General features: G+C 40.8%; 13 protein-coding genes and 2 long non-coding RNA genes across 27 annotated transcripts; 9 read left to right on the forward strand and 6 right to left on the reverse strand.

Moving 5' to 3' along the window:
• Positions 1-1,208: 1,208 nt before the first annotated feature.
• LOC145449667 (transcription termination factor 4, mitochondrial-like) lies at positions 1,209-2,757 on the forward strand. Its single transcript, XM_080328066.1, has one exon. It carries the CDS (start codon positions 1,492-1,494, stop codon positions 2,500-2,502), a length of 1,011 nt encoding a protein of 336 aa, XP_080184192.1. The 5' UTR covers positions 1,209-1,491; the 3' UTR covers positions 2,503-2,757.
• Positions 2,758-3,059: 302 nt separating this feature from the next.
• On the reverse strand, positions 3,060-4,688 carry LOC145449668 (histone-arginine methyltransferase METTL23-like). Of its 2 annotated transcripts, XM_080328068.1 has the most exons (4): positions 4,419-4,677; positions 4,208-4,359; positions 3,784-4,098; positions 3,060-3,714 (listed from the first exon to the last, which is right to left on the reverse strand). In XM_080328068.1, exons 3-4 carry the CDS (start codon positions 4,038-4,040, stop codon positions 3,204-3,206), a joined length of 768 nt encoding a protein of 255 aa, XP_080184194.1. In that variant the 5' UTR covers positions 4,041-4,098; positions 4,208-4,359; positions 4,419-4,677; the 3' UTR covers positions 3,060-3,203. The 2 variants fall into 2 exon arrangements, with proteins under 2 accessions (XP_080184194.1, XP_080184193.1); XM_080328067.1 differs by having other exon boundaries at positions 3,060-4,098; positions 4,419-4,688.
• Positions 4,689-4,927: 239 nt separating this feature from the next.
• LOC145449669 (uncharacterized) lies at positions 4,928-6,542 on the forward strand. The gene is made up of 2 exons (XR_013918319.1): positions 4,928-5,674; positions 5,744-6,542. It is a non-coding gene; the product is annotated as an uncharacterized LOC145449669 (long non-coding RNA).
• Positions 6,543-12,644: 6,102 nt separating this feature from the next.
• Positions 12,645-27,421, forward strand: LOC145449671 (rRNA N(6)-adenosine-methyltransferase ZCCHC4-like). Of its 3 annotated transcripts, none has more exons than XM_080328070.1 (11): positions 12,645-12,669; positions 14,814-14,920; positions 15,004-15,095; positions 15,153-15,289; positions 21,131-21,244; positions 22,893-23,030; positions 23,089-23,268; positions 23,324-23,492; positions 24,180-24,328; positions 24,392-24,713; positions 27,135-27,421. In XM_080328070.1, the coding sequence occupies exons 3-11, from the start codon at positions 15,014-15,016 to the stop codon at positions 27,395-27,397; spliced, it is 1,554 nt and encodes a 517-aa protein (XP_080184196.1). In that variant the 5' UTR covers positions 12,645-12,669; positions 14,814-14,920; positions 15,004-15,013; the 3' UTR covers positions 27,398-27,421. The 3 variants fall into 3 exon arrangements, with proteins under 3 accessions (XP_080184196.1, XP_080184199.1, XP_080184197.1); XM_080328071.1 differs by lacking the exon at positions 12,645-12,669 and having other exon boundaries at positions 14,383-14,920; positions 24,392-24,513; positions 24,586-24,713; XM_080328073.1 differs by lacking the exons at positions 12,645-12,669; positions 23,089-23,268 and having other exon boundaries at positions 14,375-14,920.
• LOC145449670 (NADPH--cytochrome P450 reductase-like) lies at positions 24,736-27,038 on the reverse strand. The gene has a single exon (XM_080328069.1). The coding sequence runs from the start codon at positions 26,976-26,978 to the stop codon at positions 24,942-24,944; it is 2,037 nt and encodes a 678-aa protein (XP_080184195.1). The 5' UTR covers positions 26,979-27,038; the 3' UTR covers positions 24,736-24,941.
• A 4,678-nt stretch (positions 27,422-32,099) lies between the features above and the next one.
• Positions 32,100-32,930, reverse strand: LOC145451158 (uncharacterized). The gene is made up of 2 exons (XR_013918701.1): positions 32,454-32,930; positions 32,100-32,397 (listed from the first exon to the last, which is right to left on the reverse strand). It is a non-coding gene; the product is annotated as an uncharacterized LOC145451158 (long non-coding RNA).
• Positions 32,931-41,723: 8,793 nt separating this feature from the next.
• Positions 41,724-43,583, forward strand: LOC145450674 (small ribosomal subunit protein uS17-like). The gene is made up of 4 exons (XM_080329182.1): positions 41,724-41,881; positions 41,940-42,068; positions 43,155-43,360; positions 43,421-43,583. The coding sequence occupies exons 1-4, from the start codon at positions 41,864-41,866 to the stop codon at positions 43,545-43,547; spliced, it is 480 nt and encodes a 159-aa protein (XP_080185308.1). The 5' UTR covers positions 41,724-41,863; the 3' UTR covers positions 43,548-43,583.
• Positions 43,584-43,662: 79 nt separating this feature from the next.
• Positions 43,663-52,399, reverse strand: LOC145450670 (uncharacterized). 2 transcript variants are annotated; one of them, XM_080329177.1, is made up of 16 exons: positions 52,113-52,399; positions 51,186-52,045; positions 51,011-51,124; positions 50,166-50,186; positions 50,035-50,100; positions 49,887-49,973; positions 49,394-49,549; positions 49,218-49,321; positions 49,006-49,145; positions 48,780-48,948; positions 48,236-48,344; positions 47,818-47,983; positions 47,526-47,735; positions 46,450-46,598; positions 46,208-46,388; positions 43,663-43,851 (listed from the first exon to the last, which is right to left on the reverse strand). In XM_080329177.1, the coding sequence occupies exons 1-16, from the start codon at positions 52,233-52,235 to the stop codon at positions 43,726-43,728; spliced, it is 2,781 nt and encodes a 926-aa protein (XP_080185303.1). In that variant the 5' UTR covers positions 52,236-52,399; the 3' UTR covers positions 43,663-43,725. The 2 variants fall into 2 exon arrangements, with proteins under 2 accessions (XP_080185303.1, XP_080185304.1); XM_080329178.1 differs by lacking the exon at positions 50,166-50,186 and having other exon boundaries at positions 52,113-52,394.
• A 1,630-nt stretch (positions 52,400-54,029) lies between these two features.
• LOC145450673 (uncharacterized) lies at positions 54,030-55,756 on the forward strand. Its single transcript, XM_080329181.1, has 2 exons — positions 54,030-55,019; positions 55,458-55,756. Exons 1-2 carry the CDS (start codon positions 54,313-54,315, stop codon positions 55,552-55,554), a joined length of 804 nt encoding a protein of 267 aa, XP_080185307.1. The 5' UTR covers positions 54,030-54,312; the 3' UTR covers positions 55,555-55,756.
• LOC145450676 (ubiquitin-conjugating enzyme E2 L3-like) lies at positions 55,670-60,612 on the reverse strand. The gene is made up of 4 exons (XM_080329183.1): positions 60,458-60,612; positions 60,293-60,388; positions 57,132-57,318; positions 55,670-56,080 (listed from the first exon to the last, which is right to left on the reverse strand). The coding sequence occupies exons 1-4, from the start codon at positions 60,482-60,484 to the stop codon at positions 55,926-55,928; spliced, it is 465 nt and encodes a 154-aa protein (XP_080185309.1). The 5' UTR covers positions 60,485-60,612; the 3' UTR covers positions 55,670-55,925.
• A 2,695-nt stretch (positions 60,613-63,307) lies between these two features.
• Positions 63,308-64,411, forward strand: LOC145450464 (26S proteasome non-ATPase regulatory subunit 8-like). The gene has a single exon (XM_080328986.1). The coding sequence runs from the start codon at positions 63,308-63,310 to the stop codon at positions 64,106-64,108; it is 801 nt and encodes a 266-aa protein (XP_080185112.1). The 3' UTR covers positions 64,109-64,411.
• On the forward strand, positions 64,389-65,961 carry LOC145450466 (26S proteasome non-ATPase regulatory subunit 9-like). The gene is made up of 5 exons (XM_080328988.1): positions 64,389-64,556; positions 64,991-65,093; positions 65,160-65,347; positions 65,408-65,509; positions 65,580-65,961. Exons 1-5 carry the CDS (start codon positions 64,389-64,391, stop codon positions 65,688-65,690), a joined length of 672 nt encoding a protein of 223 aa, XP_080185114.1. The 3' UTR covers positions 65,691-65,961.
• Positions 65,161-66,471, reverse strand: LOC145450465 (uncharacterized). The gene has a single exon (XM_080328987.1). The coding sequence runs from the start codon at positions 66,333-66,335 to the stop codon at positions 65,802-65,804; it is 534 nt and encodes a 177-aa protein (XP_080185113.1). The 5' UTR covers positions 66,336-66,471; the 3' UTR covers positions 65,161-65,801.
• Positions 66,472-80,818: 14,347 nt separating this feature from the next.
• LOC145450058 (MAP/microtubule affinity-regulating kinase 3-like) lies at positions 80,819-106,893 on the forward strand. Of its 6 annotated transcripts, none has more exons than XM_080328529.1 (23): positions 80,819-81,005; positions 82,994-83,188; positions 83,247-83,300; positions 88,623-88,671; positions 88,743-88,808; positions 89,434-89,504; positions 90,410-90,466; positions 90,546-90,680; positions 91,090-91,191; positions 91,255-91,374; positions 91,441-91,540; positions 94,291-94,403; positions 95,559-95,727; positions 96,282-96,415; positions 96,661-96,976; positions 97,468-97,591; positions 98,474-98,659; positions 99,471-99,557; positions 100,713-101,048; positions 102,163-102,195; positions 103,792-103,924; positions 104,686-104,835; positions 105,428-106,893. In XM_080328529.1, exons 1-23 carry the CDS (start codon positions 80,952-80,954, stop codon positions 105,494-105,496), a joined length of 2,853 nt encoding a protein of 950 aa, XP_080184655.1. In that variant the 5' UTR covers positions 80,819-80,951; the 3' UTR covers positions 105,497-106,893. The 6 variants fall into 6 exon arrangements, with proteins under 6 accessions (XP_080184655.1, XP_080184656.1, XP_080184657.1 ...); XM_080328530.1 differs by having other exon boundaries at positions 103,795-103,924; XM_080328531.1 differs by lacking the exon at positions 102,163-102,195.
• Positions 106,894-109,183: 2,290 nt separating this feature from the next.
• LOC145450057 (dynamin-like GTPase OPA1, mitochondrial) lies at positions 109,184-124,399 on the forward strand. 4 transcript variants are annotated; one of them, XM_080328526.1, is made up of 28 exons: positions 109,184-109,446; positions 111,476-111,727; positions 111,850-112,045; positions 112,544-112,599; positions 112,752-112,793; positions 112,898-112,951; positions 114,392-114,496; positions 114,623-114,709; positions 114,767-114,961; positions 115,022-115,096; positions 115,653-115,724; positions 115,782-115,881; positions 116,134-116,264; positions 116,331-116,476; positions 116,544-116,659; positions 117,095-117,159; positions 117,218-117,294; positions 117,605-117,697; positions 117,761-117,833; positions 117,889-118,056; positions 119,551-119,659; positions 119,724-119,857; positions 120,734-120,757; positions 121,722-121,808; positions 121,876-121,971; positions 122,527-122,659; positions 123,498-123,608; positions 124,092-124,399. In XM_080328526.1, exons 1-28 carry the CDS (start codon positions 109,429-109,431, stop codon positions 124,154-124,156), a joined length of 2,880 nt encoding a protein of 959 aa, XP_080184652.1. In that variant the 5' UTR covers positions 109,184-109,428; the 3' UTR covers positions 124,157-124,399. The 4 variants fall into 4 exon arrangements, with proteins under 4 accessions (XP_080184652.1, XP_080184651.1, XP_080184653.1 ...); XM_080328525.1 differs by lacking the exon at positions 109,184-109,446 and having other exon boundaries at positions 109,458-111,727; XM_080328527.1 differs by lacking the exons at positions 109,184-109,446; positions 120,734-120,757 and having other exon boundaries at positions 109,458-111,727.
• Positions 124,400-141,756: the final 17,357 nt, after the last annotated feature.

Genomic DNA, 141,756 nt, shown 5'->3' on the forward strand with positions numbered 1-141,756 from the left:
AAAGTGATAGTTGGACATGGTGTCGGACCTAGAATTGTTCTAATGTACTTTTATATCAACGTTTATTATCATTGGAGTATATTAAAACCAGATTGGTCCTCGGGAAACTGTCCGGGGTGTTGCTTAATGAACTTTGAAAATGGTACATAGGCGAGGCTGATAATCGTAATTTATGCGTATTGATAGGCCCACTTCAAATGATATTTGGACATGGTGTCGGACCTAGAATTGTTCTAATTTACTTTTATATCAACGTTTATGATCATTCGAGTATATTAAAATCAGATTGGTCCTTGGGAAACTGTCCGGGGTTTTGCTAAATGAACTTTGAAAATGGTGCATAGGGGCGGCTGATAATCGCAATTTAGGCCTATTGATTTCTTTATCTATGTGGATGTGATTTCTGTTGACTTAAAACGACAGTGCTAGTTTATTCAGCTATATCTTAGTCGAGAAACTACTTATAGTAGTCCTACTATTCTAGATTTATCACATTTTGTATATTTATGTTCATGGTGAATCATTTTTTATTTCCGTTTATATGAAAATCGTGCTACGATGATAGCAGTGTCATATGTCATACCATGAAACGGATTTGAGAATCGAGGAAGGTGCCTGATTGGAATCTCCGTCCTTTTTTTGAAATAAATCCTGCGTGATACAAGCTTTTTTCGCGTGACAGAGTCAACTTTTCGGCGTGACAAGCAAGGTTACTGACTTCAAATGACTGTGTTAAGCCAGTGAGAGGAGATCAGATGCTAATGGTTGACAACTAGCAAGGTGCAAGTACTTTACCAACAGACAGTAATCAACAGATTCTGGCTAGAGGATTAGGTCAAAACATTATATACCACATACTAACTGGAATATAGCATTTGGGGTGGCTGAGAGCATTGACTTTTTTTCCAATTTTTTTTTTTTTAATTTTTTTTTAAATGAAATCAACGACCCGTGACGGCGTGATCGCGTGCAACTGGCGACCAAGTCGGCGTGATCCTGCGTGCCTTGGACACCGATTCCATACTGGGGAAGGTGCAATTAAACGTGAAAAGTCTATACTTAATCCCACCCAGGAATCACTGAAGCTGAAATCAAATATTCTTTTCAAGTCCGTCCAACCTTCGCAAGGCATAATCTAACCTATCTGTACTTGACTACACTATTTACAACTTACTAAAGAACTGATGCCACCCTCTATAACACTAGAATTTAGTGGCGGCGCGGAGCTCCTATTCGGTGATATCAAAGAACATAAAGTTGACCTGCCAGCTCAAGAATTACCTTGGACAATCAAGTCTTTGCTGTTTTGGATAAAAGACAACCTACTGCAAGAAAGGGCCGAGTTATTTTTACAGGGAGAAACAGTCCGACCAGGAATATTGGTTCTGGTGAATGATGCAGACTGGGAGTTGATGGGACAAACTGAATACAACCTTGAAGAAAGCGATCGAATTGTATTTATCTCAACGCTACACGGCGGCTAAGGTTTTCATGATGGAATTACTTCGAACTGTTCTACCACGACTACCACTATCAACTTGTACAGCTTGTCGCATTGGAACATATGTATCATTCCAACGTGTCAGGTATGTGCACAAGGAGGCAAATAATACAAGGATACAGAAAGTGATACAAGTGTTTGAAAATCCATCTCCCCATCCACGTCCAACTGCAGATGCGGCTGAAGTTCTGCACTCTAACAAAAGGACATACGGGTCTTCCCCAAAACTATCCAACAATATTGAGGCAAACTTGTGTAAGTATCCAACATTACTGAAAGATGAAAGTGCTACGGCCAACACTATTGCAGTAATAAACCTAATGCATAGCAACCTTGGTCTGGGACTCAATGGTATTATTGGATTAGTTGGTCGCTGTCCGGAAATTTACAGTCTGAATTGCAATGAACTGGTGAAACGAATCGAGAGTTTACGCCGAATAAAACTACAGGGCACACGGCTGCAAAAAGCCATCAGTCGAACACCCCATATTCTGCTCATGGATGAATTTCAAATCAGTGTGGCTACAAGATTTCTGATTGAAAAGCTGGACTTTACAATGGCAGAGTTGCCGGAACTTTTTCTCAATGCTCCTAATGTATTATTGGACCCACCAGGCATTACAGAAGAGAAGTATCAATATCTATTCTTCACGATGGGCATGAAAAATCAGAACGAATTCTCGAAACAAGGTGTCCTTCAACACAGCCTAACTCATATACGAACCAGGCATGTATTTTTGTTACGCCGTGGGCAGTTTCAACTTGCCACTAAAACTGGAAGTACTACTATAAAAAATCCTGTAATTCACAGAATCGTATGCAATTCTGATTCGATTTTCTGCCGAGATGTTGCTCAATGCCAGTTGAACGAGTTCAAATTATTCAAGAAGATGCTTGTTCAGGAAGACAGAGTCAGAAGACAGGACATCAATGATGATGAGACTCCAGATGATTCAGCACAACTTGCAGATAAATTCCTCAAGGAAATGTCAACATCCTGAGGTTAAGATGAATATGTTTTGTGACCTATCAAAAATGAATAATACACTTACTTCTTTGATACTGAGTGTGGAATACCTTGAACTAATTCTAACCAGAGTAAACGCCATCTAATTATCGTTGACCAGTGCACATCAACTGCCACCAATTAGGTAAACATCATAGGATCCTCCTCAAGGCAATGAGCTTGACGACATCACCCACTTTTCTACAATTCTGCTTCCCAATTGTGAATAGAAATCGACCTTTTCATTGCATTTTAATAATTTTTCTGAAAAAAAGAGGACGGATTCCCACAAAAAGAGGACATTTAGGCGACCTCCTAGGACACTTTAGATTTTATGGAAAAAGATAAAACCTTTTAAAAAAGGACGTATGGTAACCCTAGCATTACAAGCCGACGGTTACGGACAAGAGGGGGTGCTATAACTCATTTTCTAATAGATGATTTTCAATTTAAGCTGTTCGCATAGTAGGCTATGCCACATCACATGCTATTGATACATCTGCATATGCATTATCTGGATGTTTCATACCTACATGTCGCAGTTTTTGTTGCGTTGCGTTGCTTTCGGCTTTGAATGTGAGCAATGTTGGTTTTGCTTCTACTTCAAGGATCAAGGCCAATGATAGAACCTAGCCAGAAGAATAAGTTTTTTTTTATTGGTTTTGTTCATATTTGAACGCTTTCATAGAGGGCATTTCAAGCAGGCATCACACTTCTTCGAGCAATATTGTCACTGAGAGTTACTTCAAGCATTTTGACTTTGTGGTTTCCAGGCATTCCAGAGTTTGCGATGTTGTACTTGTCCTGGCTGAAGGTTTGAATTGGAATTTCCTTGTACACAAGCCCCCACTGTGACATGTGATAGCGTAGTGAAATTTTTGAACTTCGAACTTGATAAGTACACAAGAAACGTGACGGGTCAGCCTTTTGTACTGAACCTCTAGTCAATAGATGACGTGCAGTGAAGAGCACAGGGTCAAATACGCTCTCGTCAAACAGACAATCCGACCCTAATATGATATCAGGAAAGGGGACTCCGGTGCTTGTGTGATCCGAAAAAATCGGAGGGACTTCTCCCCACGTGATTCCTATGACAGTGACTGACGTTCCATTATAATTGTTCTGTCTGCAGAAAAGCCCATTGATCTCGCTTTCATAAGTTTGGACGTCATTGAACAAGCATGAGTCCGTCATGTTTTGAAAGCACCTGAAAAATAGCAGAGCACAATTATCATTGAATATTTTTTTCCAAGAGACATAGTGTTTGTCAACGTACTTTGGTTGCCGCTGGTCGTCTGACAATGTTACAGACTTTGCATTTCCACACATGATTGCAACAAGGCTCGGCAATCCCGTACCTGTTCCTAGTTCGAGAATGTTTTTATTGTTTAAAAGTTGGCGATTGTGCCACAGGTACTGCGCTAGCACGATTGACGACGGCCAGGTATATAATCCGTATGAGGGATCCATCTTTTCCGACACTTTGACGGTCAACGCATTATCCTCATCGCTGAATTCGAAGGTTTTCAACATCACTGTTACACAAAGCTTTCAGCTCGTTCTTTCTCCAGTCGTCTGTGATATTTTCGGCCTGAAAGGTTTATTTTGTTAAATATCCAATGTCTATGTGTTGACTGTTAGATCATTGCAATTGCCACACATAAGTATTAAATCTTAGCATTATCAGAATTGGATCTTACTATTGTAATATACTTCTAATTGTTGACGAAGACGAACACGCTTCACTTCTCGCTCCCAATCTGCAGCTATTGGAGGATGTGCGTAAAGTACGCCTTGGATCTTTCGAATCACCAGGAGGAAGTACAGACTGATGGCATTGCATATAGATTTGCTGCATTGGAAAAAGATACGAGATTAAACTGCATAACTTAACATTGTAACTTCACTTACCACATTTGTGACTGTCAAGTTGATAGCGCACAAGCTGGGTAATATGAAGCATAGAATTACGTAAAATCAATGTGCTCATACGCAAAATTCACTATATGCAGGAACTATACTGGAGTTGTAGTCTACTTGGTAATCTGACATTGACTAAAATCCAATCAACCTAAACATTTACAAGTAGTGCCGCTTTTGAATTCATCAGCTAGGAAATCTAATAGCTAGATATCAAGTCTTTTGAATTTGTTGAGTAAAATTTTTTATCGTTTGAAGAATTGCAATACAGTAAAACAGTTGTCGACACATTTTCAATACTTGCATCGCATCCCTAAGATGATTAGTCTGAACGTTAACGAAATTGTCATTCAAGTTCAATATTTGGTATCATAATTCATTCATTAAACCATAGCCTATGATTAAACTAAACATCAACTGAGATACAGACAAAGTCGAACCGCTACCACTGCGCCGTGCGTACACAACAAAAACACAAACATCAGGTTTCAGGAATAATTTTGACGAGCTTCTTGGAGGTACAGAACTTCAATATACAATTAAATAGTATATTCATATTGAAATGAACCCGAATATTTTCGGCTGACACTCGTCAGGGGTAATCGTCAGCAACTAGTAGAGAATTGGAAAGAACATTGTATATCAACAATCGTATCACAAAATATGACGTCACCAGCATGAAATTTCGAATGAGAGAGTGTTCAATGTACTATTTTTAGGTGATACTATAGAGGATGTAGGATGGAGTGACGACCCATTGTTCTCCGTTTAGGCTGGCTACGCTTGAGTGATTAGGGACAACGCGCGTCGCTAAGGTAAATAATATCAGCTGCAGCACTTGTGGAATGGCATTTTATTCTGCTGTTAGACGATTTTCTCGCGATTTAGTTATTCGCCAGGTCTGTTCTCATAACAGGTGCAGTTGAACAGTTAGTGTACGGAATATGGCGACTCATTGCGCGATTTAAGGCTGCAGTTACTCTAATAAACGGGCTAGTAAAGAACAAAAAATATTATTCTTCAGGATTCGTAGACCTGATTTAGTGCCGGAAGCAGATGAGAGGAAGCATCATGAATATCTTATGCGTTAGAAGCTGCCTAATGGTCCCAGTGAACCTGATACTCGAATTTACCGAAGGAGGTAGAAAAATGACCATCAGTTCTGGAGCAACTTCCAGAGAAACTCCAACACATAGAAATCAAGGATGTTGTCCTCTCATAACAAAAATTAAGTAAATCATACAGGGGTAAGTAATCATATATCGAGTGATTTCAGTTTTAAACATGATTCACATATACCCTTATATTTTATGCAGACGTCTGGAGCTTCAGTAAGAGAAATGGTAACTTGTTCATCGAAGAATGAGGATATGATGAAGAAATCGCCAAGTTTATGTATCAGTTCCACTGCGGTCGTTGCCCCGAATATTTCAATGACTTCTTTAGCTCGGAATCAAAAGCGCACAAGTACAACACACGCGCGTCCACGTCGTCCAAATATCATATGATCGACCGAAAAGATCGTCGCTCTGTCAAATATGCCGGACCTGATGTGTGGAACAGTATCCCGCCGGCCATCCGACAGTCGACAAGCATGTCCACATTCAAGACGAAATACAAGCAATTACTACTAAATAAATACAGTCCATCCTCAAGATTACCCGACCACGACTGACCTATCGATCTCGCTTTCCATGACATGCCGCCCTATTCTTTGTCGCTTTCTTTTTCTATACTATCTTCTTTACTTTCATTCAGTGTACATGCCTCCTCTTGACATCGCCTAGGCCAAGGTGGGTGTCAGATTCCATAGACTACTCCTAGTCGCTTCGACATCTTCCTGTCTTTTCATTGTATCACATTTTTTTGTGGTGTATTGAACTGATAAAATTGTACTGATCTTGAGGTTGCCTACATTATAAATTGAATGAATTATGGGTGATCAATTCATATTATGTTACCATGAAACTATTTTTCAGGATTTTTCTTTCAAGCAGTCTGATTAATGACTCAGCTGCATTTCATGGATAGAAAAGTTCAGCCAACTCATTCAGAATTGTGATTTGAAATTTTCAACTCTTCAGCAATTTTTGAATATATACATGCAATTGCTAATGTCTGTTACTTTTTGAAATTTGGCGTATCCAATGTATAGGTTGGGAATGAGACTTTGTGTTGGTGTACAGCAGGGCTGGCCAACCTTTTCAGCCAAAGGGCCACATTCGATTGACGAAATATTGCGCGGGCCACTAGCCGCGCGAAGCGCTAAAAATTTTTTAAGTTCATAGGTCAATAATATTGTCACTTGACTATATTGCGGACATGTTGTATATCGCTGGGCTAAGTTTGCGCATGGTCATATCGATATCGAAAGCTGCGACCAACATGCGTCAATCGTTTCGTGCCTAGGTTTCATAGTCGACGGTCTTACTGCGAGCGCAAACGCAACGTCGCATATGTTGAACGACACTTTGTCTCGTAATCGCGAATATAGTTCGACTCAATCTAATACATTAGGTGTTCTTCCATTTTCGCAAAAGGGCAACAATATTAAAAACAAGAAATCGAGTGACAACATGTTGCGCAAAGCTTGTTACAATATTTTTTTACTTTGATGAATCTACGCAAATTATTCTGCTTTATTGTAGTGTACGAAGATATACCAATATGTGAATGGCTGATGGATCTGTCAATGCGTCGGAACTGATATTTTAGTCATCACATCTCAACTGTTGCGGCCAGCCTAATCAAATTTTTGGTTCGCCTTGCAAGTTCACAATCTGTGCAATCCATTTTTGATGATATTAGAAATTTCGGAAATTACCTCGCGGGCCACTCAAAACCTTCTCGCGGGCCACATGTGGCCCGCGGGCCACGGGTTGGCCGGCCCTGGTGTACAGAGCTCCACAGTGTGAAGTTGTAAGTTCGTAACCGATTTTTTTTATGACGCTGTTGAGCAACATTGACGAATGTGCTGATTTGATACCATTGGTATATCTGTTCTCAGTATGGAACGATTCTACGGCATACACAGTCTGCAGAAATATGATCTGAAAACAAGGTACAACAGAAAATATCCAAACAGACAAAGTACTCCATGTGGTTCAGATGATGATTGTTCAACTGTCCAGTACGATCTTCCTTTAAATTAAAATAAACCCGAATATTTTCAGCTGACACTCATCAGGCGTGATCGTCAGCAACTAGTAGAGAATTGTTGTTGCTAGCAATTATCCCCGATGAGTGTCAGCCGAAAATATTGGGGTTTATTTCAATATGATTTTATTGTATGTTTGAGCTCTGTACCTTCAAGAGTCTATTCAGTTTTCAATAAATATCTTTTAATTTACAAGTGATTTGCATTGAGAGACGCTGCCGGTCGGTATTAGTGTAAAAAGCCAACACACCACGTCAAGGTTCCAACCTTTGCATTGGTTTCCTTGGCGACAGAAGGAACCCCTATGGGAATAGGCAGCACTCGTCCCATAGGGAAAAAAACTGTTTGTAGAAAGGCTAATTTTCACCTACTTTAGATACCTCCTTCAATCCATCACGTAACCCTTTTGAATATTTAGAAATTTTGGCTTGCTTTTTCTGAAAGGCATGGCGAACAAAACTATGTTAAAAAATCCTATTAAAGTGCATCATGGACTTGTCCAGTACATCCTCCACGATCTCCACACTTTCATAAGTCTGTAAAACTATTAAATCAACCCACTTTTGATATCAATGGTCTTGACGAATTTATCCGAGGATACTGTTTACTGTTTGTTTTGATGCTTCCTTTCCATGGAGAATGAAAATCTGAATAGAATACCAGTGAACTTACCTGTCGGATATTTTAGGCGGTATTTCTTTCTCTCCATTATCTGGAAAAATTTGCCAGCACGGCATGTAAAAACCACTTCAGGAGGATGTATAATATTTGAAATGTACTCAAGTAGTTACTGTTGCAATCCCTCTTTATGGCATTTTAAATCACACACATGATGGCTATAATCCCTAACAAAAATCTTACTTTACCAAATTGAGAGTGCAAAAAGTAAGTACTTTTGCCTCACCTTTACTGTAAGTTAACAGGTAGTGAAAAAAAATAACCACCGGTAGTACATGTAAGTGGGTAAAATCTGCTAGAGTAAGCCTATATCGGCTACTTAGAAAATGTAGAAGCAGGGCCTACTTTGTCACTGCTGACCACCTCAGGAATTATTACGCATCTCGAGAGCCTAAATTAATGAATACCATATTTACGTCATAAGTGAATATCAAACCATCTACTATTTTGACAATATTTTGCAAATGATAATTCCTTACCGGACTCATGCCGATTGACACCAAAAGCAGAGGTAATAGGCTCCTCCTCTTACACGCACCAACTCTGTCATCGAAAACCTTTAGCAAAACCATTGCAGCACCTAATTGTGGAAAGCCAAACAACGAAGAAGCTTGGTGGCAAATGTTAGAATAATATTGGTAAAACTGGTTCAATCAAGCCAACTCCACAATATCTGGAATTAAGCTCCTCTATGAATGATGAAATAGAATCTAGATTAAGCTGCTCGAATGGTGGAACTGATTTTATCAAGCAGTTGGCTGATCATGGGATTTGGCGTGTTTATAAGCTCCTTTATTGTGGGAAAGTTGGCAGAACATTCTGCACACGAAGCTCCTCTCCAGTTATCCAAGCCTCCGAAGAAATATATAATTTCTTCCGTCACTCCCTCCCAATCCTCCCATATCATTTCTTCATCCATACCAATCAGTCCACCAGACTTATAGACATATACAAGTAACAAAATGACAGCGCAGTACTCACCTACGGGCTACTTACCGTACACAGTTTTGATTCGCAACAGAACATCGGTCCCTAAGCACTAGACCATGACCTATCTAAAGCGTCATAATGCATTCAATTGAAGAGAACAATGGGTCGTCACTCCATCCTACATCCTCTATAGCAGTGGTTCTCAAGCTTTTTCACTGTGGGAGCCATTTTATGAACCTCAACTCTGTCGGGAGCCGCATGATGGCACGAATAACGTAATTTATTGAGAATAGAAAAATATCATCAAAAATGGTATCAACGAAATGGTGTACGGCTAAAATAGCGACGGCCTTAATAGCGACGGCCAAAACACCGACTGGCCACAACAGCGACGGCCATAACAGCGACGGCCAAAACCGCGATTGGCTCAAACAGCGACGGCCAAAACAAATACGACAATTTCCCCAGACGACACTGTGACAGCGGGCACTCCCCATACGGACAACTTCCGAAACGACGTTACCCAGCCACGTCCCTTCACCGATGGTATACCGAGGTATACCCTTCACCGTTGAAGCCGATTGCGGATGATTTACAATTTACATTCTTCCAGATAGTAAATAGATAGTGATCACCACAGATTTAGCGTCACAACATGTTTATTGAGACTTAATCCACAATCTTTCTGAGTTCCGAGAGCATGTGAATTGAGTTTGGATGAACAAGGCGTGACGCTAAATCTGTGGTGATCACTATCTATTTTGCAACTTAGTGCGAAACTTGAAATTGAATTTGATTTTTCACAAGTTTGTCATAACGAGGTTTCATCGTGGAGGAAGCTGTGCACAAGAGCTGTTTCAGATGACGATCAGTCAATCGGTTGCGATATTTGCTTTTGATCCTCACTAATTTGCTGAAAAGGGCTTCACATACATAGGTTGAACCGAACATGCAGGCATTCTTCGATGCGTTAGCTATCAGGTTGGGGTATTTTTCTTCAGGAACAGCACCCCAAAATTCAAGGAGTCCATTGCTTTGAAACAACAGTCGCAATTCTATATCGGACTGCAAGTCCAGCAGTTCCATCTGAAAAATATCAGGGGCAGTGGCGGCATCTACTGCCATTGGGTTTGAAAATATATTCATCAGGGGTACGGAATGATGCATTCCCTCTATTCGACGTTTAAACCCGTCAATCAAGGTACTAATAACCTGGTCATATGTTTTGAATGATCCATTCTGTCGGTGGTTTGAAAGCGTTACAAAATGTGTCGTAACACCCTCCTCTAGGTGCTTTCTCCAAAGACACAATTTCTCAATGAAACCAGACACTGTCCCGTACCAGGCGTGACAGAGCTTGTTATTTCCTTGTAAGTTCCGATTTAGTGACGACAGGTGTGAGGTAATATCCACCATGAACGCCAAGTCAGCAACCCAGTGTTCGTTTCCCAACTGAGGGATGTCTTTCTTTCCTTCGACAAATATTTTAATCTCAGGAAGTAGCGCGTAAAATCTTTTGAGGCATGCAGCTCGGCTTAGGCATCGTACAGCGGTGAACATGATCAAGTCTCCATGGTCAGCATCAATATCGGTGAGAAAAGCCTTGAATTTTCGATGGTTAAGTGCGTTTGCTCGAATCCAATTTACGGTCGATATTACTATATCTGTCACATTGGACATCTTTAATGATTTAGCAACAAGACTTTCCTGGTGTATAATGCAGTGTTGCCAAGTCACAGCGTCAAGATTCTGTTCAGCACGCCATTTGTTGACGAGTCCTTGAAGACCTAGATTTTTGCCGAGCATTGCTGGGCAGCCATCTGTCGCCAATGAATATAATTTCGATGGGTCTAAATGCGCTTCTTGAAGAGTAGCATGAAATTCACGAAACATGTCGGTTCCCTTCGTTGTGCCATGAATAGATCGCAAAGTAAGAAACTCCTCGCAAATCTTGAAATCTGGCATGACTCCCCGGATGAATACAGCTAATTGCTCTATGTCGGTAATGTCGTTAGTGCTGTCAAGAGCAAGCGAGTAGTAAGAAAAATCTTGCGACTTGTGAATAAGTTGCTCATGCAGATCTTGGGATATGCAATCGACACGACGCGTTACTGTATCATTGCTAAGCTGCAATTTTTTAGCTTTCTGCTGAATGGCAGGAGAACAATTGTCTTCGGTAAACAAAACAATAGCCTGCTTCGTAATTTCGCCATCAGAATATGGCTTCATATTGCTGGCCAATAGATGACTGATCTTATATGATGTTATTGTTACCTCTTCGGGTTCTTTTTTTTTAAAAACATTTTTCCTTGTTTGCTACGCTCTGCTTTCAGACATTCTAACTTCCGTTTCCTTGATTCACCTTGATAGACGTCGTATTTTCCCGCATGTGTTTTATAATGCCTCTTAACGTTGAAAGATTTTACACCGTTTATTATTATAGGGCACAGAAGGCATTTCGCTTTGCCGTTTTCCTCAATTTGAAAATACGCCTCTTCCCATTCACTTTGAAAGGCCCGATTTTCTTGCACAAGGGTGCGAGATTTCTTTGCAGGTTGATCTGAACCTGACATTATCATTGAACCAAAGTCTCCGATATTTTCTAACGCTATCAAGATCAAAGCAAAGAGTAAGAAAATAAAGTACCTGCAGTTACCCCAAACGTTGATTGTCTTATTGACCGAGTCTCTTGTCACCCGTATTCTAATATGAGCCGCCGTCTCGAGCGAAATAAACTTCGCCCGTCTCATTACAGACACCTGATTAGGCTTAGGTCAGACGGTCAGAGCCTTCAGTAAAGCAGTAAAGGTTCGGATTTAAAGCCTACCGAAATTACTATCGGTAATGTTACGTCACAACCCGTACAACTTGTATTACGTAGGATTCTATTGTGATCAGGGAATGACCTTCGCGTCAGTAAACGTGAACATAAACGTACATTTGTTGTGTTGAAGGCGCGATTTATTTATGATCATGAATAATTAGAATTTCCGTAGAAGCATCAATGATTTCACATCGTTAGTGAGAGCCGCACGGAGAGCAGTCGAGAGCCGCATGCGGCTCGGAGAGCCGCGGTTGAGAATCACTGCTCTATAGTGATACACGAACTCCTTTTGTTGACAGAGTTTTGGAATAATTTTGTATCAGCAGACCAGATCAACGATCCATGAAAGACACGTGATAATACGTCTCTGCATAGGGGAATACCCCAATAGTTCATCACATTCGCATTCCGCGCCGGAGGGAGAGAGAGAGAGAGTCTTTATTTTCATCCAACTAAAATACATAACACACGGCAGTGATGGTGGTACAGGAAATATGCTTGCACAGTATTCGGTATTAGATAGGACCGTTAAGGTCGATAAGACCATTAAGGTCATCTAGTCTGATCACACCAGCATCAAACAGGTAGCCTACACTTGACTCTAAGCAGACTGGCTGTAACTGTAAGGAGGAAATTGAAGAGACAAGATGCAGGTTGATTCTGTCTTCATTTGCGTGATTCCGCAAAACCATATTCTTATCTTATGATAATATTGTATGAATAGTGGCAGTGGGTTGTCTGACTGCTGTTTCAATGTTCAAGTCCACCATCGACGTCCTATCTGTCCGTTTAGCTTAGACTACTGAGCTGAGCTGTATAACACTTAGGTAAGAATTCTGGAGCCAACCTCGGTCGGACTCGAACTTGCAACCCACTGGTGTTGTAGCTGTCGATTATACCACTACGGATTGTCGGTATTCAAAAATCCTGACTCGAGTCATTGCAGCCCTAATTCCGTCCCCCGAGCGGCAATGTCGGCATTGGTGTCGCTTGCGTCTTATATTCTTCTCTGCATTACTTTCATTCAGTGTGTATGCCTCTTATTTACTTCGCCAGGCTAAGGTGGGTGTCTGATCTTAAAGTCTACTCCAAGTTGTTTCGACACCTTCCTATCTTTTCATTGTATTGCAGTCTTGTGATGTTTTGAAACGATGAAAATAATAATAAACCTTATTGATTGATTGGTGACATTGACAAATTAAAGACACCTGGTTCCAGGGTTGTAACCAAGTCACAAAGCTCCGAGTCACAAGTCATTCTCACTTTTACGGTTTTGACTCGAGTCATGTCGAGTCATTTTAAATTCAGCACAGAGTCAAGTCCAAGTCATCGAGCCGAGGTTCGAGTCCGAGTCATGGTATTATGACTCGAGTCCAAGTCATTGTGTTGACTGCTCAGTTTCCAGTTAAAGTCTTGTTAAAGCCACTCTTATAACTCTGTTCGGTGATATCGAATGGTTCGCATTTATAATATACTAATTTCCTCACTTTTAACAGTTTCTGGTCGCATTTTCGAGTACCAGTACCAACTGACGTAATCCCAATAGACTGGTTACTTTACTGTTCTTCGAAAATACAATGAAATGTCGGTCTTGGCCGGCTGAATCTTGATTCATATGACTTGGTTCGAGTCATGCGCAATGACTCTAGTCCAAGTCGAGTCAATACACAAATTGACTCGAGTCGAGTCATTTCCGTATTTTGAGAAAATGACTCGAGTCAAGTCGAGTCATCAAAAATTCATGACTAGAGTCTGACTCGAGTCGAGTCATGACTCGAGTCATTACAACCCTGCCTGGTTCTCAACCCTTTTGACCCCGTGGACTAAAATCAACCTAAATTCAATTATGACAACTTGAATGTAATATTGGAAACTCTATTTCATGACAGCTTTTTGTTACTTGATGCTTGGTTCTATTGAATTTTCTGCACGGCGAGGTTTGCAAAGTCCCGTTAAATTCAAGTAACTTAATTGTGAATGCTCGGTGTTCTTTGAAAGAAATGCAACTTTGCTATTTGCTATAGGCTCAATTGTACCGCAAAGAGTTGACTAATTAACGTTTGTTCAAAAGTCTCCGTATCTTTCACATAGCACTTATCCAAAACGAGTTGTATAGACTACTATTCGACAGTTTCGTATGACACGTACCATTGTGACGCACGACAAAGTAGAACATGAGCTCTGTATTATGATACCATGCAAAAAATATGTTTCACACTTCTATTATTCAAAGTCCTATATTTATTTCTCCAATTTATCGATAAGCACTCAACTTCTTGCATTTTCGAATTTACCTATAAAATCTGTCACGGACCGGCAGCTGTCAGCGTACTGAGTCCTACTGACGGTTGAGAACCACTGGTTTAGACCACATCGTGTCTTGTGTAATGTGTATCTGGTATCACAAAGAAGTACCTTTCATTGCACATTGTGCGTCGTAAGCTTATGAAAATAATAGAACCAGAATCTATCATTATAAACTTTGAATGCTTCAATTTTTCAACCATAGTTGTATATAGCTTAGTTCACCCATTTCTAAGGTTGTCCATCTTAGTGTTATATGCTCCATGTATACCAATGCCATGCATATCACTCAATAATTGTCAGATTACATTTTCATCTGCCCAAGACACTCACAGAATGTTCACAGCGATATTCAAGACACAATGCGATCTAATGAAAAGATAGAAGGATGTCGAAACAACCAGTCGCAGTCTCTTGATCTGGTGTCCACCTCGGCCTAGTGCCCGATGTCAGTCTTTTTGATGTTAATCTATATTCGCCGGTCCTTTTTTAGTCTCTCTTTCTTTCATTCATCATCGGCTCTGTTTACTGGGCTTTTTTGTCGCTGTAAGAACGACCAGACTAACCTCCGACAGCGGGACTTGAGTCCGGGCCGCCTGTGTAAGTATGGCATCGACGCTAACCACTACGCTATATCCCCCTGCCCCTCATGCATGGACTACTTTAAATTTGTTTGTTCTCAGATGTATCGATATGACATCACATTCCAAAGAGTTCGGGGTTGAGGTGATATTTCCTGAAAACTGGTACCAAGAAAATCCCAAATGTGCTCACGGTAATGTGTCAAGGAGCTTTCCCAAAATATTATTTTTTTGAACCTGTGTCTTTTCAGGACCCATGCTAATGTTTGAGAGGGCTGTGAACAGTAAAAAGAAACGCTTCTTTGCTTGCTCAGCATGTCGAGACCGGAAGGACTGTCAAGCTCCTATTTATGTTGATGGCAACCAAAAGAAAAAGAGATTTTCTGATGTGAGTGCTGTCATTAATCACTACCATCACTGGGTAGTACAGAAGGGGCAAGCTGCAGCCTGTAGCTTAGATTCAATTCTATTTATTTGTACGTTACAAGGGGAAGCTTCCTGATGGCAGCCCGTTATGGAAGTTGTGCACTCAGTGGTTCATACCCAAAATGAACAGATTTATTGTTTCCAAATCCAAATCCTGAACTTCATCTCATTCTCCCTTTCTCACCCTTATCTGATAATGACTTAGAACAAGAGGTGGTCAGTAACGAAGTACTTCTACTTTTTTGAAGTACTCAAGTAGTTTTCCTTCAACTTCTCGTACTCACTCGAGTAGATCTTTTTTTCGCTACTTCTACTTGGTAATATTTTTTGAAATACTTACTTTTCGCTATTTTCAGTTTGTCAAGTAGAAGTAGTTTAATCCCCCAATAAGAAAGCTAGCCTAAGGAATTTTGGGGCTGTTTTCACGTAGTACCACATTTACTTTCATAAAAGTCATGTAGGCTAATACCCGAAATTTTTGTTGCGTTTCGCGCACAGTAGTAGATATTGAGTGACAAATATGTCTAAACGGAAGTATCGCTGAATATAATTTAGATACCGGATTGCATGGCTCCGTTCACACCGCCTTGTCGCATATATCAAATATTTCATCGCAGTAGCTATGGACCCCATAACATTTGAAACTACTGTTTCACAATCTAGCAATTAACTAATATATCTAGAAGCCCATGACGTGTCCTAATCTGGAAAAGTGAACTTTGACTTTTTTAACGTAAGACCTGTTTTAGCAGACCACGGTTGAAACTTTCTGGACAAAAGACATGAAATATCTTTTCTGCTTTTTAGAAGTATTTGTTTTTTTCTTTCAATTACTTTGTTTTTTTTCTTACAATTCAAGTATTATAAGTTGAGTTCTAATTATAGTTTCAGTTCTTTTGTCTGGAGAACATACATGTTGAAGTATAAAAGCAAGTGTAGTAATGCCTTACATTTTCCAAAAATAAAGCTATAGGCTACGCTGTGGCATTTTTCACCATCTACCATATTTTTAATTAACGTATACTAATGGCGCAAAGTGTTAAAGCAGCACCCGTCACAACTTCTCTGTATTGCTCTTCGACTGAACTAGGGGCCTTATAATATAGGGGAGGGTGCCACGCCATGATATTCTCTAAAGCAGGGTGTTCGAGTAGACAAAGGATTAGTATCGCATTTCCATATCTCTAATTCTATCATTTGCATCCCATGATGTGGACGACTGCTTATTCTGTCAAAAACTGACATCTCCAGGGATGCATCAATATGAATCGATCTCTCTACAGTCTACACCCTCTGTATAGCTCCATGACAGTCCATGCGAATGAATTACCATCGTTTTCACAACTACTTACCGTAATTTTCCATGTATAATCCGCAAAATTTTCAGGATTTTTTGCCCTAAAATAGGGGGGTGTGTATTATACATGGGTACAACAAGCCTTGAAAAAAATATCCCTCCACCTATATTCATGTTTGTTTCCAATCGCGCATCACTTTCAGCCAGCGCGCGTAGTAATTCGTATTATAGAGTGTAACGCGCTGCCAATTAACGAAAAGCGTGTTGCCAATTAACGAGAGTCGTGTGCGCAAGCACGCAATCTCCTTCTAAGTTGGTTTGCCGTTTGTATGCGAGCGAAATTAGGTCACTAATAGACACTCGCGCGCAGCAATTCTCGCCAATTCATCGCGTCAACGACAGGCCCGAACAATCGCATATGCAATTTATACATATACAAGAGACCATGTGCGCAAGATGTAATCACTTGCGTAATCAGTCGCATCTCGAACAGACCTGTTGCGCATGACATAACCGTTAGCCTAGGCGCAATCACATCTGTAATAGGCATCGTGCGCAAGATGTCAGTTCGTTGGCCTAAACTGACTCGCCGCCCGCCTCGCAGGCTTTGGCTGCTATCTACTATCGTTTAAAGACAAGCCCGCTAATTGTATAATGATTAGCGATCCTTGTGTAATGATTGTTCAAGAGTGACATCGCAAAACAGAATGACATCGTATACGAAATCGGAACTATTCATGTACTGAAATGCAGGGTGCGTACTATACATGGGTACAGGCTTTTTCCCAGAATTTACATGCTGTTTTAGGGGTGCGTATTATACATGGGGGCGTACTATACTTGGAAAATTACGGTACTTGAGTAGATTTAAATTCAGTCAATTCTACTTTAAGTATTTTTAGGTTGCTTATGAAAGAAGTACTTTTACTCGTACTTGAGTAGATTTCTTCGTCACTACTTCTACGTGAGTAGCTTTCATGACTACTTTGACCACCTCTGCTTAGAACTTCGAATGGTTTAAATTTTTTATCCATGTCAAAAGTCACGTATGGTGATTCTGAACAACAGGCAGGTGGCCGCATTAGCGATCTGACTTGTGTATATGCAAAACCCATGCATAAGCTCTAGTCCAGTGGTTCTCAACCTTTTTGACACGCGCCCCCCTTGGAAATGGTCAAAAAAATCACGCCCCCCCTGACCCCCCTTGCATTTATCGTCATGTCAAAAAGAGCACATCATCTAATACAGAGGTGGGCAACGTTTTTGATAATCATGGCCGCATTTCGATTGCTTATGTAGCGTAAGGCCGCATTCCAGGGCATAGCCGCAATGAACGATCTGGACGCAAAATACCTATGGTAAACTGTCCAAGTGTCCATATCCATTCCCGGTGAACTCCGGACTTCTACTTTTCACAATGGCCTATTGTACGCACCGAAATCGCGAGTGGCAATGTTATGAATAGTTGCCGGGAGGTGCATATTGTGCAAATTTTTCAGGGCCGCGAACGAATTGTTATTTCTTGGCAATCCCCATTCCGGCTCAGATTAAAAAGGTCGCTACTGCATTAAAATCGAAAAATGAAGTCTTGTTGAATTGCGCAGAGGGCGAAGAAAATTTCAAGAATAATTAAAATCTCTCGAAAATGCGGGAGTGAATTCGTAATTGCAATTTGCATGTCTACGGCCGCCAACACATACTAATTGAATTAGGCGTCGACGGCCGCTCCAATTCCCTTCTACGGCCGCAGGCTGCTCACCCCTGATCTAATAGTATACATAAGGTCTATCTTACGCCAATTTTGAATCTGCATTCCAGTTGTTGAGTCTTTTACATTGCTGACAAATTTCTCCAAACTTGTTTGAAAATAACAAAAAAACATTGAACAAGACATCCATTAATTAATTTCAAGGTAGGTCACCCTGAGACTAATCCTGATGCTGGTATAGTGAGTACAGAGAGCAAGGCGTCGTTCTGTCCTGCCAGGCTAAATTTGATCAGTTTTGGAAATCGATTAAATTGTATTGATTTAGAGTAGCCTAATTGAGGGCGAAACCGGGCAACCTGTGTTGCGTCTAAGTCTGTCTTAGGCAGTGCAGTTCGCAAGCTACTAACAAGAGCTGCCCGGCGCGACAAGCTTTAGGCTACTGTCAAAGCTATGAAGCAATGAATGACTTACACGGGGGAATTGCTCTCTATATCTCCAAAGAATTTCAAAAATTTGCTCGAATGAAGTTGGAATCAGACTATACTCCGTTGAGCGCGGTTGTTGGAGTTTGTATTTTGCAAAATTTCTTGAATATGGAATAAATTTCATCTTCATTAATCGTCTTCTCATAATGGATGTGAAACACATGTTCGGACACGTACAATTTATACTGACTTCGTCAATTTTTCGCGCCCCCCCTATACTGACTTCGTCAATTTTTCGCGCCCCCCCTGAGAGCCTCCCGCGCCCCCCAGGTTGAGAACCCCTGCTCTAGTCTGTTCGACGTCTTTGCATGTACATTAGGGTTGTTCAAAAAAGACTTTTTTTTCCAAATCTCACTCGCCTAGTGACTAAATCCTCAGGTTGTCTAAGAAAACGATGCACACCAAATTTGACTCAATTCCAACCAGTAGAGGCCGTGCAATCTTGAATTAAAATTTTTAATTTATTATTAAAAATTACAAAAAAAAATATTTCAAATTTTTCTGTTAACCCCATGAAATTGTTGAGCTGTCTTTAAAGACGATGCAAAACAAATTTGAGTCAATTCCGACTTGCAGAAGCGGAGTTATTCTAGTTTTTCGTTGATAATTCTCGGATTATCCTTGATGCGGGGATTATCAACGAAAAACTCAAATAATTCCGCTTCTACTAGTCGGAATTGACTCAAATTTGTTTTGCATCGTCTTTGAAGACAGCTCAACAATTTCATGGGGTTAACAGAAAAATTTGAAATTTTTTTTTTTAAATTTTAATAATAAATTAAAAATTTCAATTCAAGATTGCACGGCCTCTACTGGTTGGAATTGAGTCAAATTTGGTTTGCATCGTTTTCTTAGACAACCTGACGATTTAGTCATTAGGCGAGTGAGATTTGGAAGAAAAAGTTTATTTTTAACAACCCTAATGTGCATATGTCACATCTCATTGGCTATGTGCATTGTGCAATAGGGTGGAGTGAAAAAAGAAAAATTTGAATTTCAAAAAGTGCCTCTGATATTTGGTCCCAAATCGAAAATGAATAACTTCTATCATAATTTCAGGTTCTTGCGCTCTCTAGTGGCCAAACAATTTCACCAAACGCACCGAAAATAGCTAATTTTACCATATCGTGATAACCGCTTATGCTGGAAAGCCAGTTGTGGGTTTAAAATCTGCGGAAGCAACATGTTCCTATCTCACTTCCATAGAACTTTGTCTTGAAAATGTACAGATAAAAAGTTACAAGCAAATTGTCGATTTTTAGACCGCCACTAAAAGTGTTGGTTGGTTGTACGAAGTTTGCAATGCCAATTAGCATGTGACTGTTCTGTTTGTTACATTGCTGCTTTAACAACAAAATCTTGTTTCAAGGACTTATCAGTTGATTTTTATATCAACCTAGTATAATTTTGATAGTAGAGAGCATGATTGAACTTTCTTCATAGTTGCAAAGGAGCTACATGACCGTTGTATTTGGTGCAATGTATTTTCCATAAATGAGTTTCCTATTGCATGAAAAGTCAATCAACTGATGTTAAAATTTTGTGCAACCTACTACACCAAGCCAGTCGGGTCAATGTACTCATTATATTCAAGTACATTATTTTGACACATTCAATCATGGGAGTAGTAATTGTCATGACATCTCAAAACCGCTGTGTAAGTATAACTGCGCAATGCATGGTAACTCTGGTCAGTGATCAGATAATCACTCGAGAAAATACTAAATAATCGTAATACTTAAATATGGACACATTGGACAGGGATGTTGGGGATGGCTAGTGAATTTGCGGCACATGCCGCACAGCATATCATTCTGTATTATTCTCTAACACGCATCTTACAATAATGCTGTAAGCCACGATTCACTGGCAAATTAAAAGTCTGTCGTGCAGTCCCAATCTACTTATTGAGTAATTTACAGTATAGTATTTTATACTTTTACTTCAAGCAGTTGTAGTATGTCTTAAAGTGTCTACTTGTAATTGCGGGGTGTATTTCATCATACTTTCAAAACATTAGATTATATATGCCTGATAGAACAGTATACATTGATCTCGCGGGATGTAGGCTACTTGAAGATGGTCGCATCATACATTAGAATTCTCAGCTATAGGACCTTTCTGCATGTTAAGAAGGCATCTTTTGCTGTCAGCTGGGTTATTGACAATGAAATTCAGTTACGCTGATGCTAGCACTGATAATTCAATTTTTCATTCAGGCATAATTGTGATCCAAGTATAACTTAATTCCCTCTTGACCATGATAAGACATAGTAATTGAATATTTCAATTGAAGAACTATTTGGTTGACAGATCCAAACTCAAAAAGGGGAAGATAGCACTGATACTGTGAACCAGCTTGCCACTTATGAAGACATACTGCGATGCGACGAAACTGAAAGACATTTTTGTACTACTTGTCAAAAGGTAAGTACTTTGTTGCCAATGACTGAAAAGCCTTACCTGGCTCATACGGGAATAACGTCCAAATTTGCTAAATCATTTCTTATTGCTCTATCATCCAAAACACTACAAGTATTTAGTCATGTACCGTGTCATTCTACAGCACTGTTTGTAGTATAGAGGAGCCCGAATTGAACAGATCATCACCATGTCGGAAATCAACCTTAACATATTACATCATGCCCACATCATTTACACTTGATAAATCCAGAGGTTCAATTTGCCACATCAGGCCAGAAAATTTCAGCCTGAAAATATAATCTTTGAATATATTTCCTGAAGTATAAATCAGACATGACTGTTGCATTTTTTCGTGATCATGACATGTTAGTTAGAAAAGCTCTGGCTGTCCTGCCACTGGTAAAATGTATTTGGAGAGGGGAGTTAGTAAATCCATCTGCACGAGAGACTGAGATTTGGGTGTCGGCTATAACAAGTTTAAAAGTGCTGTAGGTTTATCTGGGATCTTGCTCCCGATGATGAACAAATACATTGGAGGAGAATGACAGCAGGAAGGAAGCAAAAAAGAAAGACAAGCTTAATGCCTAAAGATCAACATCAAATACAGTTACATCTGGTTACCAGCAGTGTTGGGATGACTCGAGTCACATTTTTCGTATGACTTGACTCGAGTCAATTTGCTAAAATGACTTGACTTGGCGTATCAGAAATGTGGATTGGCTAGTGACTGGGAGCAAAATTCACGAGTCAATTTCAAGTCATAAAGAAATTGGTGTCAATAAAAATCACTGTATCTTGCATATGGTCGGATTGTTCGCAAAACGCTGGTGCAACCCGTTTTACTGAGCCTCCATCATCATCATCATTGGTTTATTAGCAATTTTATCAGTTCAATACACCACAAAAAATGCGATACAATGAATAGACAGGAAGATGTCGAAGCGACTTGGATTTGTCATTTGTCCATTGTTCACTCACAAATAAACTGACCGCAAACGAAGTGATTGAAGCTTACAGCTCAAGTTGTCGTAAACTTGTATAGTAAGTTAATTTAATAGCAAAATGTCTATTTCTGTTCTCTATTCTTACCTTAATCAAACCTCTTGTTTTATTGAAGTTGAATCGGAAGATAATTCATATGGTCCTCAACCATTGGCGCAGGCTCGAATTGTATCATATCAATTTGTAAATGGGTAATGTATTGTATCTTAACAATTCATTTCTCTATTCCCCATTTTCTCTGGTAACTATATACTGGAGCTATGCAATTTTTACGTAGTTTTGCAGTTATACGTATATGTGAGCGATACAGCGCCTTCTTACGTGTATATTTAATTCTAGATTCGATCATCGGTTCAAAATCAATGACCAATCAATCTGTATTTCAGACAGCCAGCAAAATGCAATGAATTAATCATGCCTGATACTTCGAAAACGCAACTTGACTCGAGTCAAAATGTGCAATGACTTGTGACTCGAAGGTAGTGACTTGATCCCAACACTGGTTACCAGTAATACTGGCATGCCGTGGTGACTTAGATTGACAGACCTTATTTGGTCGCTTCGACATCCTCTCTGCTCGTTACATTCACATTGTCTTGATCGGATGTAAACAGATCCAATTATGATCGACTACTTTCATTCATTCAAGATAATAGTACTGACACAAGCAATGAAGAAGAAGCATCCTTGTACCAGACATGGTTTGAGGGAAGCTATATCTCTGGAAGTGATATTTAATGCATCTCGTCACCTATTTGCTCCGCTGGAATGTGATAAGAGTAATGCGGTGAGTCAATCAACACAAAGTAGATATTGGCCATGGTACTCATTTCAGTGGTTTTTAGCAATACTTCCTTGCCGAGAGTAGCACGGAGCTCATTCGCAATACACTAACTCGGCTTGGTTATTCAAGAGTTGTTTGTATCGGAATGCCAACTCTCCATGAAAGTATTCAAAGCAATCTGAGAAGTTCCCGAGAGAATTTTGTAATCAACAGTATCTTGCTTGATATTGACTTGCGTTTCGTGAGTATTTGATGTGTTTTCGTTGGCGGTGTTGTAAGACGAATTTCGTTTTTAGGTGCAGACTAACCCGACGGGCGCATTCTGTCATTTTAACATGTTCAACCACCACGTTTTTGACGATTCGCTCCGTCATTTAGAGGGCTTCTTGGCCGATGTAAAGATGTCTGACGTTGTGATTGTGCTTGACCCACCATTCGGCGGAATGGTGGATGCAATTGCAGAAAGTAAAATGTTTTATTTTGTGATGTTTTTTTACTCTGCTTATTGAGTTGAGTATGCTATGGTATTTTGGTAAACTTGATACCACTCGAGTAGATTGTGATGTCAATTGCAAAAAATTCATGGCTATACGTATAAAGCAAAGGAGTCAATCCAATTTGGGTTGCAGCCAAATGAAAACCAAATGACGCTAAAATGTTGCCTCCACTGGAATGCTCATTGACATGCTTATACATAATATATAATATTATGAATACGGTAATATGGATTCTGTTCTGGTAATATCTTTGTTCATTGGCAATAGAATTGGCAAAAATAGGATGGAGTGAGGCCGCTTGAAATGTTGTATTTGAACGAGACAGAAGTCCTAAAACAGTGCGACAAAAGATATTTGCATTGGATTGGTTGCGTAACTATTATATTCCCTATGTAACTTGAGTACTGTACAACAGTTTCTCATTAACATTTGCGCCATACCGTTTGGTCGATTTACTCAAGAATTGTTTTGCTGCCCGTTAGTTTGACACCCCTGCTATTCAGTATACATAATATATGCAAATAATATGTATAGTCCCAAGACTATTGAACAAACCCCATATTGGTACCCAGTAGTTCATTCGAGAGACGCCCAAAGTGAAAAATTACTCGAACCTAAGCATGATAACATTGAAATGAAGCAAATTCTCTTGCAGCCATCAAATGGTTAGGTCTTCTACACTTGAATCAAAATAGACCTACGAAAGGTACGTTTTCTGACACCAAAGTTCTGTGGATATTCCCGTACTTTATGGAAAAGAGGATATGCAGTGTGGACGAGAGTATTCGAATGCTTGATTATCAAGTAAATTGCAGATTGCAATCTTAAGCCACTTTGCTAACGAGCTGGTTTTTCAACTCGGTTCAGGTACATTATGACAACCACAAAAAGTTCAAAAAGAGTAGCACCAGTAACAGAGAGTCCCCAGTACGCATCTTTACCAACGTTGAATTGGAAAAATTCATTCTTCCTACCAACGAGGGATACAGGTCTGTGAATCTTTTAATTGAAATTCTCGTTCCTAGTAGCTGGAAACGTAACAAGGTAACGATTTTCTTTAGGTTCTGTAACGTTTGTAGGCGGTATGTCTCCAAAAACAACTTACACTGTGCTAAATGCGACAGTTGCACTACCAAGCACGGAAAGACCTATGTACACTGTGATTTATGTGAAGCTTGCTTCAAACCAGGTCAGTATGTTATTAAAATACATTTACATTGGTACCGATATTTCATTTATTCACATGATTTCAAATCAGATACACAGGAACAGCCTCTGCTCAGTGCTAACAACATCGCTGTTGATAATAGGGTAATGGAAGATAGGGAATATGCAACGAACTGCAAAGACAATTATATCTTGAATAATAGCTATAAATGGTGTTCCTTATAGAAAAATCGATAATTTCAGTAGCAGCTTAGCTCCATACATCAGCAGAGTATCGTCCTTTGTTCATCAGTCCCTTTACGAAATCTGACGCTTGCTGCTTGGTCTTGTTGTCACATTCTTCGACGATAGTTATAATCGTGTCCTGCACATCCCTTGCCATATGTCTGGCGTCTCCGCACACGTAGATGTGGCCTTGGTTTGATATTATGTCCCACACAGACTGCATATTTTGCTTTAGCAAGTGCTGCACGTACACCTTCTCTCCTTGATCGCGGGAGAACGCGACGTGCAGCTCGGTCAGTACCCCCTCGTCTCTCCACTTCTCCAGTTCTTCCTGGTAGATGTAATCCTCGCTTCTTTTACGGAATCCTGTGTAGAGAACAGTTCGGCCCACTTCTTTGCCTTTTCTCTTGTGGAAGGCACGGTCTTGTATGAATCCCATAAACGGCGCTATGCCAGTTCCCGGCCCGATGAGCAGCACTGGGTGCGACACTTTGAATGGCAGTCGAAACTGGGACTTTCGAACGTAAATCGGAACCTTTGGTTGCATTTCTTCGGAAGGAATCTTATTTTTCAAATAGGACGTAGCCACTCCTTTCACCAAGTTATCCGCTTTCGAAGTGTACTCGACCAGGACAGCGCAAATATGAATACTGCTGGGATACTCCTTGGAGGAGCTCGCAATGGAATAATAGCGGGCTTGAAGCCTGGGCAGTAATTCGCAGAGATGATCTATAGCGGGTTTGCAGGACTCGGCAGCTTGTAGAATATGAAGTATGCTGCGCCTCGCGTCAACGACCCATTCCTGGTACTTTTTCTTCCCCTCGGGCGTTGGGGAGGATACCAGTTTCAAGAATTCCTTGTCCTTCTCGTCGGAACAGTATTCCACCAATTCGCTAATCACGTTTGTGCGCGGAGGATGGACGATGTCTAGATAATGGGTTAGAGCAGTGCGATAACTGGTCGGGCACGGAAACGGATGTCTCTTGTTGGAGTCTTCGTCCAAGTTGTTGAGCGAAAACACTTGTTCCAAATCTGTTTCGAGGCGTTTTCCGATCTCTTCGACAAGAGTCGAATCATTAGTAGGATAGACGGCAACGTGGTCACCAGTTTCATAACGTATTTTGCTGTTCGCGATGTCAAACTCGATATGCATGCAAGACCTGTCCCCGCCCTTGTGAAGCTCTCTGTTTTCAGACACCGGCGACAGGTAAGGGTTTTTAGCGTCGAACGGGGGTCTTTGTTTCTCGTAGGATTTCATCCTGGCCACTTCTCCTGTGTAGATATTATCGGCATCCAGTGATTCTTTATCGTGCAGCGTCAAACTGTACCCGCGGAACGACTGGTCTTCGCCGGATGCTTCGACTCCAAGCGTTTGACATACGGATGGCCAAAATCCTTCTTTCCACGTCACAAAGTCTTCCTCTATGTTTCCATCATCGTCTCCCAGACCTAATTGATAAACGCGCTCCGCGCCCAGTTCTTCAAGTCGTTTGTCGACATACTTGCCCATAGAGTTGTAGTGCTCGTACGTGCGATTCCCGAGTCCAAAAACAGCATATCTCACGTTGCTCATGTCGGCGTCAGTCTGTTGGAGCCATTCGTAAAATTCCTGGGCGTTATCAGTGGGATCCCCCTCTCCGTAAGTCGCCATGCAGAATATCACCAGCGACTTATCGACGTCAGCTACTTCAGGCAGGTCCTCCATCGAAGATTCCTCAGGATCAAGGACCAACGCTTTCATTCCGTACCTCAAAGCGTCTTTCATTAAACGCCCCGCAAATTCTTCGGCAGTGCCAGTTTGGGAGCCGTAGAATATGGCTATGTTTCGCCCGCCTTTCTTCATACGTGATATGAAGCCAGCGCTAAAAGAGTCCGATCTCTGGAGTGATGGCTGTACAACTGATAGTCGGCGAAAGTCATCGACGTTCGGTGTGTTATCTTTACGGTAGAAAAACCAATAGATCCCGAAACCCACTAGCGCAGTCAATAGAAACAAATCCAGAGTAGATACAGAAAAAGTACTCGCATCTTCAGACATGGCAGCATCAGTCTCCGTTTCCATGATTACTAATTAAGCAACGTAAAATAAATATGAAAATCTGCAGAACAAAATTAACACGTTTGTTTCAAGGTTTCCATGATTACTAATTAAGCAACGTAAAATAGATTTTCATATTTATTTTACGTTGCTTAACAAAATTAACACGTTTGTTTCAAGGTTGGACACATTGCGCGACATGCAACAGATGCCGACAGCAAGATCACAACTGCACCAATCCAGGTGAAAGGATTGTCGGATGCTATAACTGTGGAAAAATATCTCACAAACGGAGAAACTGCCCTGTGCTGAACAATGTCGGCAAACAATCGACGAAGACAGAATGTAAGGGAAAGCCAGATCTGAAGCGCTCTAGTGATTCATTCAACCCCGCATCCGCCAAAAGCAAAAGAAATCATGTAAATGGATGTAGCTACGATTGATTAATAAAATGAATGTCAAAAGTACGGTAATCTGCTTCAATCTGACTGTACATGATTCAGCGTCAGCTAGAGAGTTTGAGCTACATAATGAGGTTAGATCACTAATAAACTTTATAATTATTCCATATAGATTTGCAGAACGGTTAGATGCCAGTAGGCCTAATACGACAAGTTACTGTTCGGGTAGAAGATAGTTTGTCCTCTAAGGGTGGAGCCCAATTCTTCTCCTCAACTAAGTAATGCTCAAATGCGTATCTCTACTCAACTAGGTATCGATCGATACTCAGCGTTGAGTGCGCGCCAATTCTCTCTACTCAGTTGAGTGTCGATTTCCAGACGGCATTTTCCGAAAGTGCGTTGCCAGATTTTTTTAGCTTTGACCCAGACACGTCTGGACGATTTTGTCATGACAACGAGACGCTTTCCTCGTTATTTCGTCACAAATCCTGCTACGTAGACGTCGATCTCACTGATTTACCTTATCCAGACCCTTTCAATATGGCCCAATAGAAATAATAGTAATTCTTCAAGATACCCAGAACATTCCTTTGTCCCACAGAAGTATATTTGCAAGATGCTACAAACCCATTCGAAATTTATTAAAGATAAGTTTCACAGCAGGCGACAACAACGTAAGTGCATGCCTCAAGATCAAAAGAATGCATCGATATCGTGTAAATATATAGAAAATGGACATTTCTTCAGGGTTTCTTTCCAATTGAAGCTCATCTATGCACGATTTACTTAGCTCCTCTACAATTAAACTTTGCCATATCCACCCTACATTTTCTCCCTGATATATTCAGCATTCCTTGTTTCCAAAAGCTTTTTGCTGCTCTGCTCAGAGAGTCTCGTCTGAATATTGAAAGGCCTGGAGGTATAGTGACTCCATCCCATCCTGATATCACCAAGAAGTCTGTCAGCTCAGGTTCAAGATAAGATACTGCACCTACTTAATTGTGGAAGGAGCATTCGTAAAGTACCGGCAGCGTGAAATTCAATAGCTAGCAGCGGCACAAAACTTGTCGGTTTTGCTTGACGATCGACCTTTGTCGCCATTTCTGTACCTATAAATTTCAAAAGGCAGTTGAGATGACTTTTGTATCATAAAATCATATGAAACAAAATCCACCCAAGCGCCATCTCATTCATTCAACGGAACTTGACGCTAGTGCATTTATTTTGAGAGAGTAGAAGTTACCATTCCTTCCGGTATACCGAGATGCCGTACGATACAGTCCATCCTCAAGATTACCGGACCACGACTGACCTATCGATCTCGCTTCCCATGACGTGCCGCCCTATTTCTTGTCGCTTCTTTTTCTATACTATCTTCTTTACTTTCATTCAGTGTGCAGTGCATGCCTCCTCTTTACATCGCCTAGGCCAAGGTGGTTGTTTACATAGACTACTCCTAGTCGCTTCGACATCTTCCTGTCTTTTCATTGTATCGCATTTTTGTGGTGTGTTGAACTGATAAAATTGCTAATAAACCAATGATGATGATGATAATAATAAGTCGAAAGGGTACATAAGATAATAACAAATACAATTATAAACATAAAATCCACCCAAGCGCCACTGATTTCATTTGCTCAGCAGAAACTCACATCATGAAATAGCGCCGATTTACCTTATACGACAGTACCGGTACTCCGGTATTTTGCGGGTGTTTCTTGCAGTTGGCTGCTGGCTGGTGAAAATTGACACTTAAGTCTGGTGGTGCGTTGACCTAGATTTGAGTGCCGATTCGAACGCATTTGAGTGTGAGTATACTTTTTGGCGTGAGTTGAGTTACGAAATCGTTACTGAGTAGAGAATCGCTACTCAGCAGAGAAATTGGGCTCCGCCCTTAGTATAGGTCTACCATATTTTGGAAATCTGAAAAGAGGACACTTTTTCAGACTTGCAAAGCCGGAGAGAAACCCTGAAAAATCCTGCTGATTTACGGTATATCACTCGAATTTAGCCGTAAATTTGACCAATATTCTCAAAAAAAAGGACAAAAAGGCGTCCTCCGAGGACGTATGTAACGTTTGCAAATTAGATGTTTTCACACATGTTAAAATTGTACTATTCATCTTCATTTCTGGTTGGAACTGTCTGTGCGTACGCAGTAGTTTGGCCTGAAAACACGTTTTTGGCTTGAAAACTGACAAATTTTTACATGAAAAAAACTAGTATTTTACCTAAATCATATGCTATCTACATCACAATTTTCCATCATGCGCTTCTTGATATAAGAACCATGCAATGACCAAGCAGTCTTGCTTCAGTTAGCATATTGCGGTACGTTGACCATAACACCATGTCAACCTATTTGTTTCATTTGACCGTTTCTGATTCAAAAGGAGCAGACAATGGACCGTCTACAACGGTAGGCCTATAAAGTAGGCTACAAGCCGTAAAATATCAAATGATAAGTTCACCGACAGTGCAAAATATACGATACAAACGAAATGCAGCGGTCAAAATTTTTTTCTGACTTTTCAAACGATTTTGACCTAACGCTACAATTTTGACATGTCAAAAAAGAATCGCCCTGATGCCGAGGCATAGTCCTGGGAGCTATTTTAGATCAATAGATTATACGGCTGTAATAGTGCTGATTGAAAATGTGAATATGATACAAACATCTTATTTTCCTTCAGAAAGGTGAGAGCACCAGTCGGTGTGAAGTACTATACAATCTACAGCAATCAACAATACATTCTAAAAGGTTCACGACCACTGGATCAGAGTTAATAAATTTACCAATAAGAATGTATTGCCCGCTACGATATTCAAATTCTATACCACAAAGAACAAATCTATACAGTAAACGTGTTTTTATTACTATGCCAAACCTGGCACCACACTCTTCTAAACTGCTAAAGTATGAATTGCGGTAAAGTTGAGGTTTGTGAAATGATGAAAAACGAATAGTAGTAAAATGCCCAATCCATTCCATGTTTTGATAATTTCCAAGATCAGCTAGTCGGGTGTGGCTAATAATTTGCCTTAAAAAAGGAATTGGGCCACTTATGCACCAGGGTGGAATTGGTGGTAAACGTCACGCGCAACTTTTCAGTCAATTCTTTGATTATTCTATTGAAGAAACCCTTCTGTCACGCGCAACTTATTGACAAAAACAACCGCTGATTCCAGTCTGGCTTATGCATTAGGCATTGGCCACATATAGCTTAATTGTCAACGATTTTTTGGTCTACTCGGCGTGTTGATCATAAAATACCTGGTCTGAATTTTGGCGAAAATATGACATTGTGATTTTGGTGTCATAAACCAGGCAGATAAAACTATAAACCGGTATTTAGACAAAAAATTTTCAATCATCTCTTAGTTTTTTGACATAGATTATTTCATGCATTGGAGTTTTTGGATATGTTACGTATCATTAATATATTTATGTATGACATGGTGTTAAGTGCTTGTGACTGACAAATATTCATTTTCCATTTAGTCCTCATTCCTCCAGTAAATTATAAAGACCTCAGGTATAAGATTGCTTAGATATTTGAATAGGACATCGCATGGGCGTAACAGTAAGGTAACGAAGATCATCATATATGCGAGTTGGATCTGGAGACAGAGATCTTACTCTATTGCTGTAGATAGCAAATATAAATAAGAATTCTGGCTCTTAGTGGTTTTCTTCAAGCTTCATCCATCATCCCCAATAGTAATTTCACAAAAGAAATCAATGGTTGACAACTTATTACTAAGCAATTCTATTCAAGATCAGAAATGCTATATAAGTTTACTGACTGACCAGTACTACGGTAGTCATCATGTGAGTAGCTGTCTTACAGTTGACAAAGTTCGAGTAGTTACGCTGAAATACTCCCACGGCTGGACGTACAAAGTGCTGTTGCGCAATATTAGAAGTTTGATTGCTGTGGGATTGCAGCGTCATCATAATCATAGATCCGCGGCTTTGCGCGCTAGTGATTCGGCGTCATGGAGGTGGTCGCGGCGTCCGGTTGCTTCGCTCACCATTTAATCAACCGAAAATGGTATATATTACCATATCACTTGGTTGAGGTCACTAATAACATTCAACACTGAATGATGATTTTTCAATGCCTAGTCACAAGTTATCACGATCCAGTTCGGAAGCAACTTGCCAGTTGAGTTCGGTCTATTAGCAATTTTTTATCGTTTCAATACACCACAAGAAATTGCGGCACAATGAAAATATAGGAGGGTGTCTATTAAGCCGTTTCCATGTGCGGCCACTTCTTGGCTTAGCCCGCATTGGCTGAGCCAAGGAATAGTGGCCGCGTTTCCATGAACATGATCAGCGGCCGATAAACGTCGGTGAACAAAAATTGACAATCGGTACCGGTACTAGGTGGTGGAAAGTTCGTACTGGAGGATATCGGCATTAAAGTACCTGCTAAATAGTTTGTGGAATTCTATAGCTTTTAGAGATGTTTCTGTCAAGATACCCGAAGTGGTGAACAAGGCCTATACAGCGAAAATCCTCCAAAATGAACTTTTGATATAGGGTGCTACAGCGTATAGCTATGAATAATATCAGGACAGTATTTAAATCAGCAACGTTGATATCCCGCCGAGGATTGTTGTTAATGCGTCCTACCAAATACCGCCTATGTAGCGAAGGTCGCCGAACCATTGCTGCCTATCCTTTCAATCCTGACTATGATTTTATAGGCTACAAATTCGTCTCTGTTTGCTTTCAAAATATTTTGTTTTTTAATAAAGAAACCATCAATTCAGCAAAGCATCAGTCATTGATCTATCCAAACATATTCTGATTGGAAATAGATGTCAGAATATTGGTGATAGCTAGTCGTGAAGGCGGACTATTGGCTGCGTCATCCACATTCCACATGCTGGCAATTTGTTGCAAATGTCTTTCCGCCCACTCCTTCAAGAATTCGAGGTGTTCGTCGAGGTCGTCGCTTATCACTTTTAGAGCCTTTATGATTCTTCCAGATTCAAATTTCCTTGTCTTGGCGTCCCTTGAAGTACCGTACCTGCATTATAAAAAATGAGTACCGGTAATAAGCTATACAGTATACATCCTACATACCGCGATACCGGTACCACACACACAGAAAATATGAAGAATTACCACGAATAACCCACCGGGATATCAATAATGGAAGCTGGTGTTCCTTCCTATACTCGATAACACCTAGTCCACTTGCCCCACAAAATTGGCATCCTGCTGCGGTTGATGCATCACCGGCAACTCCAGGCTGCTTTCAAATCATTCTGTTACAATAAGGTACTAACAATAAGGTAATACGTCTATCAATAGTAAAGTCCAAATTAAATTATTCCCGCAATTAGCTGATCCTCGATACACAAGAAACACCCCACTGACTGCGATAGTAAACATACGACCGTAGCCAACAGCGGAGCAAGATACTCTGCCAACCGAGAATTACTCTGACAACCGCCAATCGATCGGGGCAACCACTTGGCAGAGTAATTTTGCTGAGTCATGAAAGCTATGCCCATATATGGTCACTCTGCCAACGAAACCTGCACATGGAAACGGCTTATAAGTGACTTGGAGTAGTCTTTGGAATCAAATACCGACCTTGGCCTAGCCCTAGGCGATGTAAAGAGGAGTCATGCACATTGTACATTGAATGGTGACCCAAGCAAAGTCGTTTTTCGCCAGCTGGCTACACCTATGATGACCAATGTTCCCTCATTAGGTAGATACCCTTTAAGTGCTTCTTGTCGTCTGAACGCGCGAAGCGCAAAAAAATATACAATTCATGATTGCATAGGTCAATATGATCGGGAATCGCATAATTTTTATCCTCTCCCTGCTCACATAATCATATTTACCGGTAGAGCTGATCGAGTGAGGTGTATTGGAATAGATAAGCCCTCTAAATAATAACAAAACATCTTCCGGCGTACCCGTTGGTTTTACGACTTCGTTATATGATGCTATTTCCTGACCTCGTATCTGCTATGTCAAAAGATATTGAAATCGCCCAAACGTGGTAAACTAAAAGACGTACACGATTTCAAATTGGTATTTCTTTATGTTCCCTCGATATGGCGTTTGTCCTATTGTGGGACTCGGATCGCCAGGACAGGAACATTCGGCGCCAGCCATTTAGGCGCCTATGGACATGGACAATTAAACATATATGTATATATAACGACGTCGACGTTTTCGATCAGCACAAGGGCAGTCTTTTTCAGCCATGGTTTTCTCGCTGATGATCGTTGTGGCGCACTTCTCGAAGTCACATGGTACATAGCCTTTAACTTCATATGTCTTGGAGCGTCATCGTGCGGTAATAGCCGACGCCTTAGTGCCCATTTCTATAAATCATGCGTTGGGTACCCAATAATCAAGATATCTTACAATACGAAATCGTGCGCAGACACCATGATTTATGTTATTTACCGAAATAATTTTGGGCCCCCTTCGAGCTCGGCCCTCCAATTGGCGGGTTTGGGGTGCGGCAGTTACGGTCCTGAGTAAATCTTACGCAATGTTCATGCCACGCGGAGAAGACTATTCGTTAGTTTATCGCAGATTAACTTCGAGCTAGCGCAATGGTTCTCAACCGGTGTGCCGCGGCACACTAGTGTGCCAATTGGACTGCTCAGGTGTGCCGCGAGAAAATGTGGTAAACTAAGTCGAAGTATAACAAAAATCCAAATTTTGAGTATCCAAATTTTGAGTGTGTCATTTTCGGTTTTTCTATTGAATTTACCCAATCAAGACACGAGATGCACAATCCGATGCAGTGAACAGAAAATCCTATTCAGTGAACAGATATAAAGATGTCGAGGCGACCGTAGTTACGGTATTTCAATCTGACATCCCATTAGGTCATGATTGGGGTATTGTATTGTATTGATAATGTACGGCAGTGGTGCTTATAGCCTTATGAAGCTTTGTGCTCCACGACAATGGCACGATGGCAATTTCAACAGCACAATTGCAATTTACACAGTTCAATGCATTTTTTCATGATGACTTTATCTTGCACTCTCTCTTCCACGAATCAGTCTCTCTCTCTTCCATGCGCCTTTCTTCATTCGATCATTGCTGCCGACTTTCAAGCTCGGCTCACTGTACTTCCTGGGCTTTTCAAGTCACTGCAATCGCAGAGAGGTCGGCGATGAGGAGCCCATATAAACCTCCGACACATAGAAACTTGGTAGAGCCGAGATTGTCATGGTTGGGGTCTTTCTCTGGGCTTTTTATTGTGAAGACGCTCTGAGCACAGCAACGAATAGGGGCGGAAAATCTAATAAATCTTCGACGCTTCGTAACTAGCTACTGCACTGCCATGAATCAAATTGGGGCCTCCACCGTCAAAGGGTGTTATACGCTAGTTTGCCCATGCACACATAGGATTTAGGACGGTGATAGCTAAACTCGGGCAATTGTACCGTGATATTGAGGTGTGGCCGAAGTGTTCACCTTTTACTTGTCACCCATCAGAATAGCGACATGACGCAGGTTGATGAACCTTTTCGGTGTCTATTTGTGGTCGTATTCATGCCATGTCTTCGTCATCGATGATCAATTCACACCATACCGATATTACCTATTTTGATTCCTGAGATTCCAACTTATAACACTGCCCACTTTTTGCAGATCAGAAGACGAGTAGGAGCCTATATGAACTTCCCCAACACCTTGGAAGGCATTATTACCATCGAGAAATGCACTAATTTGGATATCAGTTACAAATTTCCCCGCCGTGAGGTTTATTATCCCGGTTTGATGGTACTACAATTGAACTGCGGGTGGCTGCCAGTAACACCATTGAGGTATACTGTTCTCCCAGGTGCTATTAGACAATCTACGTGGAAATGCGTTAGGCATCGATGTATATTACATCTCTACGCCCCTGTATTTGTTGGTGGCGAATGTGATTGCATGAACTCTTCGATGCAACGGTTACATCGGCAATGCGGTAGTGGGCAGACTTTATTGTCAAGCCAATCTTATGAAATTAAGCTCAACCTGAAGTTTAAACGAGATCTCAGCAGGCCAGTTATGCGGTAACAGAGGTGATAGCTGATAATTCAAAATCTCACACGGAATCGGACAGAGTTTTTCTTCCGGCCTGCAATAAAATTGTAAAGAAATGTTTGGGAAGAATTAAAAATGATTCCTATGTCAAATGATCCCATTCGTAGACGCATTTGTGAGATGTCCACAGAGATAAAAGAAAACTGAAACAGAGAAAAGCCTATACTCCGAAAAGGTAGAAATACTTCGTCAGTGACCACATCCGTAAGACTATGGTTGCTGCTATACGCATTCTGGTAGTTTGCCTGTGCCGCAAGTCTAAAGAGTTCAGAAACACTGTGCTAGTGTGCCGCGAACTATTTTCATTTTCAAAGTGTGCCGCGAGGTCAAAAAGGTTGAGAACCACTGATGCTAGCCCATTGTTATTTATAACTTTGTGAAACCATATGTTATTTCGCCATTCCCAGAAAATAATTCGCTATTGAAATGATATCTATATCGCCCACGCGTACGAGACCATACTAAAAAAAATCCCTTCCGTGAGGCGCCCGTGATTATAAATTTTCATTCCTTCATTGAGGGCAATATTTACCTTTGCGGGCTGCACTTGTAAGTCGGTTTCAGACTTCAGTGATAACATTATTTGGCCCTGGCAATGTTCCGTCTAACTAATCTTTCACGAGTCTGCGAGTCAGCGCGCCTGCGTGGTCCATTGGACAACAGTGCATAAGGACTAAAAAAACATCACTTCAGATTTTTTGTGCGCAGCTTAGATTTTCTGTGCGCAGAGACCGTTTCGGTACTGCGCATTTGCGCACGTGCGCAGCTTAGAGGGAACGTTGGTACGTGGTTTCGTTCTGCTATGTCCAATAAATAATTTCGCTGCACGTTATATCGAGTGCATTGAAGCAAAAAATGCTCCACTGTTTCAGACACACCACATGTCGTACAAAGATCATCGCCGTGATAACATAAGCGATGTAAATGGGCGTTCAGATTACAATGCCCAGTCTGAAGTCGTATCTGCAATCAAGGGCGAAAGAATGCTTATCCTGTCGAAAATTGATCCCTCCTGGGATGCATCAATACGTAGGGGAGATGTGGTACCGATGGATCACTGGGACCGAAAATACTTTGAAAATTCTCTATGATAATTGCATGATTGCACTCCGTGAACTTGTCTACAATTGCATGCTGGCAAAATCTTTCCTCACATACAAAAAAATTCGACGTGCGCGAGCAATGGGGTCTCTCACAGATGATTTTTGTTTTAGGGGGTGTAAACTAAATTTAGATCGACATATACATTTTTCTTTGTAACCTTCAACACGAACAAACCAGTAATCATTTTTATTGTGAAGTGTAGGGCTTGTATCAGGCTATATAATGGTACCTATTATTTTTTTCAGTACTTTCCTTGAGTGGACTTTTTTTCAATTTATGTATAAAATTCGTAGGGTGGGGACCGATGATACAATAGCCAAATCAAGCAAAATAATCAAGCATACTAATCACGAAACAAATGAAACATGCCTACGTATAGAAAATCTTTATGTAATAATTGCATATGATGTTTTATCGCTATAACGAGGTATTTGGAAGTCACACTGTCGATTTTCATGCAATATGTATGTACCCTCAAATTTATAAGTCCGAGCCTAAATCGAAACGTTATTTTATGACAACATTTGAGTTAATATTTATTCTATTTTTTGACAGTTGCGACCAAACATTCTCCTTTGGCTTGCTGTAGCTTAGATTATAACACTGAGAAAGAAAAGTAGTCACATTTGAGTTTTTTAGGGTATATGTGTCATAGGTCCCCGGGTCGTGTGTCATTGGACCCACCGGGTGGGGACCGATGACACGTTCGAGCAACAAATTTTGAACGTTCATTAATATTTTCTGAGAAGACGGATATTCATGTATATGTGCGCGATAGGTAGCGCTTGTATCAAAGTGCCGAGCCAGCAAAAGATCTGCTGTTTTCGGCTGAACATTTCAGGGTCAGCGATCATTTTCCGATTTTTGATCCATCGGTACCACATCTCCCCTACGTATAAAGCTCTTTGCAACTTCCGCATAGCTCAATTTGCAGCTTTTGATAGCATGCGAATTAATTTAGACTGTTTTCAAAACTACTTACTCACTTGAGTTGATTTAAAGTCAATTATACTTCTACTTCAAGTAGTTTTAGGTGGCTTATAGAAGAAGTACTTCTACTCCTACTTGAGTAGATTTTTGCGTCGCTACTTCTACTTCTACTTGAGTAGCTTTCTTGACTACTTTGACCACCTCTAAACCTCATAACAGAACTTACGCAAAAGCCGACATTGATTTTGACGGTGTTCTCTGTTTTGCACCGAGTTGGAGACAGAATTTGGTATGGCCTATCTTCATAATGTCATCCAACACTGTTCTATGTTTTTTTAAGGATTTACGGATACTCATCGCTAACGAAATTACTGCCCGAATCACTGAATGGCAGCCTTTAAGATTGGCACATCTTTAGCCGATATAATCAAAAGATATACCATGCGAAATCTTGTTTCCCAACTCCTTATAGAACTAACACCGTTAAAATCAACACACATCACTACTCAATAGCCATACTTTTGCGTAAAATCTGCTAAGTGATACAGCCTATATTTTCAGTTCAAATCACACCTAAGCAAAGTAAGCATATATTGTCGATGTGGGTAAAGCAACTGATTCCCTAATCACTGAGTGACAGTCTTATAAAACTCGGTACATCGTTAGCTGTTATAATATAGATTCACCATACGAAATCGTGTCTCCCAACTATATATAACACCGTCAAAATTAAAACATATCAATGACGAGTTTTACGTAAAATCTGTTATAGGCTATGCGACTATATGCGTATTAGTATAGTTTCAGTTCAGCGCACACCTATATAGTCGATTTGAATAGGGCAATCACTACTCTAATCATTGAGTGACAAACTTGAAACTTGGTAGAGCGTTCGATGATATCACCAAATATACCATACCAAATCTTGCGACCCATCTCGGTAGAAAACATAGTCAAAATCAACACATACTGATTCTGGCTTCCTTCGTAAATCGCTGCTACGGCTATATGGTCTGAAGTTGTAAATGCTATGGTGTGACTACCGCATAAGTTATTTTTGTTGGTCGCAAATAAGATGCATCTTGCAATTTTATATCTCTATGCAACATAATTCCATTGCATATATAATATTGTAAGTTTATCAAGAATGTTTCTGATAACAGCGATGTTTGGTAGGCCTATACAATATTCAGATAGACCGGCCAATAGGTCTATACCTATGAACGCAATTATTTACTATTGGAGTCGGAGTTTGGAGCATTTATACAAACATGGACCACGACTCCAAGACGTGCTTAAGTTATTCTGAGACTCCGACTCCATACTTACGGGGATATTAGAAAAATTCCTCGACTACGTCTTCTCAGCCCTGGTAGACATAAAATTAAACTTCATTCCGTTCACATTCTTCTTGATTCTATATATTACGTCCATCAAAATATTTTCACTCGTGTAAAGCGCCAGTCACGTCTGTAGTTGTGTAAATTTACTACGGGCTACTTTATAGATACTTTCCACATTTAATTGACGATAATAACATGGATGAAGATACACAAGATGAGACATGATGTAACCAACTATACATCAAAAGGGCAACATAATGTCAATGGCTACCATACCTAGAGGTGGTCAGTAACGAAGTACTTCTACTTTTTCGAAGTAATCAAGTAGTTTTCCTCTAGTTCTGGTACTTATTCAAGTAGATCTGAATTTCACTACTTCTACATCTACTTCATAATATTTTGTGATCTACTTACTTACTTTTCGCTATTTTCAGTTTGTCAAGTAGAAGTAGTTTAATCCTCCAATCAGGAAGATAGCCTAAGAAATTTCGGGGCTGTTTTCACGGAGTATCGACATTTAATTTTCATAAAAGTCGAGTTAAGCTCGGAATTTTCGCCGCGCTTCGCGCGCAGTGAATACGGGGTAACCAGTATGATTTCACGAAAGTATAGGTGAATATATAATTTAGGTAGCGGGTTGGCGTGGTTCCGTTCACACCGCATTGTCGCTCTTCGCCATATCAAGTATTTCATCACAGTATATATGGCTTATCATAACGTTTGAAACTGATGTTTCGCAATCTAGCACTTATCATATTGTAATCAAGCTGTCCATGACGTGTCCTAATCTGGAAAAGTGGACTCTGACTTATTTTAGTTTTAGAGCTGTTTTAGCATATCAACCTTCGAAACTTCTGGACTAAAGACATTAAATACATGTTCCGTTTTTAGATTTGTATTTCACTTTTAAATCCCAGTACCATACATTTTGATTTCTAATTTATATCAGTTCTTTTTTCTGGAAAACGTACATATTGAAATATAAAAAACAATTGTAGTAATGTCTTCAATTTCCAGAAATAAAGCCACACAATATAGCTTACGGTCCACCATATTTTTTATTAACGTTTACTAATCGCACGAAGTGTTTACACCGTATCCAACACAACATCTCCGTATTGCTCTTCGACTAAACTACAGGCCATATAATATAGGGGAGTGCGCAATACCATGATATTTTCCAAAACGTGCTGTTTGAGTAAACAGAGAATTAGTATCGCATTTCCATATCAATACTATCATTTTCATCCCATGATGTGGACGAATGCTTATATGCTATCGAAAATTGGAGACCTGCTGGTATGCATCAATATATAATTGAGCTATGCGAAAGGTGACGAGCTTGATTCATGAATCAAGCTCGTCACCTTTCGCATAGCTCAATTATTTGTACCTTTTTACAATCCATGTGAACGAATTAGGATCGTTTTCACAACTACTTACTTACTTGAGTACTTTTAAAGGCAGTCAATTCTACTTCTACTTCAAGTAGTTTTAGGTTGCTCATGAAAGAAGTAGGCCTACTTCTACTCGTACTTGAGAATTTTTTCGTCGCTACTTCTACTTCTACTTGAGTAGCTTTCTTGACTACTTTGATCACCTCTGACCATACCGACCTCCGCAGATATATAAATAAGCTATAAGACGCAATCTCCGACCTTTTGATATTTAACTATTTCCATACCAGTTTGATAGTTTGTTCCGTCCGTGGTTGTACCAAGACACGGCGTTCCGAGTCACAAAAGTCCTTCCCTGATTGTATCTTTTGACTCGACTCAACTCGAGCCGTTTTTATTTTATCACCCATTGAGTCCGAGTTCGAGTAATTCTACAAGGTCGCACCCAAGTCCAAATTACAAGTTTCAGTACGAATCATCAACGGGTCATGTTTAACCATAGCCTTAAAAAGGCTATGGTTTAACCATCATAAACATGCAAGTAATGTCACGTAATAGGTGATCTTCCACTGCGCCGTAACTTTTGAAAGTGATGCAATATAGTGAAGTTTGATGAGTATAGTTTCAGGCTTCTGGGGTAGTTTTATAGCGAATGTTAAGTTCTCAAATTAAAAAAGGTAGTTAAATATTGCCGAATAACTCGAAATCCAAAATGCCGTCGCGGGCCGCACTAAACGGTCTCGCGGGCCGCGTGTTGGAGACCTTTGCTCTAAATCCTTAATCCGGTCGAAGTTACAAAATGGCATTTTCTGTTGGGCGGGGCTGCCAGTAAAACTGCACCCGGGCCACTGCAAAAACTAGAACATAAACATACTCCGTATTATCGCTAGGGCTCCAAAGGGGCCTGATTATCCATCTAGCAAGTCGCTGCTGACGAGACTCGGTGTCCTAAACATAGGAAATATGCGGAAACTAGAAATCGTCAAGTTTATGTATCAGTTCCACTGCGGTCTGCCTCGAATATTTCTATGACTTCTTGACCTCGGAATCAAAAGCGCACAAGTAGGACACAACACACGCGCATCCACGTCGTCCAAATATCATATGATCGACCGAAAAGATCATCGCTGTATCAAATGTGCCGGACAACACGCATGGTACAGTGACTCGCCGGCCGTGCGACAGTCCACGAGCATGTCCACATTCAAGTCGAATTACCAGCAATTACTACTAAATAAATGCTAGTCTATTCCCAAGATTACAGGACCACGATCTGACCTATCGATCTCGCCTTCCATGACATGCTACCCCATTTTTGTCGCTTGCTTTTTTCTATGCTATATTCTTTTACTTTTCATTCAGTGTGCAATGTGCATGCCTCCTCTTTACATCGCCTAGCTAGGCCAAGGTGGGTCTCTGATTCCATAGACTAATCCAAGTCGCTCCGACACCTTACTATCTGTTCATTGTATCGCATTTTTGTGGTGTATTGAACTGATATAAATGGCTAATAAACCAATGATGATGAAGTAATCTTGATGAGCCTCGTTCACGCATGAGCCATATTTGAAGTGATTGCGCCATCTAGCAAAACAAGTACGAGCCACGAGCATCGACAAGATTGCCCCTTTTCACCAGCGTCATGGCTGATACCGCGCAGGTACGGTAGATGTGCGTGATCTGGGCTTTAGTTACTATATTATTGCTTGATTTTTCAGACTGAGAGAGCTTATCAAAAGCAACCTACAGTATTTCAAAATAAGAAGCGAGCACTTGGAGTAGCTGCTCCCAAAAAGCAACTTCGTCATGTGAGATCCATAGGACTCGGTTTCAAAACTCCGCGTGAGGTAAGTCATGCTAATATAAATATACTTGACTGTCTAAAATTCCGTCATAAGCCATAGATTTATTTTCCGCACTGTTTGCTCGACAACAACGTCTTTTGATTATTCTGTATGATTCGTCTGTCCTAGCTTAATATGCTATCTGCTCTATTGCCAGAGTGAATTGATAACAACATCACACGCAACTTTCCGTTAAATTACTTGATTATTCTATGAGAGAAACCCTTCTGTCACGCGCAACTCATTGCTGAAAACAACCACTGTTTCCAGTCTGGCTTTATTGAATAATGTCAGTGGTGGATAAGAGTTCTTATATTATAGCTATCTTTCTCTTATTCTCTGAACATTTTTGATATCTATTAACAAAGGAATCAGTGTGCCCGTATAGCATTTACAGCCATTTGGAGAATTGAGTGTCAGTTGGAAACGCACAATGAACTCCACTTGATTTTTCAATGTCCGCAATATTTGTTTCCGACTACGGAATTGACCCTACTGGAATCTTGGTACATTTTGCCTGATATATCATGTGAGCAGAGAGGATTCTCCTAGTTGAAGTAATTTGATGAAAAATAATGAAGGAATGAAATGTATAGAGTGAGCACAGGACACCGATTCCATACAGGGGAATTGGTGTCCTGTAGGGACAAACGCAATCATAGATTATGCAGAACGTACCAAGATTCCAGTGGTAAATGCTGTGATGGTTGTCCTCTTTAATCCCCCCTCCCCTATATGGCTTGTGCTCTGTACGGTCAAGGTTGATAAAACCCTAATCAACGTTTGAGGCGTAGGACGTGGTTTCTGAGGTAAGGAATATAGTACATTCGGTTTTGTCTCGCACTCGCAGTACAGCGAACTAACTGACACGAATATATGTGCCCGCTAAAGACCTTTCGATTAGCTGCCCAAACTTCTTGTGATTGACAATAGATGATTCTGTGATTTCATATGGCATTGTTATGATTCTCGCTGCGAAAAAAAGATTGGTTGCGTGTTCTTCCTAACTTTGCCGTATAGTCCTTGGCTTAATTTCCAGCAGTAAGTTCAAATTGGCTGACTGCTATCATGCTATGCATCTCTATCAAGGCCATTGATGGAAACTACATTGACAAGAAGTGCCCGTGGACAGGCAACGTCAAGATTAGGGGTCGTATCCTGACCGGCATCGTTCGTAAAATGAAGATGCAGCGCACAATCGTGATCAGACGCGACTACTTGCATTACATCAAAAAATACAACCGTTACGAAAAGCGACACAAGAACATGTCGGTTCATCTTTCGCCGTGTTTCAGGTTTTTTACGAGTAATTTGCCCTCAAGACCAACGTGTTTTGCTAATCGATCTCCTTTCAGGGACGTCAATCCAGGAGACATTGTAACTGTTGGCGAGTGCAGACCTCTCAGCAAGACTGTCCGATTCAATGTTATTAAGGTCACCAAAGCGGCTGGGGCTTCCAAAAAACAATTTGGAAGATTCTAAGCTGCCTGTTGCGATGAATAAATAATGCTCCTGGAATTACCTCGTTTTGTGTACGATTGCCAAGGTCACAATTAGTGAAAGAGGTGATGGGCGAGTATCCGGCTGTCATCCTTGCTTTCAAGATTTTATAACACGGTTTATTCATAAGAAACGGAAGCTTGGAACACATTTGTATGTATCATGTTGTGTCTAATCTGATGGTCCTGATCTTCCTTTCATCGACGAGAATGCAGGCTGCATCGTTTGATCCACCACAGTAATGCGAAGATGAGAACACTGTTAAAAGCTTTCCTCTCTGCTGTACCTAGGGTGATAAAAAGTATTCAGCAAGCAGTTTTGGTCAAACAGTATAGCATTAGCCAGAACCAGAATACTGATGTGAACAAGTGGCAAGTAGTCTGTCTGTCAGTTTCTACTCATTAATAAATGTCAGTTTCTACTCACTAATAAATGATTTCGAAGAAGTTGAAGTAGCAAATGACGGAAAAATAGTCTAGAACAGTGGTTCTCAACCTTTTTTGACACACGCCCCCCTTGTAGATGGTCAAAAAATTCGCGCCCCCCTGACCCCCTTGCATTTATCGTCATGTCAAAAAGAGCACATCATCTAATACAGAGGTGGGCAACGTTTTTGATAATCATGGCCGCATTTCGATTGCTTATGCAGCGTAAGGCCGCATTCCAGGGCATAGCCGCAATGAACGATCTGGACGCAAAATACCTATGGTAAACTGTCCATATCCATTCCCGGTGAACTCCGGACATCTACTTTTCACAACGGCCTATTGCACGCACCGAAATCGCGAGTGGTAATGTTATGAATAGTTGCCGGGAGGCGCATATCGTCGCGCGGAGCGCGAAAATTTTTCAGAGCCGCGAACGAATTGTTATTTCTTGCCAGTTCCCATTCCGGCTCAGATTAAGAAGGGCGCTACTGCATTAAAATCGAAAAATAAAGTCTTGTTGAATTGCGCAGAGGGCGAAGAAAATTTCAAGATTAATTAAAATCTCTCGGAAATGCGGGAGTGAATTCGTAATTGCAATTTGCATGTCTACGGCCGCCAACACATACTAATTGAAATAGGCGTCGACGGCCGCTCCAATTCCCTTCTACGGCCGCAGGCTGCCCACCCCTGATCCAATAGTATACATAAGGTCTATCTTACGCCAATTTTGAATCTGCATTCCAGTTGTTGAGTCTTTTACATTGCTGACAAATTTCTTCAAACTTGTTTGAAAATAACAAAAAAACATTGAACAAGACATCCATTAATTAATATCATGGTAGGTCACCCCGAGACTAATCCTGATGCTGGTAGTGAGTACAGAGAACAAGGCGTCGTTCCGTCCTGCCAGGCTAAATTTGATCAGTTTTGGAAATTAATTAAATTGTATTGATTTAGAGTAGCCTAATTGCGGGCGAAACCGGGCAACCTATGTTGCATCTAAGTCTGTCTTAGGCAGTGCAGTTCGCAAGCTACTAACAAGAGCTGCCCGGCGCGACAAGCTTTAGGCTACTGTCAAAGCTATGAAGCAATAAATGACTTACACGCGGGAATTGCTCTCTATATCTCCAAAGAATTTCAAAAACTTGCTCAAATGAAGTTGAAATCAGACTATACTCCGTTGAGCGCGGTTGCTAGAGTTTGTATTTTTCAAAATTTCTTGAATATGGAATAAATTTCATCTTCATTAATCGTCTTCTCATAATGGATGTGAAACACATGTTCAGACACGTACAATTTATACTGACTTCGTCAATTTTTCGCGCCCCCCCCCTGAGAGCCTCCCGCGCCCCCCAAGGGGGGCGCGCCCCCCAGGTTGAGAACCCCTGGTCTAGAATTAATCAGACGTCACAAGTTATTTGACCCAAAATTATTCATGTCACCAAATTATGTTCATTAACCACAATACAAAGTAAATAATTTTGACAAAGTAAAATCCCCTCCAGTTCGCATAGCCTACGTAAGTACTCCAAAAAAGTAAAGTAGAGGAGTTTCGTTACTGACCACCTACTGGCGGGGGACGTGGTGTAGTGATGACGATAAGCGCCTACCAATCAGGCGGACCCGGTTCGATTCCTGTCTGAGGTTTATCTGGGCTCCCCTTCCCCCGCTGTCGCTGTTCTTACGGTGACGAAAAAGACCCGACGAAAGAGAGCACTCACAAGGAATAGATAGAACTAGTAGCAAGGGCCTGTGACATCAGGCACTCTAGGCCTAAGTGGATGTGAGATTAGAAGGACCCCAACTGTGTGTCGTTCGACATCCTATCTGTTCATTACATTGTGTGTGTGACTTGTTCAGATGAAAAATATATCTCAATTATTACAATTACACCATACCGGTTTCCATTTCACTAACACTTATAAACAATTGCTGTCCAATTCGTCTGAAATCCGTGTACACTTGTAACTAATGACGTCGACAGGCAAGATTTCTGCCGTTGCATATGGTATCTGGCTTCCCATTGTTGTATTTCTTTGAAATTTCGATTTTGTTTGGAACAAGTTCTTTTTTCATGCCTGAGGGTCGCACGTCTGAAACGGCTGGTACATAATATGTATGTAGTTGGAAGATTTTCGACTACTAATACTGGAGCAGCACCAGCGACAGCCTCAATCGCTTCTCCAGATCAGCACTCTGAATCGCAAAGCTCACCTTGAATCCAATCTGTTGAACTTCATGAGCGCGAATAACGTGACTGTAATCGTTGGCCATTAGGAACCGCTGCAAAGCATCATACGAAAACATACTAGCGGTCCCGCGACGCGAATTGTTTAGAAACCCTTCTTGCGCTGACATCTGTATTTTGAGGGAGGAACTTTGTTCCTCGTTTTCACTGTTGTTTAGAAGATGCGGTAGATCGTGATTGGAATATTTTAGAAAGCGGATCGGCTTACCGAATAGGGTCGTTCCACATCAATTCCCATGCGAGAGGACTTTGCATCTCTGGGTCGGAGAGAACATTTGGTATTTTATCAATTGCCTCTGCCACTGCGGTCTCAGCATACAATGACGAGTTGGGAATGCCGCCATGGACTGTGAAAATCTGGAAAATAGTCATTATCACATCGACTAAATCAAGAAAGCGGTCACGTAGTGCCAAAGAATTGGAGTGGGCCAGCATTACTGCGGATCACACTTTGGCATTCCTAGTAGTTGCAAGGCTCATCATCTTCTACGGAGACTTATCAACAAACTTCGACATCGGACTATACATATAATTATACTTTACACCTGGTGGTAAACCGCATAGAAGATTTCCTTGGGTCATTGATATAGTTTTGTCAGAATTTTTCACGAGCGGGGTCAGCAAATGTATATTTTCGTGATTTCAATGGTTTCTGTCCCTTTTCTCAAGGTGTGCTATAGCCATGTAGAAAACCAAAATAAATTTGCTCAATTTTTGCAAGGGCACAATTACAGTATGATAAAACCAACAACATGGCATACTATAGCATTTCATATTATCCTCTTTTTCTTATATTCAGTGTGCACGCCTCCTATTTACATCGCCTAGGCCCAGGTGAGTGTCTGATCTCAACTACTCCAAGTCGTTTCGGCACCTTTCTATCTTTCATTGTGTCGCAGTCTTGTGAATTTTGAAATGACGAAATTTTATGACAGACAAGATACCGTAATGGTGAAGCGTTAGGCTGCTTGATTGGTAGGTTGTGGGTTCAATCCCCGACTGGGTCAGACCAAAGACCTGATTAATAATACTGGATCCATGACTTCCCCGCTTGGCGTTCATGGATTACTGGGATAGCAGAGGGGTGGTGCAAGACTTAGAAAGCTGTATCAGGCTATATCTGCATCTTCTTTGTTCAGCGGCATATGCACAGACCGTGTGTATATCTTGAGTCGGTGCATATGCTGCAAAAACTCAAGGACAGCAATAAACTACGTACTTTACTATGAATAAACTTGAACTTGATATACGGAAACAGTGCAGTCACACCCTGACAAAACTCACCCTATCGTCTACGACCGCCGCGAGTGGTAAGCTGTCGAAACAAGCGTTCACTTCCTCCCACACTTTTGCGCCAACGTGCTTGCCGAATTTGGTAATGCACTCCTTGTGAAATGTGAAGGACTGCTGAATGTCCCGAACCTCGTGGTTTCCGCGGATGAGAAAGATTTTGTTCGGACATTGGACTTTTTGTGAGAACAGATATGCGACGACCTGAATTACATAACTACATTAGAATACACAGTTCACATACATTTGAAGCTTGCGAAAGAAAAAGAATGCCTGTGATAATCACCTCGACACCGTGTTGTCCGCGGTCGACGTAATCGCCCAAAAACAGAAATTTGCTCGGTGCCAGCAAAGGCCCGACTCTCCATAACGATTTTTCGAAACACACCAAGTCTCGGTAGTTCCCGTGGATATCTCCGAGGATATATGCTGGAGCTGAAATCTTGAGTAACCTAGAAAGTGACACGGTAGTTAAAGAGTATAAGACTTCGTAAAACAAAGTGTGTGAGGAATGTCATGGCCATGTTTGGTTCGCGAAATTCATCTCGAAAGAAGATCTTCAGAACTCCAATTAAGACCGATAGTAACTCAGCCCTGATGAGATGAACCGGATAGTAATTTAATCCAAGGCCACATTGATTCTAGGCTGGGGAACGGCAGACAGGAAAGTCAAATACAAAAAGTGTCAAAACATTTAGAATCACCTCGGCTCTTTCATCAACAAGGACTTTGCTTCTCTACAGACCGCCAGAAAACACCTGGCGAGCGCGGACATGTCCACTTCTCCCCAAGAAAACGGCAATTTGTTGACCCCTGAAATACAAACTGGTAGTCAAAGGGCAGTCTGGATGTAAAAATGTTGCAAGATATTATGTAGAATTCAATACCATTTGCTTCAAATGGAAATTACAAACTGATGGCGACCATTATATATAGTGTGAGGGTAAAACTCAAAACCAATATCTTGTAAGGCAAAAACTTGAGAATAGGGAATTGGGTCCAGCAGTTGGGTTAGGGCACTCACAGCTGCCCCCATCCATAATACAAACAAAAGCATTACAGAGAAGGTCACAAGCGTTATGAAGACTCCAATTTTAATGGTTGTCAATCAGGTGTCACCACACTAGAAGTAAATGAAATATCATAAACAAATTGCAATAAACGATGTATCTCTGTATCATCGGCGGACATTTACATTCCAGTTGAGCCAAATCGCACAGGAAGAAACATGAGTTCCAGTGCCATTACCTCCGTTATTCTTTATCCCTCTCTCGAAATACCGCAAACCGTTCAGCATCTCGTTGCCATGAGATTTCTTGTTGAAAGCGTTTAGACTAGCATTTCTATGAAATCTGACGCGTTCATTGTCGAAGGGGTGTGCAAACTCCTCCGCTTGCTGCTCCGACGAATGGCTTTGCTAGAGAAACAGCCGGGATGAATTCCGCACGTTGGAGATCAATCCGATAACTATTACCCAATCTGTCTGGCCTAGGTCCCACAATGCTTTCGCTTCCACCGTAGCTCCGGTACGACGCACCTTCACGGAATGCAACGCTAGTTGATATGGCTTTGGGTCCTCAGCTTTTCTTTTTGCCTTAGGTTCTGACATGGCTTCTGAAACACACAAATAAAAAGAAACTTCATGCCACGTCACCCGTTCATGGATTATTCTAGACGATTTTCCACCTTCATCGGCCGTGTCCATCAATGACACCGAGAGTTCTGCTTCGTCAATGTGCTCCCTCGAACGTTTTCTGGCCGCCAAATATTCACTTCCAGTATGCGAACCCCTGCAAATAGTTTAAAAGCGCAGGGTTCAAATAAAAAAAAATAAACGAATAAACATAATCAAGCGAACATACATCGGCTGAGACTTCAAGACTTGCGCCTTCACCTGTTCCGTCCACACCCTATCTAGCATACGGAAAATCGACGAGGTGCCGCGGAATTTGAGCTGTCCCACCGTTTCCAGGAAGGCATGGAGCGACAGATTGTCTTGTGAAGAACATCCAAACAATCTGTTTTCAAATTGGTGATGTAATCGTACACGCAAGAGTAATCATCCGCGCAAAATAGCGAATGTCAAAATATGGACATTTTTGAAATGATGAGTGTCATAATAGCGAGTTAGCGTTACGGTTAAGATTGGGATAGGGGTAAGGTCATCTTGTGTTACGATTGGGGGTAAGGTCAGATTGTTTTAGGAATCGGGTTTGGGATAGCTTGTTTTACGAATAGCATTACGGCTAAGATTAGGATTCGTTTGAGTTGTTTTGAATGACTCGCTGTTTTGAATGGGAGCCGCCAGAGTGAAGAAAAATTCCATGCATCCAGATATGTCAAAGTTGTTCTCACTTCGCAGTTTTAGTGACCTCTACCGCCATTGCTTCCCGTGATAGCGACTCGAGCCCCTTGGACTTCCTGATGTCGCGTAACATCCGTCTGAACAAAAACATAAGTTTGGTCAGTAAAGACAACTGATAGTAATAAAAATGTTGCTTACACGAATTCATCAGGCCTCATAAACTCGCGACTGGAACGGCTATAGAAGTTGAAGATGCATCTACATCTGAAAAGAGATGAAATATCAGAACTAATGAATTGCTGAGCACCGTAACATTACATTTTGCCTACTTTTGTTCGTTAGAAATTCTTCTGGTATGATAAAATAATAAATTTCACCAAACAGCAATTAAATGAGGTCAAGACTACTCAGGTCTTCTCACTAATATTATCTTGCGCTTATAACATTATCTCTATTCAATCAGAAGAGATTATTGCTTTGATGCAAACTAGTATTACTGAAAATTACAAAACATGAATTATATATATTAATTTTAATATATTATTTGCACCCCATACCAATCAAGTGCTGATATTACTAACATTACACAGCTTCTTGGAGGTACAGAACTTCAATATACAATTGAATAGTATATTCATATTGAAATAAACCCGAATATATTTGGCTGACAGTCGTCAGGGGTAATCGTCAGCAACTAGTAGAGAATTCAAAAGAACAGCGTATATCAACAATCGTAACGCAAAATATGACGTCACCAGCACGAAATGTCGAATGCGAGACCGTTCAATGTAGGTCTACTATTTTTAGATGATACACGAAGTCTTTTTGTTGACACAGCCTTGGCTGGTGTATTTTGATAAAAGTCGACTCCAAGGCACACAAATGGAAGTGTGAGCGACCCTTTCCGAGTATGCGAAACCTGTCGTCTCGATAATTTACACTTTTGTTGGCGAGTGATTCCGTCAGTAAAGTTTGCAAATTTTTCAATAAATTTTTGTAATCATGTAGTGAATATTAATGGGTCTTAAATAATCTTAGTTCCAAAAATCTCAAATCAAGTCACATTCCGTTTCGAGTGTTGTTCTAGATTACCTGACAAGTAGCCTAAGTAACACACAACAAATGTTCTAAATAGCAATATGATCATTTCTAGTCCATATATGTAAACATGTACCTTTGTTCAGCGAACTTTCCCCCATGAGGAATAGTAGACTGCATAAGTGCAATTCCCAAGATCACTTCACCAAATGTGATAAAAGGATACTGATCATTTACAAGTGAAACGGCTCTGGAAAAACACAAAAATATTCGATGAAGCATAATCCTACAATAGGAGTCGAGCCACTTACCTAAAATAGTCGTTAGCCAAAAGGCGGTCATTAATTTTACATGCTTCAGGTAGGAATAATTCCGAAAAGGCTTTGATGTTCAAGGCGTAGGAAGGATAGCTGTACTTGTAAAATTTTTTTTGTAAAAATAATTTCTCTTGCGGTGTAATAGATGCGAGTTCCATCAGTTTCGTTTGAACATCTTTGGGAAAACGACTTTGAATTTTCATCGATCGCATGTCATCGAAAGAGCAATGTCTTTTCGCGCTCAATTCAGGATTAGTGGGAGATGACAGCGTTGAATCAAATGCTTGAGTATTCTCCATTTCAATCGTACCGATAAATCCAGGACTAGTTTCAACGAGTTGGGAAGGCTTCGAAGTAATCGGCGATGATGCCGGAGACAATTTGGAGACTGCATTCATGTCTGAATTGTTAGCCTTGCTTGAAGGAGGCACTTCTGGTAGAATATAATCATCTATAATTGACAAAGGCAGAGGATGAAGCGAATTAGTCTTTGCTAACTGGCTGAGATACAAAGGCTCCGGTCCGAGCAAGATCTTTGAATGAACTTTGCTTTGATGATGCACTGGAGAACATAAATTGAGCAATTCCGGCTCTGTTAGCCAAAAGCCTTCCGAGGTAATTTCAGGTTCAGCATCCATGCATTGTGTAGCGTCTTCCTGCGATTGCGCGTGATTTCCGCTACCCTTGAATTTTACAGTGGCGTAACATGTTACCAAAAGTTTTGCAACATTGTGACCTCGATCTTGACAGGGTATCCTCTTCAAATCAACAATGCCAGCACTTTCTACTTCAAACTTGGATTCGTGTCTCATGATGATTGCATTCAGAGACGGAATTGTTACACCATATTCCAACTGCAAAATATATTCAACTCAAGTATATATATATATATATATATATATAATATATTTTTCGACTAACCTCATTTGTAAGGTCCAATATAGGCAACCAGAATCCATTTCTGGTTCCACGTTCGGTATTTGTACTTGCTATGACCATGCATGATTCAGCAGCAGGGTGCCAAAAGAAGACAGCAAGTTCCATTGGACGAGATATCAATCATACATTCCACATGACATTTCATAACAATCTCATACATTTGCGACCAATCCCCATGTCATTTCCATTCTCCTGCAGACTCCAGATACACCGAAAGTACTCCTCGGCAGATGCAAACAATGAGCCATATTCAATGGGAAGAACAGGCCAAATGTTTTGCAAACGACAGTCACAGGCTTGAAAGTTTTTGAAATGTATTTGAATAATTACAATATATTAGAACACCGAAAAGAACAATCAGCAAGCAATTGGAGCGAGCAATCAAACATCATCTACTTGTGATATGAATACGGGAAATTACCGCGGGGAAAACCCATGTAATGCAGGGTTGAAGCTCGGTGGCTTGGTCAGCATAGCTTGTCTTATGTTTGAACAAATATCTTACTATTTGAATATTAATCGTTAAAAAAATATAGTCATGCTTATTTCCATATTTTAACGCGAAGAGCCTAGCTATTGGATGTCATATTACAATTTCACGGGTAGGCCTACTATTTGATGTCTTCTCTTCACAAAGTCAAATCAAGCAGCAGTCAGTCCAGTCACAAATCACATATATTATTATTGATTATTACGAATTGAAATTTTCCACTGTTGAGAAATATTGATTACCAATTACCTGTCCACACCCAGTCGAAGGTACATGATCAACTGTGCAAATTCCCTCTCTTGGCCTTGAATCATTCTGTAAACTAATTTTCTACACTCTTACCGAACATTTCTGAACCGAAACAGCAAACCTGATCTATTTGTTTTTTCATTCCTGAAACCAAATGAGTACTATTACTTCGGTTTTGTAAGGCTGTTATTGACTCTTTACAAACTTCCAATTTGCCAAAGGAGTCTAAAATTCTTCAGTTTTGGAAATCCATTTGATCCATCACCGGTTCTAATCGCTTCTGAATCAGACCAGCCTTTTCATATCTTGAATGAGCTGATTCGATTAGATCTGAATCATCACACCTTATGACTGTAATTGTGTGAAGTGGTTTTCATTGAAGAATATCAAGGAAAACTGATTTGAGTGAGCCAATCACACAGACACAGTCAGAAACATTGCGTGTGAATCAAAGAAAGCCAAGTGGTTATTATATTCATTTTGATTACTTTCACTTAATGATTTTTTTGACAAAATGATTGCTTTTCAGACTTTCAAAGTAAAAAGCAGTTTTGAGGTATGGTTGCAGCACCTTTATGAGTGAAATTGTTATACTAGCTGTGCCTTATAGCCCCTTTACCATTATAAATGAATTTATTTTTGAGCATTGCACCAATTTGTAGTGACATTGGTCATCTTGTGTTGGTCATGAAGGTGCATCCTACAATTTTGAAAGTACAAACCTTCAATTAGCTAGATTAAATATATTCGACTTATTGACCAAATCTACTTTTTGAAATTACTTGAGTACTTTAAAAATCTTCGTTTTCTACTTCCGTTTAAAGTAGATTCAACATGTCTTGGAAATCCTCTTGTAATTGAGTAGAAATTTAGTGTTACTACTCGAGTACCAACAATTAGATTGACCACCTTTGGGTATTTCATTAATACTCCTTTACATACATCTGGAGATCATGTGAAGAGTCTGATTCTAATGAAATAATAGCACATGTTATATCTAACATGATCCATGTGTGGATTTGAGTCGTCATTAGGTTAGGTCAAGGAGGCCCTATGTTCATTTTACACTTATGTTACACAAAATTATTTGTTATCACTCACGATTCCGTTTTTACTTCCATGTTGATCGACTACTAATGTGACTTTATATAAAACATTAAATATATTGATTTGGGTGTGGATATGGGTTTCCGATACTAATCTAAATTTTCTGTATGCTACATTCGAATATCATATAACATCTGGCATTTTGACCATAGTGATTCAAGGATAGCTTCCATTATGGATTGAAACAACTTAATACCTAACTAATGTCACGAAACTTTGTTATATTTATTTAATAATTGTGAGCAGTATTTATCAAATCATTGCTTTGTAATACACCATTGTGTGATAGCATGACTGCTACAATCTTCAAACAAGTCGATTCATAAACGTAACACCATGGCTTTCAAGGCATCAGGGGATGATGATGCGGAATATAGAGAAATGCTGGTTGAAATCGGACGGAAGATTGATAAACATTGTCTGGAAGATCTGAAATACTTCTGCCGCGGACTTAAAGATGCCGGTAGTGGAAAGTTGGAGAGGATCGAAACGGCTCAAGAGCTATTCAAATTGCTAGAAGAGTTGGATGAAATAAATCCTGAGGACGTGGATTTTTTGAAGAAAATGCTTGATCGCGTGGATCGACTTGATTTGTGTGATAATGTTGATAGGTACTTATCCGCCAGATCAGAGCCACCAATGACAGGGGCAGTTAACTCTAATACTGATCCTACATTCAATGATTGCTCACATCAAGAAGAACATAAAATACAAAAAGCGATTGCGCAAGAAACACCTGCTCACACTGCAGTAAGCAGTGAAATAACTACGGAGGCGAAGCATGGTTCTAACGATGCCACTCCTTTTATCCCTAATCATGGCAACCGTGTTGAACTTCAGCCTGGTCAAATAGCTCACGACGGAAGAGTGTTGGATCCACAGCTTCGCCGGGGACTTGATTTTGTGACCAGTCGAATATCCAGAGGGTGGCAGATGTGTGCGCGGCACCTTGATGTGCCTGAGTATGTTATTGAAGAGTCTGAAGCCAACTGGCCAAGGCACATTCGTAGACAAATTCAAGAAACTTTCCAATATTGGGCTCGGTAAGATATATACTAGTCTATTCTACATTTCCTGAGTCATTTGCATTGGAGTTATTTGACGTGGATTTAATCGACAAAGCTCACTATGTATCATATAGGGGAACTAGCAGTGTATGTAATCCAACTGTACATACCTGTAACTGTAGAAGTCTTTACATCAATTCTTGATGATCACATCTTCAAGGCACCCTATAATGATGCTGCCAGGAAATTGTTCGACACTCGCACGTGGAGGAATCTGCCATCCACCCAGGTTTTAGTCGATTGCTAGTTGATATTTTTAAAAGTGTATTGAAACGCACATGCTAATGTCAGTCGAGCTGTTCGTTATGCCAAGAACCCTGAAGTGGTCCCATAATATACACATGGAATAGAATTATATTTAGCTAGCTACATGTCTTCCTTCAAGCAAGCATGATCTGATGATTTTTCTTTCAGCAACGATTCCAGAGCATCACTACCAACACTTATTCAAGCTCTCCGTCGTGTAAGAAGGAATGACCTGGCTGATCATCTGACATCGAATCGTTTCTAATAGTCTCGATCGACAGCACAGGATTTACAATCACAAACTTACGGGGAATATAGAATTCGCTCCACATTTTCGGAATCATTCCCACTGTGAAAAATCATTGAAATGACAACACTCGTCTGAAGCATCACATATTATTTTGGTAAAAAGAACTATACGCTCGGCGGAGGAGATATTGTTTCAGCAATAAAAATCTGGAACCTAACCACCCTTGGCATGTAATCGGTGACAGCCGCAAGTATGTTAAGTAACCGAAATTTCATTCGCTTCCATAAGCACTACTAGCACGGTAGAATTGAGTTCTCTTACAAATGATACACAGGAATAACGTGAGACAAAGCAGATTAGCTATCAAAACCGTCCTATTATAAATACTAATCGCATGGCCGCTTTTCGGCAAATTTCTTTGTGAAGTCTTCCGCCGCCTTGTCAAATTTTTTCTTATCTCTCGTGTACTCCTCGGCAAGGTTTGCTCGCAACGGATGCTCGGGCTCCGGATTGCTTATAAGGTTGTTGAGAGATTGTAAAACTGTAGCAAAACATTAGAAACGGTAGAAAAACGCAGCAAATTATCCCACACAATAGGAATAGGACGTAATATATTTTTGTCAATGATATTTTGTGGCATATTCACTGACTCATGATGTACCTAGACCTACGCAGGATCTGTGCATATGCATAATGAGTGCATACGCCACTGGACTAGGAAGGTGCAGACATGGCCTTGTCAGGCTTTCTTAGTCTTGCCTCCATGCTATCCCGGTAGTGCTGAGCGCCAAGCGGGGAAGCCATGGATACCAGTGTTAATAATCAGGTCTTTGGTCTGACCCAGCCCGACCCAATAGATTCTGCAGTTGGCCACTAATGGTGTATTAGAGCGAGCAGAGAATATTAGGGTGGATGAAACGAACTCGAGATATGTCCCGGATTCTGTTTTAGTCGATGTCAATTCAAAGCGCTAAACTAGGTGTCTATGAGCTTCGATCTTACCATCGTAAGTGCTTCGAATGTAAATCAATTAGGATTTTAAGCGCAAAAGAGAAAATACATGATACAGAGCATGGGTCATCAACGTACGACCTCATTTGATATTTCGGAAGAACGCTTTTCGAAATGTTGAAATTGATTTCAGTTTGAAAATATTGGAATAGTTCAAAATAAAATATTCTCCTACGTGAAATATCACTAATCATCATTAGCTGACAAGGCGTTGGCGATGGCAATTTCATTCCATGGAGCTGACATGAATTGGCATATTGGCTTGACGTGCAATGGCCAAGACACTGTCAAGACTGAATTTCTCACCCATGCTCTAATATAAATGGGTATCGAGAAAAGTTATTCACCTTAAGACTGACAATTCTACAACATCTTAGTATGGCATCACCCAATTTACAATCACAATGTGATATAGACCCGCTCTACACAACTTGCCGCATCATGATCAAGAACACTGGAATTGCACATGCTGCCAATCGATTAAAATTGAGGACCACTACTCGTGATTGGTTTGACTATTCAAGTCATAATTTGTTGCCTGCATTTGTGAAAATAACGAACAAATCGACTACCATGCATACCTTGATTCGTCTTTGTAGCAGGTTTCCAATTCTCTGCACTAATAATGGGAAGGCATATCTGGCCTTTTTCATCAACATTAGGATGATAAATTTTCGTCAAGAAGGTAATCTTTGGTGGCTTGAACGGATATTCAGGTGGAAAGACCATATCAATCTTGAAAGCTCCCTTGTTGTAAGGGTAATGCTCCTGATATGGAAAACAGGTTAGTTTTAACGTGATCGAAGTAGTAATTATTGATCGACAAGAACTAGAAGAAAACTTGATATGAAAAAAATTCACGTATGCGTCATGATAAGGGTACAACATCCTTCATGATACAGGCAACTGAGCACCAGGATTTAATCTGAATCACTGTTTATTACCCAGCATTTCATAAACACAGACCAGGTCATGTTAACAACTAAGCAATTCCATTTATAACATATATTCTACTTTTGATTTTGTCTTCACACCAGTACTTGTACAATGTACACAGTACAGTGCACATTGCATAAGTGCTCATGCTTAGAGTTTGCATGTTACATTGCTTTCAGCACAGGTGCCGACTTCCATTCTTTCACGAGGTGGCCCAAGATTTGTTTTTCCACTATACCCTGCCGCCTCGAAGTAATTAACACCAGGTTCACAGAAATGGCCGACCACAATCGCCACCAACGATTACAGAGGTGTGCATGAATGTGTGCTTTTGATTGGATTTCCACGACATACGGCAGTACGACTGTACAATGCAGAGTAGGGGAGAGGTGGCAAAGATGAGTCATGCAGTTTTTTCATACAAAAATTTCTTAGCGAACAGATTTTATCTAGTAGTTGAGCAGATGTGACAAAACAAAATAATAATAAAACTCTTATTGTGTCAGGATCCCATGGATAATTTGTTTTCGATGTCATTTAAATTTGCATATGATGTACAAATTCCTCTCAGAGTGAATTTCATGATGGCGCTAGTTGATTTATCATTTGGGATATATTGGTGGTGTAATGAACAAGAATTGCTTGGTGTCTCCTCTTGAACACGGTCTGTCTAATCTTACCCTCACCTGGGGGTAAATCGAGACATTTGAGCAGGGATTTTTGAGGGCCAAGAAATCCCGGATTATGTTGCACAATATACCTCAAAACATAGTCATAAATACTACAAATAACAGGATTTTCATTGATACCAAAATTAATCCTCAGAAGGCATTACTCTTCGAGTGGCATTGTAATATCAAAAAAGTGTCTCATCTTTGCCTCCTCTCCCCTACATGCAGAAAGCACAAGGATAGCCAGACCTTAATTGTCTTACTGCCAGTTACTACAAACCGGTGTAATAACTGAAGACATATAGAAAATTGTTACCTTGTACCATTACGTTAACTTACTACTAGGCTTGTAGGCCTACTCAATTCTTCAATTCAGCGGCAGGGTTGTAATGACTCGACTCGGGTAAATTTTTGTATTTTCTCGATTTGTACTCGAGTTACTGTGCATGCGACTCGAATCAAGTCAAATGAATCGAGATTTGGACGGCCAAGTCAGACGACATTTCATTGCATCTCCGAGGAACAGTATAGTTACCACATTATTGGTAGTCACCGTTAATTACCTTAGTAATTACGAGTCACGATTTTCGGTGACTCAACTTGACTCAAGTCAAAATTATAAAAGTGAGATTTACTTGTGACTCGGAACCTTGTGACTTGGTTACAAGCCTGTTCAGCGGCGACAAAATAACGTTTTGCAACAAGCCTGCATTTTGATGACAGCAAGGTACCTAGCAATCGAGAATGTGGATGGCTAGGCTTATAATTTGAAATACAACGTCCTTGCCTCGCGCTGACGAACTTACGCACAGCCAGTGTAAGATCCGCTCACACAGGCTATGACAAGTTTGCCAGCAAGTCTTGCAGTGCTGAGAATTAGCGACTCCCTGATCTCTCGCGAGTCAGAACTATTCACGAACCATCGAGTATGCAGCTTCGGTGACGATGAACTATTTTGTACCAAGTGGCTATCACCTCACAAATATAATGAGGTGGCTGCGCCTATGGCTCTCAGAATCGAAAAAAGTCATAATTAGGGCAATTTTTTTTTTGACATGTCAAAAAAAGTCAAAATTAGGTCAAAATTGTAGCGTTAGGTCAAAATTTGTCAAAATTGTTTACAAAGTCAAACATTTTTTGACCTCTGCATTTCGTTTGTATCGTAGATTTTGCGCTGTCGGTGAACTTATCATTTGATATTTTACAGCTTGTAGCCTACTTTATAGGCCTACCGTTGTAAACGGACCATCGTCTGCTCATTGTGAATCATAAATGATCAAATGAAACAAATAGTGACATGGTTTTATGGTCAACGTACCGCGATATCCTAGCTGAAGCAAGACTGCTTGGACATTGCATGGTTCTTATATCAAGAAGCGCAAGCTGAAAAATTTTGATATAGACAACATTGTCAGAATGAAGCAACACGGTTTGTCACCAGCAGTGTGCACACAACTTGAGTGTTGTCAGCCAACAAATGCTGCTGTTAAACGTTCTTTCTCCGTTCTTGGCAAGCTACGTAGTAAGGACAGACACTTTCTACCCGAGAATGTAGGAAAGGATCTTTCCTTGTACTACAACAAATTTTAATTATTTTTACCAGAATACGTAATGTAACTACTGGAATTCTTCATAGGGCCAGATTTCGTTAAAATACTACTTTTTCATGTAAAAATCTGTCAGTTTTTGAGCCAAAAACGTTTTTTCAGGCCAATCTACTTACTAAGGACAGACAGTTCCAACCAGAAATGAAGATAAGTAGTACAACTTTAACATTATATGCGAAAACACCTAATTTGCATACGTGAGGTCAAAATTTGGTCAAATTTCAGTTTTTTTAGGTCAAAAAAAGTCAAAATTTAGATTTTTTAGGTCAAAATCTTCCGTTTTTTAGGTAAAAAAAAAATTGCCCTAGTCATAATATTTAGTATGGTGATGTCAACCCTCTTCCAGTATGTTTTGTTCAACTTGCCCAATAATGTGAACAACTACCAATTCACAACTATACTCAAGGGTAGACAACTGTCTACTGCGTTTTTGGGTAGTAAGATTTGAGAAAAGAGTAACTTCGATAGGTCAAAACAAAGTATGAACATAGCCACAAATAGTTTGATATAATAGAAGATTTGACTTACTGGAACAAGCATGAGACTCCATTGTAAAATGTTGTTTTCCTTGACAACAATATTCCGAATACATTTGTCTTCAGATTTGCGCAAATCTGCCAACTCCTGTCAAAGTATCAGAGCAGGTTATTACAATAGTCTATAGTACAAAATAGATTGTGTTCAAAGGTTCACCTTGGTCAAGCGCTTGGTAGCAGTCATCCTTTCGGACAGTATCACAAGGCTTTCAGATATATAGGTAAGTTCAATTTAGCTGCCGGAAAGATGTCTGTACAATAAAAGTGTGAATCACACCAGAAATCAACATTCAAAATACAGTATATCCCTTATCCACTCAAGATGTATTATCAGCAACAGCAGAAAATGCGCGCGAACAATGCAAAAGCACCCAAGGAATAACAGGTGTGACAGTAGCAAATTCAGCTTGACAAGAACACTTTTTTCCCATGAAACAAATGCTAGCTAAAAAGACCCTCCTTTATACGCGATACGATTATGTGGCATTTATATACATAGTTAAGTTCTCATAGAATTATGTGATCGTTTACACCACTCGCACAGAGTTATCTCAAGTAGCGCTAGAATTAATTAAACATATGACATTAGCAGGCTGTCTAGTTTGCTGAGTGCTTCTAAAATTCATTGCTTTTCCGGTTAATCAATACTACATTGCCGTGAAGTCAGACGCAGATGGCAAAAACTAATTGAAAGCCTGGATGGAATCGTGTCCTGTGCTCACACTATGTTTTATTTTTTTTTATTAAATCACTTCAACATGGAGAATTACCGCTGCTCACCTGATATATCAGGCAAAACGTACCGAGATTCCAGTAGGCCTAGGGATTGACAATAATACATATTCATTCCGATATCAAACATAATTTTGATACAAATTTGTCTTTAGCGATGGGGTAAGCAGCTAAGCATCATGCAAGTTGTTGAGTAATAAATCAAGGCAAGAGCGTCTTTCCTTTCAGATGAAGAAATATATTTTATGACGCTAGAATGGTTAACAATGACAGATCCACGGGTCATAATGAATATCAGTGAGGAAGATCATTGCCTTCCGTATTCGATTCACTAATGTTATGCCTGTATGGAATCAGTGTCCTGTGCTCACACAATTTTCTAATTTTTTTATTAAATAACTTCAACAAGGAGAATCATCGCTGCTCACCTGTTATATTAGGCAAAATGTACCGAGATTCCAGTAGAGATGTTATGCATCATTCATTACCACCGGTAAACGGAGGATTAGATCGATTCAGTGGCATACTTACGTACAAAATATGGAACAACAGATCCCAAGCATGGCCACTATAGATTGGTTATAAAATGGGAGCTTCCTCATATGTTATGATAAATTTTCGCGGATTAGTCATGGTTTTACTACGCCAAGCTAACGTCACCCTACGTATTGATCAGAAAGTTTGACCTAAAATTGAGTAATATTTCTTGAATACGCGTCGTGGTTATAGACTTCTAGTCGACATTCTGTTAGTAAACTTCTAACTAAATGTATAGCAGCCAGCGCACACATACTCCAAGACCTGAGGCGCAATATGAAACGTACATCGGCTGAACTCAATCCAGGCAAAGCTCATGCAGCGGTAATGTATGAGCGTATAATGAATATTGCTATAAAAAGATCAGGCCAACAAGCAGGTTTCTGACAATATATCGCCACCGAGAGGGAATGTGGAAAGAGTTACGATAAAGAAGGAGGGAAGGAAAGACCACTATGAGAAAGACGAGTGTGAGAGTGAGAGAGAAGGAAAAAGAGAGAATAATCGACGAACACATCCAACAAGATACCATCATTAACCGTGGAAACGAAATAGAGTATATATGATGATATTCCCGTAGTTCATAACATGTTTTCAAAAACTAATAAATAAATTATTGTTCTAATAAATATTCTGATGATTGAAAAATATTTGGAAACCTGGATTTTCATTTGAAAGGATGGACTAGTCATTATCACGCGAACCAAAAGGATGTGGACGAATAGAAACGTGTACCTGTATATTTATATAATATATGTATGTGCGTCCGTGTGCTGTTACTGCTGTAAATGACTAATTAATTTGCATGTGCAATTTTTTGTTACAGCTCATTTCTAGAAACTACTCATGCGAGACCGTGTAACTCATAAATATGACTCTGCGTACTTCAAGAAATTTATGTCAAATCATGCTCTTGTCTTGTTTTTGGTGGAGTGCCATTATAGAGTATGACATACTCTATAGTGCCATACGATTTGAGCTGATAGACATCGAGACAAAAAAACAGAAGACATTTGGTCGGTAATTAAGGGCGCGTGTGTATGTATATAGATATTTCAAAAGTCCCTATGTCATTTCCAAGCTGTTTGAAGACATCACGGTTAAACGTGATTAATGGAAATTGGAATGGAACATTCTGTAGTGTATGCTGGATTTGTGGCCAGGCCATATATTCGATGTGGAATCAGAGTCATTTAAAAAAATAACTTATTGCAAAGTTCTCATTTTCCTTTCAGCCTTATCTTGGCCGTGGTTTATATGACGAACGTAAACATGGCCAAAAATATGAAAATTCAACTATAACTTGATTTTCCTTGTTCATTGATCGATGCGAAAAATTTGATTACACCGCGACGATATGTGTAATACGGGATTACCAGCTAATTGTGAGTGACACAGGCCAGGCTTAGGCTATTTTTCCTTGAGTGTGCTACACTGTGACTGTACTTCATTTAATGTTTCTTCCTATTCCTTCCTGTTCCATAAACTTTACTTGTGAATTTTTGTAAGTATAATATGGATGCAGCGAAATTGTGTGACAGAACACATACTAAGTTATTGGAGGTAACAAAATCTCATTAGCCTATATTTGGTAAAAAATATATCGAGTAGCTTAATGATTTCTTATACAAAGCTGAATTGTGGATATCCATTTTTATCGAAATGATTGTTCAGTGTGTACATCTTCTATAGCTTAGGAACATTCGACAGATCATCATCACCTGCGAGTATCCGAAAAATGGTTTCCTTCAAAGAAGCAGCGAGCATGTACCAAAACTTGACGAAACAATTCAACAAGAAATCCCCCAATCTCACAAAATGCACCGAAGTTCTGAACAGCTTGAAAATGGCTTTGACCGAACTGTCATTTCTTCCAGTCGACGAAGCACCGAGTGTTGAAGAATTTGTGTTAGCGAGAAATGTACTTGAAATTGGTGCTCAGCTAAGTATACAGAAAAAAGATATACCAAGCTTCGAAAGATATCTCTCGCAATTGAAATGCTACTATCACGACGAAAAGGATATGAATGCATCCGAGTCACCGTACAAGTATGAAATTCTTGGATTGAATTTACTATGTTTGCTGTCACAAAATAGAGTCGCGGAGTTCCATACAGAATTGGAACGGCTCCCAGCATCTGACATACAAAACAACGTATATATTCACCATCCCATTTCAATGGAGCAATATTTAATGGAAGGGAGTTACAACAAGCTATTCCTCGCCAAAGGAAATGTGCCAGCTGCAAGTTACAACTTCTTTATTGATATCTTGCTTGGAACGATTCGTGATGAAATCGCCACATGCATCGAAAAGGCCTATCCCAACATAGCCGTACAGGATGCTATGCACATGCTGTACTTCGAGACTGAAGCGGAATTTGGACAATATGCTGAGAAGCGAGAATGGCGAGCTGGAAACGATAAAAAATATCGATTCAAAGGCACAGGGAGGCAGGAAATAGAGACGTCTCTGCCGTCTGCGGAGCTGGCATCACAAGTCATCGATTATGCCAGAGAACTGGAAATGATTATATAAACAAAATATTGAAATGAGTTGAGTTATCAGCAATTTGTATTACAGTGATTGATGCCATATTTTTCCTATAAAATCTGGTATTTGAATGCATATGACACTGCTTGTCTGCGATCTTGTTGCCTTGTGTGCTGCGATAAATTCTATTCTGCAACAATATATGTGTGCATGTTATCTCACCTCACAAGGCTCTATATGTGACGATTGTCGCAGGGATTACTCTCACTCAGCGTGGCATTTACCAACTATAATGATAATATCCTACTTCCCTGAATAATGTGTGATGCTTCACTTTTTTGCCTTCAGTCAACCTTATTGCATTAGCGTGCCATCCGTATTTTCACAACAGTTGATAGTCATGGAAACAGGACAGAAGATTAAGGAAATGATGAACCAGAAAAACAAAATTGAGAAAGAAATCAAAGAACTTTATGATGTTCTCACAACATCTGTAAGTGGTTGTAATCAATGACTAGCTAGGATTGATGAGTACGACCCAAGTAGGTCGCATATGCCGAAGGTGTCGGGGTGATAATGGAAGTCATGATATCCAGTCCAGTAAATTACGTAGAGGTAGCCCTTGAGGTATATACTTCTTTGCCCTTGGATGCAACGCATGGTAACTTGACTGAAATTGGGCAATACGAATTGCATTGAGTTTTGTCGCATGTTCCGTCAAAGTGTGCTTTAAAGACAATGGTGGGAAACAATCTACTGGACATGCACAAAACTGTCACACCCATGACAGCTTCAGTTTGCAAAGCTGGATATCCGGCAAAATGTCAAGGTTCTACCCCAAATGTGATCACGCGCTATCGTCACTACACATTTCTGTAGTAGTCTAACCATCCGCCTCGGTCTTATCAACACAAATTTTATTGACAGCAAGGCAACGTGGGGATGAATGAACCACTGGTCGACAGGGAGGGATACCCAAGAAATGACATTGATGTTTATCAAATAAGAATAAGCAGGAACAGAATAGCCTGTAAGACAACTAAGACCTAGGACTATCTATACCGTCCTCAACCCTGACAGTATTATGTCGTTACAGGTTTGCAAAATGATCACCAAAATTTGATGAAAGAAATAGAACAAGAACTGCATTCGATCCACTCTAAGCACAAAATATACAGCATGGAAGCAGAAACTTCCCCACAAGTAAATGTCACCATACAGGATGCAATACAATCGTTTGCCGCAATAAACCTCGTATCACCATCATCTCCTGCAGATATAGCGGTAGGTAGCACCGCCGTTGCATTATGTGTTGGATTTCAACAGTAAATCTTGAAATTTTAGGGGCTCCGTGCGGGCGACGAAATCCTAAGCTTTGGGTCAGTGAACAAGTTGAATTTTCAAGGCTTGCAGTCAATTGCTTCGGTGGTGATGCACAGTGAAGGGGTGAGAGCATGATGCTGTTATTTTGATGAAGGTACCGTATCCACTCACAGCTACCAATCATTTTCGTTAGAAAACGCTTGAAGTCAAAGTCCGGCGAGGTGGAATGTCAATGAGAGTAATGCTAACACCTCGAAGATGGAGTGGACGGGGTCTGCTCGGATGTAACATAGTACCACTGTGAATCCGCCATTCAATGATAAAATAAATGCAAGACCAATATTTGCTCAACAAGGGTACCACGATGGGACATGGAGTGTCTGGAGGCACAGCATTCTTGGATGAGACACATTATCTACGATTGGTTATATTCTTGCGCTATCCTCACCTCTTCCTTATGTGCTTTGCTGTTGATATGTGCCCTATATGGAATAGGACCATTGAATTTACGTTCACATATCTTACAGTAATGATCTGTTTTCTCATTAGCATTCTCCTTGTACGTTGGTACATAATGTTTGACTTTGGTTTGTTGTGGGAAAGGCGGCGTACTTGCGGGCTCAGGGCTTTGTTCTTCAACTTTCGTGAGCCAAGGCAGTGATGAAGATACACCTTCCTCGATTAATGTCAGGTACTGAGCTGGTGCAAAACCCTTACGGCCATCGTCAGTCTCGACCTGCCACCAATGCATGTTGTCTTTGTATCCCTTTTTCAGCAGCCAAAGTTTATCAAACTGATTCATGTCGACCTCCTGGAATCCTCCCGGCATGTCGAGGCGTGCTTTGTATGTATACTTGGCCATTATCCTCAGTTTGGGTCCATCTCCTAGTTCTGGAGTTTCTGTCTTTCCTTCAATAATACGCCTGATGCGCCTACCTCGACCTGCCATCGTTTATACCGAGTTACAAATTCGCAACTCTGTGATCTCCGACCGCTTGTATGATCTACGTAACCAGCTAACCACCTGCTCGCCCAATCCGCGCGTTCTGAGTCGCGTTTTTTCAAAATCCCAGTTGCCATATATAGAGAGACCCCTAGACCAGTGGTTCCCAAACGGTGGGGAATTCCCCACTGGTGGGGAATTCAATGGTTTCTGGTGGGGAATAGACGTTTTTGTTCAAAATTATATACAGGACAGTCTACATGTTCACGGAGACACATGCGCAATTACCGTTACCAGTTAACTGATCTGGAATATATGTATCGAACATAATATTGCGTGTTGTTCACAAAACCTCATTTTTACCTCTGGATGGCCAATGATGGCGTCACAAACGCATCCAGCACGACTAGTTTGACTATAGATTACTAACCTACGGATAGATACGCAGGTCCCGTCGTTACGCTCCGGCAAGCAGCTACACTTACTGCTGAGCAATCTAAAAGCAGCATAATTGGTGGTGTTATATCTTGCGACCCGAGGGGTTAAATTTAATGACACTGGTCTTAATCGAGAGCTACTGTCGCACTGATTCTGAGAATACAAATTAAAATCTTGTGGGGGATATGGAATCACCTCAAAACAGCCCTCAAAATCTGAAAATCGGCATTGTTCCAACAATGGCACCACCGCAAAAACGATGAACGTAACAATGGCAATTTCGTCGAGCGATTGTTCAGAACGATGCCGATTTTCAGACTTTGAGGGATGTTTTGATGTGGTTCCATTTCCCTGACAAGATTTTAATTTGTATTCTCAGAATCAGTGCGACAGTAGCTCTCGATTAAGACCAGTTTCATTAAATTTCACCCCTCGGGTCGCAAGTTACAACACCACCAATTATGCTGCTTTTAGATTGCTCAGCAGTAAGTGTAACTGCTTGCCGGAGCGTAACGGCGGGACCTGCGTATCTATCCGTAGGTTAGTAATCTATAGTTTGACGTGAGATAACGCTATCGCGAAATTTTGAGCGTTACTGGAATCGGTTCACAATTCGTTTTATGTTGCAGTTATATAGGCGATTTTCTTGCATACTGGTGTGGTTGTGTGTCTTGTGTAGTCAAACCAGCAAATAGTTGCTCTGTGACGACAAAAGTGCTGGGTAGTGGGGAACAGGACCGTAACTGCCGCACCCCAAACCCCCCAATTGGGGAGGGGCGAGCTCGAAGGGGCCCAAAATTATTTCGTGAATTATCATAAATTAAAGTATTTTTTTTAAATTTATGCCACGTTTTCAAAAAATTTTCCGCGCTGCGTGCGCGATTTAATATTGCCAAATGTCTTATTGGGTACCCTTCCCCACGAAACTACGTAGAATTTGTAGAAATGGAGACTTCGGCGTCGGCCATTACTGCGCCACGACGCACCAAGGCATATGAAGTTATAGGCCATGTAACATGCATCTCCGAGAAGTGTGCCAGAACGATCAGCAGCGAGAAGACCTTGGCCGAGAAGGAATGCCCTTGTGGTGACCCAAAACTTCGATATATATGTTTAATTGGCTGGCTTTAAATGGCTGGCGCCGAATGTTCCTGTCCTAGCGATCTGAACCCCACAGGACAAATGCCATCCCGCAGGGAAGAGTAATTTGCCAATAAAGCAATACCAATTTGAAATCGTGTGTGCCTTTTAGTTTTGGCGATTCCATATCTTTTGACATAACAGATATAGGAGGTCACGAAATAGCATAATGTAACGAAGTCAATATACCAACGGGTCCGCCCGAAGATGTTCAATTCTTATTTAGGGGTCCTACCTTTATCAACACATCTCCCTCGGCTCTACCGATAAATCTGATTACGTGAGCTGAGGGGGGATGAAAAATTGATAGCTAAATATATGAAATTACCGATCATATTGTCCAATTCAAACACGAATTAGATAAATTTTTCGCGCTTCGTACGTTTAGTCGTAGTAAGGCGACGCACTAATCAGTAGACCCAATGCAACTGATAAGCTGCAGGGAAAATCGTACAGGCTCAGCGGGGCTGAGAGGGTTCTGGGGGCCCAAGACCAACGTTTTTTTTGGCGGGGCTGACAAAGAGCTTATACGGTCCTGGTGGGGAATGAAGGCTCGAAATCAATCTGAAGTGGGGAATGAAGACAAAAAGGTTGGGAACCACTGCCCTAGAGGGAATTTTCCTTCAGCTCGTCTTGCAAACTCAGAAAGCTAGTAAGTTTTTGTCAGTCACGACCAATGTATTTATTGTATATGTATCATTGCTCACGACGTGCACGCATGTTGGACGAATGGACATAACCTCCAGCGGTGACTGCACTCATTGTGCCTCAAATGGAAATTTGATATCGAACCGTGCCTGAAAACTCTTCAAATGTAATAATAATAATAATATAATTATTATTAAATATAGTTGAATGGCTTCGGCCAATGATATAAATATGTATGTATATCATTGGCTTCGGCTGACACAGTGCATTCAAAGAACTTTGTATATCAACATTCGTATCCCAATTATGACGTCATATGGCGCGAACAGCATATTTAGTACACTTGTGACAGCCGTGCTCTATACTGCCCCTTACGTCAGTGGTAGTATTATCGCATCGTGCTTAGACTTCCTCTTTGGCTTCTGGCCGCTTCGGCTGACGGACGTATAATAAAGTCTCTGCAGCATTGTTGAATCGTGTGTGATCAACTACAGACGGAGGTCTGTTACAATGGCGAGCACGCTAAAAACGTTACCTCATTAATTCCGCTGCAAGTCTGAAGATTCCTGCACAGTACCGGTATGCTGAAAGATGAGCGGAAATTCGATTACGGCATTGGCTATATGAACCTATTGAAGAAGCAGTTTTGCATCGATATCAGAAGTTTGAAGACTTGACTGGTTGCTTCACTTCGTAATAACTGTTTCACTGGCGGAACTGATGTGAGCGCGCGTGGAGGGGATGGAGCTTGTGACTCTGCCGGTCCGATGTTATGAAGAGGGGATGGAGCATGTGACTCTCCCGTTTATGTGGCGCGGCGTTAGGGTTTTAGTTTAGGGAATTGTTCATTGATGTTAGTTTAGGGTTAGTGTTCTGCTATTGTGATGCGGTCATGCGGATGTTTGCGATTTTGTTGGTGATTTTGAACTTGTCGGTTTTGATGTTGCTGTTTTTTATTGTAGTTTGTGAGAGTGCTTTTATAGGCACTTCTCAAGTTTGGTGGAGAATAGTGTGACAGCCGTGCTCTATACTGCCCCTTACGTCAGTGGTAGTATTATCGCATCGTGCTTAGACTTCCTCTTTGGCTCCTGGCCGCTTCGGCGGACGGGCGTATAATAAAGTCTCTGCAGCATTGTTGAATCGTGTGTGATCAACTACAGACGGAGGTCTGTTACACACTCAATGATATATATATCATAGCAATTTGCAACGTCTATATCATTGGTACACTTTACACTACGAATTTGATAAGTCAAGATGGCCATTCGGTCAGAGTGAAGCTGAAAATATTTCGAATTCAGTGTTCGGGCGACTCGAGAGAAGGTTCACATTCACTCTGTAAGTGGTGTTTTCGTGACTCCTACGGTTCAGGAACGAACCGAAATATGTAATATGTCAAAAAATTGCCTAGATCTGTAAATGCAAAACTCATTTATTTGCTTCGATTGGCTTACAAAATCACAATTATAACGTAAGTTATTAAAATTGAGTGAACTTCGTATCTTTTATCGTTGTCGTGACGATAGGCACCTACCGCGCAGACGGCTCTGCTTCGATTCTGCGTCGGAGATTATTCCGGGCTCCTCTTCCCTCGCGTCGCTCATGTTCTTGCGGCGACAAAAAGACCCGATGAAAAAGCGTACTCTCAAATAATGGAAAGAGAAAGAATGAGCCGCGTAAAAGAGACTAACATCGAAAAAGGAACAGTGACATCGGGCACATGGCCGAGCTGGATACCATGCAGTTTAGTAAACCGCAATTGGTTGTTCGGTATCTCATATCTGTTCATTAGCCTACATCAGTGGTTCTCAACCGCCGGTCCGCGACGACATTCCTACCGATCCGCAAGGTATATTATAAATCTGTACCTTAAATTCAAGATGCAATGTTGAAGGCTTGTCCAATGTCCATTGATAAAATAAATAAAACATCATATTTTAAAGGGATGCAAAACTTTCTGGTAACATGTTCGTCTTCATTTAAAGTTCAAGACAGGTCAGTTGACAATTACAGAGCGACAAATTCAGAACAGGTACGAGCTGACCCATCGCTGAACGGCGCAGTTTGCGCGATCATTCGTTTTCGATTCATTCATTTTGTGCAGGAGCAGGACCGTAACTGAGGCACCCCAAACCGCCCAATTGAAGAGGGGCTGAACTTGAAGAGCCCAAAATTATTTTGCAAATTAACATAATTCATAGCGTATTCTTTTGAAACTTTTTCCAACATTTTTCAATTTCTTTTCGTGCTTTGCGCGATTTAGTGTCACTAAATGTCTTGTTTATTAGGTGCCCTTCTCTCTGAGAAATACGCATGATTCATAGAAATAGGCATTCCGGCGTCAGCCATTACCGCGCATCGACGTTCCGAAACATAAGGAAATTCGGGCTAACATGGGACTCTGAAAGGTGTGCTAAAAATTCGGCAGCGAGAAAACCGATTCAGTCATGAATATTCGAAAATTTTCGCCATTAGCGCGATGAAGCTACATAAACTCGCTGCTTACACTGAGCAGAATGAATGTGCTGACAAGTACAGGAGAAACATCCTCCCCGCTGTAGGGTCTGGGCGAAGCCCCCTGAAGTTTGTCTTGTCGCCCTGTTGGGGCCCAAGGCCAACGTTTTTGGGGAAGGGCTGACGAAGTGCTTTTTCGGCACGGATTGGCGGGCGGCCGGTATAGTTGCTGTATGGTGTTTTCTTGCGGCACGCATTGTATTCATAGTTGCCAGAGTAGCCTGTGCCTCTGGTGGCAGTGGGCCATAAGCAAGGCAGCACGACAAGGTGCTAGCTTCGACTCCGAAACGCTTCTTCTCTCGATATTGTCAAAGAGAAGAATATTATTGGAGTTGGCGTGGTCGCGGTTAAACAAACGGCATTCGGCGCGAAAGACTGTAAACGACTCTCGGTGGTAGCACGTTTATCTGGACAAGGCAATTTCACCTCGACTCAGCAGACTGACTACCATAACATAGGGTTGCCATACGTCCGGAATTTCCCGGACATGTCCGGAATTTTACTGTTCAAACTATAGCGTCCGCGAGGAATTTCTAAAATATGCCAAACGTCCGGAATTTTGAAGACTTTTCGTTAATCAGCATAAAAACAATATTTCTTGGGAATATTTATGATGATGCATAATATTTTTCTTCGCGCTACGCGTGATTTACCATCACATTTATTGATTTTTATGTGGAGACTATCACCCTCGCAAAAACTGCAATAATATATAAATAAAAACAAACTTCATTTACTGGAATAAGCCTATAATTGTAATCGCAATTATAGGAGAACGGTATATTCCTAGAGATCGTTAAGGCCGTTTTAATGCTTTATTCAAAGATAGTGGTTCCAAACGGGGGGTCGTTTGCCTTTATTCTGGGGCTTGCGAATATGTTGAACGTAATCTACTTCCAAAATAGCCCGTGAGTAAGTCTGGGCAAAGGTGCTGACTTCTTTCAGTAATCAGCTCGTCACATTTTGATCAGGGCCACGGAACATTTTTGAATTGGAGATGGAGTCGCGACCATAAAAGGTTGGAAACAACTGGATGTGGGGTGTTTATAAAGCTCCGTGGTGCGCACCGGCATAAATTAAGGCTGATAAATAATCTTATCGGTAGGACATGAACATGACTCAACGATGTGCAATTACGCTCCCCGTATTTTCGAACTCATCATCCTCCACCAGCTCATCTGATCATGAGATCGGAGAGTAGTATCTATATAGTATGGAACAACCAATATTAATCACAGAATTCATTCAAATAATTTAATGACCAGGTGCATAATAGAAACCACATTCATATGGAAGCACCTCCCCCCACAGAAGTTGAATCAAGTGCCCTATAGTCTGGGCTAAAAATCATTGTTTATTTGGGAGGGGAGGGGCTGAAAACATGTGCCGCCGGTCCCGGTTACACAACACACAGCCACATACTCCTGAACCGGATGGTGAGCAAAGCTTTGCTGATGTGACGTCATAGCTCATTTTGAAATCCACTAGCGGGCGCTAAAGGGTGTCCGGAATTTAGGTTGCAGAAATATGGTAACCCTACCGGCATAACATCACATAGATTAGGGTTGCCATACGTCCGGAATTTCACTGATCAAACTAGCGTCAGGGAGGAATTTATAAAATATGCCAAATGTCCGGAATTTTGACGTAGGCTCATAATTTATTTCGTAAATCAACATAAAAACAATATTGTTTGGGAATATTTATGCTGCTGATGTATGACATTTTTCTTCGCGCTGCACATTTATTGATTTTAATATGGAGACTGCAACCCTCGCAAAAACTGCCATAAAATATAAATAAAAACGACCTTCATTTACTGGAACAAGCCAAATTGTAATCGCAATTATGGGAGAACGGTATATTCCTAGAGATCGTTAAGGCCGTTTAAATGCTTTATTCAAAGATAGTGGTTCCAAACGGGGGGGGGGGTCGTTTGCCTTTATTCTGGGGTTTGCGAATATGTTGAACATAATCAGCTTCCAAAATAGCCCGTGAGTAAGTCTGGGCAAAGGTGTTGACTTCTTTTAGTAATCAGCTCGTAAAATGTTGATCTGGGCCACGGAACATTTTCAAATTGGAGACGGAGTCGCGACCATAAAGGGTTTGAAACCACTGGATGTGGGGGGGTTTATAAAGCTCCGCGGTGTGCACCGGCATAAGGCTGATAAACAATCTTATCGGTGTGAAATGAACATGACTTAACGATGTACATGTACAATTACCCTTCCTGTTTTTTTCGAACTCATCATCCTCCACCAGCACTACCGCTAACTCTGATCATGTGGGCGGAGAGTAGTATTTATATAATAGTATACGGAACGACCAATATTATTGACATAATTCATTCAAATCATTTACCGACCAGATGCATACAGAAACCAGATTCAAATAGCAAGCACCACCCATTCAGAAGTTGCATCGATTACCCTATAGTGTGGGCTCAAAATGATTGTTTATTTGGGCGGGAGGGGGCTGAAAACATGTGCTTTCGGTACCGGTTACACAACACACAGCCACATACTCCTGAACCGGACCGTGACCACCTCTGTTATATGAGCAAAGCTTTGCATGTGTGACGTCATAACTCATTTTGAAATCCACTAGTGGGCGCTAAAGAGTGTCCGGAATTTGGGTTGCTGAAATATGGTAACCTCAACATAGATGCCATCATGAAGATAATTAATTACAATAAAAACCAGGTAAATGTCACTCGCTAGCACCATATAATAGCAAAAAACGGTTGCATACTCTAAATTTCAGCTTCATTTCAATTTTGAAAGTTCACCGATCCGCCAGGACATTTTTGGAAACTTGACCGGCCCGCGAGGTGAAAAAGGTTGAGAACCAATGGCTTACATTGTGTGTGTCTTGTTCAGATAGAAATATAGTTTGACAATTAGGCCTATTGATTTTATAGTCACGCCATGCCCGAAATGAATGAATTTTGTCAAACATATTGGTATATACTTGCTTGCATTGCAATATCGTTGCAGTGGAATCAAAGTAAAAGCCGTAAAAGGCTATATCCGCATCTTCCTTGTCCAGCGGCATATGCACATCATGCTCTAATGGTGTGCACTGTGCATATGTACAGATCGTGTGTCGGGTTACCATACGTCCTATTGAGGATTTGTTCTCTTTTTTTTATTTTTTGAAAGCGTCCTCATCGCAGGACGCCCTTTTGTCCTCTTTTTTTGAGAATTTAGGTCAACGGCCAAAATCGACTGAGATGCCGTAACTCAGCACCGAAGTAATGCTTACGCGGGTATTTCGGGAGCTGAGCCGGCAATGAGCTTTTTTTTTAGTCAACCGACCACGAAGTGGGAAAAATTTACTATTTTTTCAGGATTTTCCACCGGCTTTGCAAGTCTGAAATTTCTGAAAAAGTGTCCTCTTTTCAGAATTTCAAAATAACCCTATCTATATGAGTCGGTGCATATGCCGCAAAACATCAAGGTCAAAAATGAACTACGTCCTTTTTCCTTATGTCTTGTGACGGCTCATTTTTAAAACTTGAAAAAAGTGAAGTCTTCGAAAAATTTTCAGTTTTTCAGCCATATCTTAGGGTTACCGTATAAGCTCTCCTTTAGGAGGATTTCGTTCTCCTTTTTTAGGAAATCGAAAAATGTCCTCCGAGGATGCGTAAATGTCCTGCTTTTTGGGGAATCGTCTTCCATCATCGCTTTGAGAACCAGGATAGGACAGGCACAACTAAAATACGACATAAATGACATAAAATTTGCAATGCGGATGTTCGGGAGTAGGAATGGACAAATTATGACCTTTTTGGGGGTCCATTTTTAAAACTTAAAAAATATCAAGATTTTGAAAATTTTCCAGTTTTATTCAGCCATATCTTGGCCATGGTTATCTCTGTTTAATTATTTCAAAGTTAATCGGGGCCAATGACTTGAAGAAGATGAAAACTATACGTAAAAGTCAAGTGTCTCAAAATGTATAAAATGGACATAAGTCATTGGATTCCACTTCGACGTTTCATAGCTGTGTTCAAAGCGGATCCTTCGGGAGTCGAGTCGGAAAAATGACCGTATTTAGTCAACAAACATAATATCCAGTAAAAGTTTTAGAATCGGCAGTTATCTGGCTCGGTGATCAACTGTTGTAGTTGTAACATGTCCTGCTTTCGGAATCCCAAACTATGGCAACTCTACCATATCTTGTCCATTGTTATAGGTTTATCTCGTTGTTAACCATCGCCAAGATATGGCTGAAAGAAAGTTCACTTAAAGTTCATTTACTCAAAAGTGTAAAATGGACATTAGGTATACAGGGCAAGTAGTAGCCTAATATAGTAGATATTAGCCAAGTTCTTAACACAGCAGAGTTGTAATGATCCACCCGAGTCAGCTGAGCTCATGACCCGACCAAGTCATTCGACCCGAAGCATTCAATATCACCAAAGTAATTGTAAAATGTGCTTATATAGCTCAGTGATTGAACCGAACTCGACAATGAACAGTGAACTGACTCGAGTCATAACCTTTGAACCCTGACTTGTACTTGGGCTTGACTCGGTGGTTAAGTGAAATGACTCGACTTGACTTGAGTCAAAACTATAAAAAAAGAATTCACTTGTGACTCGTGACCTTGTTACAACTCTCAACACCGTTGACTATTCATGAGATTATCGCGGGTTGTATATCTTATTCGGGCGGGCTTATATTGTTACTAAAATTACTTTGTTGAAGCAATGTTAGCAATTTTTTATTTATTATTTTCCGACGCGTAAACATATTTTCGTAACTCGTTCAAAAGATATCGGAATTGCCCACACAGATCATACTAAACGAAAAACTCCTTTTGTGAGACGCATGCTATTTCAAATTGTATCATTGCATCCCGGAGTGCATTTAATTTTTCCGTGGGCCGAATTTTAACGCGGAGCTCAGATTGCATGAACACTGAACGGGACTACTTGTCGCCAACCATTTCGCCTCCCGCGCAGACATATCACTGTCGTAGGTTTAGCGAACAAGCGGCGGCTATTTTGGGTCAACGTTTTATTGCTGCCGATCTTTTCGTCACCGCTGTCGCATTTTGGCCAAAACTATACGTGTCTGTGTGTCCCTGCGTAGCATCTGCATAAGCACAGCAAACTAAATGACACAAACTGAAAATGTTTGGTCACTTCAATTTGACATAGATTCTCAGAAGATATGAGGAAAAAAGCGCAGCACACGTGCGTCAACGAAGAACAACTACCATATGATCAGGACTGAATACAAGAAAACGCATTGTTCTATCAAGTATGCCGGACCACAACTGTGGAACAAGCATCTCGCCGGCTATCCTACAGTCGTCGAGCATGTCCACATTCAAGTCGAAATACGAGCAATTTCTTCTAAATCAGTGGTTCTTAACCTTTTTTCCTCCAGCGCCCCCTTTCAAAAATTATCGTGCTCCAGCGCCCCCCCCCAAACTTCATAATGTAAGGAATGTAATAAAGACAATGAGTAAGAGGGAGGGCCGTAACAGCACTTCGTCAACCCCCTAAAAACGATTGCCTTGCGCACCCATAGCGTGATAAACCGAACTTCTGAGGGCTTCGCCCCCACGAACCCCCTATCGTGATTTCGATGGTCAGCAAAGTTTGTGTGGCCTGGTCACCCTAGGTACCAAAATTTTCTATAATGCATGAATGAATAGGTGGCAATTACATATATACGTCGCGATAAACTGAGTGAGCTGTTGTATGGGAAGATAAAGGGCACGTAATTAATAATTAAACATATTCGGGCGTGCCCGCAGGCACAATTATTCGTCACCAGGCCCGTAACAGCACTTCGCCAGCCCCCCCCCAAACAAAAAACGTTGGTCCTGGGCGCCCATCGGGTGATAAACCGAGCTTCCGGGGGACTTCACTCCCAGACCCCCATTAGGCTGTCCTCTATTTGCTGAAAGCCTGTTAGGTATCTACATTGGGTGTCCATTTACTGAGGCAGCTATTGTCGCCTAGTCGCGCGAAGCGCGAAAAATTTCACTAATTAATGATTGAATTGGTCAATATCATCGGAAATTGCATGTAAATTGAGATTAATTTTTATCCTCTCTCTGCTCACGTAAACACATTTACCGGTAGAGCTGAGGGAGGTGCAATGTTCCCTCTAAGCTGCGCATGTGCGCAGTGCTGACACGGTCTCTGCGCACAGAAAATCTACGTTGCGCACAACAAATCCGAAGTTATTACCTTTTTTTAGTCGATACGCACTGTTGTCCAGGGGTCAGCGCAGTGAGTTGTTGAGTGTGCGCAGACTCATCAAAACTTGAAGCGAACATTGTGAGGTTTCTTGGAAACTGTAGGGCCCGTTACTAATAATTAAACATATTCGGGCGGGCGAACCCGCTGGTATGACTTCGTTGCATGATGTTATTTCGTGACCCCCTGTCTGCAATATCAAAAAATATAGAATCACTCAATGGGGATATCGCCCAACAGGAATATCCCTGTCGCCCAATCGTACTAAACTAAAAGACGCACACGATTTCAGATTGGTATTTCTTCATTGACATATAATTTTTCCCTGCCAGATGGAATTCGTCTTCTGGGGTTCAGATTGCCAAGACATGAACATTCGGTGTCAGTTTTTTAGGCGCCCATGGACAATTAACGATATATGTATTTTGAAGGCTATATGTAACGAAGTTTTCGGTGATAATTTGCTCTGAATACTCTTTAAGGACATGTCCTATCACCACATCATCTACTGCGAAGCCTTTTTCTCCAGCGCCCCCCATACCGCCCCCCTGAGCCCAGCGCCCCCCATATCGCCCCCTGAGCGTTTCCGCCCCCCTTCAACATCGCCAGCGCCCCCTGGGGGGCGCTGGGGGCAAGGTTAAGAACCACTGTTCTAAATGAATACTAGCCAGTCTTCAGGATTACCGGACCACGACCTAGCATCGACCTCGCCCTCCGCCACATGCCACCTCATTTTGTCGCTTGCGTCATATATTATCTGCATTAGGCTACTTTTCATCCAGTGTGCATGCCTCTTCTTTACTTCGCCTAAGGTGGGTGTCTGATATTAAAGTCTACGTAGACTTTAATAACAAACAACTTGGAGTACTCCAAGTTGTTTCGACACCCTTCTTTCTTTTCATTGTATCGCAGTCTTGTGATGTTTTGAAACGATGAAAATATTAATAAACCTGATTGATTGACTCGAGTTTTGAACTGACGTATAACAATGAAACGAATTAATGCATAAAAAGATTAACTGGTGTTATCTGTTTCACTGCCAGACTACCATAGTGGTGCAAAAGTAGAATATCAACGCACGACACGAATCTTAACTTGTATGTCAGTTAAATGTGGCTGGCTATTACCATAGCAATTTACAACCTAGCTACGTTGTAAATTGCTATGCTATTACTGCTCAGTGCTGACACCAATGATGTAGTCACAGCAGCAGTCATCCACGCGGGCGACAAAGAGTCTTTGGATTATGTGACGTCACCAGCGATAACTTTCCGAAGACTTCCGGTGGATGATAGTTGACGATGGATTTGTGAAGTGAACCGCCGGGAGCGGCACCGTAATTGGAGCCTTCGTTTCTGTGGAGATTATTGTGATTAGTAACGTTATATGGACATTATCGATTAGTGTCTCTTAGCTTGAACATGACTTGTGAATTCTTCAGTCTTCCCGCGAAGTTGCGAGTGATTTTAGTCCATACTCTACCCGTACAGCCAATCGCCATACGTCTTGCGTTTTTTTATAGAATGGAGTTCGAGTTTATTCCAATTTAGTTATCGATAACTTTTTGAAATCCCATTCTGCATAACCAATATGTTATTACGGTTTGCCAGTTTTGGTATGGTAGACATCTAAAAACTGTTATAATGGTGTGCCAACTTGGAATAGATACCGCCATACCGGTATCCAGGATTCCAGTTTTGAGTGTTTTGACATCATTCCTTGCCATTTTCATACCACTGTATCGTATAGGTTGAGAGTAAAATTGCAAGGTAAGTCACATGAGTCAAAAATTGTTTGAATCATTTAATTAAGGAGGTCAATTTCTTCCAGGTTGTAAATTTGACCCATTTGACTTGACACCGACTGATGTTTTCAGCAACAAGACTTTCCATTTCAATGAAGTGTCACCGTTCCTCTTGATGATAAACGAGATGTATAAAACGGATTCAGAATGTGGAATGAGATTAAGCTGGTTCTTGAACATACCATTTCTCAGTATTAATGATTAGCACTTTAGCAGCAAGCGCGTAGGTACAAATCCAAATGTATGGTGTTTTTTTTACGTAGAATCAATATCAGAGTGGAATTGGTGGCAACGCCATGCATAATTTTCTGTTCAATTACCTGATTATTCCATGCAAAAAAACTCCCATCACACAGGATTTACTTCAAAAAATGAACCTAGATTCTGAGAGCCCTGGCCACTGCATGCCATTAACAAGTTCTGAAACATAGTGAACAAAAAAATTTCCAAGCAAAATAGTTTGCTCAAAGCGAAGTTGTGTGAAGAATGGTATTTTTCTGTATGATCATGGAATGTATCGAACAATTACTTTTTGTTGTCATCCATTGGTATCGAGGTTAATTTTTTTCTGTCTCAATGTCATCCAGTAGCCTATATACAGGTTGATTTATGAGAATAAGCACGATTATCGCTAGGGAAATACAGTATTGTGTCTTCGTATTATAGGATTATGTATGGTTTTTGAATTCAGACTTTAGTCTGGTGTTGGTTCAAGTGTCCTGAAAAAGTCTTCACTGTTACAGAATCAGTTTTTCGTGTGCTGATGTCGAACTGGCTGAAAACGATAATGATGATTATCATCGGGATCACTTGTCATGGTCTTGGTAAAATTTGCGATATTACTGCCAAGTGCCAACTATGTGTGGTTGGGTTACTTTTTCTGTCTCCCAGTATAAATGAGTGTTTGTCGCAGTCACACAGACTCTGAAGATTATTGCATGTAGTCCGGGCGGTACGTCCGGCCTAACAAGTTGCTGGTCAATTGCAAATTCTATAAATATATTTTGTCTTGAGAAAGCAGTCAGTACAAATGTTAATATTGTCATAAGCGATCAGTCAATACAACTTCAGAGTTATAAAACTGAATTGCCTTATATGCATTGCACTCGAGTCTTTCAAATGTTGTGCGGTTGATCCCTTGGACCTGATCCACACATTGTAAAACAAGGTGTCACACGATTCCAGTCTTGTCACGCTGCGATATTTGGCTTTGTCACGTGAGTAAAACTCCCATCACGTACAATTAATCGCTGAAAAGGTACTATGATTCCTTCCTCCACTTCTCTTTACTATTCATCACACAGAAATTCAACATGTTTGTGAAAACATACCGAGATTCAGCCGGACATCAGTCTTGTTATTAGCGGTGGCAAATTACTCTCTGATATACTAAAACATACCGAGATTCAGCCGGACATCAGTCTTGCTATTAGCGGTGGCAAATTACTCTCAGAAATACGAAACTCAATTAGGTGCTGCTAAACCTCCGTCTCACATACTTTTGAAGGAGAGAACTAATTATGTTGAAAAATATTGTATTATATTCCAAGTATATTTTTTATGTCTAAATTCAACTTGCTTTGATCTTATGAACTGTGTCAATTCTCCATACCAAATACCACATACTATATGAGATTATATATTTATGGAGTTAAGAAGTCCTTTTAACAAGGCTTGACATCAATTCATTCACTGCTTTTCTATTGTTACATTTCGATTTGTGTGAACTTCACATTTTCACGCGATCTTTTTCAGATCAGAAAATAATGATTGTATTAGTAAGAATATTTAACGCTTGATAAATCACCAACAGTTGTGCGGTGTGAATATTTTTCTCGTTTCTTCGGATATCAGTGAAATGACAACAAGAATGGGTTTGCCGCCAGTCAAGGAAGGGGGAGACAATCGAAAGGTAAGTGTAGCGTTTTCCAAATGCAAAATATCATGTAGTAGCCTCGTTGGAAAATGTTAGCTTACAGATTGCGGTTGAACTGTCTGTGGCACTTTCTATATTGTAGGCCTATAACAGGAGTAGTATGTGTTTGACGTTGATTCGAGTGTATATCTGAAAATGGGATCATTCATTTCCCATGAATATTCATGTTCACTTAAATTTTGTAATTCAGGAGATTACAGTGTCATTGTAACTTTGCAGGGTCATAGCCATTCCCAATCTGCTTACTATCAAATCTTTACTTCAAATTATGACTGAACATGTGAAAGACACACATCAGTTGCAGGCAGATAATTGTGTCTTGCAAATTCCAAAATTATACTCACTATATAACAGTGTGGTAGTATTTCATTACCAGTAGTCACTTGTAGATATGGTATGTTTGGTTTGGGTGCCGTCTTCATCTCATCTTCAATACCTGTCATCAGATTGGCCTATCTGAGATTTGAATGTAGATGACTAATATGACAATTCATGGCAGGTTGTTAGTCCTCATGCTCATTTGCATTACTGTAGTGTATCTCCAATGAGGCAATGCCAAGCTGTTTAGTATGATTGTAAGATTATAATAGTGTTTCTGATGTCAGTCTTCAGGTGACAGTTCACGATGTGCGATTCAGATTTCGAAGATAATCCACTTTTATCATATGATAGATTATGTCTAGATTTACAGACTTGTAAGCCTTTAGTGCAAAAACGTTTCAGCTAGTAATAAGACTCGGGAGTAGGCTACTTGATAGGTTTTAACTGTCATAGTAATAATCATCAGTTCAACACATCAATCTTGATGCTTACTGTTTGGTGAGCAATGTTTATAGAATTACCAGTAATATAGTATTGTCACTAACAGCTGCATAAAATATGTAGTAGTACACTATATATTCTCCTATCAGTTCAATACTTTTGAATGAAAGTATTTGTGAGGTTGAAGTAGATACATATATGATATGACTATGATATTTTAATGACCTTTTGTAGTAAACTGTTGTGAGTGTAGTGATGCTGGCAAAATGCTTGAAGCAGTTTTATGAATGAGATAAAAAGTCTTGTAATGGTCTTGTAATGCATACGGTCTCTTGAGATTTGGAATAGGTTCTTCATCTTGCAAACTGATTCATCTGATGAATACCATGATTGGAAACTGCTATTGTGGAAGTATCTTGTTGCTTATAATCTTTGATATCTGTATCAATTGGAAACACAGTTAATTACTTAGTATAAATTGTGTTACTTAGTATAAATGTTATATAAATGTAGTATAAATGATGTTAAGTGATCTAATCGAATGAAAACCTGGTGTGGGTTCCATCCTACCATGCTATGAGATCAGAGAGATGGTGTCTGGAATATAGTGTTAACTGATATAACAAGGTCTTTTGACTTCTGGATTAGTTGAATGATTTTCATCATCAATCTATCAACTTGAAATATGTCATATTATTAATGTCGGTCTATAGGTGATGTTGTTTCTGCATGGCTATTCTAATTGACAAATTCCTAAAATCTTATCACCGTATTTTCAAACATTTCACCATGAAATATTGGTATGATATTTATAGATCAGTTATCAGCATATGTACTTACCTATAGTAAGGAATGTCAAAATCACATATTCTGCTTTTCTCATAGGACATTATAGGTATAGCGTATAGCCTTGATCCGAGGAGATTTTCCTCGTTTCGACTCCTCAATTGACTACCGGTATTTCCTTTTCTGTGACATCACTGAAGTAGTACTACTCTACACGCATCATATGGCCATATACACTAAAGCTAACTCATTCTCAGTGGGCTAGAATTTGACCGCATTTGACTTCATTTATTTGTTTTAACGTTGTCACAATGGACCGTGAAGCTATTATTTTCAGGTTCCTCCACTGTGACGATCCGATTCTTGTTTATCACCTTGCAATCATAGTTATTTATTAGCCTACTCGACCATTTTAGACGAGCGGAGATGGTGCTGGTAACGTTGCCAATTCACACAATCATAACCACAGCGGCAGCGTGTCTCGTCAATCAAGTAGGATAGCTTGTCCTGATGAACAACCTCACATAGGCAAGTACCGAGTGTTGAAGACCATCGGAAAAGGTAATTTTGCGAAAGTGAAGCTCGCACGTCATGTCTTGACTGGGAGGGAGGTGAGAAGTTCTAATGAATTTCTATTGCGGGTCGTGATTCATTTTCGTCTTCTTGAAGGTCGCCATCAAGATAATTGATAAGAAACAACTGAATCCTAGCAGTCTTCAAAAGGTACGCATCTTATCATTTTATCTTTTGTAGGCACATCGATTGTCATTCGCCACTGCTACATTATTCGGCTTATAGCAGAACTTCAGAAATATATGATTTGGAATTAATCAATGGAAGTGCTGCTATAATACAGACTGGCTTATCTAGAAAGCATAATAGAGGTGTACTGGTTCTCAATATTAGGTTTCCTTGTTCATATATTATACCATCACTCTGCATTACATCCCTGTGCTTTTGGCCGTGGCGACTACATAAACTTAAAGTCAAACTTGATATTTATAATATAAATGAGGTTGATTTGTATCAGGCTAATGGAAGAGAAGCATGTTTTGTTAGAACTTGGCATGTTCAGCAATTGTGATGACGGGACTGAAGGCAGTAGTGGAAGGTGCTGAGTGAATGAGTGCAGCCGTTATACAGAGTCTGATATTGCTGATCCTGATAATATTCCCTTCGGAAAGTGGACTTGTAAAATGTTCCATGTGTTATATATGTTTGTAAAAGAATACCGTATTGTAGCCGAGGCCTGCTTCAATAAAACTTTGCAGTGCATACTGTTCGTCTTCTCTGTCAGTCACCGAATAGATAACGACAACTGAAGTTCGTTTGCAAGCCAAACATTTTCTCTAGCTTCGAATCTTCTATTGTACTGTATCTCTGTACTGTTGCAATGTGTGTTCGAATATGTTTTACCCACTTCACCCATAGTTCGAGGCACCCATCATTCCAGTTCCAGATATCCGTGTGTACCCTACAGCCATTTCCTGGTTTGTGCATCTCTGGAACAGTTTTGAAAAGTTTGAAGCACCGTGGCTTGATCATTAACCGGAGTATAAAATAGACTTGTGTCGCCTGTCTGGTGAAGCGAAGTTGACATAAGACTGCCTTTCTTCCAGTGGCCACATTAGTATCTAAACCACACAGATACTCCACAGTGTCTACAAAGCAAGTGTGGGGATGTAGGCCTACTACTTTCGATCACATTTAATATCTTGAAATGGAACTTGTGGTTTTTCTTGAATCCTAATGCATTGAGTTGCAGAATATGTTGCTAAAATTCAAACGACATTAAGAGATTTTGCGAACTGTGAACTTGATATTTAGCAACTTGTGACAACCATTTTCCAATATGCATTGGTTGTATTATATCATTACTATGGCAATCTTTTTGCATTATAGCAAATTGTCGACAGCTTTAGTCTTTGCTAAGACCATTGTCTTGGGTGAAGGCTTATAATTTTGTACAGTTGAGTTGCACAGTGTTGGTTATCCAATATCCATGTTCTATTGCATAAACCTTAAAATCATGTTATGGGGGGTATTTGGTTACTGTATCCATTGCTTTAAATGTTCATTATTGATATATATACTTGAACAGCGACTTTTTGGTGTGCAATAACAAATATTTTCTAATCTGTTGCTTTGTTAATTACTTTAACCTCTGCCTGTGTATTCATGAAGTTCCAACACAATATTTGATGCCTGTTATAGTGTGGGCATTCCTTAAAGGTCGATAACGGAAATTTTTCAATGCTAGCAAATGGCAAGGGCGTTCAGTTGATCCCTTGCAGCCAAGTTCATTGAAAACGCGTGCCAATAGGCTCGTCATAATCGTGCGTCTGGCCACATGATATCCTCGTTATGTCGCTTTTGACAAAGGTATATCCTCAGCTCAAACTATCAAAGGGGATAACGTTAGCCATTTATAATGGAACATCAGTGCAGTCTCAAAGTCTCATGGCAAATCGGCTCACGGCAACGATTTACGATTCATGCCTTTACCGCGACGCTCTCGCGCATATTTATCGCGCTGACGCAACTGGCGGGCTACTTGAGCGAGCGTATATTGCGATACGCGTTTTGTTCTTACATCGGCCGTCGTTCAATTGCTGGCTGCTGCTGCGTCGATACGCGACGGCTTTAGAAGAATTGCCCGATGGCCGCTAGCGACCTACGGCAAAAGCCTCCCGAGGCTGGAGCCACGAATTTCATCGGCCAGAAACCCGCGCTTTTTGATAGCAGCACGCCCCATTGTTTCGCACGGGGTCACAGCCGACGTTGGTCTACTCAGCGATTTTAGATTACTAGCGAACTGCCTAACTCGAAAGTGGTCACGCCTGCGAGTTAACGCTGAATGGGACATCCTCTTACCTTGGCAATGTACAAAGCGGAGTTTTTGTGTCACGATTAATATACTCTTGGTATTGAATTGCGTTCTTACGTGCGATTCTAAATTACGCGCACTTTTCGGCGAAACAAGCGTGAATATGAATTATTGAATTCAACTGTACTAAATTTTATCCACGCCGTTTCAATTCCATTTCATGTAGAATTAACGATACTGCCACGCTGGTGTTGACTGTTGATTCAACAATCACTTATCACGCGGATAGCGTGTTGCCGCGAAGCGTCTTTCGTCGTAGGCCTCTCTTTGTTTCGGTGATATTTCACGGAGTTGTTTTCGACGCTTAGTCACAGCCGTTTTCGTAAATACCGATTCAAAAGCCCCAGCGAACCGCGCGCGATTGATCACGACCGCAAGCCACACGGTAACGCAACGTTTCCGCCGTAAAGTAAAATCAACTCGCTACAGAGGTGTTGTTTCGTGTCTTCGTATCAGCGCGGGCGCTTTAGATTTCGAGAAAGCGCGCTCGGAAGTATCAGGTCATGTTACCGCCCGGCGCTGTTTAAATATTTGTCCAAACGCGTTGCGGTTCTTGTTTCCGTTCCTGCTGTTATGAATTAACGGCATCCACCGAAGCCCGTGCGCGCGATAATCGCTCGCCGATTTGAATGCGCCTGTATAACAAGCCGCGCCACTAATCAATAGGTTGCCTGAAGCGCTGACGACGCTATCGGCCTATTCCGACACTCGACTAATGAGGTATTGAATGGCGCTCGACGCGATCTCCCGGCAGCCAGAATTGCTGACCTTCGCGCACCACTCCATGAATTTAAATGAGTCGTGCACCGTGATGGTTCGATGGCGCTAGGTCTTTTGTAGCGGCCGATGATACTGTTTTTGTACCAGTAGCTAAAAGAAAATGATCACAAACGCTACAGATTTTTCTGGCGTGATCCGCGCAAAAGTCGCTGGTTTGTCCTTGAATTGATGTGCGCGACTGTGGTGATTGGTATATTGAACCAAATCATATTCACAAGGCTGGCTACGTGGTTTGAGATGATCTCATCGTAACACTGCCATCGAATGGAGCGTTCGACCTTTGTTTGGAGGCTCGCTTGCTTTACTATGTCTCACATTAATCTGACACAAGATTTCAATGCTCCCGCTTGTAAAGGCGGCGGTGTCAATGGGCGAACTCTTTTCATGGAACTTTCCCATGGCCTTTATGTGTACATATTTGTATAGTAGTCATTGGCCGGATCTATGTGGGGAGCGATGAGCGATAATCCTATGTTTACTGGCACTGATGATGTCCGCATTGTACAGGATGGCAACAGGAAAGAAGCATTATTTTGGAAGACGCTCGGGTTAAACCATGTTACACCCTGTTGTTTATAAGTTCACAATTGAAGTCCATAGCCATTCTATTGATGCCTTATCACATCAAGAGGATTCAAATTATGATTAGTATTCTATTTCAGTCTTTGTGAATGGTTCGTAAACCTAAAATTATATTTTTGCCCTATAATGGAAGTTGCGCGAGAGGTCAATATTAGTATTGATTCGTCTTTGATTTTTTCCGGATGTTAATGTGTCATTATTGAATACAATAAATGTGAGTTAATAGTTGGCCGTTGTTTCACACGTTTCATCCATAGTGCAATTAATCTTCACAAATTTGGCTTAATTCTTTAGTCCTGGGCTTTGGTTGAACTTATTTTTAAACTGATGTGCACTCAATTTAAATAGTCCTTAATTCGTTATAGAATTCAATAGCATTTTGTGGTCCGAATAATGCAGTACTGCATAAAGTTCTATGACAATTACTGTCAACCGATGTCCCATGTAATATTCAGTATTTTAATTGGTTAGTTGGGTGTTTCTGGGATTATCAGAGTTAATCTTAGCGGTATTTTGCTGGCAATTCTTTTGCAATGCAGAATCCCGTAATTACTTTGATGAGGTGGTTTGATGCTTGCGCATGAATCACCCATTTGACCATAGTCCGTTGCAGTGATTTCCTGAGCACATTGGAATGGCTTGCCTTTCGAACGCTCAACTGTAAATTTGCAGCGGATGCAGCAAACCATTGTTCAAGGTTTTCCAATTTTACAGAGCTTACAATACAATAGTTTTAATATCCACCTGTGTAGCAGTTCTGCTGTTACTCATTCTCAATTCATTGTTTCCAGTCCTTTTGCTCCAAGTTCTCACCAATGCTTCTGCCTTGTGTTTGTGTTTGGTTTATTGTAGACCGTGCAGGTGCAGTGGACCATTGTTTCTCCATTCGAACCGATTAACTACTTTTCATTCATATTCCCATCCCATGCATCATTTATGAGTTGGCCTATACCGTCAGAACTGCTTTTGATTTGTTAAGAATTGTGTCTTGGTAAGGTGTGTTAGATGTCATACTGCAATCTTTTTAGATAGGTGCTCTGGCAAAATTGTGAAATTTTGAAAAATTCACAATTTCTGTGACTTGACAGGCATATTCTATACATATTTTTCATAGCCTGCTGCTGGGAACTGTTCGACCTGAAGATATTTTACTCAGATTCCCACTAATTCTTCATGAAAGTAATAGATTCCGCCTTATCATAGCATATAAGCATAACTCGTACCTTAATCAGTACAGTTGACTAGAAGATCTGAGGGAGCTGATAAAGTTAATATCGCTGCAAAATGTATCTTATTTATCAATCAATATTGAATAAACTGTCTGTCTTACTTTCTGTCGGGTATATAGATCAATTTGGCTGTATTTTGGACTCGTTACTTTTCTTAACATCAGCAATATAGTAATCTTATTGATAATGTACAGCGATGGTTCTCAAACGTTTTTAGACACGTCCCCTTTATAATAGTGAAAAATTTCGCGCCCCTCATCGTGATATCACAAAATATCGAAGAGAGCAATCGGAATGCTAGCAATCCCAACGGATAGTTTGATGGCATTAAAGGTTTTACCTGTAGATCGGAGAATTCTCAAATATGAAATTCCGACAATAGACAGCAAGAACCATCAATTGGAGGTAAATCACGCGGAGCGCGAGAGATATTTCAGTTAACTACGGCTTTGCGCCCCCCTTCAGATACTTCCGCGCCCCCCAGTTTGAGAACCACTGACTAATTTTACTTCTTTAGATGAGGATTAATTGGTCGACTATTTCGAATGATGTTTTTTTGCATTTCAGCTTTTTCGTGAAGTCAGAATTATGAAGCGATTGGACCATCCTAACATAGGTACTGGACTTATAGGAAATGATGACAACACCCGCATCATAAATGTTAACGACCGTTGACTTCTATTTCAGTAAAACTTTACGAAGTCATTGAAAACAGCAAACAACTGCTTCTTGTAATGGAATATGCTAACGGAGGTGAGCAAGCCTTCTATCTGGTTGGAACATGCGACTGTCTCAAATAACGGATAGTTGCTTATGCATGGCTGTCCTGGCATTGATTTCAGTTATTTGTAGCATGTTGCAGGTCATAATGATACTCCAATACCTTATGTCATTTGATCAATATAGTACCACAACCAGAGCACTATCTAATTATAATTTATTTACTATTGCTGTATTTCAAACATCGGATAAAATGGAGTTATAAATGCTGTTATGCTTTTATTAAATCTCATAAACGCATACTCATAATAAATCTCATACAATATACATATACAAGTAGTCCTACAAAACAGCAGATTGAATGACTCAACTTTAATGTGTGGGCAATATATTTCATAATCACCTGGAGATTTTATGATACAGTGTTAAACGGTGACTGCACCTAGAGATTTTATAATTCCTTTATTCATGCTGCAGAGGCAAAGAAATTTGACACTCCTGGTTCACTCTTATTAGGCCATTGCACTCAGTTTATGCCCCTGTTCGTAGTGTGTATTGCAATATAGGCCTACAAGGCTTGATTTGAGATGAACCTTGCCTATCACAAATCCTCATCTATTCTAGTTGTTTCCGTTTTTATTGTTATATATATTTTTAGGCGAAGTGTTTGATTATCTTGTTGCTCACGGAAGAATGAAGGAAAAAGAGGCCAGAGCGAAATTTCGACAAGTACGTTCAAATACTCTTATCGCACTAATATTTTTATTGGGCGTTTCAGCATCTCGTGCCAATTCCGGTTAAAATCACAGGTATAGTGTGATGTGTAGGTCTCTGATGATAAACTGTGAACAGTGATTACATGAGAAATCGCAGGCTGGTGTCTTGGTTGCGCTTACCCATCGTTGGGGTAGGATACGGTGGGCAGTGGGCACTACTTGTTTTCATCATGCAACATTTACTGAACCACTTGTGAATTCTGAATTGATTACCTCTGAACTTTACAACCTCGTTTCGTCTGTTATTTAGCATGCAAGTCTATTTTTAGAGCGACCTTTTGTTATTGTTCGCTCTAGCGTGATGATGGCAACAAGTTGTTTTTATCGTGTGTGATTTGAATGCATAATACCAAAGTTCCTAACAATCTCGAGGCTGGCTATTTGACCTATTGCTGAAATTTACGCTCATTTCTTAAGGTGCACCCAAAACTGTCATATTTTCGTTTAATGTATATCAGTGGTTCCCAACCTTTGACTCATCGCCTCCTATATTTTCGAAACAGCAAAAGACGACATATTGACAGGAAATTTTACCCAACTAAACTCTGATGGCTAGTGAATTTTGCTAAAAAACAAAGGTCATTTTTTCGACATGACTCCCGGACGACGTATTATCAGTAAGAGTTTACTTTTTTGGGGGCAACCATCAATGCCGATCTAGAACGACCTGTTTTTCACATGCGTTTCGCGCCGATTAGTTGAATAAAGCTGTTCTAACTTTTTTGTTGGTTTTTCCATGTTGGGAACAAGCGATGTATATCATCCTCTTTTTTCACCGATGCTTAGCCCAGTCTAGATAAGACAACATCATTTTGTTCTTTTTCACTTGTTCACTAACTAGTCGAATCAATTTTGCAGATTTTATCTTCAGTGCAATATCTACACTCGAAAAATATTGTACACCGAGATTTGAAGGTAAGGTCGTGAGACGGCGATACATACTTGCAATATCTCAAACGTTCGGGGCAACATTCGAAGCGCGTTCTTTTTTCAGGCAGAGAACCTTTTGCTTGACTCGGACATGAACATCAAGATTGCCGATTTTGGATTCAGTAACGAATTTACACCCGGTTCAAAATTGGACACGTTTTGCGGTAGCCCGCCGTATGCGGCTCCCGAACTTTTTCAGGTAAATACAACCCAGATGTATTTCTAGGTCAGTGACCGGCTATTAACCGATTTCGCATCCGTTTTAATATTTTGCGATTGTCAACTCGACGATTCTTCCAATTGTGCTTAGATTTCATTTTACGTCGCTGCTGTCCAATATTAGCGAGTTGTCACAAAATCAATAAACGTAACGGTCGGTCGTAGCGATGCTCAATGCTCACGCTTCAACTGTTGTGCATAGGATAATATTTTACGTTGCTTCTTTAATCATACTTTGGATCAGCCCGTGTAATCGCATTTTTGGTAGTATTGATTTCCATTTGCGACCTGTGCTGTAAAATTTTCACGTCGCGTTAGAAAACCGTACAAATACATTTAGAAAATGTTTTTGCATTTTGTGTGACATGTAATTTGGTACAAACTTCTAGGGTAAAAAATACGACGGTCCGGAAGTGGACGTGTGGTCACTGGGAGTCATTTTATACACACTAGTTAGCGGTTCGTTACCTTTCGATGGTCAAAATTTGAAGGTAAATATATCTTCTTACTAGCGAGCGACCTCCGGAGTTATCGCATGAATTTGCTTTTCGTAGGAACTTCGGGAACGTGTGTTGCGTGGAAAGTATCGCATTCCCTTTTATATGTCTACCGACTGTGAGAATCTCCTAAAGCGTTTCCTAGTTCTTAACCCGCTCAAAAGAGGCACGCTTACCGTAAGTGACTGTGGGTGTCTCGTGGATTCCACCTCAACTCGCGTTGCTCTTTTTGCATTCCGGCAGGCTATAATGCAGGATAAGTGGATGAATATAGGACACGAGGATGACCCACTGAAACCGCATATACATCCGGAATTCTGTGACACGGACAATGACAGAATATGTAAGTTCATTGACTGTTACTTTAGTAATGGTGTGGTTTATTCAATGTGTAGTATTGCAGTAATGGTGTTAGAGCTATCGATAATTTACGTGTGATGTTGATTATAATAGTGTCGTATATCAAAGTATTACTAATAGGGTCTGTTTGTTCGAATTGCAAATTTTCACCCCGTTACTGTTGCAGTGTTGAAATACCGTATCCACAAATAGCTCTGTGTTTATTGACGATAGTGTATCGTCTGGTGATTCGATTTGTTGTATTCTGCAGCACTTCTGTGAATTTCATTCTAACTTTTTAATTATGCATAATTTCCAATATTGGACGTAACTTAAGGAAGGAAGTGCTTTAATCGGAGATAATGTCATGTTCTGTGTTGACATGGAAATGATCGAGTCAAATATTATTTGAGTAATACAGGAAGGATGCTTCTCCTATTGATATTTTTATGAACATTTTAAATGAGATATCTGTCGGGCTGAAATGAGGCGTTAGTATTAGACTAGACAATACAGTGTTTATTCTATTCTTTTCTGTAAATGTAGTGCTGTGTTGAGAGTACGGGTGTGAACAAGATGTAGCCTAGGTAAAAATTGATTCAAAGGCAGCTTGTCAATGGGACACACCTTATTATTACAGTCAACATAATTGATTTATATCTACAAAACTGTATCTTATGCTCAGAACATAATTGCTGAAGCGATAGGTCTAGAAATAGGTCTAATTGTGGAACCATTTCTATTGGATGGCATCAAAACATCGGATTGACTTGACTCTACAACATTTTAATGATAATAATTTTGAACAGCATAGCATAAAGTGTTATGCGTTCCGTGGCTGTAATTGCTTTAAAACCTATTTCCGACATTTGGTGCATTCACCCATAAGTTATTTTCTAGGAGTCAGTCTCAAGAGACATGAGTCTGGAAATTGAAAGTGATTCCTCCTGACCCTGGCACATAATTTGCTTAGATTCTGGGCATGTTTGTGTAACATTGTTGGGAATTGTGTCCGGCCCAGACTCTTGAAGCATGCTGTGTATTGTGCTTGTACCGACCACAGATTAGATGCATTATTTCCCTCGGGGATATGTGCAGCAGCAGATGAATTGTACTTTTGATTCCACAATGTGTTTTCCTTACTGGTAATTGCTCATTATTGGCAGATCTTTATTGAAAATAACCCGATAAATAGGGATTTGCGGTGTTGATGATCAATGATCGGTGGAAATATGGCCGAGTGTTCTCTGTGCTCTAGTGGTGATGTTTTTCAAATTGACTGTGCGATCTAGACTTTGCCATTGATCGCCTGATATTGCTACGATTGTCCAGTCTCACTCCTGCTATTAAATGAGTGATGTAGCAGAAAGTGCTTCTGGGATAAGCCTCAGTAATTGGTTCACGGATGGAAACCTTGCGTGTCTTCCTGTTTCAAATGCCCACTTATTGTCACATTAAGATGTTGCACCCGTCGTTTCAAATATGGACTTGGACATACATACCCTACCATGAAAAATCAGCAAGCTCAACTAATACCGCTTATGAGTGCATGTATGGGCATGTGTTTCCCAATATTGAAGTCATAATTGATGATACGATTGTTAATATACAAAGTTCTTTTTAATTCTCTACTAGTTACTGACGATTAACCCTGATAGTAAGATTATAGGAATATGTTCTTCAATTCTGCTGACAGTAATCGATCATTGTAGTTGCTGGTGTTTAAGGAATAATATATCGGAGCTTACACACTCTGTAGTAAGATGCTGATTTGCATTTTCATGAGTGAATAGCCTGTAACGAGTACCAGCATATGAGTAATGCAGGAAGATGATGAGTTTGGTATGGCAGGCCTAAATGGTCCTGGATAGGCTGGGGCTTGATGTAAAAATCATTTTGCAATTGGGTTCCAGTCAATCAATCTGTACAAGCAATTTCCTTGATGATATCTTGCTTGAATGACAATATATGATACGATTTACAATATTTCCCAAACTCACCGCCAACACCTATGGGGGATGTAGTGGAATCGGGGGTTGTGAGAAAACGAGTTTCACTATAGAGTGATAGGGTCTGAGATGTAGACGAACAGTTATGGTGGGTCGTTTTACGTTTTCTTTGACAGTGCTCTCTAGTCTTAGGTTTGTAATGGAGAACAACTGAAAACTATTGATGAAATGAATACTAGCTTTTAAGGCTGATGCTAGACGCAGAAAACTTATATACGGTTATACAATAACCGTTGCATTATGGACATTGAAATTTCGAAATATATCACTTCGGATTTTGGGTTTTGGTAATTTCAAGAGCTACGTAATGATAACTGCACCCTGAAATGATGGAAGTCATTAGTAATAATCCATTATGCTATTTAAGCTGTATGTAATTATGGTGTGGTAAATGTATTCATGAGGTTGGTCCATGTCTGAAATTTAATACCAAAACAGCTGTTGGGCATGAAGTTTCCATGAAATGAGCACAGTCTTATCCATAATGAAGATAATTGACTATACACAAATCTATTAAGGAAAATCCGGACAATAGTTTTTTTTGCTTCCACTGTGTCAACATTCTTGTCCATGACCGCAGCGAATTAGTAGGCTATGTATGTCCATTGTCCATCAAAGTGCACAGCCCATTGCTATGACTTGAGTGTCGAACAATAAAGTAGCAATTGTCAATCTTTTGATTTTGCCTAATTTGTGCAATGGTGCCTTCATTATCAGCATTTTCATTGCCTTTTACCATGTCCAGGTGCAATGGTGGAATTGGGATATAAGCGAGACGACGTTCTCAAATCACTGCAGACCCGGGCTTACGACGAACCTTTCGGGACGTACTTGCTTCTCGGAACAAAGCCTTCCGAGGTAGGATAATTATTTCAACGCAGACTTTGCCGAGTCCGTGACATGTTCTTGCCTGATAAATAATGCATCCGCTCGTTCGACATCGATCTTGCCATGGCGGTTTATCGCGAAGTCTAGTATTTTATTGTGTTCTTTATGACACTGTTCGCAGTATCAAGAATAATAGATGTAGGGTGTATATTGTGTGGAAAACAGTCCTGAATAGTATTGTTGTATAACTTTGTCCCTAGTTTTCCTTTGTTGTCTTGCTTTTTCTAGCCTTGGCGTTGTTGAGTGAGACCGGTTAATAATATCCCAGGAGGGTATAACTTGTAGTGACATTTTATTATTGCCCATGGTCAGGCTGTGCTGAATTATAACATTTTGAATCAACCTTATATGCTCGCCTGGAATTCGATATGGTGGTGTCGAGACTGAAATATGATACGCTACAGCGAGGTAACAAAGTATTGAGTGTTTCCTAATAAATCACAAGTACCTAACTACCCATGTTATCGATATACGCATGCTCATACGGCTTCGGACCCGTGCTGTTTTAGTATTGGAAACGATGTGCTGGTCAGGAGATGACCGAGCTGGTGCTGACGAATACCTGGAAGATATTCTCTTCAAATCTGAATGAATAACTGTATTAGTCACGGCACGCTTTGGACAAAAATGCTTGTGGCAAAACGCGGGTTATATGTTGTAACTAGTTTGAGTTCTTCACTTACGATTCGGGGTTTTGAAAGAATTGGGAGCTTGCCGGTCGTGAAGTATTGAATTAAGATGCATAAACACAAGGAACTGCGCAAAGATATAATCCAATAACTACTTGACATTAACACATAATTTCATGTTGTCTAATCCTCTATTGGAGGTTAGAGTGGTTTAATCATGAACGAAAGAATTCTACATTTTCTTTTTACTGTCTGGCCACGAATATTGAGTCATTGCGTGTTATACTTGTGTGAAGTGGTTCGTTTCCGCGCAATGGCGTGGCAACATGGTAAATTTGCCCCATGTAGTAGCCTAAAGATGAGGCGGATGTATTCCTACGGGGTATTATTTCATTTGTAAATCTGTGACGTTTCACCAGGCCTACGTGTTGGTTGCTCTGATTCTGTACCTTATCATTATTATAGGTCTCGTAGTTTTATCGGTTGTTTGTTTCAGTTGTCGGATGGTTCCGCGTCCCGGTCTGGCAGCGCGATATCGCTTGTCGGAAGAAATTCAACCAACTCGTCACAGTCAAGTGGGCAGCAATCCAACAAGCGCGTACAGCGGAGTGTGTCGGCAAATACAAAACAACAACGTAAAACAAGTCAGGACGCGAGCTCTGGTGGTGAGTCTGCTATGTTTTCGGGCTGTTGTGGGTCACGTTGCACTTTCCTTGACAATGCTCTTGATGCGTTGATGTGAAATTATTGATGATTATAAATTTCGAAAACTTATTCAGTTGAAGTTCGACATGATGGAGTGTCTAATCTTCTTCATAGCAATGAGATTATGGATATTGAAAATTTTCGAAATATTTCTCCTCAGATTTGTGGTTTCAATATTATCCAAAGGTCACATAGGCCTAATGATAACTGTACTCTCAAATGATGGGAATTGTTGTGAATAGTCCGTTATGCAATTTAAGTTGTGTGGAATTATGCTGCGTTTAATGTATTCCTAATTTTACGGTTGACCTACGTGAGATCGGCTGGTTTACGATGTTACGTGTTGTTAATTGAGTATTGATTATCAGCGAAGGTGTAGTGTTGTCTACCGCTAGATCGAACGTCAATGCCCCCCCCCGTAAGTTTGAAGCATCCTAGGCTGTAAATCACTCTAAAGTAGTAGATTCAATGCCAGATTCTCACACTATGCCCAATAACTCGTTTGCCTGTCAAGGAAACCTCGAAATCATCAACACTGGCCAGTGTGGAGACGGCGCCAATTCAGGCTGTGCGTTAGTGGCTGACCGTTCACAGCAGAGTGCGGCCCTCGCGAGGCAGATTGAGAAGGATCGAAGAATGTTGCAAGTGGTATTTTGTTTTGGCAGTAAGACTAAGTTGTGGCTGGTTATTCATTTTTCAGTAGTCGAGGCGTTGATGGTTCTTTACATGAACCCTGTTGATTTTGGTGTTTTTGCCGCGTTCAGGAATATGTGGCGCACTTTCTACAGTGTCGCTGTATGCAGTGCCAGTGTGATTCGATAGCTTGAGCGAAATAATGCAGTTTTGAGGGATACGGAAATAGTGCGTTCTGTTCTATTCACAGTTCTGTTTAGAAACAAGGCAGTGCGGACCAGGAGAGTTTGACTTTGAGCCAGAAACCGCACGTTAGAAGCACGTCTGGCGTGGCGACGATTGTCGTCCACGGTCCCGTGTTGACACGTGCCGGAATCAAGGGTCAGGGTGACGGTCCATGCAGCGGAATGCTCACGACGAGAGACAAGACAAGGAATTATATTTTGCAAAGCTTGCAATGTCGAAGCTTAGAACGACAGGCGAGACGAAACGCTATCAAGTTGGACAACGCCCATCTGATGCGGCGCGGCAAGGCTAACGGGTGTCGTAGCGATATAGTTCTTTCCACTGTGAAATGTGAGTCGTGCTAATCGTAGGCATTTACATTTTGATCTGCTCAAGACGTGCAATGCGATACGCAAGACACAGATGCGATGAAATAAACAGGTTGGAGGATGTCAAAACGACAAACAGCAGTCTCTTAATTAAACACCCACCTTGCCCTAGTGCCTGACGTAGTAATTAAACACCCACCTTGCCCTAGTGCCTGACGTAGCAGTTCTTGTATAGAGCTTTCGGCTGTCTTTCTTTAAACGCTCTTCCTTACTCAAATTTCATTCGATTCCAAGTATACCTCTTTTATCGGGTGTTTCTCTGAGCATTTTTTTTGTAAGAAAGTGCGACACCGGCAAAGAGGAGATAAACCTGTGAGGTATAAAAATTTGGTACTGGCGAAAATCAAGGCGGTTTCTGTTTGGAATCCGTTTCGTTGAACCTAACATCCTTCGTGCAATTTGCGGCTCGGCTTGCGAATTGAGTTCTCTTATCGCGGTGGTTTTTGGTTGCAGCGAAGTCCGCCTCCCACAAAGTGACGAGAGCCACGTCGTCGCACGGACATCACTCAACCGGAATCAGAAACGGTCATCACAACGAATCGTCCGGCGTCAGTTCCAGCTCTCAGGAACGTTCCGGGTGTGTTTTCTAGTCGGTTTACACATGATGTTTCTTACTATTGTTCGTGAACAAACTGTATGTATGGTGCGAACGTTTTGCTCACATTCGGTGAGTGAGGTCCCTGTTCGTAAACAAACCTTGGCAGGCTCTGCGTAGTGAACGTTGCTTGGCAGTAGTGGAAAGTAATTGTAACACCTTTGATTGAAATTGACATGAAATACAACTTTCTGTCGCTACCTACATCGTGGTGACCACAAGAAAGAAACGCGGACACAGAACTATAAGATGAACTTGGCAATTGGCATAGCCGGGAATTTGATGGATTCTCTAGAATTAGACCTGAAATATCACGATCTTCAGCTGTGAATAATATAATGATTTGCCCAGAACATCTTGCTTTAGTCATATCGTCATGAGCGACATTTTTCGAATGACATCAAGCGTGCTGATTAATGACTGCCGTTATTGCAATATCTTATACAGACCGGGCGTAGACATAATGGTGAATAGTGGCCATCGTTGGTACTTAATTAGAAGTAGGTATAACATCACTAATTTCTCCAGTACAAGTAGAAGTAGCGAGGTCGAAGTAAGTAAAAAGTATTATGGGCCTGTTTAGCCTAAAAACTGCAAAGTCATAACCACTTGGGTAAGTGGGGCAAACCTATTTCATTAGTCCGTAAAAGTAGAAGTAATTCGTTACCGACTACTCCTGAAATTGACTTGTTTGAATTAGCATTGTGTTTGTTTTCACAATAACTTTTTAATTGAATTTAATGTCTAGGTGAACCAGAACCTTTTAGGGGTTCACACCATCCCAGTGTCAATACTGATTTCAAGTGAATTTCATTCCGACTGATGCAAACGCCGCGTTAAAACTCAGCTGGCATTTTATGACAGGCCCAGGTCGCCGAACGACCATTCCGTGGCTCATAATCCTAACAAGTCCGACATCCCGGTCCGGGGCGGCCCGGTGCAAAGACCGGAGACGGCAAAACCCAAAGGGTCCGACAGCATGACCCGCCGAAACACGTATGTCGCCGGGGAGCGAAGACAGGACAGAACCGGAATCCCGAGCAGTACCAGGTATGTTCTCTAACCGCGGTGACAAATACTAGTCACCCGGAAAGTGAACTTATTTTGGGATAGCTGAGGTTACCTCAGAGCTGTGGAGTCGGTTCACTTAACCATTTTCAATATACCGACTGCAACTCCGGCTACAACATTACCTTAAGCCTGTTGGTTTATTTTTACTAATTATCATTACCAAGTGAATCACGGAAAGAATTGGGAGTTTTTGAAGATATATAAACGCAAAAATCTTCATAATTTCTGTAATTGCAAGGACACTTTGTAACATTTAAGAACATAAGTAGTATGAGTTGGAGTCCCTCCAACCCCCCCCCCCTCGTGAAGAGAAGATTCAACGGAACCCGAATCCACAGCCCTGGTTACCGGAACACTCAAATTTAAAGAGGCATATTCAAGCGTGTAAATCCGTGATTGAAGTGTCTATCCCAATTGTTCGAGTGAAGCAATGTAGGCATTGTGTAATACTGCCGTTGTAGACTCAGAATTGCGAAACGCGATTGCGATATGCGAGCCGTACACCAATGCCGATCTACTCCTGCAACCTTTGGTAATGTATAGCTTTGCGTTGTACCGTCCAGGTAAAGTACGACATACATCCTCATTCCTCACGTTACTTAGCAAGAAATCTATTCACTACTGTCTGCACGGTGCAGCATAGCTTTTCTGTTGCGCCATAGTGTTTGCTTTGCGTTGTTAAAAGGGAAACGTGGGCGGCGATAGGACAAAGCTGTGATGTCTCTTCAGTCAGCGTGTTCTAGGGATTAGAAGTCCAAATTCGTCTTGACTCTGTGTTATTTGTATCCAGTTATACGGTGGCGCCAAAGCCTGTTGCTGCGAAAAGTCGGCAAAGGAAATCTCATTCCGTCGCCTATGACGGCGTGATAGTCGATACGTAAGTGTCGTGCGCTATGTCACGATGTCGTTAAGCATGGTCATGTGCATAGCCTCGTGTACTGAATATCACCTTTCATTCTTCGCGCGCAATCCGTCTGCGTCGCAAGACTGCGGTGTCGTATTGCGCATCCTGCTTGTTCCGTGGAATCAGTTTTTATTTTGTTTCTTTTTATTTTTGAAAGTTCGTGTTCCACTTGCGAGCCTGTTGTCGTCTTAAGGGATGAAACATGCGAGGAAAATCTTGTATGTTTTCGGATGTGCCTTTGCGTCGCGCTGCCGTTCCTTTCCGATCTTATAGGCTAGCGCTAAAATTTACAAATTGAATTAAGACTACATTCATTTCAGTTTAATTCATCAACTCTGAGAATCTGTGTACCCCTTATCAAGAGTTAACGGACAATTATAAACATATAAACATGTATTCAAACGAAAACAAAATTGCCAAAGATAGATGTAACAATATAGATTTTAAAATAACACTACATGAACTCATCTGCACAGGCAACTATGCGGTAGTCGTAAGAAAGAAAATTGTGTGAGACCTAGAGATGAGAATTATAGCAGTGTACATCAATGCAAAATTTTGAGATTGTTAAGGAGAACGCCTCCTGTCAACGTAAATTTGGATTATGTAATTTAATGATCGTCGACTCCTATAAAGAAAAATGGAACCCAGATCTGCCCTTAGTAACATGGCGTAATTGTAGTTGGTGGCATTGGCCGTGTGTTAGCTAACACGACATTCGAGTTTAGTACCGCTAGTGACCTGTTCAAACTGATTGACAGTGTGTATAGTTTTGCAATCGGTTCCAACCAAGCAAACGACGGTGTTTTTGATCTCTGAGCCTGTGGTCATTCTAAATTTGCAACACGACAATGAGTGCCTCCTATGTAGGTCCCTTAGTGTCAAATTCCTGTAAATTGAAGCTTCTTGTCAAGTGTAGTTCTGCGGTTTCTTACTTCTTCCTTTCTTGAATCTCTGGAAACCGTTGAATCGCATGTTCCTTTTCCTTTCGCAGTATCCAAAAGCGCCAACACACATTTCGTACAAGGGCTTTTGAGAGAATGTAACGTCATTTGTTCTCGCTACTTTCCGCTTCACTCATCACAAACGATTCTCGTCACCCGCTCAACGCTTTCTTTTTTTTCCCAGCCCAATCCCAAACAACAGAAACGTGTCGCCCGGGCGCCACGGTGGCGCAGGCCAGGGCCGGTCTGGCGCCGGGACGCATCAGATCTCCACCACCGGCACTCCGGCGCCGACAAACACCAAGTTCCCACGTAATGCGATGGAGCGACGCACGTATCACCATGGCACCCGGGACAGGGCCCGCAAGCCCGCCACTTACAACGGACCGCCACCGTCGTCACCCACGATCAGCGAGCATATATCGGCGGGCCGGGCCGGCGGTTCGCGGTCCCGGAATTCGGAGCTGCAACGCGAGGGCAGTGGCTTTTTCAGCAAGTTGTCTTCCAAGTTTGGGAGAAGGTAAGATGTGGCGAGTAGTAAATGCGTAGACGGGGTAAGGTGCGTGTCTTAATCAGCGGCGACCGGAATGCTGCGGTTGTAGTTGTCTTCGAGTCTGGTGGGAGTGTGTCCAACTGTCCACGTGTCTGCGCGTGATGTTATTTTCGATGATAGCCCACGTGGGATTGATCGGCGAGATTTTATTGCGACGTATTTCCTACAGTAGGCCCGTATTTGCACGAGAAATAAGCGTTAGGACTCGAGGCTGTTTCACATGTAGCCTTTTTGGCGTTGCGAACCCTGGCCTCAGGGGATTGGGACATTCTTGCGCTAAAATGACGTTTTCCAGAGAATATTGGAAGGATTTCATTGACAACACGAGAGTCACCGGCATATAGATTGCGCCGAACTGCATAGTAACAATGACAAAATACAGAAAAATGGTACTAAATTACATGTGAATAAGCCTGTTTATATCAATCTGTGTTGAAAGATATCAAGTAATGCTCAACGAAACAAAAATACTCGATAGTCTCCCTACCAATACTTCCTGGCTATCTTCTAACCAACGGCCAGCCAGCTACCATGTCATGTAATGTACCTTAGATTGGCAGTCCGCCGTATCTGGAGACCTAGGCAGCTATGATCTTATGTAAATTGTGAGGGAAGGTATTTGATGTCATGAGATGAACGTAACGTTAGCCGTGAAACCCAAATCCACATGATTGTGAATAAATGCATTAATACCATGTGATAGAAATGTTGTGACAGCGTAACAAGTCAACTTTCATGGGAAGCGGATATACCGTTACTTCAAAAGCAATGTACGTCAAATGAATATGGATTTTGTGCACATAACGGGTATATATATAGATACTGGCATGCATGACTACTTCTCTCATTGCCTTGTTTTTTTCTGTTCAACGCTGGCCTGGACAGTTAGATGTTGATACAAAGATAAAAGCCACTCTCACGAAGCTACATTTGAAACAGCCTTTAGCTTATCGATCGCCTGTCAGAGTGACGATCTCTGTCAGTTTTCCGCCCCGTCTCTCATCGTAGTAGGTTGCAAACATCGTGTCGCGATGGCGTCACGGTTCGACGAAAAAATATTTCCTTTTAATATCCGTTTCAGACGCTCTTTCCGACTGTCCAGACGCTACGACCGGTCAGTATTACATTGCGAATGCGCAGCAACCCAGATTAACGTATAGCCGTTTAGCAACGCGACTGATTACTTACATATAGCGTTTCTTTCCGAGTAACGGCACGTGCACGGTGCGCGGTAATCTGTCAGCGCGCGGGATTAATCTGCTTGCGTCTGTTTGGCTGCAAAGTTGTGACCGACCAATTGCCGAAATGTATCGTTTCGATCAAGTTTAGTTTGGTAATATCCTGTTTTTACATCACGAAAATGTTGGATTCGAGTATTGATCGGTCGCTTATATGAACTTGCTTCGAGAAGTTGATTATGTTTCTAATGATTGTTGCATTGATGAATCGAAACGATATCACCCCAATCCAGCCTATGATCAAACGAATAACTTATAGCAGGTAGCTGTCAGCACAGCGCCGAGCCCCGTGTGTGTAGGCGCGATCCAGTAGTACTCCTGTAGCCTGTAAACCGATTTGTTTCTCAAATATATTTGCCCATAGTGTGCCAGTCTTTACCTCAAAATATAGGATCGTAAATAGATTGTTGAAAATTGTGATAAGTTATTACCGTCAACTCGGTATATGCGCGCTTTGGTGATCACTTCTCTCCTTTACCTATTCGCATCGACTCCCGATCTGCTACGTAACCTTCTCTAATAACGCGTTCGGGACCGGGGGGTGCGGCGGAACGTCCCTGCCCGAAACGGTCCCGGGCTTGCTTTAGTCCAACGGCGTCGACGCCACGCCGTTGGATGCATGGATTTTCGGGGCCGACACGCATGCTCATGCTAACATTACTTTAACCGGAATTCCGATACCTACAGCATGGGACTAACACGCCACTTCGGCGACTGTCAGATTCTTTCGGTTTGACATTTTGCGAAAACCGGACTCGCAAAACAGTACCGGTGTTTCTGATTTGCTGACGGCAATGAATTATTTTTTCATGTCTGCGGTCTCGACTTCTGTGACCCGGGTTGACGTTGTTTACATGTTTACACGACGAAATCTTTTTAAATCAGGCCGTATTTTCTGACATTTGACTGTGATAAAGGAAAATTTCAACCTATATTTGCCCGTTGATATGAGTGGTCATTACGGCCAACTTCTCTGGTAGTACAATGCACAGACTATTAACCCAGTGCCGCTAATCGTTCGATTCTGGTAGATTTCCTGTGACGTTGATAGTTTACTACTGTACTTTTATATATCATCGATGCAGAATTACAACCCCTTCACGACTTCGCTGAAAAGCAAAAATCTGTTCATATTCAAGCCAATTTCGCTGCAAAAATTGGTGTGTTTGGCTGTGAAGCCTTGGCGAAATAGCAATCCTGACTGGGGCACTTGAGAGCTTGTTGAGTGCATTCCGAAACAATGGTGAAATATTCTTGAAGTAGAATATATTTGGAGGCTTGCGGCCTTCTCTGAACAAAGACCTGTTTCGACATTTATATGATTCCATGCGACTATTTAACGTGTGCGTGCTCACTGCTTGCATCATCGATGATTACATCTAGTCAGGAATTCTAATGACAGCCGGGTTCCCCTTCTCGTTTTTTTTAAATTGCATTTTACGTTTGTTCACGCTAATTCTGTTACAATACAGCAGCTCCGGGAGGCCCGTTCCGGAGAGCGAGAGAGATAATAGAGAAACCAAGCCGCGTTCTCTTCGCTTTACTTGGTCGATGAGAACCACGTCTGCTATGGATCCAAACGATATGATGACGGAGATACGGAAGGTGTGAATGTTCTTGGTGATACGTTATAGCATTATTGAGACGATTTCTTCATCAGAGTGTACCTCTGTCCGATGATACGTCTCTCGAAACTTGGACGTTCGTACCCCCTTGAATCACATTAGCCGCTAAGTGTCATTTGAATTTTTCTTTGTGGGGATAAAATTAATATAATCAGATATCTAGGTTATGCATCGGGGATAGTAAATTGAGAGTCATTAAAGTACTCACAAGAATGGTGCGGTAACTGTCATTTGTTCGTAGCGCGCGATTTGTTTCATGCACCTCTATCGAGCTATGACCAATGCTGGGACCTGTTCCCCGGACTGACGGCGTCATTTTTTACTACAGTAATTGAAACTGTCTAAAAAGCCACCATTTCGACAAGTATCAATATCATGTATTTTGTAATCTGGCGTTGTGTTAATTTCACTTCCCTCCACGTCGAGCTTGTCTTGGGAGTTGGTGGAAATGTATTAAATCTGGTTCTGTGAATGATACGGTTATTGCTGACTTTTCTCCAAATCCCCAAATGTCGATCCGATGTGTCATTGGGGCAAAATTCTCTACATTACTGAATTGATCTCTTATAATATGAAACTGCGTGTTTTGAGAACCAGATGTATCATAAGATATACCTATATCATCTTGACGAAGCTATTGCCGTCCCAACAACGCCAGGGACTAGATTCTTGATGTAGTTAGGCATGAATTGTATTGGAATGCCCAAAATAAATAACATTTACATTATCTCTTAAATGCAGGTACTGGACGACAACGGCTGTGACTATGAACAACGGGAGAAGTTTTTGCTGTTTTGTGTGTACGGAGACGGACACACCGACAACCTTGTCCAATGGGAAATGGAGGTTTGCAAGCTGCCAAGGCTTTCGTTAAACGGCGTGAGATTCAAGGTAATTTTCCAGACTAGCGCTGTGGAGTTTTGTAATCTTTTGTTGTGAGAATCGCTTCACATTTTGGTGGCATTAGATATAGGCCATGCTGCAAGTGGCATGCTGCGATTGGTGTGGTTCAAGTAGTCAGCGTTGGTATTTGATTAGAAGTACATGTAATGTCGTAAATTTCAACTCGATTACAGGCAGAAGTAGCACTTTCCAGAACATTTCAAAACTATTGCAAGTGGAAATGGATTTTGAAGCGTCGGTCGTTAATCGACGAGTCGGATACTTCGAAATTGAGAGATACATCTTCGCGGTTCATGCAAAATCACTTGCGACTCCGCGCATAGATGTAATCTTCGAGAATATACTCGTCTACTGGGTCAATTTTCCACGCACATTACTACTATTTAAAAGCGATACAAGCTTATCTTAACACTTTCTACTTCAAAATTAAAAATAGTAAGCATTTTGCAAAAAAATGGAAGTGGCAGTAGTGTAAAATGCAGCTGCGTGAGTAAGCAGCAAAGCCAACTTGACTTCTTCGAAAATGTATAAAAACTTGTTACTGACCAACTGTGATTTTTTGTGTGCGTTGTATTTCCAGCGCATATCCGGGACCAGCATCGCGTTCAAAGATATCGCTTCTAGGATCGCCAACGAACTGAAGCTTTAGATTTCAGGATTTCTTGTCGAAGACGGGGGGGGGGGGGGGGGGGCGTTTGCCGTTAAGTTATATTCCTTTTCTTCGAAGCGAGGTCGAACCGCGCGATACCGCCAAATTCGACTATTTCGAGGTGCTAGCACGGAGTCGAAACGCAGAGCGTCTACCTCAGGAACTTCTGTCTGACCCGTCTCTTGTGGGCGGGGGAGGGCCGTTTGTTGCTTTTCTGCGCGGGACACGACGCCGTACGCTCGTGTCGTGTTTGGCACGGCTGCGTCCCGCTCGCTACAAAACTCGCGCCAAAGAATGATCGCAAATGTGCATTTCCTGCGGCGGGACTGCGTATGGTACAGCTTACTACTTTACTTTTGACGGAAACGATGAATCAGTTCTGTAACGATGATTTTTTTCAATCTATGTATCATTTTGCCGCCATGACGGAACGCTAAAAAAAAACTATATAAGTCCTGTATTCGACCCGGTAAGTTTCAATGGCACGGCAATATCTCTCGGCAGTTGTGACGAAATTGGTATATTATTTGCCGTGCACGTGCGTCGTGACGATATTTTACTTGTATATGTTTCAAACCCGTCATGTCGTGTGGTCGTATTCTTCTTGCCTTTGTCAAGATTATGATCATATTTGGTAGCTTTGAGTCGATATCTTTTCCCTTTGAAAAGCATCATGTCGAATCGGATACTGATTTTGTAGGTATAGTGTACTCGCCGGTGTGTTTTATGCGTTGTCGGTTTACATACGGCGAATTGCTGTTGGTAAAAGTTGCCGGGTACTGAATCGGATATTATCATGCTAAGAAGGTGCTCTCTATCCTGCCAAGCCAACGTGATCTGACGACGTACGAGTGAGATTGTTGACGTTTGAACGAGTCCGTTTCGAAATGTTTTCTGCAGTTAATCCGACGGCTATGTACCGGGACTGATGTAGAGTGAACCGATTAATATTTCTTGTCTTCTGTTTCACGCTCGGGTGTCGCGTGCGACCTATTCTTTCATTTTATTTCTCAAGTTCTTGAATTGACGATAGTTTATCGCAAGCGATTGCACCAGGACTTGCGGTGCATGCTTCAAGTGCCGATTGTTCCTCGATTTTCACGGCGTTGAGTAGAGCTCACTGTCGTCGCCTGCCTTAATTCAGACATAGTAGCTTGTGTATCGTGATCGGACGCTGCTGTTGTATTGGTTATGTCGCAACTCGGCTCGCCCATGGGTTCAATCCAGCTGCCTTTGCGGGTGAAATGCTATGGTACCAGGCTGCTTATCCCGAAAAGCGAGTTTCGTACTGTGCTCGATTTAACTGTCTACTTCGTTGCTTAGTTATTTGTTTTGCATTGTTCAATTTTACAGAATGCTATAATAGCTTTGGTTGGAAACGCCAGCCAACATTTAAAGTCTGGTGCTGATTTTTTTTTGTGGGAGTTGGGACTGGGAAGATTAGTAACTCAAGTGTATGTTCCCTTAGGTTCTGACTTGAGCCTTGCCGTGAATAAAGCAGCGAGTTCAGCACGGATTGGTCGGGAGGATAGATGGTCCATGCGTAATGTCCATGGAAATAGACAGCCAACTAAGCAGTTCCCTGAATTGGGTGAATATTCTTGAGAAACGCCGTGGTGAATTGATTGATCCCACTGTGTATGTTTAAATCTGTACAACCGTAGTCTTAAGGCCGTATCAGACGAGGCGATACCGGCGATGTCGGCCGATAATTTCTCTACTATCATGTGAGAGATCGTTGCACTTGATTAGTCTCAGAAGGCGTTGACCCGTTGCATTTAAACCTGCTCGGGGATGATTGACATCTGCGAATCGGTTTTTTGTTGTTGTACAGGTCAGGTACATTGTACATACTACCGTATTATGATCAGTGATGGACGGATAGTGATTTCTGAGAATCCGAATCGATCCGACAGCTCAAAGCTCTGAGGAGCAATCCTTCCGAATACGAACAGTCTCATCCAAATACCCATGCAAATCTGAAAAATCTTGTCCATAATCCAGAAAATCCGAACAGAATAAATATTCCGAAGAATCCCAATTGTGCAGCGAAGCTACATACATTTAGGGCCTAGAGTTGGCAGGTTTATATTTGCTTGGACCTTTGACAGAACAACTTTAGAGTGCTGCCAGTCCTATAACAAGGGGTACACTGTCCGTTTTCGTTGTCGAGCTGACGATTTTTTTCTTTCGACTTGAAGTTAAAAGTCACGTCTGGTCAAAATCATCCAGAAACAAAGTAACAACTAGCCGAAAATATTCGAAACTAATTCTGCAATATGGTTATGATGCCTGTCCAGTGTCCAATGTGTTCATGCTGCAATGTCTTGTCGAATGAAACCTTCTCGGAACCATGGTAGTATGGTATTTGTAAGGGTAGGTCAAAACAGTTGAAAGTAGCACGAGTTTTGACTGCCATGATAGCTGCAGAAGAATGTGCGCGTGCTGGTGCTACTCGAAGGTGGTGGGTGCATCCGATTTTGCAACGCCGGCCTATACTGGATAAGTGAAGCAGCTCAATAATTTAGTAGTACATCGCAGTAATTCGTTTCGCAATGCCTCACCAGAAGGTCCTTCCGCCAAACGGCTTGAGCAAAAGTGACGCCATTAAAGTCTCGACACTGGTTTATATATGGATACGCATAAGCGCATCTCCCACTTCTCTCATCGCCGGCGATGTCGCCGAGTTAATTGACACTGTCAATTAAAATCGGCGGCGATTCAACTAGCCGTTGGGATTGCTAGCTTTCTGGTTGCATTTTGTGATATGACGATTTTTCAGTATCATAAAAGGGGGCGTGTCCAAAATATTTTGAAAACCACTGGCCTAGGGTTTTCCCACAAGATCAAGCGTTACGTGGAGACGGTCTTTCATTTAGTAACGGATTTCACTAGTCCCAATATCGACTCCTTAGTCGCTAAAAAGCGTTTCCACGTATCGTGTACAGCTCACAGTTCGAAATAGCTCACCGTCATACTGACGTATAGAGTTTTCGAACGAGGTTGCCTATTTTACATCGATATCGAATGCGGCCCGCGGCCTCTACTAAATTTGAAAAGTGGCCCGCGATCCGTTTTGAGTTGGCGACCCATGCTATAGCAGGATATCTTAAGAGCTACTTGGAGGTACAGAACTTCAAAATACAAATGAATAGTATATCCATATCGAAATGAACCCGAATATTTTCGGCTGATACTCCTTAGGGGTAATCGTCAGCAGCTAGTAGAGAATTGGAAAGAACATTGTATAATGTATGTATATCAACAATCGTAACTCGAAATGTGACGTCACCAGCATGAAATCTCGAATAAGAGAGCGTTCAATGTATATTTTTAGATGGTGCACGAACTCCTTTTGTTGACACAGCTTTGGCTTGTCTATTTTGATGACAGTCGACTCCAAGGCACACAACTTAAAGTGTGAACGGCCCCTTCCAACGACGCTAAATCTGTCGTCTCGATAGTTTTTCGCACAAGCGGGATTATCCAACAGATGCTTGCCATTGGCTATTAGCAATTATAACGACATGGGTATTGGGTAATCTCCCAGCTGTTGCCCCAATGCCCGTTGCCCAATGCCCACCCATCTGCAAGAGCGACACCTTTATTTATCAAGCACTACGCCCTCGTCTGGTGAATGGTGAAAATAGAACAGCCCGTTGCGCAATATCAATAACACTTAGCAAATTGTGACAATGTCGGGCCGATTAGCATAGGCAATTATTATGGCTGAACTGTAGTGTCAACGCGTACGGCATAATAAGATAGCTCGCATCACGGAATCTATAGAGTAATAGTCTATCAACTTAGTTTACCATAGCAATGATATTCAGTTATTGACAAGTTTATACGAAAGATAAGACGAGTTTGCCGAATCAACTTTTGACAGACCGAGTTCGCCAGTTATATACTTGCGACTTGCGAGCTGTAGCATGCCTCTTCATAGCCTGGTAATTTTTATACTATATGTAAGCTAAGGTTGTCATTTCATTGATGGACTTCAGCAAGTCCTTTCTGCTACTTCCTTTCACCGTTTTGCAATTTTTGTAGTATCATGAATCGAAAAATTGAAATGAAAATGATGATGTGATGGTGATGAAGGGTTGTTCAAGTTTAGTGATTGGACTAGTCCGGTATCGTGTAAACGCGTTGTATACGCCTTGGTGAAGGAAAGGATCAATATCTCTCACCAGTGTTGGGATGACTCGAGTCATGACTTGACTCGAGTCAGACTCGAGTCAACTTTTTCGTATGACTTGACTTGACTCGAGTCACTTTGGAAAAATGACTTGACTTGACTTGACTCGGGGCTTGAAAAATGGGCATTGACTCGTGACTCGGAGCAAAATTTACGAGTCAATTTCAAGTCATCAAGTAATCGCTGTCGATTAAACCACTCTATCTTGTGTATGTACGGATTGTTCGAGATACGCCGGTGTCACTTGCGAGAGCAACCAGTGATTCACTGATTCTACTTTAAACTGATCCTCCATTGCTGCATCACAAATAAATTGACCGCGAACAAAACTATCACAGCTTACGTTGCCGTTAGTAGATTAATCTAATAGCAATGTGTCTCTATTTCTTAGACGGCTCAATGCTTAAGTTGCTCAGTGCTTACCCTTACCAACCCTTTTGTATGATTTAAGTCGAACAAATATAGCATGTGCGTTTATATTCTCACGGATGTGTAGATGGGGGGTTAGGGCTATTGTCCAGTATGGAATCGGTGTCCAAGGCACGCAGGATCACGCCGACTTGGTCGCCAGTTGCACGCGATCACGCCGTCATGGGTCGTTGATTTCATTAAAAAAATAAAATTAAAAAAAAAAAATTGAAAAAAAGTCAATGTTCTCAGCCACCCCAAATGCTATATTTCAGTTAGTATGTGGTATATAATGTTTTGACCTAATCCTCTATCCAGGATCTGTTGATTACTGTCTGTTGGTAAAGTACTTGCACCTTACCAGTTGCTAACCATTAGCATCTGATCTCCTCTCACCGGCTTAACACAGTCATTTGAAGTCAGTAACCTTGCTTGTCACGCCGCTAAGTTGACCCTGTCACGCGAAAAAAGCTTCTATCACGCAGGATTTATTTCAGAAAAAGGACGGAGATTCCAATCAGGGCTATTGTACCATATAAATTTGTTTCAACCTCTCTCTGTATTAGGTTCTATATTAATCACGTGTTTTACTAGCAGTTCTACGTGTGCGTAAGCGATACAACGCCTTTTGCATGTATATTTAACATCATATTCGGTATTTGATTCAAGATAAATGGCCAAATAATCTGTAGTTCACACAGCTAGCAAAATGTAGTGACTTTGAATCATCTTTCATACTTCGAAAATTCAATTTGACTTGAATTGTGACTTGACTCGTGACTTGACTTGACTTGACTCGACTTGACTCGAGTCACCTCCAACAAATGAGTGACTTGACTTGACTCGAGTCACTTTCGAAAATCGATTGACTTGACTTGACTCGAGTCAAAATGTGCAATGACTCGAGATGACTCGTGACTCGAAGGTAGTGACTTGATCCCAACACTGTCTCTCACCCTATCCCATAAAATAGCTTTCGGAATGTAATGTAAAGTGTCTAGTAAAACTAGATTTACTATATTATAAGCAAAAAAGAGGACTCCTTTTCCAAGTTACAAAATATATCACATAGCGGGCGAGAGAATGGATAATTTGGAAACTTTTACTGAAAATATTATGGATCAAGTGTTGACTTTGAAATGAAAATAAAAGGTCATTTTTCCAACTTCTCAACGAAATTGCCAAAATTGAAGGCATATGGTAAGCCTAGGTAAAACACGCTGCTCTTATATCTGGTCTGTAGTCATATTGTGATCATGTAGGCCTATACTCTCACTCAAATAAAGGTGTTACAGTCATCATAATATTTTCTATGCTTGTAGATCATTACAGTCGCAGCCATGAGCAGTGCTAGATATAATATATGTTGCCAGATAATATCACGGAGAAGCGGACAGAAGCTTTCGCTCAGATGTGGCTGCAGGAACCACTTCAGACAAATGAATCAATTCAGCACACTGTCGAAACGCAGACTGCTCATAACTCCGAGAGATAACGCGTCGCGTCGGCTGGTTTTGCGACGTCAGATTTGGGGAAAAGTCCTCGTGACTGCCGCTCGTCAAACTCTTAAATTGAGATACTGGGTCGTAGGAACTGCCGTTGGCGGATCAGTAGTGGCACGAAATGTGAGTACTCGCGTATAGGCCTATAATCATTTTTTGGAAAATGCTAGCTTGCTGTGTATAGCCTATAGGCCTACTTGCCTGATTACACCAAAGCAGATTGTCAATTCAATTCAAATTTTCAGTCCATCAATGATTGGCTGGAGCAGCACAAGATTGATGTGCCTGAAATGAAATGGCTCTCGGAAATGATGGACAGTGGACGCGGCGTCCTCGAGCATGCAATGTCGTCCGCGAATCAACTGAAGAACCGTGTTAATCTGGATATTCCTGATATAAAGGGACTGCTGTCTTATTTGCCTGAAAGGAAAGAACACGTCGGTAAGTTTCGTAATTTAGGTTCCAATGTTTTGTTTGGGATATCTCCTAAAAATATCTATGTAGTCTAAATATCTAATGGTATGGTCATTCAATTTTAACTAGCAGTGTAAACCGATAAATTTTATGAAGAGTTTTACGAGTCCTCTCTGTGTATTGTGGGGTTACCACAGCAGATCACTGTTCAATGATTTGCATCATGATTTGGGTGAAGTATTATGTCTTTTCGTGGTATGCCCTTCCTTCCACAATCCTGCTCATTTGCCCAGGCTTGTGATCGGTACTTTCTTTCTCCACTGGCTGGGTCTGATGGAGAGCCAGCGGGAACCGCGACCTTTGCTCGACGAGACCATCAGTGTAACCAGTTGGCCTACAGTGACTGTCGAACTGATAAATTTTATAAATTCCATAATTTATGTATATTGTGATGTTTATTTTGTTTTATGACTTTTTGTGTGTCGTGATAAATCGAGCTGCATCGGATATCCTTTGTTTTTACAGGAACACCTGCGACATTGGCACAGCTTTATCCAAATGAACTACCTTCTCACGGAAACGTAAGTTAATTGGCGTTTTCAGAATGATGCAATTCATGGCTTGAAATGACTGACAATGTTGCGAAACTGGTCATATCCCCCCTTTTCTATGATGCCAGTATAGCGCCCAGATCCATCCATGTAGTATTCTCCACCATCCCTTTGATTTTCAGAGCTTCTATGAAGTACAGGCAAACGTCACGGGCGGTGGGCAGGTTAGATTAGTAATCTTCATTTCCCTTCCCTACTGAGACTTTTTTAGCTAGTTAATTCACGAGCACTGCTTTTCTGTTTGTAAAATATAGAACTCGCTTTTTAGACTACCGACAAGGAGAAGGTGAAGAATTTGCAAAATGACCTTGTCGAGACTGAGGTATGAAGGGTGTATTTGCATTGTGGAGTGGAGGCTGTTTGCTTTGTTGATTTATGTTGTTGGGTTTCAAGTTTACTTTCAAAGGGATCATCTGATCAATTTGCATCGAGACAGGGTTGTAACCAAGTCACAAGGCTCCGAGTCACAAGTCAATGTCACTTTTATATTTTTGACTCGAGTCAAGTCGAGTCATTTTCAATTCCCACCGAGTCAAGTCCGAGTCCAAGTCAGCGAACAGAGGATTGAGTCATGGTATTATGACTCGAGTCCGAGTCCAAGTCATTGTGTTGACTGCTCAGTTTCCAGTTAAAATCTTCCCCAACCCATTTTTTTTAACTCTGTTTAGTGATATTGAATGGTTCGCATTTATGATATATCAATTTTCCTCACTTTTAGCAGTTTCTGGTCGCATTTTCAAGCACCACTACCAACAAACGAAATCCCAATAGTGTGTTGGCTTCGAAATTACAATGAAATGTCGGTCTTCGCCATCTGAATCTCGAGTCAATGTCTTGCTTCGAGTCATGCGCAATGACTCGAGTCCAAGTTGAGTCAATACACAGATTGACTCGAGTCGAGTCATTTCCATATTTTGAGAAAATGACTCGAGTCGAGTCAAGTCATTACAACCCTGCATCGAGACACTTCTATCCTCTTAGAGCTTGTCAGTTACTGATCCGAGGAAACTAGTTGGTCTGTAGCTACAATACAGTGCAAGTGCAATCTTTTCTTACTCTTCAAAATTGACTGAGAATTCAGGATTCAATGATGAAATGGATCCTTGACTTGATCGTAGATTCGGATCATTATGCATCAATTCTGGAGCGATATATATATATATAAATAGGGATTTTTTTCAAAATTGAGTTGAAGGATATAATCCAGTGTCAAGATCTTCTGCTTCAAAATATTAGTATCACTGATGGTCCCCTTCCTTTGTTGGATTACTCCCTGATAGGGAATACTCTCGGATAGCAAAAACTCAGTATCAACATTAGTGTACAGTGCATGAGAAATTTTAATGCTTGAAAATCCAACTAAGTGAAGATTAATCCAATAAGTTTTGTGACCTCGGTTCTTATAATGCTGCACTTGTTGCTTCATAGCGGTTTGCTATATATTCACTGTCGTATTTTTATTTCGTGTGAAAATCACGTCTTGATGATTCTGTTCTTTTACTACTGTTATTGATGCAGAGTTCATTTTGTGCACCAAAATTTCATAGCTCAGTAACTTGTTAGATGTGTTATGTGGTTGATTTTATCTTTGCAACTCGGCGGACAATTTGAGGTTCTCCGAAGGCTTATCGATTAGCGTATTGGTTCGTCATCTCAGTAAAGGTTCAGAACCGCTGGCCTAATACCTCACAAGTGTTGATATGTAAAATTTTATACATCGTTTGAAAATAACACTTTCTTGATGACGAAATTTTCGTTCCAGTTGAAGTATCAAAAACTAGTCGAGAAATTGGAAAAGGAGAATAAAGAGCTGAGAAAACTACTGATGGCGAAAGACGACAAGCAGATCTACAAGCGGAAAGTAAAGGTAACGTCTGTTATTAGATTATGGCGTTCAACTGTATTTTTAGATTTTATACTCCGAAGTGTTTTATTTACCTCTTTCTCGTTTTCTCAAAATCACTCGTGCAAATATGTTCACTATTCCTTTTAGAAATCGCTGATCGACATGTATTCCGAGGTTCTCGACGAGCTGTCCGACTACGACACAAGTTACGACACACAAGACCACCTTCCAAGGGTAACGTATCCGATTTCTGGCAGCGGCACAGTCTCTGTTACCCGTGTTCTGTCGCAGGTGGTCGTAGTCGGTGATCAGAGCGCCGGCAAGACGAGCGTTTTGGAAATGATAGCGCAGGCGCGGATATTTCCGCGCGGTTCCGGCGAAATGATGACTCGATCGCCTGTGAAAGTGACGTTGAGCGAGGGTGCGACTCACGTAGCGCAATTTCGCGATAGCACTCGGGAATTCGATTTAACCTTCCCCGCCGAGGTAAATAACGCTGTGTTCTTACTAGTTTTTTATTCTCCTAATCACATTTTTCCTTCACAGCTTCAGGCACTGCGGCACGAAATCGAAATCAGAATGCGAGCCAATTGTTCACAAGGAAACACCGTGAGCAATGAGGTAAATTGAGGGTTCTAAAAATTTGAATTTTGTCGAAAAAATTGATCTGCTATCGTGTTGGGGTGATAAATTCGTTGGCTCGTCGATTACGAGTCACCAGATATTTGACGTTGGATGAGAATGGTATTTTCAAAGTACACTATAGACAATTTGGACGTAGCGTGTAGGTAAAACCAGTGCCTGTTCATAACTGGGGTATGATGTCTTTCTGATGAATCGCTCTCAATGTTGAACCCCGGAACGCCACAACCTCCCATGCCACCCTAGCTCAAATCGAGTCTGCTTTAAATGACACGCATTCAAATAAGCGAGTATATATCAAAGCGACTCATTCAAAATAACCATAACCCCAACATTGCCACTAACCTGCACCCTAACCCAATCCATAACCGTAACCCGAACTCGCTATTTTGAATAACTCTCTACATTCAATGCCTCGCTGTTATGACACTAGGCAACCAGACAAACAGGGCCACGACAGGGCTTGATATTTGATATATGTAGGGACCTGCAAATGTGACCAGCGTTTTTGTAACACCGACTCCTATGTTTACAGACCATCTCTCTGACTGTCAAGGGACCGGGAATACAGCGGATGGTGCTTGTTGATCTGCCCGGCGTTATCAGCGTGCGTAATGTCGAATAATTCGATTTCGACATCTTGTGACGTAGCAATTCGTTTCAGACCGTGACCAGCGGCATGGCTTCCAATACGAAAGAGGAAATTTTCAAAATGAGTAAATACTACATGAGCAATCCGAACGCTATAATCCTGTGTATCCAGGGTAAGATTGCGCAATCGCCTGGCTCTCGAATATTCATTATAGGAAATTCCTAGTCGTTGAAGTATATCTTCTGACATGGAAATTACGTGGCACAGGACTCAAACTGTAGGAAAGTCTGTGATATTTGACAGGTGAACAATTATCCGATGCTGCACAACTTCTAATCTCTACTGATTAATAAACCACGCTCGAGATTTGTTTTGAAATAAGCTGGGAATTTAGCGAGCTTACTAATGGTCTCATTTGTCACAGATGGATCTGTCGATGCGGAGCGGAGTATCGTAACAGATTTGGTTCGCGGGATGGATCCACAAGGAAAACGCACGATATTTGTCTTGACAAAAGTTGATCTGGCGGAAAAGAACATCGCCAATCCCAGCCGCGTATGATATAATCGAATAGTTATATACAAGCGGCGCGCCGTTACTATAACGATGACTTCTCTTCAGATTCAACAAATCTTGGACGGAAAACTTTTTCCAATGAAAGCACTCGGCTATTTTGCTGTTGTCACCGGCAAAGGAGCAGCCAACAGTAAAATCGAAGAGATTAAGGACTACGAGGAAAAGTTTTTTTCCAACTCCAAAGTTTTCAAGTAATCGGCGGTAGTGTTGATTTTTGAACTGCTGCTTTACGCCGTTGTTTTCCACACCCACGTGAAGGTCCGGCCTTCTGAAGGCGAATCAACTGACGACGGCGAATTTGAGCCAAGCCGTGTCGCAGTGTTTCTGGAAAATGGTCCGGGAGTCTGTGGAGCAACAGGCAGATGCGTATAAAGGTGAAATATTTTAATAATTAGTGGTGCGGTAAATTGTGTCAGCGGATGGGGAAAATGGTGTTTCGATATTGTCAGCGTCACTGTAACTTGTCAGGACTAAATTTCTTGGACGCAGCATGTTCTAATGTCCACTGTACAAAAACTGCCATTATAATTCGACGGATGTCCTCTTTCCACTTAATTTTATCCTAAAAGTTGTTGATTCCCAGTAAAAATCTAGTAGTTTGAATTCCATACAAAGTTTCCAGTTTGGCCAAAATATTTATATGTGTTCGATATTTCTACTCTTATCTCTGGAAATCTACGATATTTGTCATTGAAATATCTGAACAAGTAAAGATCACATCAAAACACATGTAAATGTTTTGGTTTAATCGGTGCCCGAGAGAGTTCACATTCAATCAAGAGCTCTATCGAACTTGATATATTTTGCAGCGACCCGGTTCAATTTGGAGACAGAGTGGAAAAACAACTTTCCCAGAGTTCGCGAACTGGATAGAGTAGGTTGCTCTTCTCGTATGCGGGACATCGTCGCAGAATCGCGTACTTCTTTTTCAGAATGAATTGTTTGAAAAAGCCAAGAATGAGATACTGGATGAAATTTTAAGTCTGGTTAATGTTCCTGCGCAGCAATGGTGAGATGCGTATGTGTGACTATTTAGTTGTGAAATTAGTGGTGCAATGCTCACGAAATTGTAGTGTAAATCTATTGCTTATGCATTTCGACCTGAACAATTTTGTGCATACTAACGTAAGTGCCCTTGCAACATAGTCTGAAAAAAGTACTCAATTGTTTTTGTCAAAGTAAAAAAATGTACCCAATATGACCTGTAGATATTGTAAAAATACTCTACGTAGATGCACAATGCACATGAAACAACTCTTGTCGAGTTTTTGAGGCCAAACTACTGCCTGCCAATCAATCGTCTTCAATTTTCGTCCCAGGGAAGAGACGCTGGAGAAAAAATTATGGGACGAAGTGTCCAGTTACGTTATCGAGCAAATATACTTACCAGCGGCGCAAGCCAATGATGCCGGGTAGGACATGACGATGTGCCGATACATCTGTCAATATTTATTGTCTAAGATATTGTGTCGCAGCACATTCAACACAACTGTCGATATCAAGTTGAAGCAATGGGCTGACCGAAGCCTGCCGAAAATGGCGATCGAAGTGAGATTATCTTAGTATGCGATTGCGCCGTTTCCTATCCGATCGCGTTTTGCAGACTGCGAAAAACGCGCTTCTCGACGAGTTTTCTAACGTGCTCGAGACCGACGATAACCCGGGCGATAAACGGCAAAAACGAGACGATATTTTCGACGAGCTGAAGAAAGCCGTCAAGGACGAATCGGTGTCGCGACACAAATGGAACGAGGGATACGTGGACACGCTGGTATTTACCAAGATTTTAGTGTGGTTGAAAATAATAATTGGGAAAACCGCTCGAATGGAGTGTGACTGCAAGTTATAGTTGCCGGCTTTCAAAATTTATGGATAATGTCTGATGCTTTTTCGGCAAAACTGGCATTTATCCCGAGGCGCGATCAGTCACAAAGAACTTTTATGTTTTTGGATTACTCAAGTAGCTTTTGCCTACTTGTACTTCTTACTAAGGTGGATATATTTTTGACTATTTCCACTGCCACTAAACAGCAGGGATGTAACCAAGTCACAAGGATCAGTATCACGAGTCAATCTCACTTTTATAGTTTTGGCTCGAGTCATTTTCGATTCACCACCGAGTCAATTCCGAGTACCAGTCAGCCGGTAGAGCAGGGGGGGGGTGGCCAGAGGGCCACATATACGAATCATTGCGCGGGCCACTTGAATGTTGTGACCTTTTTCTAGTCTTAGCGATAAGAGCGAACCGGATTAGGTAACGGTGAAAACAATATAATTGTAATAATAATCAAAATCAATAACAATTGTGACATTGACACGCGGCGAGATAAAATAACGCAGCGGCGCCCAGCGCGGAAATTTTTCAAAGTTAGTGAATGATTTCGGTCAATAATAATTTTATTTGCATTGTATATATTGCGGGTCGCGTCTGCATACCGCTGGACTCGTTTAGCAAGGAAAGGATAATTCGGCGCTTGGGACTCAAAGATTTCGGCTAATATGCTGAATATTGTACTTTATTAACACACACGACGATCTGCGGAAAATGTGGATGGCCCCTGGCTACGCCAATGCGTCGGAGCTTATATTTTAGTCATCAAAATCCAAAATTTTGTCGTCGGGCTAATCAAATTTTGGTTATTTGTTTTGACTCAAATATTTTGACTCGAGTATTTTGACTCGAGTCCAAGTCATTATTCACAGTCATTGTTCACTTTTCAGTTTTCAGTTCAATCCGGTTCAACCCACTTTTTCAACTCTGCTCGAGTGATATAGAATGGCTCGCATTCATAATATAGTAATTTTCCTCAGTCTTAACAGCTTCTGGTCCTATTTTTCAAGTATCGCTGACTGATAGCCGAAATGCCGATGATGCTGTAACTTTACTATTCTTCGAAGTTACAATTAAATGTCTGTCTTGGCCGTTCTAGTTCTTGCCTAAAAATCGCGTCTCGAGTTGAGTCATGACTCGAGTCGTTACAACCCTGCTAAACAATAACGCTGTAAATTTATACTTTTCAATTTATTTGTGTGAGTGATATTGTCGTGATAACTGTCAATTAAAAGTCAATAGTCTAGAAACATAATTCTTCAAGTAAGTAGTGAGAGTAGGATAAATCTGCTTGAGTAAAAAAAAAATAACACTTACTCTGTTACTGATACTGACGTTTGATCATGTCGCACACTTAGCTGACGGTCTCTACCAAATTTCTTTGCCCGTTTACTGCACTATAATGTAACTGATCTTGCGATACTTACCCAACAGCAAGTCATCCAACTCAACGCCCTCGAAGACCGATCCATCTCCGACCGTCAGCAGTGGGATTCTGCTATTCGCTTCATCGAACAAAATCTCGGAGACCGACTTCGAAAAAGTAAGTGGTCCATCGGAAACTGTTCACTCGCGTCGGTTCCGTAATACCTCCGCGTTCCCTCCAGCCGATGAGGAAATTCAGAAAATGATCGGCCCCGGGTGGATGCAACGATGGACTAGCTGGTCTTCCCGGGACGCGAGTCAGGGTTTGCACAACGAAGTGAAAAACGAATTGGATCGCATTTTTCACGGCGAACAGGTGACTACCGTATTCCTTGGTTTATTTTGTGCGTGTACCTGTACACTGTACAGCAGGGGGGGCCAACGTTTTCGGCCCACTGGCCACATGAAACTTACGAACCGTTGCGCGCCTACGCGGGCCACTTGAATTTTGATGACCGTTTTAGTCGTCCGATAGGAGCGTACCGGATTAGGTATCGGTGGAAACAAGATTTATATTACTACGCATTAAAATCGATAACAATTATATCATGAAAAATTAGCGTGAAGTGCATCCTAGCCACGCGAAGTGCGAAATTTTTTCTTGGTAATGAATGAATGCGGTCAATAAAAATGTTACTTGCATATATTACGGGTCGCCTCTGTATACTGTCAAGCTCATTTGGCAAGGACAGGATTGCTCGGCGCTCGGGCATATCAATATCAAAGATTTCGATGAACATGCGTCTATCATTTTACGCAAAGGTTTCATCGCCGACAAACTTTCTGTAAGTGCAGTCGCAAGTTGGACGACGCGTTCTCTCATAATTGCGAGTATAGTTCGATTCAATTCTGGAAACTAAAGGTATTTTTAATTTTCTGGAGGAGGCACCAATACTAAAAGCAAGAATTCTAGTGGCAATGGATACAAATATCTACGAAGAATGTGACTGGCCTCCGACTACGCAAATTCGTCGGAACTGATATTTTAGTCATCAACCTCACAAATTTCCCTGTCATGCTAATCAAACTTTGGTTGGCCTTGCAAGTTCACAATAAATTACTTGAGCAATTTATTTTTTTGATGTTTTAACCAATTTCTAGAATAAGCTCGCCGGCCACTCAAAACCTTCTCACGGGCCACTGGTGGCCGCCCCTGATTTTGTGCTAATATTTTCCTGTTCTGTTCTTCAAGCCGAATGAATTAAAAAGGTTGGCGGTGAGTATTAGCGGGGAAATCGTCATGATCTACTAACGGCTTGCCGTCTGCATGTACTAATTTCCATTTCTGTTATCATATTCGTACGCCAACTACAACGCAGCTGCAGTTCAGTCTGGAAAGGAGTGCTGTTAGTGTCAAAATGGCTTTACATGTGGCTGCTGTCATCGGCATGCCCGCATACGGTCAAGCGTGAATCAGCTTCATTGTCAGCCACAAGCTCGATCATCACTTCAACACCTTGGTCCAATTACTTATCGTCAAAATCGGCTACCGTTGGATCAATTGAACCAATTCTTCATTGCCCTCTGATCTGTCTCCAACTGGGCGCAACGACTACAGCTCCTCGTTTGTGGGAGAATACTGTCAGGCTGCCTGATCTTGAGACTACTTGAAAACTTCTGCTTTAGCGGTACTTACAAGCACTGTTCCCTCTAAGCTGTGTGCGTGCGCAATTGCGCATTGCTGACACGGTCTCTGCGCTCAAGAAAATATCCAACTTGAATGAAAAATAAAATGAACACAAGCGACTGCTTTTAAAGTGTCTACGCGCACAGAAAAATGAATGTGTAGCGCTAAAAAAAAGCGATGACCTTTTTTTAGTCATTACGCACTGTTGTCCAAGGGACCGTGCAGTGAGTTTGTGAGTTGGTGGTGAGTGGGCGCAGGCTCATGAAAAATTACACAGGGAACATTACTTACAAGTATATGCCATCCGAACAAGTTAATACATGTCCAAGTGTTACTGGAATGTCACCGATATGCGGTGCTAGCATGTACTTGCATGCGTTACTATCATGGTATTTATTTTCCAGCTGGTACTGGATTTAGTTCATCAAATAGTTTTTTGCATTTCTAATTTAATGGTTCTGCTTCTTCTGCTTTCATTTCGAACTTGTGCGGATAGCTTTTTACATTGGGTAATTTGCCCATTTCATATAATTACACTGCCTTTCCCGTTCAGAAACATTCGCCGTACTTAGCCATGGATGAAATTACAACCGTTCGGAAAAATCTCGAGTCTCGGGGTGTGGAAGTGACTGAAAAATCGGTAGGACTGAATATTAATCTATCGAAACTGCCAGCACTTCTTGCCTTATTTCTGAAATATGACGCAGATCACCGATACATGGGACAAGATGTACCGACGCAACTTCTTACGATATTCTTTATCCAAATGTTCACAATGTAGAAGGGAATTCTTCAGATATCAGGTAGATGTGACTTAGTTCATTTGCCTTTTCCCTATTATTTTCATTGGCTTTTATGTTATGGACCAGTGCAATGGGTTTGGAGAGATTTCCTCTCAACCGCGAACTTTGCGCATCAAAACTCAATAGGGTTTGTATCTACACACTAATCTGCACACTCCTAATACATACAGAAGTATCTTCAATGAGATATGATAGGCCTACTATTCAATGTATTCATGGTAAAGAACAGTCATCAAAACCGGGTGTCTTGAAGCAGTGGAAATTATGTTTCTTACATATCTTGTAATAACTGATATCCTGTGGAATTTACTTACGGAGGTAAAACACTAATTCACAGAACAAGCAGTTTGATTGCCGACTTTCAAACCGTGAAATCGCAATGTGTGACCAATAACCCAAACAGTCTGATGTGTTTAAGCTAAGTGCCCAGTGAAAGGTGTCACAGCACAGCAAAACTTATGTCATTGACTTTTCCGCTGTGAAATCAATTAAGTTGGATTTCTCTCCCTCCTTTTTACCCTATTCGTAACGAACAAAGTTTTGGTGCGATTACAGAATGCCGCCAAAATTCAAGTGTCAGAAGAGGATGATCGACTGGACTGCTACGACGTCGTTCTGTTTTGGAGAATTCAGAGAATGCTGTCGATAACGAGTAACGCTTTGCGACAGCAAGTCATGAACACGGAAGGTAACGATTGTTCTTCATTATTTCAAATTCACGTCGGTCAGCGACACAAAGTCGTTGGTATTGGAGTCGTGATTCCTAGCAGCATCCTACCCAATATTATATGACGTGCTGGAATTTGAATTGAATTGAATTTCTTTCATGAATCCGGCAGTAGCTCTGCACCATTCATTTTCTATCTAAGTATAGGTAGTGCTGTAAATGTCAGAATTGGTGCCTCCAAAGACCCACAACTGCTTATAGGGGATTGGCTGGGAAAAACTGTTTTCAAAATCGAATTAGATCAGGGATCTCAGACTCAAATTTGATCACGGGCCAATCTCCTAGTTTTTGATGATGTCACGGGTCGCATCATCAATAATAGAGGTTATTTGACGAAATTTTGCAGAATGACATTCCACATCCACCGTGAAAATGTAATTTACTATTAAACGATTCACACCTGGCACAGAAAGAAAACACATTTTTAATTATTTGAATAAAATTGTTGTCATACTTGCTTTCGACGCGGGTCGCGTGTTTGCGATCCTTGAGTTAGACGGTGTGTCTCCTTTACTGTTAAATAGAAGCGTAACTGTAACATAGAAACTGTTTTCTTTCATTGTCACTTGCGGACGACATGTTGTAATTGTAATGGTGTCGCTTGGTGCAGCTTGTTTGACACTATCTGTAGACTTCTTCTGATTTGCTCTGAAAACCGACGTACTAGTAAGCTGGTCGGAAAGAAAACTTCCGCTTCTTGGATGAGATCTGCTTGTCTGTTCCACAAATCTCTGCGATGCATTGCTAAAACCTTTCTCGTTTTGAAGTTCTGTATGTACATCAAGGATTTGTGTTCTAGCGCATCGGTTAGAAAATGAAGTGAAGCAAGTTCTGGAAGATTTTGGTCAGAACAGCCTGAAGAAAATCGAACTCTTGCAGGGACGGAGAGTTACTTTGGCCGAGGAATTAAGTGAGATATGATTTGTTGCTAGATTTATTCAATTTTTCTCGATTGAACGACATTTTGTCGAGTATCGATACGAACTCGGTAAAATATTCGTTAACCCGACGCTCGTAATGCACCGCGATTGCCAGTACGAGTAATCAACCGTTTGCTTTGTGCGTGATTTATCAGTGAGCTTTGATGATGTGATGCCTTTCAATCTCGGGCCACCTCGGCGCTCAAAACTCAATTATGTACTGTAACTGTGAATCTGTGACTAAAGAAAATTTGCAAAGTAGTTTGGACGAAAAAAAATCACGAAGTCCTCTAAAACGTACCTGCTTGAGCTAGTAGGTAATAATTACCTGAGTGCTAACAAAAAGTACAGTACTTTCCGGCTGCCTCTGAGAAGCGACGTAGTGTTTTCTCATCGATTGTGAAACGGCGACCGTTCGGGTTGCTTCTGCTTTTCCTGGAGTTTAAGATTTCTATATTCACCTGTCTTCACAGGAAAAGTTCGCGACATCCAACAAAAGCTGGAGGATTTTATTGAAGCGCTTAAAAACGAAAGATGACCTTCGTCGCTACGGTAGAGTCACCGTGTTCAACTTCGTTTCCGTGCAATGGGCGATTGCATCAACCAACTATTTCCGGATTCATTAGCTGTTAGCTCTCGTCGTTGCGGTTTATGTTGTATGACCTTTGATTGTCTTGATGTCGTCCGCGCATGTGTCATGCATGACGGTCTTGCTAGCTACACACCGCCGTAACGAACTGCAACTCATCATTATAAGATAATATATAACGTAAAAACGGAACGCTGTCAGTTTTAGTATAGTTTGGGAGAAGCGAGGGAGCAGTTAGTGACCTGGGCGAGCTAGTCTAGGCATCATCAGCGATTTGTTTTAGTTATGCATACTACACAGTACACATATGCAGTTCACGATATCAAGTCTTTAAAGGGGATGTGTTTTGCATTCAAGTGGCGACGTTACGATCGTACAGGCAGCGTACGTAGTCACGTCTAGTTTGTTTTGTCGCTGAGGAAGCTTATCAAGTCCTTGATAACAAAGTAATACTGGCTTGCTCGCGCAACGAGCAATAACTGCACCTGTTCGATGGGCCAATCATTTCAAAACGGCACGAGGTTGCGATACGAAGAAAAGTTGGAAGAAGTCTAAACGGCTTGTAGTAGGCCTAGTCATTCAGTCAAAAACGATTGTACGTACATTGTACAAACACTGAATCAAGAGTAACAGAAGGGCTGCCCGTCGTATGATGAGCATGCGAAACAATGGAAAACGACATCAGTTCAGCATGTGACTTTATAATCCAAAAACTTATCATAATCCGAAACATAGCCCTGAAATCAATTCTTATACTAACCCTAACCAAACCATAAATCCAACTCTGACCTACCCCTAACTCGCAATTTAACCCACATGCTTATGTGTCGTATGCCCTGTGCAGAGGTGGTCAAAGTAGTCACCGTCGCTACTCAAGTAGAGGAAGTAACGCCGGAATTTCTACTCAAGTAGAAGTAGGAGTGGTGGTTCACAAGTAAGTAAGTAGGCATTCTACGCTTATTTTTGCCTACAAAACAGTCAAGTAGAAGTAGTCTAAAATCATACCTACTTAAAAAGTAGTTTGAGTATCAAAAAGTAGAAGTACTTCGTTACTGACCACCTCTGGCCCTGTGCATAATTGTCGCATGCTATAATATCGCTTGCTCAATGCTCATATGTCCGCGGACCTAACATAAGGTGACATACACAGGACAAGCAATGAAAATGAAGTGTGTTTGTCGGCAGGCTCAGTCGGTATGTCCGATCGTGGGGCGATAATATCAAGGTCAGTCTAGTAGGGCTAGGCAAAATAGAGTACCTGGCTGATTCGAATCTGAATAAAGCAGCGTGGTTCTCAACCGGTGTTCCACGGAACACAAAGGTGTTTCGCGAGCCAGTATCAAGGGTTCCGCACGAGGTCAAGAAGACACACAAAACTCCTACATATGGTTTGTGATGACACACCATGGTTAGTTGCCATTAGACTTGATCAGTAGCCTTGTTGTGGATACCGTGATTTCAGGTTGTGTAGGGTTACCAACCATACCTCCTCCTTTAGGATTTGTCCTCCTTTTTCAGGTTTTTGAAAATGTCCTCCGAGGACGCCTAAATGTTCTCCTTGACAGCTTTTAGAGCTAAGATGATTGATAGATTCGAGCGAAAATGGCCATAAAGGACGCTAAATAAGAAATTTGTGGTTCGAACTCAAGTGACGACCTTTTACTTTTTGTCAACCGACGAATCGACTACTCCATCTTCAATATTTATATAAGCTGATTTGTAATTAAGCAATTGGTATCACGCTTCCGTTTCGACCCAACAATACGATGACACTTTACAAGGTGAATAAGCCTCGCATTTCTGAACTGGTATCTGAAAGGGAACAACAGCTTTGCAATGCATAATCATTATAATGTTTTCGTTTTGTGTGGTAATCATATTTTAATGGTTTAGTTCACTTTGTTGATGCACAGTTCATTTTGCACACCAGCAATCTATAGGAATGTAATAGATATATTAAGTTAGATGCAGAGGTGGTCAGTAACGAAGTACTTCTACTTTTTGGAAGTACTCAAATAGTTTCCCTCTACTTCTAGTACTTACTCAAGTAATTCTGATTTTCTCTACTTCTACTTCGTAATATTTTTTGATCTACTTACTTACTTTTCACTATTTTCAGTTCGTCAAGTAGAAGTAGTTTAGTCCCCAATACGAAAGATAGCCTGAGGAATTTCATGGCTGTTGTCACGGAGTACCAACATTTAATATTCATAAAAGTCAAGTGAAGCCCACAAATTTTTTTGCGCTTCGCGCATAGTAGTGATGGAGTGACAAATATGTTTTCACGAAAGTATTAGTGAATATAATTTAGGTACCGGATTGCTTGGTTCCTCTCACACCGCATTGTCGCCCATATCAAATATTTCATCACAGTAAATATGGATAACCGTAACGTTTGAAACTACCGTTTCGCAATCTAGCAATTACCTATCATATCGTAATCTGGCAGCCCATTACGTGTCTTGCTAATCAGGAAAATCCAGCTTTTTCGAACGTTCCACCTGATTTAGCAGATGACCTTTGAAGGATAATGGACAAAAGACATGAAATATATTTTCCGCTTTTTAGAAATGGTATTTGTATTTCACTTTCAATTACGAGTATCATACTTTGACTTCTAATTACTTTCAGTTCTTTTGTCTGCAGAACATACATGTTGAAGCATAGAATAAGCAACTGTAGTAATGTCTCTATTTTCCGGAAATAAAGCCAAACTAAGTATAAATTTTACGAGCCACAATATTTGTTATTAACGTATACTTATCGCGCAGAGTGTTGAACCGTATCCCATACAACTTCTCCGAATTGTTTTTCGCCTAAATCTGGGGCCTTATAATATGGGGTGGGGCGCCATACTATGATATTCTCTAAAACGAGGTCTTCCAGTTAACAAAGGGTTAGTATCGCATTTTCATATTAATACTAGAATTTGCATCCCATGATGCGGACAAATGCTTATTCTGTCGAAAATTGATACCTCCTGCGATGCATCAATACGAATCAAGCTCTCTGCACCTTCCGCATTGCTCAATTTGCAGCTTTTGCCAGTCCATGCGAACGAATTAAGACTGTTTTCAAAACTACTTAGGCTACTTACTTGAGTAGATTTAAAGTCAGTCAATTCTACTTCTACTCCAAGTAGTTTTAGGAGGCTTATGGAAGAAGTACTTCTACTACTCGTAATTGAGTAGATTTTTCGTCGCTACTTCTACTTCTACTTGAGTAGCTTTCCTGACTACTTTCACCACCTCTGGTTAGATGTGTATTGTGGTAAATTTTTGTTTTTTGACTCAGCGTAAATTTGGGGTACGGCGAAGGATTGCAGATTAACGTGTAAATGTTCCGCGGGTAGGCAAAGAGAGCCACTTAAATAGGGTATTGGCGTCGAGTATGTGACGTCACGTAAGTATGAATGATGTGTAAAGTTCAACATCGAATATTTAGTTATTGTAGTATGTGCCGTATAAGTTCAGTACTAGAAAAAATTACCTCTTACTACTCGACTCGAACCATTAGAAGAAATACTCTATTCAAATTCAAGTACTCGAATCATTGTGTCCAGCCCTTCAGTCTGGTATTTATTCGGTAGAATCTGCTTGTCTTTCTGTTCGCTTGTTCTTGAGGGGCTTGACGTAGGGGTATGTGTTAGGCTTACCATATTTTGGAAATGTAAAAAGAGGACACTTTATCAGAAATTTGCAAGATGCAAAACCGGAGTAGGATTCTCAAAAACCGGTGAATTTTCCCCACTGTGTGATCGGTTGACTAAAAAAAAAAGGTCATCACTTCTGCTCAGAGCTCAAAATACCGTTTTTTTCTCCACATTGCCAGGTGGATGACCGAAAAAAAAAAAAAAAAGGTCATCTTTTCGCTCAGAGTTAAAATTACCGTTTTTCACTCCGAAATATCCGCCGGAGCTTCACTGCTGTGCTATTTTGCGGCATATCACTTGCAATTTGCTATAAATCTTACCTAAATTTTCAAAAAAGAGGACAAAATTTCAAAAAAGAGGACGAAAGGGCGTCCTCCAAGGACACTTTCAAATAAGTCAAAAAATAGGACAAATCCTCTTAAAAGAGGACGTATGGTAAGCCTAGTATATGTAGCCTGTTGAAGAGCAAGACCATATGGGTCATATCAAGAATGATCCAGTAGTTACATTCAAGATAGCCACGTCAGACATTCACTGATCGTGTAATGCAAGCGGATATTTGTTCTTATCATTGCTGTGAAGACTTGTATAGTGTGTGCCGGGGAGCAGGATTCGTGTATTCCAATATTGCCCAAGATAATCGAATCGTGTAATGAATGACCGCTGAGGCTTTGCTTTCGCTTCGGTTATAAATCTGATATTGCGGTAAGAGTGACGAACAATTCTTTGAAAGCAGGATAAGATATGATGAGTCACGGAAAAAGCAACTTCGTCGTTTGTTTCATAATGCTGATATGAGATCAGTGATATCAAAGCTCAGGCGATTGGGCAGATTGTACGGGTGAGACGGTAGGGCGAAATCCCAAGAATTGGCATACTGTAATCTCAATGGCGATGCTGCTGAGATTCGATGATGTGAGATTCGTTCGTCACTGCAGAAGCCCGTAAGTGGTATTGCCAATGTCTCAAAATTGTATATATGCGTGCAACATAAACACGGAAGCGTACAATTGAATAAATATATTAGCTATAATGACATCCGATTAATTTTGTCGCTCGGACAGTATATACGTTGCTTAACAGGGAACATTATATAGCCTACTGTATGATCAAGATCATTCGCTTGTTCGTCAACGATGTTAGCTGTAAAAGTATATAGTCTTCATTTGGACGCTCTCCATGGTTGATAACTCAGAAAAGCTCTGCATTTGTAATTTACGGCGTAAACTAAAGCTTTGGTGAAAAATGTATCAGCTGAGTTGCTGTCACTAGAGCGTGGTATGCCAACTCTTTTGTATTATAGAATAGGTCTGGTAGATAGATATATGGTGTAGGTATAGGTAGAATTTATATTTAGAAGCGTGTTGCTGTAGCATGACATCTCTACGAACTTGCAATCATTAGATTTGTAATGAAAATTTGGCTTAGCAATGCTGCTTTTCTCATCCTTTTCGAAGTTCCAGTATTGTGGCACTTAGGCAAATTTCAATCGTTAATCTTGGGGGACTTTTACGGAGAGACATCAGCAGTCACCGGCAGAAATGACACGTCTAATTAGAGCAAAATATCCGTAGTCAACAATATAGACAATTAGACACATGCAATATATGCATGCGATGTTTAGGAATGCTTCTTGTGAGAATATCTGCTGTCTGGATATATTAGGGTTACCATATTTTGAGATCCGGAAAGCGGGATACTTTTGACACGCTGCAGAAGTTACTACAGCGGACGAGAAAATGGGAGAACTTTATATTTATAGAGCTGATACCGTTGAGTTGACTTAAAAAGAAAGGCATCACTCTGACTCGAGTACCGAATTACCCGTCGCTCCGTGTTTTCGTTGTTTGTCTTGGCAACTCTGACGTTCGCTCGCAGCGTCGGAGTCGTGTTTTTGATCGCATTTAAATATTTTTTCTAGAAAAAGAGGACAAATGAATATGAATAATAATAACAACATCGTTTGTTTATGGATTGCAACGTATTATCATGTCATTTTGTACCTGGACTTGAAACAATATGAGGGATGGTCCGACCGTGCCGTAAGGTTCACGTTCTCAAACGAATGTTGGTAGATTATGCAGTATGAACCGTTTTTATCCATTACAATTTTTCACGTCATTATATATCTTTGGTCGAAACTATTTTCATTTCAACTTCGGACCGCTCTCTACATATGGCTCTGATAGCATGAAAAGAAACTCGGTACTAAGCGAGCACGCATCTTGCCAATTCTAAAATATTTATTTGCTTTGTTAGAAAAGTTCGCTCGAAATATTCAGCTTTCCGTTTGTGAATATTTAGTGACTCTCTGCTGTGAGCTTGGCCCGCAACCACAAAACATCAAGAACGAAATATACTGCTTCCAGTAGTCAGCGAACTGTGCCTACTCAACCAATCATATATTGACATCAACGAAATTGATATTATAAAGAATCCATCGTTGTCAAATGTAATAAGTCCAGGGCCGTAACAGGACTTCGCCAGCCCCCCCAAAAAAACTTTGGTCTTGGGCCCCCCATATGTTGATGAACTGAACTTCTGGTGGGCTTCGCACCCCAGATCCCCCTCAGGCTGTTCGCTTATTTGCTATACTTACTTATCCTCTGCATTAGACGGCGTTTAGTGGGTCAGCTTTTCTCGCCTAAACGAGCGAAGCGCGAAAAATTTCTATAATTCATGATTCAATCGGTCAATATGATCGGGAAATGAATATATGTTGCTATCAATTTTTATCCTCTCTCTGCTCACGTATCGGATTTACAGGTAGAGCTGAGTGAGGTGTGTTTGAAAAGGTAGGACCCCTCAATATTATAATTAAACATCTTCGGGCGTATACCCGTTGGCAGAAATGAAACAGCACTTCGTCAGGCCCCGCAAAAAATCTTGGGTCTGGGGCTCCCATAGGGTGATAAACCTACCCCCCATCACCTTGTTCGCTTTTGCCACGAAATGAATTGTATACTGCTTAGTGAACCAGCGCAAAGCGCGAAAATGTTCGAAAATTCAAGATAAATTCGGTCAATAAGATCGGGAAATGCAAGTAGTATATACGATCGCTCGCGAATCGCCATAGGGTTCTTATGGGCCCGCTCGACCGGTGCCTCGAAAACTCGTGTTGAACCGGTGACCCTTTTGACCCCCCCTTCCGCTCGACCGGTGCCTGGGTTGGTATAGGCATCTCTCGACCGGTAACCCTTTTCGGTATAGGGATCGCTCGACCGGTGCCTCGAAACTCGTGTTGAACCGGTGACCCTTTTCGGTATATGCATCGCTCAACCGGTGCCTCGAAACTCGTCTTGAACCGGTGACCCTTTTCGGTATATGCATCACTCAACCGGTGCTAGTATAACCATCTCTCGCACGGTGCCATTGTTTCTTACGGGATCTGTGGTGACTCGCCATGTGTTCTTATGGGTGCGGTCGTGAATCGCCCTTTCGGGTATAGGCATCTCTCGAACGGTGCCATTGTTTCTTACGGGATCTGTGGTGACTCGCCATGTGTTCTTATGGGTGCGGCGATGATTCGTACTTTCGGGTATAGGCTGCGGCGGTGAATCGTATCGAAATACTCGTGTTGGTAGAGCGGCTCTTATGTCTTATGGCGGGGGTGGCGAGTGGCTATTGCGTCTTATGACGGGGGTGGCATGCGGCTATTGTGTCTTATGGCGGGGGTCGCAAGCGGCTACTGTGTCTTATGGGTGCGGCCGTGAATCGCCCTTTCGGAATAGACATCTCTCGACCGGTAACCCTTTTCGGTATAGGGATCACTCAACCGGTGTCGTGGTGGTAATTCGTACTTTCGGGTATAGGCATCTCTCGCACGTCGTACTTTCGCATGTCGTGCTTTCGCGTATAGGCTGTGTTGGTGATTCACCATGTGTTCTTATGGGTGCGGTCGTGATTCGTACTTTCGAGTATAGACATCTCTCGCGCGGTGTTGAATATGTACGAGTCACCAACAATAACCGCACAAACGGAAACGTGGCTTGCAAGAGGATTAAGCAGTGCGTGCGACCTATATTTCGAATGACCTGCGCGCTGAATTGTTTCCGTACAGTCGTGTGCTACTATCGATTATTACACTAGACCAGTCAGTGTGAAATAGTTTGCTAAATCTAGGAATCAGTCGCATGGTGTTACTTTAGTAATTAGTTTACCACAGAGCCGGCGTAGCCGGTGATTAGAATACCGACAAATTTTAACTTATTTCTGACCCAACCCAAATCCTCTGTGAAGTTGACGCTTATTCAAAAAGGTGTGAAATAATTGTAAAATCCTAATCCGAAACCGATTATTTCGACTTTTGCGTAGTGCGCATTGAAATAGGATTGACAAACATGACTACCAACTTCCCCGCAGGCCCGTTTCGATATTATACACACATTGATTTGAAACGAGTAATGAAATATTACAACTCTATTCACGATCTGGCTTTCCGTGTATCAAAGAGATATTTTACATCTTACCATACTCAAAAGAATTATTCACAACATTACCAATTGTTAAAAATCTAGTTTTCAATTACTTGATTATATCACTGCAACTCATGAATTTGAATTAATTCATCCTGGTTGTATTCGTATGCTCGGTCTTTTTTATTCAATTGTAAAGGTTGTTACTATTCTGAAGACAAAGTATTTACTAATCGATGCATATACGATTTGACTTGGACATATTATATTTTGAGTATACGAGATTTGAATGTCAGAACAATAACTGAGAATTAATTTATCACAATTAAATCCGTATATTACAGCGTAAAAGATATTAGAATGTCAGCAACTCTGTAAGGTCATAGTTACTACCACATTATCTAATTTACCCGGCCAACTCGTCATGATCATTCCTGAAATCAACACAAACATGACCACTGACTTGAGTTAACCACAAAACAGCATCAAGTTTTAAATCCACTTGTAGCTTACGGATTATTTGAATGCTGGTTATGTTTTGTTGTAATTGAGTGTACGGAAATAGTATTACGTCTCGACATCTTACCGTCTTACCATATTCAAAGAATCAACCACAAAAACATTGTCAAGTAAATCCGTTACCCGACCAACTCAAACAGTGTCAGTATGAAAAACAACCAAACATACACGAATCCATACAATCACTATAACCTAAAATCCATAACAAGCTTGGTTGTATTCATATCCCTATGCATCTTTTTTATTCAACTTGAAAAGTCGTTACTATTCTGTAAGATAAAGGAATTACTACGCGGTATATTCTGCAAGACAAACTAATTACTACCCGGTATATTTTGTAAGACAAAAGTAATTACTTCTCAGTGTCGGCGACTTGAGATTAACATAATATGTTTGAGTATACGAGATTTGGCAGTCTGACCACCGTAGTTGAGAATTCATTTCTTACAATAGAACACAGGTGTTATATCAAAAATTATCATGATGTAAACATAAGGATTGACACATTGATTTGACATATGAGATTTTGTAATAGTTGATCATTACTTTATTATTAAATTATTTGCGTTAATTAGACCCGGCATTGGGGTAAATGTTATGACAGCAACAAACTTTTCAGTACCAATTTTATTAACATATTAAGCTGTAAAACTATGTGTGTCTGAAATGTTCTTGTTAGGAAAATTACTCCACCTTGGTAAAAATCACTCTGCGTATCGCGGATATCAGAAAATATTTCCAGTAACCAAGACTAAAGATGAAACGATATCGGTATTATTACATTCAACAATCAGTACAATTATTAAAATCTATCGTTTGCGATAAACAGCACTAAAGATGTAATAATTCCAGTATTCATACATTGAACATCCGATACAAAATGCTTTATTATCCCGATTCCCAACGGGTAATTGAAACGACTAAGTGTAGAATCAGTATATCACAATATCGTTCCTATTGAATCCAACGATTTATTGTCGGAATTTGTGACAGAGAATTGAAACATATGCACTTTACAGAGTATGAAAATATCACTTTGAGTATCGAGTACCGTTCGAAGCTAGCGATCAATTCTTAATCATTTCAGTAACTCCCCATTGTGCGTGCTAAATGTAAAATATCGCGAGGTTATACACTCTAAGACTTTGATTATTGTAAAAGTAAATTGTGATATGTTTGTTAGATGCATCCAATTCAACTAGAAGTGTCTAGTGCCCAACACTCGTAATATCAAAAAAGTACTTGCTACACTGTTATTTGCTAAACGTGTTTTGCATTGTTGTTCATTTCTAGTATTGATTGAAATTGTTCTTGCACCCTCAAATAATAATTCCCGACATGAAACCAAGCCGCTGAAAGTCGTTACCATCACGAAGATACAATGTGTACGATGTTTGTCAAATGTGTCCTACCTGGCCAACAGAAAACAATTTTCACTAGCTTGGTAATGAAACCGAAGTCTCCATTCGATATTTTGTTTGTGTCAAATACTTTACAATGAACACATTTGCGTGGTTGAGCTTTACATCATCAAGCTGTTATTTGTAAATCAAGATTTCGGTAAACTTGTAAATGTGTCGTTTAACTAACCGACATTTAGTGATTGGGGAACATACCAAACGATACACATCCCTCTCCGAAATACTGCATTGATCTTAATTTTATCATCGTGATAATCGAAGTACATTTCTTTCGAATTCGTGACAACCGACTACGACACGATAAATTTTTGAAAAGTTTACTTAGAAGGTTTGTTGCATATCGCGAAAAATAATATACCACTCATATTGATACTGACTCTCACCGAACGCGATTGTGATCAATGTATACTTTATGTGTTCCGGATTCATTTCAATATGGTTAAACATTCAACCTCGTCAGATACGAATTGTCACACACTCAACTAATGTCATAACAAATAGTTATTTACAACAACCAAGACACAGAAAATTTTTGGTGGTCGTTTCGATTTTATTACTAGAGGTACTCATCACTTCGCTTAATACAATCTGGATTCAAACTCCATCGAACCTTTGGTGCCTATCGTTTTTCCCGATACGAATTATGTTATTGTAAACAATTTTCACTATCTTGGGTTATGAACTCAGTGTGCTAGCGGTCATTCAATATTTTGTTGTATCAACTAGTTACTTTGTAAGATACGAATGATCATCCACACAACTCTTACAAAAGTACAAAGGATATTTACATCACACAAAGTAATCGGCTTTACTCGATAGCCCCACACTACGAAACTAAATGGTTGGTTGAACTCTACAAACTGTTTTGATGTCGCAAGAACTTTTTCATACGAATGGTTACGTATCTAAATATTCAAATAATTCAAAACGCAACTATAGTACTTACAGAAATATCATATAGTTGTTGTAACAAAGTTGTATGAATATACTATTGAATTGCATGCTAAAGTTTTGTACCTTCAAGAAGCTCTTCAAAGTTGTATGTGTACAATGTTTATCGTGAGTCCTACACATTCATGATATCCGTCCGAGTTTGACTTTTAGAAAATATTATGTCGACATACTGATGTCTTTCAAAATTGAAACCGTGGTCACTGCTTGGGAGACCTATCAATGTCACGACAGTAATCTAGTTACTTCCGCCAAAGAGTACGTATTCGACTTACATTCCACGAATCTAACGCACAAAACAATTTACTTTACTAACGAGAAGCACCGAACCTCACATCAAAACAACTAGAAGGTGGAACTATATTAAAAAACGTCGCTAACCTTTGTGCACCAGCTGTAAATCACACAAACAACAAGTTTCAAGATTCTGGTTATTGAAAAAACGTTAAAGTGTTTCTCCTGCACCAAGTCGTTATGTTGACGAAAGCGTATATTGTAATATTATGATCGATTTGCATTCGTTGATCGCAAACTGTCACTACTCTAAATAATTATTTTTCACTCAAACACAAAAGCATACTTGTCACCAATCGTTTTCATCAAGCACGAGTTCAAGAAACCTGCTACGACATGAATTCCGATTTAGTTTTACAAATATTTTATAATTATTTTTAGTAACACTATATCAATGTCATCAAGTTGAGTGTTTACGATATTAGTGTGTAGGTGTGTGTCATACTTGGGGGATCCGTATTACAATTGACTCGAATTGACTAAATGTAAGAAGGGTTGAAATGTTTCGAATCGATTCATAAGTGGTCTTCGTTGTGGTTTTCATCGGGACATACAGCACGAACTAACTGTAGACTCCTCTCTGTTGTACAGCTACTCGGTAATCGAAATGCATTAACATTTAAACAGCGATCTTGTTTCGTCACGCGAAAAATATGTTCACTGTCGCGATACTCTGCACAAGACGTGCATAGCCTTTTCACACTCGTAATAGTATACCAACGTCAAGCGATAACGTTTAACAAGACCAATGCACTGAACCCACGACGTTTACCTATGTAAAATTACCACTTTCACTTGCCAGTCCATCGTTTACCTGACTAAACATATTATTTTCTTTTGGAGATGTGACGTTTACCCAGAGTAAGAAACCATTTTCACTTGGAAATATATTTTTTCTCTGGGTAACAAACCTTTTTCACTTGGAAATATATTTTTTCCCCGGGTAACAAACCTTTTTCCCTGAGCAACAAACCATTTTCACTTGGTGGTCCGTCGTTTACCCGAGTAAAAATATCATTTTCTTTTGGAGATCCGGCGTTTACCCAGTGTAACAATACATTTTCACTTGGAAAAATACTTTTACCTAGAGTAACTAATCATTTTCTCCTGGGTAACCAACCCTTTTCGTCTGGAAACTATCATTTACCTGAGTACCAATACAGTTTTCACTTGGAAATCTACCTTCTCCTGGGTAACAATATCATTTTCGTTTTGAAAACTGACAACCACACCGGACAATTTGATAGTTTTGTATATTGTTACAACGGCAGTGACAAAATATACACCAACAACGACTCCGATACATTTGTCTAATCAAATATTCACTTGCTCTGATGCATCCCATCAAAATCATTGGTTTCTCACATACAATAACAATGAGCTGTTGTACATCGACATGTATGTTTTCGGAATTGGCGAATAAAGGGGTTTCAGATATGTCCGTGATGTCCGGGTTCGCGCTTTGGATTTTCCAGAGTCAAAATGTCTGAATAAAACACCTCCTCGACTTTGGTAGCTGGTTGATACAGGGATAATGAATTTATGTTCCCCATCGCGCTAACAACACCTGGTTACTTGTGAGTTTCCTCAGGTCTGTTTACTATATTGTGTCTTTACTGGTCAATACATTTCGCTCCAGTCAGCTGAAACCGGATCACTAATATGAGAAAGTGTGTGGGGGCCTGATCCGGATATTCACTCATGAACCAACGACCAATATTCAAGTAAACATGTTACAGACCGTGTTTTGTCTCCATGAAAAATACCAATGCATACACCATCACATACAAGTAACGTCACGATTGTTCACAAGTATTCGCGTAAACGAGGTGTACATACAATGTGTCGGTGTACAAACATCATGGAAAACAAATTCATGTTCTCAAGTCTCATCATGCGACGACTCTGTACATTCAATGTGGGCATAGATGACACATGACATGATACAATGGACAGTGCATTATACATACCGATATATTCTCAGTCAAATATGCGAACCATGCACAACCATAAACCCCGATTTTCGCTGAATATCCACAACACCAACAAATCTGTACATTTCTTTGCCCTCGACCTCGACGATAGAGTTGTCATCCCAATGTACCAATCGAGTGTATGGTTCATCAGGTGTAAAATCCAAATCAAATGCCACCAAGGTATCGTTTTTCATTTTCAATATTTCCACCGCTGCATCTTGTCTGTGTCGTAAAACCACGGTGTGAGGCCAGAGGAATCTATGGACAGTTACGCGTAGTCCATCCATGTTCGTGTATATGGTCAGGTAGCGACAACGTTTTCTCAATGGGCTGTGTGGGTACAACGTTTCAATACGTAGCTGGATCAACTAGACCAAAAGTTTCCAACCGCGATTTATGTTGACCTGTAGAATTACGAGACAGCACCCTCTTGTGGCGTGATTAACACGAAATCAGTCTTCGACCCGGAGAGATTCACCTTGGATTACATTATCAAATCGTAATCGAACTCGAGATTCACACACACACAGAGAGTCCATGTTTACGATTTCAATGCGGAGTCACTGCTCACGATGTTTATCTGTAGTCGTTATGTGGGAGTAGCGACATCTGACATATTCATCGCGTGAAAGATTGATAACGATGGTGATCGCCAAATACATTATGTCGGGTGAAACACTGCGGTCTCGGCGAAAAAGTTAGCAGGTGATGACCAACAATGCGCAGGGATTGAGCGAGTTACGCAACACGATTATGTCGAGGTCTTGATCACGATGCAAGTCTACCTGAGAATCCGAACAATCTTGCAAAATCAAGGTGTGAACCCGTGAAAGGGTTGTACTCGTGTGAGATTGATTTTTCACAAGTTGGGTGGAAATTGGTTCATACTAAGACCATGTTACGTCCAAATATGGCTGCTTGCCTGTCTCCAAGTCATCTATGCCCACATTGAATGTACAGAGTCGTCGCATGATGAGACTTGAGAACATGAATTTGTTTTCCATGATGTTTGTACACCGACACATTGTATGTACACCTCGTTTACGCGAATACTTGTGAACAATCGTGACGTTACTTGTATGTGATGGTGTATGCATTGGTATTTTTCATGGAGACAAAACACGGTCTGTAACATGTTTACTTGAATATTGGTCGTTGGTTCATGAGTGAATATCCGGATCAGGCCCCCACACACTTTCTCATATTAGTGATCCGGTTTCAGCTGACTGGAGCGAAATGTATTGACCAGTAAAGACACAATATAGTAAACAGACCTGAGGAAACTCACAAGTAACCAGGTGTTGTTAGCGCGATGGGGAACATAAATTCATTATCCCTGTATCAACCAGCTACCAAAGTCGAGGAGGTGTTTTATTCAGACATTTTGACTCTGGAAAATCCAAAGCGCGAACCCGGACATCACGGACATATCTGAAACCCCTTTATTCGCCAATTCCGAAAACATACATGTCGATGTACAACAGCTCATTGTTATTGTATGTGAGAAACCAATGATTTTGATGGGATGCATCAGAGCAAGTGAATATTTGATTAGACAAATGTATCGGAGTCGTTGTTGGTGTATATTTTGTCACTGCCGTTGTAACAATATACAAAACTATCAAATTGTCCGGTGTGGTTGTCAGTTTTCAAAACGAAAATGATATTGTTACCCAGGAGAAGGTAGATTTCCAAGTGAAAACTGTATTGGTACTCAGGTAAATGATAGTTTCCAGACGAAAAGGGTTGGTTACCCAGGAGAAAATGATTAGTTACTCTAGGTAAAAGTATTTTTCCAAGTGAAAATGTATTGTTACACTGGGTAAACGCCGGATCTCCAAAAGAAAATGATATTTTTACTCGGGTAAACGACGGACCACCAAGTGAAAATGGTTTGTTGCTCAGGGAAAAAGGTTTGTTACCCGGGGAAAAAATATATTTCCAAGTGAAAAAGGTTTGTTACCCAGAGAAAAAATATATTTCCAAGTGAAAATGGTTTCTTACTCTGGGTAAACGTCACATCTCCAAAGGAAAATAATATGTTTAGTCAGGTAAACGATGGACTGGCAAGTGAAAGTGGTAATTTTACATAGGTAAACGTCGTGGGTTCAGTGCATTGGTCTTGTTAAACGTTATCGCTTGACGTTGGTATACTATTACGAGTGTGAAAAGGCTATGCACGTCTTGTGCAGAGTATCGCGACAGTGAACATATTTTTCGCGTGACGAAACAAGATCGCTGTTTAAATGTTAATGCATTTCGATTACCGAGTAGCTGTACAACAGAGAGGAGTCTACAGTTAGTTCGTGCTGTATGTCCCGATGAAAACCACAACGAAGACCACTTATGAATCGATTCGAAACATTTCAACCCTTCTTACATTTAGTCAATTCGAGTCAATTGTAATACGGATCCCCCAAGTATGACACACACCTACACACTAATATCGTAAACACTCAACTTGATGACATTGATATAGTGTTACTAAAAATAATTATAAAATATTTGTAAAACTAAATCGGAATTCATGTCGTAGCAGGTTTCTTGAACTCGTGCTTGATGAAAACGATTGGTGACAAGTATGCTTTTGTGTTTGAGTGAAAAATAATTATTTAGAGTAGTGACAGTTTGCGATCAACGAATGCAAATCGATCATAATATTACAATATACGCTTTCGTCAACATAACGACTTGGTGCAGGAGAAACACTTTAACGTTTTTTCAATAACCAGAATCTTGAAACTTGTTGTTTGTGTGATTTACAGCTGGTGCACAAAGGTTAGCGACGTTTTTTAATATAGTTCCACCTTCTAGTTGTTTTGATGTGAGGTTCGGTGCTTCTCGTTAGTAAAGTAAATTGTTTTGTGCGTTAGATTCGTGGAATGTAAGTCGAATACGTACTCTTTGGCGGAAGTAACTAGATTACTGTCGTGACATTGATAGGTCTCCCAAGCAGTGACCACGGTTTCAATTTTGAAAGACATCAGTATGTCGACATAATATTTTCTAAAAGTCAAACTCGGACGGATATCATGAATGTGTAGGACTCACGATAAACATTGTACACATACAACTTTGAAGAGCTTCTTGAAGGTACAAAACTTTAGCATGCAATTCAATAGTATATTCATACAACTTTGTTACAACAACTATATGATATTTCTGTAAGTACTATAGTTGCGTTTTGAATTATTTGAATATTTAGATACGTAACCATTCGTATGAAAAAGTTCTTGCGACATCAAAACAGTTTGTAGAGTTCAACCAACCATTTAGTTTCGTAGTGTGGGGCTATCGAGTAAAGCCGATTACTTTGTGTGATGTAAATATCCTTTGTACTTTTGTAAGAGTTGTGTGGATGATCATTCGTATCTTACAAAGTAACTAGTTGATACAACAAAATATTGAATGACCGCTAGCACACTGAGTTCATAACCCAAGATAGTGAAAATTGTTTACAATAACATAATTCGTATCGGGAAAAACGATAGGCACCAAAGGTTCGATGGAGTTTGAATCCAGATTGTATTAAGCGAAGTGATGAGTACCTCTAGTAATAAAATCGAAACGACCACCAAAAATTTTCTGTGTCTTGGTTGTTGTAAATAACTATTTGTTATGACATTAGTTGAGTGTGTGACAATTCGTATCTGACGAGGTTGAATGTTTAACCATATTGAAATGAATCCGGAACACATAAAGTATACATTGATCACAATCGCGTTCGGTGAGAGTCAGTATCAATATGAGTGGTATATTATTTTTCGCGATATGCAACAAACCTTCTAAGTAAACTTTTCAAAAATTTATCGTGTCGTAGTCGGTTGTCACGAATTCGAAAGAAATGTACTTCGATTATCACGATGATAAAATTAAGATCAATGCAGTATTTCGGAGAGGGATGTGTATCGTTTGGTATGTTCCCCAATCACTAAATGTCGGTTAGTTAAACGACACATTTACAAGTTTACCGAAATCTTGATTTACAAATAACAGCTTGATGATGTAAAGCTCAACCACGCAAATGTGTTCATTGTAAAGTATTTGACACAAACAAAATATCGAATGGAGACTTCGGTTTCATTACCAAGCTAGTGAAAATTGTTTTCTGTTGGCCAGGTAGGACACATTTGACAAACATCGTACACATTGTATCTTCGTGATGGTAACGACTTTCAGCGGCTTGGTTTCATGTCGGGAATTATTATTTGAGGGTGCAAGAACAATTTCAATCAATACTAGAAATGAACAACAATGCAAAACACGTTTAGCAAATAACAGTGTAGCAAGTACTTTTTTGATATTACGAGTGTTGGGCACA

The sequence above is a fragment of the Botryllus schlosseri genome, chromosome 11 (assembly GCF_051294905.1).
Source record: "Botryllus schlosseri isolate E-star chromosome 11, Bs_hap1, whole genome shotgun sequence".
Taxonomy (NCBI): Eukaryota; Metazoa; Chordata; class Ascidiacea; order Stolidobranchia; family Styelidae; genus Botryllus; species Botryllus schlosseri.

Excerpts from the sequence above, each read along its gene's own strand:
- LOC145449667 (XM_080328066.1), top strand. The coding sequence starts at position 1,492 with ATGATGGAATTACTTCGAACTGTTCTACCACGACTACCACTATCAACT.
- LOC145449668 (XM_080328067.1), bottom strand. The coding sequence starts at position 4,040 with ATGTTGAAAACCTTCGAATTCAGCGATGAGGATAATGCGTTGACCGTC.
- LOC145449671 (XM_080328070.1), top strand. The coding sequence starts at position 15,014 with ATGACATCACATTCCAAAGAGTTCGGGGTTGAGGTGATATTTCCTGAA. Across the intron at positions 23,031-23,088 it reads AATGTGATAAGAGTAATGCG|CAATACTTCCTTGCCGAGAG; the intron begins GTGAGTCAATCA and ends AGTGGTTTTTAG. Across the intron at positions 24,714-27,134 it reads TGAAGCTTGCTTCAAACCAG|GTTGGACACATTGCGCGACA; the intron begins GTCAGTATGTTA and ends GTTTGTTTCAAG.
- LOC145449670 (XM_080328069.1), bottom strand. The coding sequence starts at position 26,978 with ATGGAAACGGAGACTGATGCTGCCATGTCTGAAGATGCGAGTACTTTT.
- LOC145450674 (XM_080329182.1), top strand. Across the intron at positions 42,069-43,154 it reads GTTTCAAAACTCCGCGTGAG|GCCATTGATGGAAACTACAT; the intron begins GTAAGTCATGCT and ends ATCTCTATCAAG. Across the intron at positions 43,361-43,420 it reads CATCTTTCGCCGTGTTTCAG|GGACGTCAATCCAGGAGACA; the intron begins GTTTTTTACGAG and ends ATCTCCTTTCAG.
- LOC145450670 (XM_080329177.1), bottom strand. The coding sequence starts at position 52,235 with ATGGAACTTGCTGTCTTCTTTTGGCACCCTGCTGCTGAATCATGCATG. Across the intron at positions 50,187-51,010 it reads GGAAAGTTCGCTGAACAAAG|AAGAATTTCTAACGAACAAA; the intron begins GTACATGTTTAC and ends TTATCATACCAG. Across the intron at positions 49,550-49,886 it reads GAGGTCACTAAAACTGCGAA|ATTGTTTGGATGTTCTTCAC; the intron begins GTGAGAACAACT and ends ATTTGAAAACAG.
- LOC145450673 (XM_080329181.1), top strand. The coding sequence starts at position 54,313 with ATGGCTTTCAAGGCATCAGGGGATGATGATGCGGAATATAGAGAAATG. Across the intron at positions 55,020-55,457 it reads ACTTTCCAATATTGGGCTCG|CAACGATTCCAGAGCATCAC; the intron begins GTAAGATATATA and ends TTTTTCTTTCAG.
- LOC145450676 (XM_080329183.1), bottom strand. The coding sequence starts at position 60,484 with ATGACTGCTACCAAGCGCTTGACCAAG. Across the intron at positions 60,389-60,457 it reads CTACCAAGCGCTTGACCAAG|GAGTTGGCAGATTTGCGCAA; the intron begins GTGAACCTTTGA and ends ATACTTTGACAG. Across the intron at positions 56,081-57,131 it reads TGCTACAAAGACGAATCAAG|TTTTACAATCTCTCAACAAC; the intron begins GTATGCATGGTA and ends GTTTTGCTACAG.
- LOC145450464 (XM_080328986.1), top strand. The coding sequence starts at position 63,308 with ATGGTTTCCTTCAAAGAAGCAGCGAGCATGTACCAAAACTTGACGAAA.
- LOC145450466 (XM_080328988.1), top strand. The coding sequence starts at position 64,389 with ATGCTTCACTTTTTTGCCTTCAGTCAACCTTATTGCATTAGCGTGCCA. Across the intron at positions 65,094-65,159 it reads AAGCAGGAACAGAATAGCCT|GTTTGCAAAATGATCACCAA; the intron begins GTAAGACAACTA and ends ATGTCGTTACAG. Across the intron at positions 65,510-65,579 it reads TGGTGATGCACAGTGAAGGG|AAAACGCTTGAAGTCAAAGT; the intron begins GTGAGAGCATGA and ends CATTTTCGTTAG.
- LOC145450465 (XM_080328987.1), bottom strand. The coding sequence starts at position 66,335 with ATGGCAGGTCGAGGTAGGCGCATCAGGCGTATTATTGAAGGAAAGACA.
- LOC145450058 (XM_080328529.1), top strand. The coding sequence starts at position 80,952 with ATGACAACAAGAATGGGTTTGCCGCCAGTCAAGGAAGGGGGAGACAAT. Across the intron at positions 90,681-91,089 it reads CGGCTCCCGAACTTTTTCAG|GGTAAAAAATACGACGGTCC; the intron begins GTAAATACAACC and ends ACAAACTTCTAG. Across the intron at positions 91,541-94,290 it reads CACGGACAATGACAGAATAT|GTGCAATGGTGGAATTGGGA; the intron begins GTAAGTTCATTG and ends TACCATGTCCAG.
- LOC145450057 (XM_080328525.1), top strand. The coding sequence starts at position 111,443 with ATGAGCAGTGCTAGATATAATATATGTTGCCAGATAATATCACGGAGA. Across the intron at positions 114,962-115,021 it reads ATTTAACCTTCCCCGCCGAG|CTTCAGGCACTGCGGCACGA; the intron begins GTAAATAACGCT and ends TTTCCTTCACAG. Across the intron at positions 121,809-121,875 it reads TGGAAGTGACTGAAAAATCG|ATCACCGATACATGGGACAA; the intron begins GTAGGACTGAAT and ends AATATGACGCAG.